This window comes from Malaclemys terrapin, chromosome 4 (assembly GCF_027887155.1).
Source record: "Malaclemys terrapin pileata isolate rMalTer1 chromosome 4, rMalTer1.hap1, whole genome shotgun sequence".
NCBI classification, from domain to species: Eukaryota; Metazoa; Chordata; order Testudines; family Emydidae; genus Malaclemys; species Malaclemys terrapin.
Window position 1 is genome coordinate 53,725,528 of NC_071508.1, and position 127,789 is coordinate 53,853,316.

The 127,789-nt window shown below is 41.7% G+C and overlaps 1 protein-coding gene across 2 annotated transcripts; it reads left to right on the plus strand.

Moving 5' to 3' along the window:
* The first annotated feature begins 9,024 nt into the window (after window positions 1–9,024).
* TUB (TUB bipartite transcription factor) lies at window positions 9,025–112,602 on the plus strand. 2 transcript variants are annotated; one of them, XM_054024974.1, is made up of 13 exons: window positions 9,025–9,454; window positions 54,364–54,415; window positions 59,316–59,478; window positions 77,104–77,238; window positions 91,574–91,738; window positions 96,918–96,989; window positions 98,447–98,565; window positions 99,554–99,745; window positions 100,267–100,379; window positions 101,632–101,746; window positions 108,592–108,690; window positions 109,095–109,266; window positions 110,519–112,602. In XM_054024974.1, exons 1-13 carry the CDS (start codon window positions 9,417–9,419, stop codon window positions 110,650–110,652), a joined length of 1,569 nt encoding a protein of 522 aa, XP_053880949.1. In that variant the 5' UTR covers window positions 9,025–9,416; the 3' UTR covers window positions 110,653–112,602. The 2 variants fall into 2 exon arrangements, with proteins under 2 accessions (XP_053880949.1, XP_053880950.1); XM_054024975.1 differs by lacking the exon at window positions 77,104–77,238.
* Window positions 112,603–127,789: the final 15,187 nt, after the last annotated feature.

The window sequence follows — 127,789 nt, forward strand, 5'->3', positions numbered from 1 at the left end:
GGACGATTCCCAGTGGCTGCGAAACTTTCGCATGCATAAGGGCACTTTCATGGAACTTTGTGACTTGCTTTCCCCTGCCCCAAAGCGCCAGAATACCAGGATGAGAGCAGCCCTCACAGTTGAGAAGCGAGTGGCGATAGCCCTGTGGAAGCTTGCAATGCCAGACAGCTATCGGTCAGTCAGGAATCAATTTGGAAGTGGGCAAATCTACTGTGGGGGCTGCTGTGATCCAAGTAGCCAACGCAATCAAAGACCTGCTGATATCAAGGATAGTGACTCTGGGAAACGTGCAGGTCATAGTGGATGGCTTTGTTGCAATGGGATTCCCAAACTGTGGTGGGGCGATAAACGGTACCCATATCCCTATCTTGTCACGGGAGCACCAAGCCACCGAGTACATAAACCGCAAGGGGTACTTTTCAATGCTGCTGCAAGCCCTGGTGGATCACAGGGGACGTTTCACTAACATCAATGTGGGATGGTCAGGAAAGGTACATGATGCTCGCGTCTTCAGGAACTCCGGTCTGTTTCAAAAGCTGGAGGAAGGGACTTTCTTCCCGGACCAGAAAATAACCATTGGGGGTGTTGAAATGCCTATCGTTATCCTTGGGGACCCAGCCTACCCCTTAATGCCATGGCTTATGAAGCCGTACACAGGCAGCCTGGACAGGACCTGTTCAACTATAGGCAGAGCAAGTGACGAATGGTGGTGGAATGTGCATTTGGACATTTAAAAGTGCACTGGCGCAGTTTACTGACTCGGATAGACCTCAGCGAAGCCAATATTCCAATTGTTATTGCTGCTTGCTGTGCGCTCCACAATATCTGTGAGAGTGAGGGGGAGACATTTATGGCAGGGTGGGAGGTTGAGGCAAATCGCCTGGCCGCTGATTACGTGCAGCCAGACACCAGGGCGGTTAGAAGAGTACATCAGGGCGCGGTGTGCATCAGAGAAGCTTTGAAAATGAGTTTTGTGACTGGCCAGGCTATGGTGTGAAACTTCTGTTTGTTTCTCCTTGATGAACCCTCTCCCCCTCCCCGTTCACTCTACTTACCTGTAAGCTAACCACTCTCCCCTCCCCCCTTCGAGCACCGCTTGCAGAGGCAATCAAGTCATTGTTACTTCACATTCATGCATTCGTTATTAATTCATCACACAACTAGGGGGATAACTGCCAAGGTAGCCTGGGAGGGGTGGGGGAGGAGGGAAGCGCCGGGTTGAGTGGGGGAGGAGGGAAGGACAAGGCCACACTGCAGTTTAAAACTTTAAAACTTTAACTCTTATTGAAGGCCAGCCTTCTGATGCTTGGGCAATCATCTGGGGTGGAGTGGCTGGGTGGCCGGAGGCCCCCCCACCGCGTTCTTGGGCGTCTGGGTGAGGAGGCTATGGAACTTGGGGAGGAGGGCTGTTGGTTACACGGGGGCTGTAGCGGCGGTCTCTGCTCCTGCTGCCTTTCCTGCAGCTCAACCATACACTGGAGCATATCAGTTTGATGCTCCAGCAGTCGGAGCATCGACTCTTGCCTTCTGTCAGCAAGCTGACGCCACCTATCCTCTTCAGCCCGCCACTTGCTCTCTTCAGCCTGCCACCTCTCCTCTCGTTCATATTGTGCTTTTTTGCACTCTGACATTGACTGCCTCCACGCATTCTGCTGTGCTTTGTCAGCGTGGGAGGACATCTGGAGCTCCGAGAACATATCATCCCGAGTCCGCCGTTTTCTCCTTCTAATCTTCACTAGCCTCTGTGAAGGAGAAACATTTGCAGCTGGTGGAGGAGAAGGGAGAGGTGGTTAAAAAAGACACATTTTAGAGAACAATGGGTACACTCTTTCACGTTAAATTTTGCTGTTCACATTACACAGCACGTGCTTTTGTTACAAGGTTGCATTTTTCCTCTTATATTGAGGGCCGGCTGGTTTGGTGTGTGAGATCACTCATGCAGTGCCAGGCAACAGATTTCGGCTTGCAGGCAGCCATGGTAAGCCACAGTCTTTTGTCTTTTTTTACCCTCTTAACATGTGGGAATGGTTTCAAACAGTAGCGCCCTCATTTCTCATACCAAGCACCCATTGGGTTGGCCATTTAAAATAGGTTTGCAATGTAAAAGGCGGGGCTGCGGTTTCCGGGTTAACATGCAGCACAAACCCAACTACCCCCCCCCCCACCCAATTCTCTGGGATGATCACTTCACCCCTCCCCCCTACTGCGTGGCTAACAGCGGGGAACATTTCTGTTCAGCCGAGCAGGAACGGGCACCTCTGAATGTCCCCTTAATAAAATCACCCCATTTCAACCAGGTGACCGTGAATGATATCACTCTCCTGAGGATAACAAAGGGAGATAAGGAATGGATGTTGTCTGCATGCCAGCAAACACCGGGCCCATATGCTGCCATGCTTTGTTATGCAATGATTCCAGACTATGTGCTACTGGCCTGGCGTGGTAAAGTGTCCTACCATGGCAGATGGGATAAGGCAGCCCTCCCCAGAAACCTTTTGCAAAGTCTTTGGGAGTACATGAAGGAGAGTTTTCTGGAGATGTCCCTGGAGGATTTCCGCTCCATCCCCATACACGTTAACAGACTTTTCCAGTAGCTGTACTGGCCGTGATTGCCAGGGCAAATTAATCATTAATCATTAAACACGCTTGCTTTTAAACCATGTGTAATATTTACAAAGGTACACTCACCAGAGGTCCCTTGTGTGCTCTCAGGGTCTGGGAGCACACCTTGGGTGAGTTCGGGGGTTACTGGTTCCAGGTCCAGGGTGATAAACATATCCTGGCTGTTGGGGAAACCGGTTTCTCCGCTTCCTTGCTGTGAGCTATCTTCATTGTCTTCATCATCATCTTCCTCATACCCCGAACCCGCTTCCCTGTTGCGTGATTCTCCATTGATGGAGTCAAAGCACACGGTTGGGGTAGTGGTGGCTGCACCCCCTAGCATGGCATGCAGTTCTGCGTAGAAGCGGCATGTTTGTGGCTCTGCCCCGGACCTTCCGTTTGCCTCTCTGGCTTTGTGGTAGGCTTGCCTTAGCTCCTTAATTTTCACGCGGCACTGCTGTGTGTCCCTGTTATGGCCTCTATCCTTCATGGCCTTTGAGACTTTTTCTAATATTTTGCCATTTCGTTTACTGCTACGGTGTTCAGCTAGCACTGATTCATCTCCCCATATGGCGAGCGGATCCCGTGTCTCCCATTCTGTCCATGCTGGAGCTCTTTTGCGATCCTGGGACTCCATCATGGTTACCTGTGCTGATGAGCTCTGCATGGTCACCTGTGCTGTCCACACTGGGCAAACAGGAAATGAAATTCAAAAGTTCGCTGGGCTTTTCCTGTCTACCTGGTCAGTGCACCTGAGTTGAGAGTGCTGTCCAGAGTGGTCACAATGAAGCACTGTGGGATAGCTCCCAGAGGCCAATAACGTCGAATTCCATCCACACTACCCCAAATCCACCCCGCAAAGGCCGATTTTATCGCTAATCCCCTCGTCGAAGGTGGAGTAAAGAAACCGGTTTAAAGGGCCCTTTAAGTCGGAAAAAAGGGCTTCGTCGTGTGAACGTGTCCAGGCTTAATTTGACTGAACGCTGCTAAATTCGACCTAAACTCGTAGTGTAGACCAGGCCTAATTCTATCTTCATTCAGCTTTACGCACAAAAATGTTTAAATGCTCATGCTGAGTCTGTTTTATTTCTGCTACGGTATGAATTTAAATAATGCTTAAAAATGCCATTCTGCCAGCCTAGAAACAAGAAAGAAGCAGGTGGCTCTAGTAAGAGGGAAGAAGAATAAACAAGACTATGAATGGAATAAAAAATCTGCAAAAAACCACTTATATCCTGCACATTGATTTCCAAATTGGTACAGATATTTCATATCTGTTTCAAGGATTAAAACAGCAGACTGAGGTTTCGTGCTTCAATGTTGGATGCTCTCTACCCTGATTGCCAGAAGGGTTTTTGTATCAAATTCAGATGTTTTCAACTGTTAGGTAAAGCTGTGTTGTATTATTCATCATCTCAATCACAAAATGTATTTGCAGGACAGCTGCCTTACATGAAGGACAAACTAGGAATAATTGCTCAAGTAACAAATTTATATGCAAAGAGACAGTTCTCAGTGAACGATTTTTGCAATGCACATGAGTTTGCAATCTTAACTACAACATTGGCTTCCAACAGCATTATGATAATACAGTGTTGTGTATATACATCACTTAATCTTTTAAAAATTCTCTTCTTCATCTAACAGAAGTAAGTCTTGCCTATCAGCTTGGTGACTAAAACTAATTCAGCATGAAAACTAAATAGCTTTTGATGGATGCAATTCTCTTTACAGTTAGCCTTAGCAGCCATCTATCATGTTGGCTTACAGATATTCCTGCCTTATTACTTACAAGAGTTACTTGTTATGTACAAGTGCTTTGTCCTGTTTTGTATAGTAACTGTCAGGAAACTAGTATCAGAGGGGTAGCTGTGTTAGTCTGAATCTGTAAAAAGCAACAGAGGGTCCTGTGGCACCTTTAAGACTAACAGAAGTATTGGGAGCATAAGCTTTCCTTGCAAGTCTTGCATCTGAGGAAGTGAGGTTCTTACCCACGAAAGCTTATGCTCCCAATACTTCTGTTAGTCTTAAAGGTGCCACAGGACCCTCTGTTGCTTTTGTCAGGAAACTGACCACTTCAAGGATCCAAGTCCAGACTGAGCAGCTAAAAATTGGCAGCAGGTTAAATGAATGCTTATGCACTTCCAGGACCATCCTGAGGTCTCTTATACAATAAGGGTACCACCTTGACCCTCCATGAGCTTCCCAATGAGGACTGCCCTTTTCACCCTCAGAATCAGATTCTTGTGAAGTCTGAGTCAAGACACAACTCTAAGTGCACAGATAGCTCAGCTGTACTGCTTCTGATGCACACAACTATTGGCCCAGAATGATGACTGGGATCCACACTTCTGCTAACCTCACCTGTCTCAGAGGTGAGTACCAGACTGTGGCAGAATATTGAGGGTGGGAAGGAACAGATAAGTTGGACAGTAAGTGTGGCACAAAGAGTGTGAGGAGAAGCTAAGTGGGTGACAGCTAGGGAAGAAAGGGGAGGAGAGGGGAGCAGAAGAAAAAAAGGTAAAAGAGAAAAAATCCCTAAAGCATAGAAAACACAAGAGAAAGGAATGAGAATCCTTTCCCTTCCCTTCTCTTTACTTTATGCATCTTTCTGACTCCACACTGAAACCATACCCTACAAACTCCTCCTCTCCCAGGGCAAATGTCCCAGTTTTTCACCTTGAAAATCTGATCACCCTATACACTTTTTATTTTTAAACATAAACACTGTCTCAGGCTATTAAACTATGGTAAACACTTTCATCAATTCAAACAGCTCAAATGTTCAGTGTGACCTTTTTGATGTTTGTGTATGAATTCATCTAGAAGACATTTGTACTTAGGGCTTTTTGACAGTACATGTTCTATTGATATCACAAATCCGGAGAACATTTGCCTCTGAAGAACTCAAGAACTTCTTGATCAGTGGTGGTTTTTGCTGTGTTCTGCAATGGGCACAGTTAAAAATACCGACCCAAACCATTTACTACCACACAAGCGTGCAGGTATTTCTGCAGCCTATTCTTTTCAATTAATTTGAGATTTTTCTAGTGGCGATGAAAGTGTGGTTTGTTACTCATAGGAACTGCCATACAGGATTGGACCTGAGAGTGTTCTGTCTCCAACAATGTTCAGCACCAGGAGCTTCAGAGGAAGGTGCAAAAACCCTGCAGTAGACAGATGTGGGATAATTTGTCCCCCCATTAGGTCCTGATCTCTAATAGAGATTAATTTAAACCGTGAATCATCAGAGTTAATATTCCTTCAAAAATCTGTCACAATTCATTATGATAATCCTCGCTATATAAACGTCCACTGCCATTTTAAATCTTGCTAAATTCTTGGCCTCAACTGCATTCTGTGGCAGTAAGTTCTACAGTCTAGTTATGTTGTGTGTGAAAAAGTGTGACCTTTTATCAGTTTTCAATTTGCCATCTTTTAATTTCATTGATTGTCTCCTTGTTCTTGTGTTTATAAAAAAAGAAAAGAAAAAAAGAAAAAAGAGAGAACGGAATAGAAGAGAACAGAAGCTCTTACCTTATAATATATAAACTGGTATAGAGATGGTAGAAGCTTCTGTTTTCTTTTTTTAAAAAAATATATATATACACATACACTTTTGATCATGTCCCCTCTTATTCATCTCCTTTTTAAGGTAAACAATCCTAATCTTTTCATTCTCTCTTCATATGAGAACTTTTCCATGCCCTTAATGATTCTTATTGCCTTTCTCTGAATGAACCACCCCTAATTTTACAGCATCTTTTTTTAGATGGTGACCATGCTTCCCACCTGCAAAGGATTTATGATCAGCATGATCATACCATAATGCACAAGGACTGCTTGAAGATTTTTTTTGGGGGGGGGTGGGGTTAACAAGCTGGCTCTTCATAACTCTGCTCCTCCCTACATGTACACTCTTGTCTCTTATCATTTTATCCTTTCCTCCTGACCAATGCTGCCAGCCTTGACTCCTTGTTACTCTTATCTTTGTGCGTTCTTCCACAATGTCTGTCTGCAGGGAACCTCCTCCCTGAATGATCCATAAGGATTCTTTTCCCTCTTCCAAGTCCTCCTCCAGATACACTGCTATATTGATGCTACAAGAAAATATGAAATTAATAGTTCTAGGTAGATATTTAAAGAAAATAAATTGACTATAGTTGTCCCTCTCCTCCATCCTTCATTAGATGCCTCTCTCTCCTCTGATTGTGAATTCTTATTAGTCTTATGATGTGTTTAGACAGGGCCTAGCTGATTGTCAGGGCTTCCACACCACAATCAATGTATAATTCTTCTAATAATTCATTTAAGATGTGTGTGCTCCCAGTCTCTTACTGCCGAAGAAGTAGAGCCCAGCTTTTTGTGCTGGGGTCAGTACATACTTGCCTGTATTTAGAAGAGCTTTCCAAAAGACAATTGCCCAAATAAACTGGGGTTCTGGGATGGCTGCTACATCCCCAGCCACTGGAGAATTGTTGGCATTCTGTTGAGATTTAGGGCTTGTATAATACCTTACAAACTAACTACTTTATTGTTGTTACTCTTCTGGAAAGTAGGTGATGGTATCAGATGTGGAAACTGAGGCACTGAGAAGTGAAAGCCGAATTTGAGTGTATAAAGTTAGGCACCTAAATTCATATTTAGGCATCTAACTATAAGAGGTTTGATTTTATTTTTCACTGGGGCTTAGCACCTGCAACTCCTCTTGAAGTAAACTAGAGTTGTGGGTCCTTTACACCTCTGGACTTAAGTGTGTAAAGTTTGAAATCTTGCCCTGTGGGACTTGATAAAGATGGCAAAAGGAGTCTGTGTCAGCCTAGGGTTCCACTTCTTTTACAGCAAGATGCTAGGGCAGCAATACTGTTGCTTGTGTTCCATTAGCATTCTACCGTGCAAATGAAGGTGTGATTGTAGGTAGCAAAGGTAACAGTGGCAGTGCAGACGTGGAGGCATAGGCTTCAGATAGGGCTAACAACCAAAATCAAGCCCCTAATGAGCCTACACATATAAAATGCTATCCTAGGTCTACACTTACCAATGTTTAATAAAGTAGATTTTCTCCAAGGATTCAGTCTTTGATAGAGCTACTGGTTTTCGGGCAACACCAGAATCAAATAGTCATGAATGTCTCACACCATTCAAGGGGTTTCCTCAGTGAATGGATGTTCTTTTTTGTCTTCTACTTGTATCTCCAGAGTTGATTATCTTTGCCCCTATCGAGGATAGCCACCAGTGATTCAGTGTTTGGTATCTTCCCATCCCGTTTACTGCATATGCAGATTTGGCTTACAATGCGTAATTTACATCTGCCTTAACACAGACTTTTTAGGAACATACTTCCAGTACATGTACATAACTCTTTACATGGTAGCAATAAATACATCTTGCAAGGATTATGAGAATCTGTAGGCTTTTATTAGATAAGTGCATGATATTCTTTATGGGTACATCTTAGGAAAGCAATGCGTTAGCTGCAGTGAGCTTGTCAGGCATGATAAGAGTTGCTGACATAGAACAGTGAACCTTTTGCTAGCTGCATCAATGGGTCTCTGTGTCACAACACACTCTTATCTGTGTAAGTTGGCATGGGGCTTCCTAAGAGTCAAGGGGCACTTAGATTTCCAGGCTCTCAAAGGAGAGCCTGAAGTGGCTGTGAAAGGATGTGTGATCTTTAGGAAAAATCAGTGACAAGCTTTCAGTCCTAGCAACTGGTTTGCACTAGCTACCTTTTCAGTGAGATCTCTGCAAAGAAAAGGGCTAGATGCATTTAAAAAGGTGCGTTTCTCCTTTGGCTTTCTCTGTTTCTCCAACTTAAGGGAGGGCCTGGCTATAGATTTTTGCAGGTCCCCAAAGGCCGCCGGTGAGAGCAAGGAGTTGAGCCTGCCAACATCAAAGCCCTGGCTACTGCGGCAGCTGACATAGCAAGATTAGGCTGCACCTGTCGGCTAGCTTCAGTCCCTGCATGCAAACCTCTAGCCGCAAATCCCGTGGGGTCCATAGCACCCCTCTCAGAAAACACCCAGCCACCTCTTCGCGCCCCCTCCGCTCTGTCAGTCTCCCCGCCCCGGTACCTCCATTCCCTCTGCTCCCCAACTTTCCTCCATCTCCCCCAGTCATCCCCGGGCCTCAGCCTCCCCCAGCTGGGCGCAGGGTTGCGGCTCCCCTCCCCGCTTGCTCCTGGGCAGCAGCTTCTGCCCCTGCGGGCGGGAGCCCGCCCATGCCTACAGCAGCGGCGATGGGGCGCCGTGCGTGTAGCAGCGCTGGCCGCGGGCTCGGGCCGCGGGGATTGGTCGGCTGCAGAGCTGGGCTGCCCGTGCACTGACCCAGCGCGCGGCTCCTCCTCCGTGCAGCAGCGCTGGCGGGGCTGAGCCCGGAGCTGCGGCGGCGGGCAGAGAGGAGCGGGCGGCAGGCGGGGTTACAACGAGGGCAGGCGGGCTCGCTGCGCGGCGCTGCCCCCTCCCCCTCTCCGGGCTGAGGCGGCGAGAGCTCCCCCTTCCTGTTCCAGCCTCCCGCGGCCGCCAGCGCCGCCGCTGCCAGCCGGGGACGGGAGAGAGGCGAGCGGGGCAGAGCCGCCGGTTGCTGGCTCTATGCTGCCCGCCCCGGCGCTAGGAGCCCGCCCCGGGGGGATGCTGGTGCTGGGATTGCTGCTGGGATAACCCCCGCCGCCCTCCTCCGCCTGCTGCCGCCCGGTCCAGACGGAGGATGCTGCCCGGGTCGCGGGGGACTCTGACCAGGGGACCAGCGGCAGCGTCCTCTCCTCCGGCTCCGAGCGCTCGTGCTGCCCCTGGAGCAGCCGCCTCCCCCGGGGAGCGATGACTTCAAAGCACCAGGCGGACTGGATCCCGTACAGGTAGGGGAAGGCGCCTCCAGGGTGGTCCTGGTTCCTGGCAGGGAGCCAGGGCAGCCCGGGCACGACGGAGTGTGGGGTGGGCGGCTCGCCCTCGGCGCCTGCAAAGTTTTTAGGGAGGGGGCTCGCCTTGCTGGGCAGGGGGAGCAGCTCACCCCCCTGTTTTGCTCCAGTTTGGGGCTGAGCGCGCCCCTTTTGTGTGGGGAAGGGCTCCCAGGGTGGTGGTCCTGAGCTGTGTTATCTCTCTGGAGGCCAGAGAGCCCATTGTTGTTCTGTTGGGGGAGTTCAACAGGCACCTCGCCTTTGCTATCCTGCTTTTCATGACTGGAACTTAAGTCGGCTGGATCTCTCTCTCTTTCTCTCTCTCTCTTTTTTTTTTTAACATGCCAGAGAGATGGGGGGTACCTCAGGTTTCCGATAGGAAGCCTGGATGCTTTCCTGCTTTTGTCTCCCAGGTAAAAGTGGGGGCACATCACCAAGTTATTGCCTTTTTTTCTCCCCGCTCCCCAGTCCTCTCAGATATAAATGGGCTCTAGGAGATCACTGGTGTGAAAGTGAGCTGAGATGGGCCACCTGAGTAAGAGTCCAAATTTGGGGCCCAATCCTGCTCCCACGGAAGTTAATGGTAGCTTTACCTCTGACTTCTGTAAGAGCATGTTTAGGCCCATTGCCTGTGATCAATGAACCTCTCTGGCTGTTTTGGCTGAGGGGTGAAAACATTATCTAGTATCTATTCTTGGCAGTTGTGAAACCTACTTTTACTTTGCAGCTGAAAAGCTTTGTAACGGTTACACACGTGCCGTGTTCAGAGGCACCAAGGCTGTTTAGAGCAGCAGCAAAAGCAGCGGATAAGCTTTTTGGGGTATCTTGGTGTTGATACAAAATCAGTTCTAAGGACCATTCCTGTTCTACTTTGTTTGTAGAATGAATTGCACCACGAGTTACGTGCTGCACTTGGGACTCGTGTCTATTTGTAATTTCTTGCTGGATGAGGTGACTCTATTGAATAAAAGGGGCAGTCACTGGGGAATGGAAAGGAGTTTGGAGGGTGTTGCTCAAACAGATTAGGCACCTGGCTGAGGATCTGTAGACTGAATCCCCAGCTGGTTTGTATTGTAGGCATTGGTGGGTAACCTTTTGTATATGATGCCCCAAATAATTCCTTTCCTCTTGCTCATTCTGATACAGCATAGACACATTATGGGCCATATAGGAGCCTGGCAGTCAGTATTAGTTGCCCTCCCTGCTGCAGCTGCCATGGAGAAGAGCTGTGATTGCCATGGCAGCGCCAGCTATCGCTCTCTGTCATTGGTTCCTTGGTTGCCATAAGCTACCAAAGTCTCTGTCTGCTGGCTCTCTTTCTGGAGAGGTGTGTGCGTCAAAAGTGTGGTGGGCAGCACCTGTCACTCTAGAATGGATCCCCTTATCCCTGTTCGGGTGGAGAGGAGGAAGGGCTGCAAGATAGCCTGCAGATTGCAATCCGGGCTTGTGGGACAGCTGCACTTTAGGGGCTCTGATCCTTGTTTGTGTCTAAACTGGCACTGTGGCTGAAGTCATTAAGAGTTTGGGTGCACAAGGGATACAGGATAAAGGTTTCAGAGGATTGGTGTAGACAAGCAGGAGCTGGGGGGGGAGGCTTTAGTCCTTCCCCAATGGTAATTGCATTAATAAATAAATTAACTTCTATCCCACAGTTTCCTTATCTCACTTTATTAAAAGTGGGCAAATTTAGTTATGGTACAAATCTACTTATGAAAGTGATATTTAGCGGCTTTATTATTTTTAACAAAAACAACAAGGAGTCCGGTGGCAGCTTAAAGACTAACAGATTTATTTGGGCATAAGCATCCGAAGAAGTGGGTTTTTTACCCGTGAAAGCTTATGCCCAAATTAATCTGTTAGCCTTTAAGGTGCCACCAGACTCCTCGTTGTTTTTGTGGATACAGACTAACACGGCTACCCCTCTGATTATTTTTAACTTTACTCACTTCCAAAAAAAAAAGTTGCTTCTGCCCTGGCAATGGCTGCATTACAGATTGCTGATGTTGCATCTACAGGTTTATATCGTTGCCCTTATGTATTTTGCCAGGTTTGGCTTTTGAATATTTTATTTGGTTTTATATTGTCTGTTTCATGAGGTTTCCAGTTGCTTGTACAGTGCTCTGAAGACCTTCTATTATTACTTATTTTTAAAAGTTTAATTTTCTTATCAGATTTCATTTAAAAATGTTCTGTGTTTTAAATTGAAGGGTTGCAAAAAGAAAGGGTCTGAGAGTTTTATTTAATATAATGGCTTCATGTTATTAAATCATATTTCAGGGCTTTAGTTACTGTACAACGAGTAGTTATTGGGTTATAAATGGAGATGTTTTAGTTTGAATAGATATATTCAGAACATTGGTAGCACAACAAAACTATCTTATCCATGTTCCACCAGAGTCTGTGTAAATAAAACAATTCTTTATATGCAAATAAAGTACTCAACAATTTTAGGATGAAATCATCATTTTTTAAAAAGTTCTTTACAGAAGACATTTTAAAAACTAGTACAACTGTTTGAAAAGTATAGTAGGGAAACTGCTTTGCCCCCAATATATGTTAACCTTTTTATATGAATTACAGCTAGTGGTTAGATATCATAGTGACAGATGCACTATAATTACAGAAGATGAATAAATCAGTCCCTAACATGGAGTAAAAATAAGGTGGTTAATGATGTAAATGAAAACTAATGTTTTTCTTTAGGAAGATCCATGAAGATTTTAGTCCTAACGAACATAAGTAGTTCAGAGATTCAGGAGTTTAAAAATGATTACACAGAATGTAAGAATACTGTCATTGACTCCTGGACTGTGCCTTCAGGGTGTGTATCAGAGCAGAGACAGAGCACAAAAGAAGATGGAATCCTGCCCCAAAAGCCACTAGCTAAGCCTATGATGTCATTTGGAGCCATGTAGTAAAGAACAGTGTTCCACCAAATCAGTTGTTCCATGGCTCTTCCCTGTTGCAGCCTGGCCTTCACCTTTTCTCACGCAGTTGACAGGCCATGCTTCAACTTTGCAGAAGAGCTGATGGTGGCTATAGAGAGGGAAACAAAGCACAATGTGTTGCTACATTTTCCTTCCACGCTGCTGTTTTGATCTCTTCTGTACTGCACAATTCATAGAAACATACTACCCTTGGCAGTGGTTCTTCATATTTGCCTCTTGTGGATATTTATCACAATCTGTCTGGTTTTATTTTTAATGCATGTTTTCTTTTACTATTACAACTAGCAACTGCTAAAAAAAAATAAAGTAATCAAATTCCTTCTGCTGTGAAGTAAATGTTTTTGTTTAGATTTATGGTAATATTATTAATTCTGTCCTATGGAACTCGAGCTCTTTATTTTTCATTTGAGAAAGGGCTGGATTCTGAGTGATGGTAAGCACCGGCAAATCCCATTAAACTCTGTAGTGTTCAGCATCCCAGAAGATGCAGCCCAAAATATGTTTATCCAGCAAACTTGAATCTCTAAAGTGTGTTTTATTTCAGTAACTGGATTATATATGAAAAAGTGTTAGTAAATTAGGGCAAAACTTGCTCTTTTCAGAGATTTGCACATACACAGTAAGAGAGAACCCTAAAAATTGTGCACATAAACTATGTTCAGTTCTGTCTGAGGGAAAGTTTTACATTGGCTGATCTGCTTGGAGATGTGACTTCTTACCACCTCCTCTTGTATGATGTCATGATTTCAGTGGTTGTTAGCTTTTAAAGCTGAAAGGTCTGTTGCATACCTACTGTTGGCTGTCATATCCCACCCATTCAATACAATGGGGAAAGAGCTTGGGGGAAAAGCACTGGGACTGTTGGCATGCTGTAGTCCATAAAGACTTGTGTTTAACATAGCCTGAACTTCATTGACCTACATGCAGCATGGTACAAAAGCTGTAAGACCACTGCGGAATGAGAAAAGAAATTGTAGTGTGGGCTCTAAAACGATGATATAAATCCTTCACTTATATTGCTTATCCTTGCAATCTGACTATGCCAGTATGTAGATGCATATCTGAATTTATTCAAGCTTAGACCACTTCTTTATAAAATGTCAGACTGCTCATCTGAGTATAATGGATACACTTTTCCTTTAAAATGGAAGGAGACAGGATGACTACTAAGCAATCCATGAGTGTCCGAAGCTCATAATAGATTTTAGTACAATTGAGATATTGAAAATTTTTTGATCAAATTAACTAAAAATATGAGAGAATCCTTCCAGAATCAATGCTAGTTTTTGCTCCCCCGAAATGGATGAAAATTCATATTATTTGTTGGGTAGAATTTATAATATTTAACATTTTGCCCCAAATACTTTTTCTGTTCTATTCTATTCTCTCTTTTGTAGCATTAACACTGATAGGCTGTGGCACTGGAGACCTGCAGTATCACAAATGTGTCACCTGTTCTCTCTAGTCCAGGGATCGGCAACGTTCAGCACGCGTAAGCACCCTGGCGGGCCAGGCCAGTTTTATTTACCTGCTTACGCGGCAGGTTTGGCTGATCACGGCCCCCACTGGCCGTGGTTCGCCGTCCTAGGCCAATGGGGGCGGCGAGAAGCCACAGCCAGCACATCGCTCGCCGAACGTTGCCGACCCCTGCTCTAGTCTAATGCAATCTAATATAGATTAGAGCTGTAAAATAAAAATGCTTCAATGAGACTACTCACATAAAGTCAAGCATATGAGTAAGTCTTTATAGGATTGGGGCCATAGATAGTTAATAAAAAAAACGTGGTTCTGGCCCTCATTATAAGGAAGCAAAAAGAGGTCTAGAGCCCCATTTAAAAAAAAATGTGTAGATCACCTGCAAAAACTGGTTCATTCCAATTTTCAGTAAGCTACATCTTCCTTAGGAAATGTTTTTGTTTCTCTGTGTTAAATATCTTGCTATAGTGTCGTTTGGCAGTTTTCACTGAAAAGTATTGACCAAGAACCACATTAATGTTGTGTAAGTAATGATAACATATGTCTAAATATTTTGATATCCAAAATGTCTGTTGGAGAATCTTGACAAACATATAGGATGCCTTAATTCATAAATGTAATTAGAGGCATCCAAAAACCTGGATCCAAATTTTGCATTGAGCCCATTGCTAACTTGTAGGATCTATGGAGTTTAATGTCCTAGCAATAAACAAATCTAATATGTAAAGATACTTCGGATGAAGAAATAGTTTCTTCACTAAGACTGTGTGAAACTCCCATTATTACAAAATAGACCAGAGTAATAAAGGGATAACTCCCTCTATGGAGTTGTAATGTCTCAGTAGCATGTAGTTTTTGTGACTATTTGTGTAGGTATAAAATATTTAGCTGATTTTTAATAAGTTTCAACAGAAAAACATTTAAAGCAATGTTTATAAAGTGCAATTTTTACACCAGAAAAATATAGTACTGCCAGATGAAAAGTGTTGTGAGCATGGGGAAATTTGTGTCCCTAGTTCTCAGATGTGCTCAGCAAAACATCTGGGTAGTTCTATTGGAAACCTACAGAGTTCTTCAAATAGTCCAACAAAACCCAGCAGGATCCTGTGAACTGTACAGTATGGGATCTAGCAGTTTTAGTAGATGGCACTATATAAAATAAAGTACCTATGCAATAGAAGAAATATACAGACAGCTGCAATATATATTCTTGAAAAAAACATTTGGATTGTGCATGAATTTTCTGTTGCCTAAATATATTTGCCATGGAATTTCTAAGTTGTGCTTAGAAATCCTAACCTTTTCAATGGTTGATCTATAGTGACATGATTGATTTTGTAAGATAAAAGATGATGATTTGATAAAAATTGTGTGGGAGAGGTGCTGGGTCATAGATGTTGTTGAAGATGAATGTGGCCAATACTTGTTCCTGCTCTCTTAAGATTAGAAAGATATTTATTTGAAGTATATTTTCAGTCTGTTAGCCCTTGCACATCAAGGATTACAGTGTAGCTAAAAAGCCCAGCTTCTTGTGATTGGGAGTGTTTGGCACAATATGCACCTTGTCACTCAGCCTGTCTGCTTGGAGGAGGCAGGGTTGGATGTTTGTAAAAGGACTACCCACCAGATCAGGCTGATGGGACTAATCTGAGGATTTCTGTGGTGGGTAAAATTTAACATGGTCTCATCCTTTAAAACATTTCACTTATAACTCTGTCTAAAGCAGAGAGAATCCAACTGAGATCAAAGCTCTGTTGTGCTAGGTCTTGTACGAACACATCATAAGAGACCATCCCTGTCCAGAAAATTATAATCAAATAGACAAGCTAGACAAAAGGTGAAAGAAAAGGAGTGTTACTGTTTCAATTTTACTTTTAGGGAACCAAGACACAGAGGGTCTGATCCTTTGAAGTCAATGGGAGTGGGACAAGGAAGGGTTGTGACTTGCCAAGGACACTCAGGGAGTCAGTGGCAGAACTGAGAATGGAACCCAGATTTCCGTCCAGTGCTTGCACCTCAAGACCATCCTTACTATGCTAATAATTAGACTGAGACCAACATCCCATTTAAGATAAATCCAGTTAGCTATCTGATAGTAATGACATTCAGTAACTACTGAGCTGGACCAGAGTTGAATCCGAGACTTTAAGTGGAAATGAAAGATTGTGTGTCCTATTACAAATATCTGAACCAGTCAGTTTTCCTCTCTTAGGCATGGGAATTTGGTCTCCCCCTTGATGCTTCTGCCACTTGCTGATGCATGAACTGGCTTGGTGGAAGGCAGCATTTCCTCTTTGTGACTGGCTAAAAATGCTGCTTCTGGAGGGATGGATTTTCTCCACATTTCTCTTTGTCTGTTTCCTTTCCCTTGTTTTGATGACTGTTCCTGTTTTTATTTTCTATTTACCCTCCTCTGATGTACTGTTTCCTTTTAACTTGTCCATATTTATCTCTAATCTTTGCTTCCCAAGCCCTTGTTGTTTTTCTCTCCTAGTTCCTTTCCTTCTCTGTTCTCCATGTTGTTCTCCTGCGCAATTTATTTTCCTTAACATTGCTTCAGATATTTCCTATCATTTTCAGTGCAAAGGGATTAATTGCTATGCTTTCAGGCCCTTCAGAAGTCTCCCTTCTTCTAGCAGTCCCTGGACTGAATGCAACCCCATAAAAATAGGTGTGTTCTGTTGTGTTACTATAGAACCAGGAGGCACTGAGGAGAGCTGTGTGTGAAGGGAGAATGCATGTGGGCCCAGAAGCATGGTACTTCATTTCTGTAGGCAAAAGAAGCAGAGAAAACCTCCTTAAAACAAGAAGGTGGGAGACTTTGCAAACTGCAGACTTAACAGTGATGTTGCATTCTGAAAAAGTCTTGTTCCTCCCCATCCCCAGCTGAGACTAACAGCTGGATCCCTGCTGGGACCAGATTTCATGGGGGAGATCAGATTTCACAGTCCCTGACATTTTCACACTTGTGAATTTGGTAGGGCTCTACATATGAGTAAATCAAATCATGAACAGCACCTCAAGTTGGCATACACTATGGTGTTTCATTTGCATTTTTATATAGATTATCAGCCTGTTTATGAAAATAGTGTGGTGATTTGTTTAAACATGGCATGTCTATATAGTAAATATGTTCCTCTAACAGGTTTATTACCTTTAATTGGGATTTTATTATGTATAATTCTTAAATAATAGTATCCCAATTTATTATTTTAATAGTTCAATAGTTAATACCGTTTAAAATTAACTGAAATTATTCATTCCACATATTATCAAGTATTGGTAGAAAATTGTTCAATTCTATTGTTACAGCAGGTTACTCAAAGATACAAAAATATACTTGTGTAAGTTTAACAGTAGTTTTTTTTTAACCTTTTCACCACTTTCTAATGCTCTGATATTGTAGAATGTAGGTGCCAATTATAGAGCTTAGTAGATGCATCCTTGCTGTCTAACTAGGAAGATATCCCCACAAATTGTGCTAGGGGAAGATTTGTGGAAATGAATGAGAGTGGGGAACAAAAGAAATACCTCATTGGGATTTTGCAGCCTTCTTTACTTTGGGAAGGCCTGTGCAAAGAGGCAAGTCTAGAATTGTGCTCTGCACATGGAAGGATAAGGCCAGAGAGTTCTGCAGCTCATGGCTCTCAGATGGGAGTACCCTGCTGTAGACCCCCAGGAGTTTCACCCTGAGCTCTGTTGTTGTTTGTTACAGTAATAGTCTCTGTATATCTGTAGAGTGGCATCCCTGAAGAACTTACAGACAGGTGAGGAAAAGGGCTACAACATGCCAGCAAAATTATCAGGGTGATTATTGCCATACATCTTGTTACTTACGTTGATTTTTTGTTATGGATATATGATCATGAGCTGCCCCTCTGGTTGGCCAATATTGACTGGCTGATTTCTTGTATGTGTTGCTGTAGAACTGGGTCATACAGAAGGCAGGAGAGGAGAGAATGGTGGTCTTAAAGTTGTGATCAGGAAAGGAGTTTGAAAATGCGTGGCCTCAGGGCAACCCTACAAGAGGCCCCTTGCCTCCGTTTCCCTCTTGATTCCTCCGATAAACTCTGTTTAACCTTTAGAGTACATAAATAGCCCTTTTTGTGGGGTTAATTTATTACTGGAAGTCCCTCGCCTCTACTATAAACCAGAACCCCCCCAACCTCCCGCAACAGTCCAAACAGCAGTGTCTCACTGGTCCCAACAGTCCAACATCAAGTATGGCTCTGGCATGTCTCACCTCGCCTCACCCCAGCCCCTCGCATTGGGGTGTTTCTCTGCCCGGTTTCCTTCCCAGGTCAGGTTCAGTGGGCTGATCCCTCCATCGTTCCCCAGCCTTCAGCCGTCTCTGGCACTCCGGCTTTAAATCTCTGGCTCAGTGAGCCAGCAGCCATCTCCCTCTGCTGCTCTCAGCCTTCAGCCCTCTCTGGCCTGGGGAAGTTTGTAGGTGACCCCTCCCCCCCGCCCCCTGACTGCTTTCCACTTTCCACTTTCCACTTTCCACTTTCAACAGCCTGATTGGGCTCCACTGTTCAGTCAGGGAACTCTACTACTGCTGCCTCTTTCAGGGGCATCCCATTGCTGAAGATCTCAGTCCAGCTCTGCTCTTCCTCTGAGCTCCTTGTGCTCTCCTTTTCTGGACTCCCTCTCAGGATTCTAGGCTCTCATTTCTAACTCTGAGGAGCAGCCCCCTTCCTCATTACACCAAATTAGGGCACACCTGGGCTGGAACAGGAGGCCATTAAATTTAATTTAAGGGGCCAGCCATCCTGTTACAGTGTTCCATGAATAGGTGCATGGAAGAAAGTGCAGAGAGGATTGTGGGAGAAGCATATAAATGGGGGATCTTAGGTGGAGTGGCGCAGAGGGATGACTCAAAAAAACACAAGTAAGTAGTGAAGAAAAAAGTTATTTAGGGCAAGGCATGAAGGCAAGGATCAGCAGTTCAAATGAGATGCTAGTAGAGGGAGTGAAAGAGGTGTTCAGATTGACAAGCAATCTTAATGGCTGCCGTATGTATGGACTGAAGGGAGTATTGTTGGGATTGAATTGGGCTCAAGGCTCTCTGCAAGATCATGTTATAGCTGAGGGAATGCTGGAAATAGTCCATAATAATCTTAATTTGAAAGGGAATTTATTTTGATTGTATTTGTGACATTCTTGTGTTCACTGTCTGAACAGTTGAGTGCTCCAGCTTTCTTCCATGAAGCTGAATTTTAGCTTTAGCTCTCAAATGTTCCCCCATGCTGAGTTCTGAATTGTAAATTTGATTGTAAATCTTGAAGTTCATGCTGAGATGCATGTTAACACAAATCTGTGACTATTATAATTCATAATTAGTGATGTAAATCATCTAACAAAGGTAATGAAGTCACAGCTTGAGTTTTGAATGGTATATTTGATTGTAATCACAATTTTAGCTACCCGAAAATGAGGAATTATATGTTGAGGAAATTCCTTGATTGATTTCAAATAATAAGTTTGTGAATATGAATGAAGTTTATCCAAGGGTGGATTAGATGCATCAGTACTTCATCCCTGGTTAGGGGTGGGATCAAAACAGTTCTCTAGTCTAATGGTATCACTTTGAAAGGTAGAATGGTACAAAGCTAAGTACTTTCCTCAAATAATCACTGCGCCAAAGTAAAAGGAAGAACAGCTGCACTTCTTTCAATGTGAGATTGCAGCTGGTCAGATCTGATGCAGCCACATTTTTGTTGGTTTGTAAGGGTAGGAAGACACTACCTCCCTGTACATGACAATTCTAATAAAACAATTCAATGTGAAAATTAATGCTGGATGCTGACTTAGACTAACCACTTGGTTTCCTAGTTGCCTCTAATAGTGACCTAAAGAGACTTACTATATACTTAATAGAAACCAAACCCCCCCCACTTTTTTTTTGACAGATATAAAACCAAAACCCAGGGTAGGAGGAATTTCCTTTCCATTAAACAAGGCTTTGAAGACGTTTGCATAGCATGTACTCGTATATGCCTGGCTAAACTGCAGGGTAGGCATATGGGGAGATCATTCATCTTTTGGGACACAGCATATACAGAGCAACTGGTAAATAAGATTTAAGTTGCTTCTACACACCAGTGAGACACTCTGATCATTGATTCTTCCAAGTTAGTGAATTTTAAATCACTTCATCTGCTGCTGTTGCAGATTTTAAAAGGAAGTAATGCACAAATTGCTAGCATTGGTTTCTTTACATTTCTGTAAATTAGGCCCAAGAACTCTGTTACTTGGCAGGTAACTAAAATACATCCTATAAAATAAAAATGGTGAGTCTTATTCCTTTGTTTGAGATGGAAATGGTTAAGTATCTTTTATGCCAGGGGTAGGCAACCTATGGCACGCGTGCCGAAGGCGCCACGCAAGCTGCTTTCAGTGGCACTCACACTGCCTGGGTCCTGGTCACCGGTCTGGAGGGCTCTGCATTTTAATTTAATTTTAAATGAAGCTTCTTAAACATTTTAAAAACCTTGTTTACTTTACATACAACAGCAGTTTAGCTATGTATTATAGACTTATAGAAAGAGCCCTTCTAAAAACGCTAACATGGCACATGAAACCTTAAATTAGAGTGAATAAATGAAGACTTGGCACACCACTTCTGAAAGGTTGCCGATCCCTGTTTTATGCTATTTGATCTCTCAGTCTGAAATTGATTACATAGGTTCCTGTGAGCATTAACCCCTGGCTGTTCAAAGATAACCTACCCCAGCATGAGCCATCTACCCTAAATCTCTTTCCTATTACAATTTTCTTCTTGAACCAGGATTGTAATGTCCAGGTGTGTAAATGATCACAAACATTCACGTTTATTCTGAGACATCCAGAATAACAATCCAGAAAACTAGGCAACAAATATGAATTATTTTTGTAGAGTGTAATTTTAATTTGGAATTTCCAGGCTTTGTATTTTTTTAACAGCAAAATTCCCTTGAGGGTTTTCATCCTCTATAAATAAATTGAGAAATATATTTACAATTGTAACTCTGGGTTAAGAGTAGTTCTTGTGTGTGGGAATATACAGTCAGACCACTTCATTGAAAGTATGGGGCACCTGGAAAAGTATTTAACTTCTGTGTCCTATGTCCAACTACAACAGGGGTTGGCAACGTTCGGCACGCGGCTCGTCAGGGTAAGCACCCTGGCGGGCCGGGCCAGTTTATTTACCTGCTGACGCGGCAGGTTCGGCCGATCGCAGCCCCCACTGGCCATGGTTCACTGTTCCGGGCCAATGGGGGCAGCGAGAAGTGGCGCGGGTGAGTGATGTGCAGGTAAATAAACTGGCCCGGCCCGCCAGGGTGTTTACCCTGGCGAGCCGTGTGCCGAACGTTGCCGACCCCTGAACTACAACATTATCACATAGGTTGAAATCCTAGCCTTATTTTAGTCAATGGCAAAATTCCCGTTGACTAAAATGGGACCAGGATTTCACCCACAGTCTTAAAGATACAGCACCTCCAATGTCAAAGAAACTTAAAATTAAAATGGAAGCAACTTTATTTTCCATATGGAAGTTATGACCCTGAGGCAGTCATTAGTTGTTTTATTTGTCTAATAGTGACTATGTGCTTGGGATTGTACAAGATAAAAACAGTCCTGATTCCAAAGACTTTACAATCTTAAAGTATAAATTAGGATTACAGGTAAAATGGTAGCATTTGAATTTTAGGCTAATGTATACCTACAAGAAATAGAATGTTATGGGAGATTAAACATGTTAGAGATTATGGGTGGGATTTTTGACAGCACTCTGAGTTGTTCTAATTTTGCTCCCATTGTTAGCTCCATACCGAGTCCTTTTGAAAATCTCATTGTATAACTACTACTGAAAATGCTGATCATCTGGGGGATGGGAGAGGAGGGAAAATTTGTTCTGCCTATTCAAAATGGCACGCAGCACATATCTCTGAGACATAGACCGTTTTTGTGTATTCCTTAGTAAGAACAATTCATTCTCAGCACAAAATGATTATTGTCAAGAAAAAAGAAATACACCCTAGGCACAAAAATACTACGTTTTCATTGTGTGATGAGTTATACATATATCCAATCTACAATACTGGGAGTTCTCAAATTAATTCCTTGTGCATCGTGATGTAAATTCAGCCCGAAGGGTCTTAGTCAGTTTATAACTAGCTTTGTAATTTCCATTTTTCTGTGAACAAATGTTTGGATTAATGATGCTATTCATGACCTGCATATGCAATAAGCAGTAACTAGTGTGTGGCTTTGCTATTTACTTGAGCTGCATTTGACTAGTACCATTTTGTTGATCATTCTTTAGCAAAACTTTTATTTTCTTTCTTTCGTTACAGTCTTAATAGTCCTGAAATTGTTTATCTTGTGAATTGGAAACAATTTATTCATTTTTCTTCTGGCTCACAAACCATTTTCCTGTGTCTTGTAATAATCATTTCACTTCTTTATGAACTCTATGAATTTTACCTTAGTGATTACTTTCTTTTTAATATGGTCTGGAAAATTGCTATGTGGTATTCTATCCTTCTGGTTATTAAATGTCTTGTGGTTCTTTTTGGAAGAGTAGGGATACTGGCCAAATTCCAACTAGGGTAATTGCATTCTGCAATTCCCCCTTTCAGTTTTTTGCTTAACCATATATGTCTACTGCTGTAGGATTTCTAGACATGGCATGGATTAAATGTAAAACTTGTCATTAAGTCAGTAGTAACAAGGGATTCAGTATAAACACCTCTCCTCCTTGTAGTACTCCAAATATTCATAAGTAACTAACTAATAGTCCAAAAACAACCGAATGCTTGAGCAAAAAGATGTCATGAAGCCAAGGACACTCTGTTGACAATTTCCTGCCTCTACTCCCAAGTGTCTGCATTTGGGAACTTTCAGTGAAAGTAGTCCTAAAATAGCTAGATTCCAAATCTATGTAAGGCTTTATAAATTAGAAATAATACATTGACTTGTATCTGGAAGCAAATGGGAAACAGACACATTCCACAATAAATTGCTCACAACAACACTCCATTAAGCAAGCAGGTAGTCGCATTGCAGTAATCCAGTGTGGAGGTGACCACGGTATTGATGGGTTTTGTGATGATTGCATCAAGAAATGGCTGCATGTGGCCAAAGTTCAAAGTAAACCCCAACAATCAAGAACTGCTGCGGAGGGTCTAATATAAGACTGTGAAACTCTTTGAAATGGGTAAATGCATTCACCAATTGAGGAAGCAGCCACAATCCTCATCAATTCATTAAAATTGCCTACCTCTGCTATTCAGGTTTCCATCCATCATTTCTGGATTGAACTTCTTGTCATCCAGATACCATTTTGGCCAGGTACTGAGAGAGAGAGAGAGAGAAAACTGTACCTCTCAAATTTGATAAATAGTATGGTTGTCAAGCGATTAAAAAAATTAGTTGCGACTAGTTGCGTGATTAAAAAATTAATTGCAATTAACTGCGCGATTAAACAATAATAGAATACTATTTAAATATTTTTGGATGTTTTCTACATATTCAATATATTGATTTCAATTACAACACAGAATCAAAGTGTACAGTGCTCACTTTGTATTTATTTTTAATTACAAATATTGTCACTGTAAAAAAACAAAAGAAATAGTATTTTTCAATTCACCTAACACAAGTACTGTAGTTCTTTCTCTTTATCATGAAAGTTGAACTTACAAATGTAGAATTATGTATAAAAAATAACTGCATTCAAAAATAGAACAATGTAAAACTTTAGAGCCTACAAGTCCACTCAGCAGCCAATCGCTCAGACAAACAAGTTTGGTTACAGTTTGCAGGAGATAATGCTGCCCGCTTCTTGTTTACAATGTCACCTGAACATGATAACAGGCATTCGCATGGCACTGTTGTAGCTGGCGTCGCAAGATATTTACGTGCCAGATGTGCTAAAGATTCATATGTCCCTTCATGCTTCAACCACTATTCCAGAGGACATGCTGATGACGGGTTCTGCTTGATAACGATCCAAAGCAAACGACCGACGCATGTTCATTTTCATCATCTGAGTCAGATGCTACCAGCAAAAGGTTGATTTTCTTTTTTGGTGATGGTTTGGGTTCTGTAGTTTCCACATCTGAGTGTTGCTCTTTTAAGACTTCAGAAAGCATGCTCCACACTTTGTCCCTCTCAGATTTTGGATGGCACTTAAAATTCTTAAACCTTGGGTCGAGTGCTGTAGCTATTTTTAGAAATCTCATATTGGGTACCTTCTTTGCGTTTTGTCAAATCTGCTGTGAATGTTTGTCTTAAAACAAACATATGCTGGATCATCATCTGAGACTGCTATAACATGAAATATATGGCATAATGCGGGTAAAACAGAACAGGAGACATACAATTCTCCCCCAAGGAGTTCAGTCACAAATTTAATTAACACATTTTTTTCAACAAGTATCATCAGCGTGGAAGCATGTCCTCTGGAATGGTGGCTGAAGCATGAAGGGGCAAACGAATGTTTAGCATATCTGGCATGTAAATACCTTGCAACGCCAGCTGTGAAAGTGCCATACAAATGCAAGTTTCTTACTTTCAGGTGACATTGTAAATAAGAAGCAGGCAGCATTATCGCCCATAAATTTAAACAAACTTGTTTGTCTTAGCGATTGGCTGAACAAGAAATAGGACTGAGTGGACTTGTAGGCTCTAAAGTTTTACATTGTTTTGTTTTTGAGTGCAGTTATGTAACAAAAAAACTACATTTGTAAGTTACACTTTCACAATAAAGAGATTGCACTACAGTACTTGTTTGGGGTGAATTGAAAAATATGATTTTTTTTTATTTTTACAGTGAAAATATTTGCAATAAAAATAATATAAAGTGAGCAGTGTACATGTATTCTGTGTTGTAATAGAAATCAATATATTTGAAAAGGTAGAAAAACATCAAAATATTTTAATAAATTTCAGTTGGTATTCTATTGTTTAACAGTGCAATTAATCGTGATTAATTTTTTTGAGTTAATCATGTGAGTTAACTGTGATTAATCGACAGCCCTAATAAACAGATGTAGAGCTGACTGTTGTTCACATATTGATGGTTCTGCAGCCCAAATTGCCTCACCATGCAACCTCATATCCAGTGCTAAATAGGAAATATGAAAGGAGTTTTGAGGTGGAGAAGTAGCTAACCAGTGCCATCCTCTAAGATTTCAAGAAAAGGAAGCAATGAAACCTTTGGAAAATTCTCATTCCCTTCTGCTGGGACCTGCAGATATACAGCCGCACATCATCCTCAATGTCATCAGGCTGCTGATAGTGGGGGAAAAAAACTATAATAATTTACGTGGATATAATGTTCTTCACTTCCTGTTTTATACGGCTATGAACAAATTGTGGTGTTTTAGCTCACAAACTGAAGCACATCATTGGCAGTCAAAGTGATTGCATACAGACTATACATTCAGTTAGTACAGTGCTTTGGGATCAATTTGGATGAAAGGCACTATAGAAATGTAAGGATGATCATAAAGTTCTCATTTGTCTGAGGCTTGGTCTACAATAGAAAATTAGGTTGGTTTACTTATGTCAGTCAGGGGTGTGAAAAATCTGACTTAATTCCCCAGGTAGACAGCACTAGGTTGACAGAAGTATTCTTCTGCTGACTTAGCTTCCACTTTAGGGAGGTGGATTAACTACGCCAACGGGCAAATCTCTCCCGTCGGTGTAGGTAGTGTCTATGCTGAAGTGCTACGGCTGTTCTGAGTGTTGATTGGAAAATCTGTTTCCTGTCTGACTGATCTGTATGCCAAATATCATTTTGTTTTGTTGAGTTCCTGCCATTTCTATGAATCTAGCATGAGTATTCCAAAATGAGTGCAGAGAAGATTAAAAGGAACAACAAGGAGAAATATGTAAATACTTTAACAGGCTGGGCACTGAAATTGAGAGTTGTGACTTGATGTGCAAATAACACAGTTGGCACATGATATATTGATTACATCCTGTCATTAGATGGGCCTTCAGCTAGTTCATCAAGAAACCTGGAAATATGCAGTCATGTATAATTATCTGGGAAGCCTGGCCAAACTTATGCTGGCATATGGATTTCAATTCTGAGTAGAAGGAAACTGTAGTTTGACTATATAAACAATTCAGTTTTGGAAAGTACACATAGTACCTTATTCATGTAAGCAGAGTCAGGATGAGCTCTACCCTGACATCTGGTGGTGAATTATGGCGAGTGTGGAAAAGAACTCCAGAGGCTGATCTTGTTTGCATAGCCACACCCACCCGCGTGGCATGAAACAACAGCAACTGAAAGTGGTTACTTTGGCTGGTGTGGGATCCCCAGTTTCTCTGTTATTGGGGCAGGAAGAATAAAGTTTTGTTACCCTGATTCTGTGAATCAAGGCCAGTGGAACTGTTGTATGACAGAAGGACTGAGTGAGTCGTTCACCATTACCTAAGTAGCACTTGCTTGATAAGGGGCATGGGTTACAAAACCCAGTGAATTGAGAGAGGATGGGGACAGGTATTTGTACCTGATGGGATGGGCCTGCTCTGAGGGCTTGAAACATCAATTGCACCACCTCCTTTCTCCACTGTTGAATGTCAGAGCTAACTTTGATTCCAATGGCTGCTGAACTGAATTCACTTTGGGCCAATGGTGTACCAGCACTGGGGCTCCCCTACTCTGAGCTGAAATCACAAAAGAGCTGAAATCACAAAAGAGTTAAAGTTATTAAGTGCTGTGTTAACTAGTGGGGGAGCCTGAAGCTATATTGCTAAGCAGCTGGCGGAGCAATTTGTGGGGATGACTGGAGGAGCAGCGAGCAGTGTGGAGCCTTGCGGGGATGGTTGGAGCAGTCCAAGGAACGGCGAGTGGAGCTGTTTGCGGGGACGGCTGGAGTGGCTCACAGGTCGCAGAGCGGAGCAGCTTGTAGAGCGGAGCGGTTTGTGGGACAGCAGGAAGTGGACTGTCTCTTGGTGAAGGCTGCGGCGGAACCCCACGGAGAGACGGCCGGCCTCCGATCACGTAAGGTGCCCCTTGACACCCTGCGTGCCCCCCTTTTACTCTGGGGCTGCACTGACCAGGGACAGAGACTTTGGGGGTTGTTGGACTTTTGGAACTTTGGGTGGTTGCTGGTCTCAAGAGACTTTGGGGACTCTGGATGATTTTTGGGTTGCTGGATTCAAGACCCAAAGGGAAAGGACACAGCCCAATTTGCTGTGGTGGGTTTTTTTGCTCATGGTTTGTGTTATGAATCCTGTTTGTGGTGTTTTTCCAATTTAATGCTGATGTCGTTTACCTCATGTTATTAAACATTTTCTGCTACACTCAGACTCTGTGCTTGCGAGAGGGGAAGTATTGCCTCTTAGAGGCACCCAGGGGGTGGTATGTAATTGTCCCAGGTCACTGGGTGGGGGCTCGAGCCGGTTTTGCATTGCGTTATTGAAACGGAACCCCTAGATACAGAACCCGGCCCTTGTTGCTGCCAACTTAGATGGGCAGAAGGGTTACATTCATAAGTATTTAGAAATAGCTTCCCACAGTGCCAGAAACAATGTAATTATATCTGGTACAATTGTACAGGACCTCCAGGATCATCTAATCCAGTCTTCTGCATCTAGCAGCAAAGATAGTTATTTTAAGACTTGTACCCCACTTTTTCTGGACCATTCATACCGACTTATGGCACGAGTGATCCATGGAATAATTGCTTCAGTGGTCTTTGTGCAGTTGCCACTTCTGGTTTTAGCTGTATTTCCCTGGTAACACTGTTGTTAGCTCAATAGACATTATAATACTTTGCCCTGTGTGACGATTTGGGGAATCTTGTGAATTTTGTGTGAGATTATGAATTTGCTGTATGTATCTTTACCAAGCAGCAAACCCCATTTTGAATGTGAAGCCCTGTGAATTCTGTTGTCCTTCTACCTCCCTGTTGGACTCAGTTTCAAGGCGTAGTGATACAGGGCTAACCATACAGGGTTGTTCAATCAGGATGGTTTTCTGTTCAAATACAAACATCTTAGATAATACTCTGTGTCCCACCACAGGAAAAGTGGTTTGTCAGAGGAGGGATAGCCTGGCAACAAAGTCACCTAGTAGGGATCTGGGATCACCCAAGGAGGCTGATCTGGTAGTCATTTGACAGAGGGACTGACAGGCTATGAAAGGGCAAGAACTGTTTTCTTTGGGGATTTTGGTCATTTTCTCCAGCTTATGCAGATGGAAGCTGCTGCAGGAACCTGGTGAGGCAGGGGGCCCCAGCCTATCTGAACTCAGATAGTCGCCCAGGACTCCCTAGGGAAGAATGAGCTAGAGTGTGGTGTATTGCATACAGGACATTTGTTGTTTTTCTAAATGATCTGTACTCGTACTATTGAGTAAAAAGCAATGGTGCTTTAGAATCCTGTACAAAGTTTCTTTGTGTTGTGTGTTATACCTAGGGTTACCATACGTCCGGATTTTCCCGGACATGTCCGGCTTTTGGGGGCTCAAATCCCCGTCCGGGGGGAAATCCCCAAAAGCCGGGCATGTCCGGGAAAATCGGGAGGGCTCGGTGGTGCTCGGCCGGGCCAGCGGTGCGGGGCCGGGGGCATGGTGCCGGGCCGGGAACCAGGGTCACAGTGCCGGGCCGGGCGCGGGGCCGGAGGGAGAGCCGGGGGTGCGGTGCCGGGCCGGTCAGCCGGGCCCGCGGGGAGCCGGGCCCGCGGGGAGCCGGGGGAGCTGGGGGGTGCGCCGGGCCGCTGGGGGCCGGCAGTGCTGGGTGGGCCGGGGGTGGTCGGCCGGGGGCTGCGGCCGGCACCCCAGGGCCCGAGCCGACCCAGGCTGGAGCCGCCGGGGGGCCAGCCTGGGCCGTGCCTCCTCCCCCCCACATTCCCCTTACCTGCTTCAGGCTTCCCGCGAATTAAATGTTCGCGGGAAGCAGGGGAGGGGGCGGAGACTTTGGGGAGGGGGCGGGGTTGGGGTGGGGGTGTGGGCGGGGCTGGGGGCGGGGCCGTGGGCCGTGGAGTGTCCTCCATTTGGAGGCACAGAATATGGTAACCCTAGTTATACCTATTACATGCCCTTGAAGAGTTAACCAGTGACCCCAGAGCACCCACATGGCTGGAATTCTTGGCAGTGGGTGTGTTTAAGCTCTGAATCTGAGGGAGTCAGTACTAGTCCCAGGGGCTGGGGTAGTTTGTCTGCAGGGTCCACACTCTTTGGAAAGGGTTCTACATAGAGGATCACCACCCTGAGATTGTGCCTAGGGACCCTAAGTTAAGGGCAGTGTGTGGACTCTGGAGGTTTAAAGCAGACAGGATCCAGTGGTTGGATCCCTCACAGCAGTGAAGTAAGTGTCCATGAGGGAGCATTTGACTAGATCTGTGACATCCTGTTATGATGATTTTCATCTGAGGTTTATGGATTAAGTTGCAAAGGAGGAGAAATATTATTATCCTGATGCTACGTAAGGGGACACTTGAGACAGAATGAGATTGTGACTTTAAGTGACAGGATCAGGAATAGACCACAAATCTCCCTCCCAACACATTCCCATCCCTTTAACTACTATTAACCATGCTACCTTTTTGGAGTTTTTCACTCAAAGCATATACAACTCCAAATAAAAATAATGATAAGTATGCACATATGTCCAAGATCCAATAAACTCCAAAAAGTTACTTTATGGTACCTGAGGCTTAAAAAGAAGCTTCTGTTGGTTTTTATTTAACAATAGTAAATAGATGTTGAATAACCAGTGCAGGAATGGCAAGGATAAACAAGGAATACTTTCTATTCATGTAAGTCTAATCAGACACTTAAAGACATACATCTCCACTGCTCTCTGCTGTTTGATATATTGTGCATTTAGCACCAAAATATATATTCCACTTGCTAGAACTAAACTATTATTTGTATGAGAAGTGTACTAAATAATGTTAGTTTTTCATGATAGTTTTTCCACCTCTATAAAATCAGTAGTAGTCATATCCCAGTATTATGCATTTGTATCATTTTTTCCATATTTTAATTGAAATTTTCCATATGAGTGAATTAGCAGAAGTGTGTTCACTGATGGAACCGCATGTAGGCCTTTAGTCCTCAGTGGAGAATTGCTCTTACTGTAATTGTTGCCTTTGTTACTGACAGACATTATGGCAAATGAACTGGAATGATTAAAATGGCAGCTGCAGTCATACATTAATAGAATATGAAAGTGATGGTACAAAAGCCCTTTTTTGTTGAGGTACGATGCTATCATTACAGCATCTATTCACTGTTGCTACCTAATTTTGTCAGACAGGTACTGTATATATCTTACTTTTCTACAGTGTCTTATCAGCAATGTAAATGAAAATATAGCAGAGCATATCAACAGTTAAGTTTCCATATGTCGTCTGTGATAACTTTGTATGTCTTCTGGCATCCACAGGGGAAAAGTGTTGATGAACTGATTGTGAACATCAGTCTTTCCTTGTTCACTAGGGACTAAATTCAGGTCAATCTTACCCATCTTCAATTGTGACCTTACTTAAAAGTGAATCTAGACTTTTCCAGAAGTAAAGATTAGTAAATTAACCCACTCGCTCTGCTCCTCATTCTCTTGGTGAAGAGAAACAAAATTGCAGGACTTATATTACCTTAGGACCCACTTCTGTGCCATGCTTAGCTCAGATCTGCTACTCACATTCCTGGCTCATGTCAGTGACATCCCTTTTAAGTTATGATGCTATGAGATGGAGAATTTGGGCTTCTAAAGTTAGACTTGTATGCCTAACTTTGGAGGTAATTTTATACAGACAAAAGAATACATGCTTCAGAGTGGACAAACTTGCAGATTTGTATATAGCTTTTGAATATGTAAATGATGTTAAATTTCAAAAATTCCTTGTTCATGACACTCTTCCTGTCTGGAAGCTCTCAATAGTTGAATGCAAACACTTTAGAAACAGCACTTTTCATGTGCAAACTGAATATGAATTTAAGATTCGTCACAGCCCTACTGCCTGGGATCATAGACTCAAATTGAGACAGGGTCATATCTTCATCTTTCCTAGTAGGAAGAATTAGTTCCATGCACCTAACTGTATGCTTGAAGTGTTCTTTTAGATTAGATCTTAACAACTGATTTCTTGTCTATCCTGATGTCTTGAGTGGATGGAGTACTTCCAATGGCTTTTCTGGGAGGACCATGGATCTGCTCTGGTAGTCCTGGCCAAAATGTCTCCTCCCCTTCCTTCCACAGTGTGCTGTGTGTCATAGTTTTAGGGCAACTGCATGTGTATTCCCCCTTCATGGTCCCTTGAGGGCACCCACTTAAGATTTCTGGCTCTGCTTTTGGGTAGAGATCCATGTCTCTCTCACTCCTGACCAGTAGTTTTAAGGCTGCAGAAATTATAAATTACCATACAGCTCTTTATGAGTAAGCACATTTATTCTTAAGGTAAAAGTATTACAGAAAAACAGTAAACAGATGTTAACACACACTAAACGTACCAGGAGTCACCCATCAGCCTTATTGGGCCCTAGTAGGCCAAAATCTTTCCAACCCTTTTTCAAGGGTAAGGTCGCTCCTTTGCTAGAAGTTTCTATCCATTAGTTGGGTCATAAAGAAGGCCCTGAGAAATTTAAACCCAGCCTTTTTATATTAAAAGCCGTTTCTTTGTCTGTTGGTCTCTGAAAAACCCATTCTGAACCAGCATATGCAAGCCTTCCTAACAGTGGTAACTCTCTGGAGGTGTTTACAACCTAAATTATTCACCTGACTCACCCCCCCAACCACCACTACTGTTTCTGGTTCCTAGAGGAGCTGTAATAACCCTTCCCAATGGAGTTGCATACAATTCCAGCCCACAGCGATACACCAACTTAATATAATATGGTCCCCAAACATATTGCATGTGGTGGCAATATCTGTCAAACTGTGCACTTACAAGGAAAAAAGGAATAGTAAGGAAAACAGACTTTGCCTAATTGGTAAATGAATTGCAGTGTTTTCAGCATGAAGAGTGAAAACAGCCATTACAATTGCAGATTTTGCTTTCCATTTTGTTTCAAAGCACTGACAAACATACAATTTGCTATCCTATATAATTAAAATCTTGCCAGCATTCTAAAGAATTACTGTTCTTACCAATATCTAGAATATAACATTCTGGTATAAATTCTCAGTGTACTGTGTGGAGGATTAGCAGCACAACTTTAATGAGAATTGTATTACTAATTCCACTGTTATTGTGCTGGTAATAGATCCTTCTTTGCTTATTTTGAGTCTTAAAACTATTTGCTAGAAGTAAATGTTGTTTTATGGCTAGTGAAGAATACGTAAGCAATTTCTCAATGGCTATCACTTAGTTTATAAAGCATGCCAAGCCATTTCCAAATAACAACCAAAGAGAAGATTAAGGGCTAAATCAATTAAGAATGACTTAAATAATGTTAAATCCCAAATTCTTTTATTATTCTAATAAATTTGGATTTTATATTGCAGTTTAGGGATTGAGGATTATTTTGATATTAGAAAACATTTCCATACCTGGAGTTGGATAATTCCCCTGCGCCGCGCTGCCCCCCGCCCCTCCCAGCTTAACATTTTCCCATAGGCTATATTAATTGTATGTTAAAATATTTTTATAGTGGTCCATCAGAATAAGCATCTTGTTCTTTTGCTTCCCTTGTATATTACTACATGGAAATGTTGACTGTCTGACATTAGTTTTAAAAAGACATAGGCAATACATTAACATTGATTGAAAGGTTAATCAGTCCTCTCTCTTGACAGCCCCAATTTCACAACCACAGTATTACTGCAACTTCATAGATTTCAGTCCTGCAAATGCTTACTTAAATATTCCCATTGAGGACAATGGGATTACTCATGTATAAAAACAAGACATATTCAGAAGCCTTTGCATGATTGAGACCATAATTTTAATTGGCAGGGCACTTATTACCAGCCCCTAATTTCAAGTACCTAGAATTTATTTTTTTTAAAATCCAATGGCCTACAAACGTCCATATTTGTTGTCAGCTGAAGTGTGATTTTGGGAGGTTTGGTACAATTCTGTTCTGACTGTTTACGGAAAGTATTTTTCAGGCCTTAAACAATTTTTTGGAGAGTAGCATAGTAATTAGGGACAATACCAGCTGCTTCCAATATTGACAGCAAGATTATTGAATTATTATTTTGTTCAACAGCAACAATAAACTGTGTTTTCAAACTCTTAAAACAACTGACCAAAACTTGTAAAAATGATTCTTGTGGACCTTGAAAATTCTTAATTTTATATCACAAAATTATTAACCATTCACTTGGAGGGAAAAACACATTTGGATGCAGGAAGTGTTTTAAACATCTTACAGTGGTTGGGAATTGCACATATTAAAATGAGTGACTTCAAAATGGAAGAATAAGAAGGAAGGAGAAAAATATTCAAGAGATCCATCTTATGGAGTTACTGACAGATGTCCCTGCACAGCGGACAATGGTTGGGAAACTTGTTCCCAGTGCCATAGAATTGAGAGCCTATTCATTGTGTGGCTTCCCTTCCACACTGCTACTCAGAATCCCCTTCCTTACTGGCAGCTTGTGTGGGCAGGATATGTGCATGTACATGTGTTTAGAGCAAAGTTTTAATCTTAATATGAAAGGTTGGTATATCCGGTAACAGCCAAAAACATTGACAAACATTTAAAACAATTGAGTCATGTAAGTAGGTAGTAACTGATTTCTAAATTTCATTTAAACAAAGAAAATGGAAGATTTCTAGACTTGTCATTCTGTCTACAGCATCCCTTTTTAAAAGCAGTGAGAAAATTGGAGGTGCTTCTATGTAGTAACTTTAAGTGATGTCTTTCCTAATTATCTGCAGAAAGTGTCTACTGGCCAGGAAGAACAATGCATAACGCTTACATCAAGTCACTGGGCTACCGCTGTTTCATATGGCTCTCTGATTCCTCCATACAACATTTGAAAAAGTACTGTAAGAATTATATAAAGTAATTGTTAGAATAAATTGTAATTTACATGTGATTTGCTTGAGGCAGTTTGAGAGAACCAAATGGAGACAACTCAGTAACCGGTTAGATATACCATAACATATTCCATTTCTGTGTTTGTTCTTGTTTTCTTGCTTGGCAAAGAATTAATAGGAAACTTTTAGAAAGAAAGTAATCTGTGTTCAATAGCTTGCAGAACACTTGGTAAAATCACTGGGGGAAAACTGTCTTTATTAAATGAAACATGTTTACAAGGCTTACGTATTGTAATTTCCCCAATCAGTAGTGTTGGAACAATTTTTATAGTGGGGGTGCTGAAAGCCATTGAACAAAACTGTAAACCCTGTATATGATGTCTAGCCAGGCGGTGCTCCCAGCACCGCTAGTTCCAGCACCCCTGGAGACTACGATATTTGAGAGATGAATGAATAGCTCACACCTGTAAAAATGAAAAGTGAGTTACTTTGCTTCTTATTGACTCCCTCATTCCATATAAAATTGCTTTATGATTTTTATTATGCTTTTTAAATTTTATTTGTAGCTCCTAGAAGACTGTATACATGCATAATGAAAATTCCTTCCCTGTCTCAGAGTATACAGTCCAAGGCTCCAGTCCTGTGAAGGTCTTTTGCACATGCTTAATTTTGTTCCCTGTGAGACGTCCTGTTTGAAGTGAATGGAATACTCTCAGACAATAACGTTAAACACATGCGAGGTTGGGGCCCAGGTAGGAAATATGTATGGTATTAGATATATTTCATACTTGTAGAGTTCCAGATGAAATAACAAATAGCTTTCATATGTACAAAATGTAGGCCCAATAAAATTTGTTGTATAGAATCTTGGAGGCTTTCTAAAATAAATGCCAGTTTGAAATAAATAGTTTGTTCTCAGGACAGAGAAGCAAGTAAACTAGACGTTGTCCACCAAAAACTGTCAAAAATTTCCATTTGAGTGTAAGAAAAATATAGAGAATAAAGTCAAAGCAGCATGAACAATTTGCTTTCTTCATTCTCAGCAAATATGATGATGATGGCATTAGTATGAAACAGGTGTTGGATAATGAAATTGATGTTATAGTTTGATACTAACCAGAAACACCATATCTTGCCATGGAGACTGTATTCTAAAATAAGACTGCAAACCTCCTTTTAAAAAATTAAATAGGAGTTAGTAATTTATCATTTTACAAATATAGCATAGTAGAGCTATAATTCTTATTATATTTCTGTTCAGCTTTGGTTACTTAAGCACCTCAGGAGTTCTAGCTGTCATATTCTCTCTCCTTTGTCATTTTTAATGAATAAACAAAAGCACTTTTCACGTAATTGAAATAAAACAGAGAAACAACATTTTATACTTTCTGTCCTAAATTATACAGCAGAGCTCCATTGTGTGTTAAATGGTTCTCCTCCTCCCCAGATATGGTTGCTTTTGAGAAGCGGGAGATGTGATCGAGGCTATGTCTACAGTACCTCTTAAGTTGGATAATTTATGACACTCATGAGGTGTGATAAGCCACCCTCCTGAGCCATGTAAATTACACTGACCTAAGTGCTGGTGTGGACAGCGCTGTGTCAGCCGGAGAGCTTCTCTCGCCGACATAGCTGCCGCCACTTATTGGGGGTAGATTAATTAAGTTGATGGGAGAACTCTCTCCAGTCGGCTTAGAGCAGCTACACTAGAGAGTTTACGGAGGTGCAGCTGCATTGGTGCAGCTTCGCTGCTGTAAGCTCTCTAGTGTAGCCATAACCTTGGATATTTGAGCCTGTGCCTGCAAACTCACTGCATGCAGTATTCCGACAGAAAGCAGCAGGAGTGTGGAAGTTCCACCCTTAAGGGATCATCACCATAGTTTATATGTGTATTTTTATTTGTAAAGCACCTTGGGAAACTTTGGGATAAAAAAAACTATATAAATACATGCTATTAATTTAAAGGTCAACTTTCGCTACTTCCTGTTTCATTTTGTGTGTGTGCCTCTTTAATTGTAGGTAAAGGTATTCATTAAAAATAATAGTACTTAGAGCTTTCATTCTTCCATCTCAAAGATGTTTACAAATGAGGGTAAGCCACATTAGCCATAATTTTACAGACACAGTGGGAGGCTGTATTGCAGGTTAGCCAAAAAACTGATCTAGAACCCAGTTTTCCTCGCCTCCAGTCAGGTGACCTAGCCCCAGGACCATACCTCATATTTTAATACAGCTCCACATGAGTAAGTAGAGAGAATAGCAGTTCTGTTTAGCAAGTATCCTTTTCCATACTAGGATTGTCCAAGCCAATTCTAGCTAGCTTCCCATTTAGCAATATTGGAAACCCTAACCTCCAGATTGAATCCCTTGTTCTACTCTAATCATTGTGTCTGATCAATAACACTGGTCTACAATTTTTGAGAGGTCGTCTGCTTCAGAGATAAAATGTGCTATTTATTGTGTATTTTGATGTGCTGAATTCAAATATGACAATTAAAACAACTGGTTACTGTTTCTAAGATATTTAAGTTTTTACATTTTATGTCTATTGTATATTGTGTAGATAGAGTTTTAACCATAAATTGTAAACCTAGGTCTTTTCATGTGTTTATGGTTGCTTTACATGATAATATTTCACCTGTCCTGTTTATGTAACACTTTAAAAATCAGCGAAAGGGTTATATAAATAAAATTGATTATGAAACAAAAGGCAAAAAACTATTATGTACATAGTTTAGTCCTATTCAGTGTCTACTCAGCGCTTCTTGGCTTGTCTCTTGTATTCATTAAATGGAGCATCTCTTGTCACCATCCAGCAATAGTCTGCAAGCATTGATGGGCTCCATTTGCCCTGATAGTGTTTCTCCATTGTTGCAATGTCCTGAAATCGCTCGCCGTGCTTGTCGCTCACTGCTCCGCAGTTCGGTGGAAAAAAAATCCAGAGGAGAGTGCAAAAAATGTATCTTTAATGACATGTTGCAACCAAGGCTTTTGTATGCCTTGAGGAGGTTTTCCACCAACAACCTGTAGTTGTCTGCCTTGTTGTTTCCGAGAAAATTTATTGCCACTAACTGGAAGGCTTTCCATGCCGTCTTTTCCTTGCCACGCAGTGCATGGTCAAATGCATCATCTCGAAGAAGTTCACGAATCTGAGGACCAACAAAGACACCTTCCTTTATCTTAGCTTCACTTAACCTTGGAAATTTTCCACGGAGGTACCTGAAAGCTGCTTGTGTTTTGTCAATGGCCTTGACAAAGTTCTTCATGAGACCCAGCTTGATGCGTAAGGGTGGTAACAAAATCTTCCTTGATTCAACAAGTGGTGGATGCTGAACACTTTTCCTCCCAGGCTCCAATGACTGTCGGAGTGGCCAATCTTTCTTGATGTAGTGGGAATCTCTTGCACGACTATCCCATTCGCGGAGAAAACAGCAGAACTTTGTGTATCCAGTCTGCAGACCAAGCAAGAGAGCAACAACCTTCAAATCGCCACAAAGCTGCCACTGATGTTGGTCATAGTTTATGCACCTCAAAAGTTGTTTCATGTTGTCATAGGTTTCCTTCATATGGACTGCATGACCAACTGGAATTGATGACAAAACATTGCCATTATGCAGTAAAACAGCTTTAAGACTCATCTTCAATGAATCAATGAACAGTCTCCACTCATCTGGATCGTGAACGATGTTGAGGGCTGCCATCACACCATCGATGTTGTTGCAGGCTACAAGCTCACCTTCCATGAAGAAGAATGGGACAAGATCCTTTTGACGGTCACGGAACATGGAAACCCTAACATCACCTGCCAGGAGATTCCACTGCTGTAGTCTGGAGTCCAACAGCTCTGCCTTACTCTTGGGTAGTTCCAAATCCCTGACAAGGTCATTCAGTTCACCTTGTGTTATGAGGTGTGGTTCAGAGGAGGAGGATGGGAGAAAATGTGGGTCCTGTGACATTGATGGTTCAGGACCAGAAGTTTCATCCTCTTCCTTTTCCTCGTCTGACTCAAGTGAGAATGATTCTGGAGCATCAGGAACCGGCAATCCTTTTCCGTGGGGTACTGGGCGTATAGCTGATGGAATTTTTGGATAATGCACAGTCCACTTTTTCTTCTTTGACACACCTTTCCCAACTGGAGGCACCATGCAGAAGTAACAATTGCTGGTATGATCTGTTGGCTCTCTCCAAATCATTGGCACTGCAAAAGGCATAGATTTCCTTTTCCTGTTCAACCACTGTCGAAGATTTGTTGCACAAGTGTTGCAGCATATGTGTGGGGCCCACCTCTTGTCCTGATCTCCAATTTTGCAGCCAAAATAAAGGTGATAGTCTTTCTTAACCATAGTGGTTATACTGCGCTTTTGTGATGCCAAAGTCACTTCACCACAAACATAGCAGAAGTTATCTGCACTGTTCACACAAGTACGAGGCATCTCTGCTCACTTTGACTAAACAGAAATGTGTCCCTTTGCAAAATCAAATACTGACAAATAAGAGAGCGTGACACTGTATGATTTCTAAAGCTGTTATAGGGCAATTTGTTCAGCAGAGTGATGTAAGTTTCAATATGATTGCATCATCCATGACTTCTAGGAATAACATGATGCAATTCATATCATGTATGACGCAATACCAGCTTCAGATTGTATCATTCATTGTTTTGCCTAAAAAGCAAGTACTGTCCAAACCCAGTCATAGATTTATTCATAGATCCAGACAAAGATGTATTTTAGTCATTTCTCGTTTAAATTGAGATCCCTTCCCTTTATAACTCACTTATCCTCCGTCATTCCAAAGTCAAGGGTCGTATATGCTGACCCAATAGCATATCTTGCAAACTAGAGCCAATCAACAATTTTAAGCATCATTTTCATTCAGTGACCCAGAATTAGTAAAGTTTGACTACATTTATTTCAGAAGCATTTTGTCTGTAGAGCAGTGTAATGTGTTTCATTTTCCCATATTTTTTCTTTCCCACTTGAGTCACTTAATTTACTATTTGCTATAGTGTGTTTTTTAGATTTCTGGATTTATATGCTGTCCTGGAGCAGTGGTGCAAGTAGAATTAATTTCTTACCGATATGCTGTACCAGCTAAAAGGGGGTGGGGCCCCGCGCAGTCCCCCTTCTCTCCCCATGATCCACCCCATATTACCTGGTGCGGGGGAGTGCTCCCAGTGAGTGGACATGGCACAGTGCTGTGTGGGCTGCTAAAAGAAGAGGAGGGCTTGCTCTCTGGAACAATAGTCAGTTTATAGTCACTCCTGCTTTGGGAATTGCCAGCAGAAGAGCTTCAAACCAGCTTCCTCTAACAGCAGAGAGTATTTTTTTCAGACACACTGGCACCCGAGCCTCACTCCAGCAGCTCCTCCAGCATGGCTGCACTGCTCCCAGCCCTGTCCTCTGGCGGGGCTGCTGTACAGACCTTGGACAGGAGATGCAGGCATGCAGGTGCGTGGAAGGGCTGGGGGCAGTACAGCTGCACCAGAGGAGCTGCCGGTGTGGGGCTGCTGGGTGGCCCCACATTCTGCTTCTCCTGTGTCTTTCCAGTGTGCCGTACTGGCTATAAATAGCTTACGGGTATGGTGTACCGTACCGCCCGACTTGCACCACTGTCCTGGAGGCTCTTTTTTAACACATTTCATTTTACCAGTGGTTGGGTAGGGTACTGAAATATTAGCCTGTCCAGCTGAATTGTTGAACGATTGGACCTCTCTATGAGTAAGCCAATTAGTGTTGCCGTAGCCTTCCCCGCCCCTCCCACCGCGTTCTTGGGCATCTGGGTGAGTAGGCTATGGAACTTGGGGAGGAGGGCAGGCAGTTATACAGGGGCTGCAGTGGCAGTCTGTGCTCCTGCTGCCTTTCCTGGAGCTCCACCAGATGCCTGAGCATGTCCGTTTGCTCCCCCATTAGCCTCAGCATTGCATCCTGCTCCTCTCATCGTGCTCCTCCCTCCTCTCATCGCGTTCATTTAATGCTTTCCTGGACTGCCATCGTTTGCCTCCACGCACTCTGCTGAGCTCTTTCAGTGCAGGAGGACTGCATGAGCTCATAGAATGTGTCATCGCGAGTGTGTTTTTTTCACCTTCTAATCTGCGCTAGCCTCTGGGATGGAGATGATAGGGGGAGAGTAGAAACATTTGCAGCTGCAGAAGGAAAAAAAGGGAGAGTAGTATTTAAAAAGATACATTTTAGAGAACAAAGGGAAGACTATTTCTCACTGAATCAAGCGATTCACATTACATAGCACATGTGCTTTTGGCACAAGGTCGCATTTTGCCTCTTATATTGAGTGTCTGGCGGTTTAGTGTGAGACATCACACACGCTTGGCCAGGCAACAGAATTCGGCTTGAAGGCAGCAATATTAAGGCAAAGGGTTTCGGCTTCTTCAACCTTCATAACATGTGGAAATGGTTTCAAACAGCAGCACCCTCCTTTCCATACCAAGCAAAGCCCGTTGGGTTGGCCATTTAAAAGGAGGGGCTACGGTTTTAGGGTGAATGTGCAGCACAACTCAACCCCCCTTTCCCTCCACTTCTCTGGGATGATCGCTTCACTCCCCACCGCATGGCTAGTATCAGGGAAGATCCATGTCAGCCAAACATGAACAGCTCAGCATGAACGGTTCTCCCCCCACCGCATGGCTAACAGCGGGGATGATTTCTTTTCAGCCAAAAGCAAACAGCCCAGCAGGAACGGGCACCTCTGAATGTCCCCTTAAACAAATTTCCTGTATTTCAACCAGTTGACCATGAATGATATCACTTTCCTGAGGCTAACACAGAGAGATAAAGAATGGATGTTGCTTGAATTTCACCAAAACCTGGGCCCATTCACTACAATGCTTTGTTCGGCAATGATTCCAGACTACTTGCTACTGGCTTGGTGTGGTAAAGTGTCCTACCATTGAGGATGTAATAAGGCTGCCCTCCCCAGAAACCTTCTGCAAAAGCTTTTAGAGTAGCTCCAGGAGAGCTTCATGGAGATGTCCCTGGAGGATTTCTGCTCCATCCCCAGACACATTAACAGATTTTCCAGTAGCTATACTGGCTGTGAGTGCATCCCAAGTCTTCAGGGCAAATTAATTATTAAACACACTTGATTTTAAACCCTGTATTATATTTACAAAGATACATTCACCCGAGGTGCCTTCTCTGGCTTCATGGTCTGGGAGCCCGCCTTGGGAGGGTTGGGAGGGTATTGGCTCCAGGGTAATGAATGGTTCCTGGCTGCCGGGGAGAAGGGATTCTCCGCTTGCCTCCTGTGCGCTATCATCAACCACCTCCTCCTTCTCCTCCACAAAATCCTCATCCCTGTTGCGCGAGATTCCCCCCTTGCAGGTGTCCACAGACAGTGGTGGGGTAGCAATAGGGGCCCCCCCTAGAATTGCATCCAGCTCATCATAGCAGCAGCATGTATGGGGCTCTGACCCGGAGCAACAGTTTGCTTCCTTTGTTTTTTGATAGGCTTGCCTGAGCTCCTTAATTTTCACGCGGCACTGCTTTGTTGTAGCCTCTGTCCATCATGCCCTTGGAGATTTTGGCAAATATATTGGCATTTCATCTTTTGGAACAGAGTTCTGCCTGCACGAATTCTTCTCCCCATACAGTTATCAGATCTAGTACTTCCCGTTCAGTCCATGCTGGAGCTCTTTTGCAATTCTGGGATTGCATGGTCACCTGTGCTGATCAGCTCACCACGCTGGCCAAACAGGAAATGAAATTCCAAAGTTCGCGGGGCTTTTCCTGTCTACCTGGCTAATGCATCTGAGTTGAGAGTGATGTCCAGAGCGGTCACAATGGAGCACTCTGGGATAGCTCCCGGAGGTCAATACCGTCAATTGTGTCCACACTACCCCAAATTCGACCCAGTGAGGTCAATTTAGCGCTAAACCCCTTGCCGGGGAGGAGTACAGACATCAATTTTAAGAGCCCTTTAAGTCGACAAAACAGGCTTGGTCGTGTGAACGGCTGCAGGGTTAAATCAACCTAACGCTGTTAAATTCAACCTAAACTCGTTCTGTAGACCAGGGCTCAGGCTTCATTTCTATTACCTGTAATTTACTGTTTTGTGCTTTCTCAGTCACCTGTCTGTAATTGCATAGAATGAATCTGTGCAAATATTAGTTTAATAGATCTTTCTAGGTAAATGGGTCTCTTAAAGCACTCAGGCATACTGTAGGAGACAATTCTGTCACCTATTAGATTATCACCTGCTTTTTTTGCCTCACTAATTGAAAGTCACCAATCCAAATACTTCATAAAGACTTTAAAACAAAACCCATTCCCCCCACCTCCTCCCGAAGCCTACTTTCTTTGAGATTCTAACTTGGAATCCAGTCCTGCTGAGTGCCTTCTTTTCTCATTAACTTCATTTTTGGTATTTGAACACACTTGGCATCTTTTTCAGGATTGGGCTCTTATTGTCAGAATATTAAACCACATTTGATTGATACATAGCACATACATTCTTTATCTACAGTTCTTACTTTATATTCTAATATAGAGAATGCACACGATTGTTTTGCCTTTCTGATCGACTGGTAATGCTACTTGACAGTATATCCCATAATACTCTACTCCTGGAGTTTAGTCTAATTGACTTCTATCTCTCTCTAAAAATTTGTTCTGAGTGTAATTTTTACAAAAAAATCTCATTTCTACGTTTGCAATCACTTTCATGTGCCCCTTCAGCCATACCCGTGGAGATGTATCTTGATGAATAATCTGAATTAAATTTAAACAAAATTATGAGTTGTATAGGTTACTGTGGGTATTGCATGCATCCTTGGAGAATTCATTAGAGTTTAGTTTAACAATCAGGCACTTGGAATTGAGAAAATAATTGCAAACATATTCTTGTTGCGATATACTTACCTTTTCTTTAGTTAAATCCATTGGCTTTGTGATATACAGGGCAGGGTAGCCGAGTCAAGATGTTGACATTTCATCTGTGTGATTTCTAGAAGGAGGTGTTGCTAAAGGCCAGTATTATTGCTTGTACAGATTTGACTACCAAGTGTGTGATGGCGGAGAAAGGAAAATACCATCACCAAACTCTTCCCTTCCCCCAGCCCCCCAAAAACCCCTACTATGTATTGACTGATTTAAAGTATAAAATTCCAAAAGTAATCCTAATCCACAAATAGGGGAATGTTGGAGTTAAACTATGACTCTGATATTTATAGAATGGACAATGAATATTCAGATAACCACTCTGGGACCAACACTTCAAACAGTAAATTAATGAGACCTTCTAGGAATGGCAGTGATTTGTAAGTTATTCTGCCCACCAGGATTTTTTTTTTTTAAATAAGTACTTGGTTCTGTAATTATCAGTACAACCGCAAATCCAGTCTCTGGTACTAGCCATGTGCCCTGCAGGAATTACTTTTATTGTTACTTAAAACATGAATACATTGTTCGCTCTTCTTCATTTACTTGTATTTACCCGCTGAATCAGTGCTGTTAATTCTAACACAAATATTATATATACAAAATAGATATCGGTATATTTCTGCCCCTCTCTTTAGTCCTCCTCCTGCTTCATCTCTTTGGGTCTTTTTAGAGGTTCATCGAACAGCTGCACTAGAAATTAAATAATGCTGCACTCCTTCACAGAAGTGCTTTTACTTGTGGTATGAACTACAGAGTGAAAAATACAATGCAATCCTAGTTAGTCTACTCTGCATTTGGTTCTGTGGGTTAAAAAACATTCACATACAGGAGTGGAGTCCTTCATTTCATTACAGTTCCTGGCACCAGTTGTCTACTGAATGGTTAAGGTAAGTTTCAGAGATTGGATTTCTGCTTTCTCTTAGGTACTTGTAGGCCTCAGGAGAGAAACTACCCATCCTACTATAAAAGATGGTTACTGGAGATTCTTCCTTAGATCAAGTACTTTTGGGTTAGAGGGTCCTGGTGAATAGCCCAGCATGAATTGACCTCACATACATTAAAAGAAATTTATCCAACTAAAGGGATTCTCTAATTACAGAATTTATGCAATATAGTCATGAGGACTGCTAATGTTCTGCCAAGTGACTTCTCGGGAGCTACAGCATACGGGCTGCATGGGAGCACAGTAGGTACATATGTGGGGACTTCTAAAGGCAGTTTATTAGCTTGACTGGCTTGGGAACTTATTTAATTAAACTTCCTTTAAGGAGTTAATTATGTGGTATTCCCTCTGGAGCACACGTACAGTGTGGGAGTTCCTTGAGCCTATTGTTGGATTTCTGCAGCGGAAGTAAAAGCAGGTCAGTGGTACTGCTGGAAAACTTTCTTCTAAGTGGTTTTCAAACTGCGGGTCGCGACCCAATACTGGGTCGCAGAATGGAAGGCAGTGGGTCGTGGCGGCTCCGATCAGCACCACCGACCGGGCCGTTAAAAGTCCCGTTGGTGGTGCTTCCCGGCTAAGGCAGGCTAGTCCCTGCCTGTTCTGACACCGCGCTGCGCACCAGAAGTGGCCAGCAGCAGGTCCAGCTCCTAGGTGGGGGGGACCACAGGGCTCCACGTGCTGCCTCCGCCCCGAGCCCTGGCTCCGCACTCCCATTGACTGGTTCCCGGCCAATGGGAGCTGGGGGGGAGGGGCGGTGCCTGCGGGCGAGAGCTGCGTGGAGCCTCTGTCTAGGAACTGGACCTGCTGCTGGCTGCTTCCGGGGCACAGTGTGGTCTCTGGTGCCAGGACAGGCAGGAAGCCTGCCTTAGCACTCCCGCTGCACCGCCTACCGAGAGCCGCCCGAGGTAATCCCGAACGCCAATCCCCTGTCCCAGCCCTGAGCCTCCCCGCAAACCTGGAGCCCCTTTCTGCACCCCAAACCCCTCATCCCCAACCCCACCCTAGAGCCTGCACCCCCAGTCTAGAGCCCTGACCCCATCCTGCACCCCAACCCCCTGCCACAGCCCTGAGCTCACCCCAAACCTCTCATCCCTGGCCCCACCCCACAGCCCTCACCCCTGAACCCCAACCCTCTGCCCCAGCTCTGAGCCCCTCCCACACCCCAAACCCCTCATTCTCAGCTCTCTTGGGTCACGGGCATCAACAATTTTCTTCAACTGGATTGCCAGAAAAATAGTTTGAAAACCATTGCTTTACAGTAGTGTTTGTCTAGATTTTATCACTATCTGTTTAGTGAAGTGATTGTCAGCAAACTGTTAAAATGTAATTGGGCAAATGTCATGGAAACAAGTATCCAGCAAGCCAAATGCTACCTTTTTTATAGGTTTGTATTTATTTATTTAATTTATGAGAAGAAACATAAATCATTGATATGTCAGATAAGACTCTGAAAGTTTTAAATAGTTGTTTAAATTCCCACCAACTCATGTCCTTAAAGTCAGCCTTGATCTAAAAAATTAAGACCTTCTACTTCTATTATGCATATTTGTGTATGCTTTTTTTCAAAATAAAAATAAAGTCCAAATTAAAAGATTTGAGAACTCTTAGTGCTGGCTCTTTTTTTCTCCAGTTTGATCGTGAATGTTGTTTCAATTGGTATTTGTAATACTAAATCCTTTTTTATTTTACTCTGAAAAAAGGTGAAAATGTGCATCCTTAATTTATTTTTGCTTCTGCTCCCATCTGGAAAATGGTGGTAATATTTACTTTTTCACACCCTTGTCTGTTGGGAGCTGATTGGGGCAGAGACTGCCTCTTATGATGTGCATGTACTGAGCCTAGAACAGTGGGGCTCTGATTTTGTTGGCACATCTAGGTGCTACTGCAATGCAAATAATTAATCGTAATAATGGAAAAAGGAAAATCCAAGGTTGACACTTTGAATCAGTGTGTGAAGGACCAAATGTTTAGTGCATTTGCTTGTCTGAACTGGAGCATTTGTCACTGCAATTTGTATGTCTCTTGACAGCTGGGCTGCACAGACAAGTTATATGTTTAAGGCAGGGGTAGGCAACCTATGGCAGCGTGCCGAAGGCGGCATGCGAGCTGATTTTCAGTGGCACTTACACTGCCCGGGTCCTGACCATCGGTCCATGGGGCTCTGTATTTTAATTTAATTTTAAATGAAGCTTCTTAAACATTTTAAAAACCTTATTTACTTTACATACAACAATAGTTTAGTTATATATTATAGACTTACAGAAAGAGACCTTCTAAAAATGTTACAATGTATTACTGGCACGTGAAACCTTAAATTAGAGTGAATAAATGAAGACTCGGCACACCACTTCTGAAAGGTTGACGTCTCCTGGTCTAGTGCCTGTAAACCTGTTTCACTGAAAATATTCCCTTTAGTGAGTGGTGCAGAAGCAAAGTCAGCAAGGAGAAAAAAAGCACCAACGCATTTTCAATACTTGCTTCCTTTTTCAAAGATATCTTCACTTTAAAAATAATTAGTGAATATGTTCATTTTGCACTTTCTAGTAGAATAAATTTTTCAGTTTTTGTTTTTTCTTGCAGGGACTTAGTGAAATGTGAACAATTTGCACTTTTTTAAAAAGACATTTTGTGAGCAGAAGTTGAGAATTAACTACTGTGAAATGCATTACTTGAATCAAGACATTCCAATTTTACATTACATTGAAATCCAGCTGTGTAAAATTAAATAAATGTAATGAGAGGTTTATTTACTGAACCTCTTGCCAGTATACTCCCAAATTGGGGGACTTTTTTGTAGTCTATATTAAAGCTTCCATTGTATATAAGCTAAATAGGGAGGGAGGAACAGATAGCTCAGTGGTTTGAGCATTGGCCTCCTAAACCCAGGGTTGTGAGCTCAATCCTTGAGGGGGCCACTTAAGGATCTGGGGCAAAAATCAGTACTTGGTCCTGCTAGTGAAGGCAGGGGACTAGACTCAATGACCTTTCAGGGTCCCTTCTAGTTCTGTGAGATAGGTATATCTCCATTTATTATTATTAAAATCTGGCTCTCACTGGCTTCTCACATATCTTGTTTGGGGCATTTTTTGGATGTTGAAATATTTCCTATAAACAAGACTCTAAAATAAGAGATACAGAGAAGGGCTACTAGGATGATCCGAGGAATGGAAAACCTGTCTTATGAAAGGAGACTTAAAGAGCTTGGCTTGTTTAGCCTAACCAAGAGAAGACTGACGGGAGATATGATTGCTCTCTCTAAATATATCAGAAGAATAAATACTGTTGTGTATTTGGTTGTCGTGGGAATAGAATCTTGTGTTGCTATGGCAACTGAGTTAGATTATTAGGGGATAGCCCAGCCTTTTTGGGCTGGCTTTTGGTTAGTTCTGTGTTTAGCACAATAAATGGCTGCTCAAAGGTTCACAGCTCTCTGTGTCTCAGTGATTTCTTCCTAAAACTGTTGCCCCCTAGGATATAACAAATACCAGGGAGGGAAAGGAATTATTTAAGCTCCGTACTAATGAGGACACAAGAACAAATGGATATAAATTTGTTTAATATTTATATCAGGAAGTTTAGACTTGAAATTAGACAAGGGTTTCTAACCATCAGAGGGAGTGAAGTTCTGGAACAGTCTTCCAAGGGGAGCAGTGGAGGAAAAAGACATATCTGGCTTCAGTATTAAGCTTGATAAGTTTATGGAGGGGATGGTATGATGGGATAGCCTAATTTTGGCAATTAATTGGTGTTTGACTATTAGTGGTAAATATGCCCAATGGCCTGTGATGGGATGTTAGATGGGGTGGGATCTGAGTTACTACAGCGAATTCTTTCCTGGGTGTCTGGCTGGTGAGTCTTGCCCACATGCTCAGGGTTTAGCTGATCACCATATTTGGGGTCGGGAAGGAATTTTCCTCCAGGGCAGATTGGGAGAGGCCCTAGGGGTTTTTCACCTTCCTCTGCAGATTGGGGCATGGGTCACTTGCTGGTGGATTCTCTGCACCTTGAAGACTTTAAACCACGATTTGAGGACTTCATTAGCTCAGACATAGGTTAGGGGTTTGATACAGGAGTGGGTGGGTGAGATTCTGTGGCCTGCGTTGTGCAGGAGGTCAGACTAGATGATCATAATGGTCCCTTCTGACCTTAAAGTATATGATTCTATGATAATAAAATTATCACTGATTTTTTTGTTTGTTTACCTTTGTTATGATACGGAACTTAAAAAATGTGATGAATTTTATCTATGTTGCATTGAGGCATTTCTATCATGCATGTTTCGTGCACTGATGAAGAAGTAATATCAGACATAGTAGTCTAGCCAAAAGATTGTTGTGAAACATATTAAATCAACCACGGTGAATGAGGAGGAAAATATTAAAATGAAATTACTCATTTAAAATAGGAGGTCATCCATTTTAAATTTAGGGCTTGATACAGTGCCCAATTTAAGTCAGTGATCTCTTTGGGTTCAGTGTGCTTTGGATCAGGTCTTTAGTGCAAATCTCTAAAGCATAGACTTATCGGCCTGATCTTGATTCCTATACAAGGCATATACCTACTTATCTGAAAGGGGAGTGTACCTGAGCTAGGAGTACAGGACAGATCCTGTATGGAAAATTATCTAATAGTTGACCTACATAAGTTTTAAATCTTTAACTTCATTTAAATTAGAACTGTATTGCAATAAATCTTTCAGTACTTTACACAACATATCCTTTTCTGATAGATTGTGTTTAGGATTTGGCAAAAATAGCTACCAATATATGGTTTTAATCAACACTAAGAGTTGATTGTCATATCCTCATTCTAATTTGCCTTAAAATTCTCAGCTGTTTAATATATGTAATTATTGTAATAATTTGTACCTAATTAAGACTTACTAAATCTGACTATCTTTATGTTGATGAAGATTTTATGACTTGCATGTCAAAGGTACAGCCAGATTTAATCTAGTAACCTCACTCTATACGCAACTACTTTCTGAAAGCAGCCCCACCACAATACTCCAATCAGTTTTGCCATTGTATTGTGCTTTTAGTCACAGACCCTCTCCATCATTGTGACCACTGATCAGTGAAACTGTGTCCATTTGTTCATTCACAACTATGTTTAGTGATAGTCTTAGGCCTGGTCTACACTATAGAGCTAGGTCAACGTAAGGCAGTTTACGTTGACCTAACTTAGGTTGACTTAATTTTGTAGTGTAGATTTGCCCTAAGTCACTGGGTCCTCTGCATGCAGAGCTGGGAGGGAGAATATGAAAATTTCCCCTGTCTGCAGAGGGAACGGGGAAACGTAGAGGATGCTGCTACTGGACTATGCTTCTCCCACAGGTTAGGAAGAAAGTGCCACTGCTGATTCTGAACTTTCTTGTCTCTCATAAAATGGTGTTGAAAAGAATCCTCTGTAGTTTGATACTAAGGGCTGGGGCATCTATATGCCAGGGATGCTAAGTGTTGTGGCAGGATCTTCTGCTAATTCTTTATACTGGGTTTTCATCTACACCTGTCACTTCAGTGCTGGTAACAGGCCACATCCCAGGATTTTCATGCAGGCATTTTAGGGCAGCACAGGGAGGTGCCACCTGAGTTATCCAGGCACCAGAAACCTATTTTTAAGATGTCAAATGTCCTTTCAATGACACATCTGGTGGGTCATTGAGCCTCATTATAATTTCTCCTGAGGGGCGTTTGGGAATGTGAAATAGCGGTCATTAGCCATTTGCTCCAGGGGTAAATGCTGTCCCTTAGAAAATAATAATGGGACACTATATTTCCTGCTGAGGGTGACCTACTAATATAACAGTAAAACGCTGAAGGCTAAATTCTACCCTCATTTTCATCATAGACTTCACTGGGAGATACGCAGACATTAAGCGAGGGCAGAATGCACCCACAGACACTGTTGTTGGTATTGTGTACTTACTCAAGAATAAAACCCCTGTGTCTAGACTAGGAAGGATTTGAAGGTGTGATATAGAATGTGTTGGCTAACATGTTCTAATGCATCTGAACAGTCTAGTGCAGAAAAGGTACCCTGCCTTTCATACATGCTAAACTGGTTGAGATAAAATATAGACATTAATTTGACCATCTTAGCACATTTTAACATATTCATTGCCATGTTTGAAAAGTCTAGTGCCACTTTGTTAATTAGAACTTGTTGGCTAATGCATTCTAACATCACATTTTTAAATCCTAGCCCAGGCAAAGCCTAAGTGATGTCCTGTAGCATAGAGGATTGTCTGAAAATGAGCTGTAGGAATTCTTTGGACAGTAATAATATTTTTCTAATGCCTGCATATTTGGCTCTCCAAAACTCTTTATAAACATTAAGCCTCACATTGCCCCTTTGAAGGAGGGTGGGAAGGATGTATTCCAGTCCACATTTCACAGAGAGTGAACTAAGGAGCCAAGAGGAGGCTGGCATGTTCACATTCCAACAGGACTCGATTTCACAGAAGATGACTAGTGTTCAATTTAAATGAGACAGTTTGAAGCTTAAACAACCCGAGGGACAAGGTTTGCAGTTTACACTTCTTTATACAAGGAATGTGGAAAACAGCCCAGAAATTTAGAAAATAGCCATCAGGCCACAGAGAAGGGTCTATGGAAGAAGCAAAAGAGCTTCGTAAGTTGTTGGCAAGCAGCTCTCAGTCCCAGCTGTGGCTGCATATACTTGGAGATTCTAAAAATAATCTCATTCAACAGGAAGAAGGTATGAAGCAGTGTCTTAAAAAGTACAATAGTCACAACACCTGGCTGGAGATTCATTACTTTGGGCCCCATTCAGCATGTAAGGCAGTCGCTTTGAATCCATTGCATGCTAAATCAGTGACAATTACATCCATTTTCTGACCAGTTCCTACATACTGTGTAATTTAAATCACCATTTTTAACACTGTAGGTTTTGGCCCAGACTTCTGTAGGAGTTGCTCTTGTTTACACAAAGTCTGGAGTTAGCCTGTTTAGCCCAATGAATCATAGCTAAAGTTGAAAATGGAATTGAAGAGGCCAGCCATCTACTCCTCTGTTCTGACCACTGGGCCCCGCTTGGATATTATGATGAAGTGTGCTATAGAAAATCTGAAGTTAGATCCTAAGTATTTAGCCACCATATCCATGGTACAATACTTAGCATCACAGACAAACCAGGATATTACTGGAATATTATGGTTTGCAATAATAATTAATTTGTTTATATGGGAATGTGTATGATGAAGTCTATAGCTCATTTGCTGTATCATCTGAGAGAGGCAGAATGGTCTAACGTATAATGCAGGAGATGACATGAAAACAGAGTTCTATTTCCAAATCTGCAAATGACGTGACTGTGCAAGTCACTTGCCCTCTCTGGGCCTCTCCAGGTGCATTTTTGCCTGTGCAGTTCTAAAACTCTGGACTGTTATCTAAGTTTTTAAGCACTTAGTTTAAATCTCAAGAGGGGATTTTTAGTTGATGCACTAGGATTGATTGATACTCACGTTTCACTAAAATCATTTGTCCAAAAATATATTTTGGGGACATGTTACGTGTATTATAGGAAAAAATAAATATTCAGGAGAATGCAGACAATCTCATGAGGATATTATTTATGTACCTTTCATAATGTGCTTTGAGTTTCTCAAAAGAAAGATGCTAAGTACAAATTATTATTTGTTGTAGGTACTTTGTTGAAAATCTCTAGCAAACTTTGCTGTTGGTGCACTGTCTCTTTTGGAAAATAAATACATTGATTGGTTCTTTTGAGAACAGCATCAAGACCATAAGCTCCCTGGGACAGGGATATGGATGAGATTTTCACCCCTGCTATGGCCACTGTACACGCCTGTGCAATGTACAAGGGCTGTAAAAGCCCTGTGGCCAGCCAGGGGAGAATTTTACCCAACAAATGAGTTGTATGGGACAGCTGTAGGCTCTCAAGTGCAAGCCCTGGAAGGGGTTGGGTGTGCATGGTAGGGGCATATGAGAAGACTAGGAGGGTGTTGTGCTATAGTACTTTGTGTTGATGGGATTCTGGGCAGTTACCATGAATTGAGAGGTCATGTGGCTTGATGGCACCTTTCCCCTTTCATTTCCAGGGTTGCAAGTTTTGTACTGTGCTTTTTAGAGGCACTGCACAGAATCTCACTCAGTTATCTTCTGTAACTTGTCCCACATTGCTTGTGCTGTCAGTGTTTAATAAATAAGAATAGGAAACTGATATAAATAGTTGGCATAGCTAAGTAAATAATGCTTCTATGGTGTTTGGTGATTAGGAAGGGTCCTCTTGCCAGGGATCCTAAGGCTATTTTAGAATTTGACAGATGACACATAACTATGACTTGTTTGACATGCCCACCTCTTTTAGCCTCTCTCACACCGGCAGTGTAATTTATCAAACTGGTATGTCTGAAACACTTGTTCAGTCTCACAGATTCACAAAATGAATCTGTATGGTGCCATGTTTTCTCAGAGTTAGACACATTTCCTATGGGTCTAGTACAATCTTCACTAAAGTAACAAAAACAAATGTATCTTTTCTCGCACCCACAATATTCACTGTCCCTCGGGATGTTGTCTTTTGTGGAACGAGGCAGTAAAAGCACAAGCGCCAACTGCCTCAGGGCCCCAGGGGTGCTCAAGCCCCCTGCTCCACCCCAGGCACGCCCCTGCCCAACTCCGCCTCTTCTTCCAAGCCCCCCCACCTCATCCCATTCCTGCTCAACCCCTGCCCCGCCTCTTCCCACCCAGTTCCGCCCTCTCCCTCCAGCACCTCCTGCATGCTACGGAACAGCTGATCGCCGCAGGTGGGAGGCACTGTGAGGGAAGGGGAGGAGTTGTTCAGCGGGGCCGCTGGCAGATGGGAGGTGCTGCGGGGAAGAGAGGGAAGCTTGGCTGCTAGTGGGTGCTAAGCACCTACTAATTTTTTTCCATGGGTGCTCTAGCCCTGGAATACCCTTGGGGTCAGTGCCTATGAGCAAAAGTTTCAAACAGGATTGTTTTAACAGCAGTCGTGACTGAATCTTCCCAGATATTCTCAGATCAGCTGTCCCCAGCAGACACCCACTCAAAATTTGCATGTGTTGTAAAGTTCACTTAGATGCTTCAGGGCCAGATCAGTGCCCCTGTCTCGCCTTTAGACTTTTCATTTGAGGAAATCTTACTGGTAGCACAGCTGGTTGCAGAGATGAGGAGAGACTTTTCAGAGGCCATTTTTTTATGCCTCTAATGTGGGTACGAGCTTTGAAATTCTAACCATTTATCTCTTCATTGCCTGGAATGCTGCAGGGGTTGCTGGTAGGTGGTATACTAAATATAACACAGCTAGCATTATCTCCCCAAAGGACCCACAAACTTTTATATCTGTAATTCTTCTAAGGCACCATTCCATTTCTTAATATGAAACTTGCTTAACTGTGCATCTTGTAACATCAGCCTTTTATAAGGTATATGTAAGGATGCCTGCTGCAGATCTTCTAAAAGGCCGATGTTACACTACATGCTTCATCGCACATCTTTATTTCTTTGTTCTCTGGAGGGTGAGAGCCCAAAGGTTGTTCCTATATTCAAGTCTCCCACTTAACTCTCTATACCATGCTGCCTGCAACCTAGTTAAGAAATGTAGAGTATGCTGAACTAATATTATGTCACTTTCCAATTATTTTAAAATGCACATAAGGGCAGAAACCAGTTTTGACTCTCTTGTGTTGTACTTGTAATTGTCAAGGGTGCCTACAGTATGGGATGAACATTTTTGTGTTATAAGTGGAAGTCAAATTAATATAGTCAATTTTAAAGCATGTTATATTTGTATTTTTTGGAAGTGTATATTCATCTATTTAATTAAATCTATGAATTTATTTATCAACTTTAAATTTTTAGTCATAATGTTACAGCATGTAGAACTTGTCGTCCCGCCCTCCCCCCCCCGATCAGGTGGATTTAACAGTTTTATCAAATGTAATGCAAAGAAAGTTTCTCCTTTATTTCCATCCAACGTCTAATTAATGAAAATGACTGAATCTGGCATGAGCTAATCCCCCAACCAGCAACAATGAACAATCACCTAGAAGCAGAGAGAAAATGATGATAATTGGTAGTACACAATACAATTTGGATTGCAGATCTCTGACTTTTTGAGTGCAGACAGTAAATCAGAATCCCTTTGTAAGTATAATTCTTCAGATTTTCAGGAAAGAAACAGTTCTGGTTCTCAACCTGGAGAAGCTTATACCATTCATTTTCTCAAGCCAATTTAAAATACTAATGATTTGCTAAACTGCTCCTCAAACTCCTTACCATTGTATGTGCTTTATATAGAAATTTACACACTCATCCCACTGCTGTACATTTCAGTATCTTTATTATAAGGTAATCGAGAACAAAGCGTTTGTACTGCAGGCATAAAACTCTTGTGAAACACTCTGGATTTGTGTTCCTTTATGATCTGTCTGAATCTAAACTTTGTAGCATGTAGACATTATACACAGAACTTTATTTATATTTCATGAGTTGCTTTTAATTCTCTTGGAACAGCTTGTGCAGGGTTAGTTAGGCAAAACTTCCATGGACTGCTATGGGAGTTTTGCATGAATAAGTCCTGCAAGATATGGCTCCAGTAATTGCAACTTGGTGTTCTGTTGACTGACAAATACTTTCTAATGAATTCTCTTTGTCTTTGCAGTGTTTTAGATGATGAAGGTAGCAATCTGCGTCAACAAAAGCTTGACAGACAGGTGAGATCTTGGAGTCTGCTTTCGGCCTATTTCCTTTTGACAAGTTAGGGCTTGCTTAATTGGATTACTGTGGAATATGGAGACCTCCTTTCATTGACACACACAGCTGATCGAGGCATCCTACCAGAAAATTACATCTTGAAATATTAGTTCCCTGGCCTTTGGAGTGTGCTATACATGCTTAAGTGATGGAAAGGAAAGGATTGTGAAGATTACTATTAGTGTTGACTTTTTCTTATTATTGTGATTTGAGTGGTTTTCATTTTTGTTGACTTAGAATGCATTATTCCTTTTGCAGACCATGAAAAAACAAAAAAGAAAAGCACAAGGGTACTAGCAAGAGTGTCAACCAGCTGAGAATTAACACACAGTTTTCAGAATTTTTCCTCCTTATTCCCAACCAGATAGGATTTAATACTCTCGGGGTATGTCTATACTACCCGCCAGATCAGCGGGGGGGTCAATTTATTGCATCTAGTCTAGATGCGATAAATAGACCCCCGAGCTCTCTCCTGTCGACTCCTGTACAGTAACTCCTCACTTAACGTTGTAGTTATGTTCCTGAAAAATGCGACTTTAAGCGAAACGATGTTAAGCGAATCCAATTTCCCCATAAGAATTAATGTAAATAGGGGGAGTTAGATTCCAGGGAATTTTTTTTTTTTGCCAGACAAAAGACTATATATGTATACACTCTCTCTCATTTATATATATATAAACAATTCAATACTGTACACAGCAATGATAATTGTGAAGCTTGGTTGAAGTGATGAAATCAGAGGATGGGATATTTCCCAGGGAATGCCTTACTGCTAAATGATGAACTAGCAATTGGCTGAGCCCTCAAGGGTTAACTCATTGTTGTTAATGTAGCCTCACACTCTACAAGGCATCAGGAATGGAGGGAGGGGAGACAGCATGGCAGACAGAGACACACACCGTGTGTGTGAGAGAGAGTGTGAGAGAGATGCACATTTTCCCTTTAAGTATGCTGAATACACTGCCTTGTTAAGTTAATCAGCAAACTGAGATGCAGCTGCTGCCAGGAAGCTCCCTCCATCCTGAGCACTGTCGTGTGTCCCCCCTGCTCTATGGAGATTGGGGTAAGCAGGGTACAGGTGCAGTGGGGAGTGTGGAAGCAGAGAAAGAACTGTCATGCATTGCAATCCCCTTCCTGTCAGTTCTTTCTCTGCTTCCACAGGAGGGAGACACCCTGACATTAGCCCCCTTCTTCTCCTCCCCCCTCCCAACCCGCACAGCAAGCAGGAGGCTCGGGGAGCAGCTCCAAGGCAGAGGGCAGGAGCAGCACATGGCAGTAGGGGGAGGGACAGCTGAACTGCCGGCAATTGGTAGCCTGCTGGGCAGCTGCTGCACAGGGAATTTAGGGGAATGGGGAGCTGATAGGGGGCTGCTGGTCCACCCTGGTTCCAAGCCCCCACCAGCTAGCTGCAACGGGCTGCTCTTCCTGCAAGCAGCAGACAAAGCAGGCGGCTGCCAAACGACGTTATAAGGGAGCATTGCACAACTTTAAACGAGTATGTTCCTTAATTGATCAACAACGAAACAACGTTAACCGGGACGACTTTAAGTGAGGAGTTACTGTACTCCGCCGCCGTGAGAGATGCAGGCAGACGACGGGGGGGGGGGGGGGAGCAGCAGCAGTCGACTCACTGCAGTGAAGACACTGCGGTGAGTAGGTCTAAGTATGTTGACTTCAGCTACGTTATTCACGCTGAAGTTGCGTAAGTTGGATCGATTTCCCCCCTCCCCCCCCAGTGTAGACCAGGCCTAAGTCATAAAGTCATGTGCTGTGTTGTTTATCTTTCTACAACATTCTTAAATGGCCTACATAAACACTCATTCTGAAGACCTTGAGTGAAATCTTGTCCCCACTGGGTATGTCCCCACTGCGGCTGGCCCGTGCCAGGTAACTCTGGCTCCCAGGGCTCAGGCTCCGGAGCGGTTTAATTGTGGTGTAGACATTCAGGCTCGGGCTGCAACCCATGCTCTTGGACCCTTCCACTTTGCAGGGTCGTAGATCCCAGGTTCCAGCCCGAGCCCGAATGTCTACACCACAATTAAACAGCCCCTGAGCCTGAGCCCTGGGAGCCCGAGGCTCAGGCCAGCTGTGGGGTTTTAATTGCAGTGTAGACATAACCACTAAGGTCAAAGGGAATTTTGCCATTGACTTTGGTGGAGTTAGGGTTTCACCCCTTGTCTTTAATTTCCGTTTGGCCCCCTTTCGAAGAACCTCTGGCTCTCTTTCAACATACTTTTATGTACCTTTGCTTCCATTGTAATGTCCACTCCACACCCATCAGGTTAGGGTTAGGGTCTTTAAATCTGTGCCCCATTTTCAATATCAAATACTTTATATCTATGCCATCTTGCCTCTGATTGCAATGTTGTTATAGCCATGCTGTTCCCAGGATATTAGAGAGACAAGATGGATGAGGTGTTATCTTTTATTGGACCAACTTCTGTTGGCGAAAGAGACAAGCTTCCGAGCTACACAGAGCTCTTCTTCAGGCTTGGGAAAGGTACTCAGAGTGTCACAGCTAAATATAAGGTGGATCAGATTGTTTAGCATGAGTAGTTAACACACATTCTAAGGGACAATTGAAGGTGAAGTGGCCTGTTAACACCTCTGGGAACTTAAATTCATATCTTTGCTAGGCACTAAAAATCCTGGTCTTAATAAAGATTTATGGTTTATTACAACAATCAGTTGTAATAAACCATACAAGCTGTAAGGTTTCAGCTACTCTGAAACTTTACAACAATCAGTAACCCACTAGCCCTCCTCTTTTTCCTATAACTCCAGAGGTATTAATAGGCCACTTCACCTCGAATAGTTCCTTAGAATATGTGTTAACTACTTATGCTAAACAATCCGTTCTACCTTGTATTTAGCTGTGACACTGAGTACCTTTCCCAGACCCAAAGAAAAGCTCTGTGTAGCTTGAAAGCTTGTCTCTTTTTCCAACAGAAGTTGGTCCAATGAAAGATATTACCTCACCCACCTTGTCTCTCATGTTGCATCTGAGTCAGATTCTGACTTCTAATTCACGTTGAGTAGCAGCGCATCATTCATGGAGTAAATTAGTACTCAACATGAGGGAAGGCTGTCAGAAACTGATCCTCTCTGGATATTCCTCTACTTCAACCCAGCTCTTTTGCTATTTATAACAGCATTGTATTTTCTTTTTCTCTCTACATGGAGAGAAGTCAAAAGACAACCCACGTAAAAACAGCATAATACAGAGGAAGGGGACAAATAAGACGCTGGGTTATTACAATTAAACCTTCTTAACCCCTATAGTTTCTTGTGGCTGTGATAGAATGGTACCTCATAAATATACATTGGCTTCTGTCAGGGTATTACCCCCCCCCCATCTGAACTCTGGGGTACAGATGTGGGGACCTGCATGAAAGACCCCCTAAGCTTATCTTCTACCTTTATCTTAGGTTAAAATTCTTCCAAGGCACAGTCTTCTGCCTTGGACAGATATTGCTGCCATCGCCAAGTGATTTTCACAAATATTCAGGGAAGGTTCTCTTGGCATCCCTATCCCTGCAAAATATCCCCCCAAGCTTCTTCACCCTCTTTCCTGGGGAGGCTTGAGAATAAAATACCAACCAGTTGCCTTAGCAATGTGAGCACAGATCAATCCCTTGTCTAAGGACTTTGGAATCAAAGGATTTTTTTTTAAAAAAAGGTAAATTTTATTTAAAAAAAGACACACATTTGAAAACTCAGGCTTTAGGGATTAAACACCAAAAATAACTTTATTGGGGTTCAGCTTAATGGTAACAAGCAAAACAAAAGCACAGGGGGTTAGCACAGAGGAATCCACAAACCAAAACAACCAAAAATGTTCCTAATCGCATCTGTTTTAACTTTTCCTGGGCAACTTACATATCTGGGGTTCCAAATGAGGAGTTTCTAGGTATGATGCTGATGATTTCCCATACCTGGCTTAAAGCTTACAGCTTGTTGCTGCCTTCCCCTCTCTCCAGCCCGAGAGACAAAGAGCCCCCCCCACACCCAGCAGTTTTTCCAATTTGAAAGGGTACAGCCCCCCCCCATTGGTTCCCCCTGGTTAGGTGCCAACTCAGGTTAAGCTTCTCTTAACCCTTTACAGTTAAGGCAATTAGGGGACAGCTGCTAAGGAGGATTCTATAGCTACTGACTGGCTGGGTGTCCATAAAAGGGAGCTACCTCCCCTCATTTATCACAGCTTCCATCACATTCTAAATTTAGAAACATTTAGAGGAAGAGACTTATGCAATTGTAAAGACAATCCTCTGCCTTCTAGCAGTTAATATCTGCTTTTCACCTGGTGTAAATGAGAATTGAAATTGAAAATAGGGTGTGTAATTAAAATTCAGCATGTATCATTGTTACACTGGGCTTGTGTCCAGTCTTGTCACTTGATTCTAGTTTACAGATGATCTTTTCTTGATTTACATAAACATAAATCAGTGTTTTCATGCCTCATGCTCTTGGTTATCATATTAATTTACAGTTCTCTCACATTGTTGGCTTCCCAAAAGATGCTGTTTTTTATCCAGCTCTGACAGCCAGTAGACTGCTCAGAAATATCTATTTGACCTGTTTGGTACTTTCAGTAGAGTTTTAGAAAGGTTTTCTATGGCCTGGCATCCCAATGTCCTATTAGACTGTGTTCTTGGCACTTGAAACTAGCATACAAGGTGGACTGCCATTGCAGAAGATGTAAGGATATCTGTTGTGATTTACTGGAAATTCTACAGTATGACGTTCAATTAACATTCAGTTAAGCACAGTTTGCAGAACAGAAGCTATGTGCACACAGACTCCCCTAGAAAAGTGGCATTTATTCTAATAGTAAAGTACTTTTCTTTGTATTTCCCCCAGCGAGCATTGCTAGAACAGAAGCAGAAAAAAAAACGCCAGGAGCCACTAATGGTTCAGTCCAATGTAGACAGCCGCACAAGAACACGAAGAATGAAACATTCAGAGGAACAAGCGCCGTTGGTTGAATCGTATCTTAACAGCAACAGCAGCACCATTTTTCATGGTATATTGACATGATCTATAGAGTGCATGTTTACTGCTAGAGGTCCTGTTTAGTGTGACCAGACAGCAAGTGTAAAAAATCAGGATGGGGGTGGGGGGTAATAGGAGCCTATATAAAAAAAAAAGGACCCAAAAATCGGGATTGTCCTTATAAAATCAGGACATCTGGTCACCCTAGTCCTATTATTTTGTTGAAAAATGAAGTGAACGCAGGAACAAGAATGTAATCTTTTAAATGAATACCTGAAAGCTTAGCTCAGCTGTGTTTGAGGACGAAAATGATAATTATGCAGAATTCCAAAGTAACCACTATCATGGCTTTAAAATTAACTTTTTTGACAGGGGAAACTTTCAGTATGATGTCATCCTTGCTCTCCATTTAATAAACTGTAATCTCCATACTTTACACTCTCCTTTTAAATCTCATTTCAATATGTGAAAGGAGGTTGTTGAATGTTTTGTACAAAGATAAAATATGGTAGTGTACCATAATACTCTGAGGGGCTACATGAAATGCAAGTATCCATGCTACTCACAAATTGTGAGTGAATTTTTTTTTCTTTTTTGTGGCATTTATTCATAGAAGTTCCATAATGCATCAACTATGAATAAGAGTTTTTGAACAGTAAATCTCTTTTAACCCATGCTTCTGAAAGATGTTCAAGTGATAGATCTGATTTCAGATGAAGGGGAAAAAAACACATTATTTTCTCTCATAATCAGAGCGAAAAACATATCAAAAGACAGACTAATTTTTCCCATGCTATCTAGGAAGTTGATTTTGTACAGAATTTTATGAAAATGTTTTCTTTGGTAGTTAGCTACAGGAGATAGAAAATTTCCTTTTACTTTTCTCATCGTAACAGCTAATCAGAGGTGCAAAACCCTGTCCTATGAAATGTTATTTTATGATACGCAGCAGCAATTACCTTCTTAGCCGCCTTTATTGTAAACTTAAATAACCAGGATTTCATGTCAGCTACAGCCCAGAGAAACCAGTTTGGGAAAGATGTGGGTAAACTGGAGAAAGCCCAGAGGAGAGCAGCCAAAATGATTAAAGGTGTAGAAAACATGACCTACGAGGAAAGATTGAAAAAAGTGGGTTTGTTTATTCTGGAGGAGGGAAGGCTGAGGGGGGGACTACATGATAACGTAAAAGTACATTACTTTTACATAAAGTACGTAAAAGGTTGTTATAAAGGGGCGGGTGATATCTCACAAACAGTAGTGAAATCCTTATTTATACTACATTAAATCCTGCAAGTGCTTGCACCTTGGGCAACCCCTCTGACATCAGTGAGGTTGCCTGGGGTGTGTATTAAGGCAGAATTTGGCCCTTCATATCACATCACATCAAAGTTTTTTCACTCAGGTTATTCCTTGGAACAATTTTTCACTTCTTAGCCTCAAATTACTTTATTTTAAATTCTCTCTCCAATCCTGCCACCAAAGGATGTCAGTGGACAGCACAGACTTCCAAACCCTGATAAAGAAGCAAGACACTATATTTTACAATGCCGTGTAAACCATTAAATGAGGTTCTTTTTACATCTGACGTAGTACAAGTAAATAAGATGGGCAGAATAGCATGGTACTGAAAATGCATTAATATATAGCTATATTTTCTCAGATTCAGCCTTTGGTTTGTAAACTTCTGGGGATAACTCTCCAGGTAATAAACTGTTTGCGCATTTATCAGAAGCCTCAACTTAACAACATTTCATTACCCAATAAAGTGGTTTGTTCCTTTGTAAAATCCTCTCAGGAATATTATTCTTGAAAACATTGTGAGAACTATGGAAGTGTTTTTTTTTGTTGTATTTTTCTTCAGGAGTATGGTTGGTGGTGTCAAGATTCAGCTGCTGTGTGGGGCATATTTGGGTTTCAATGGCCATTTTTAACTACAGTATTCATATCCAATGAAAACGTTGGTATGTGGGAGTATTGGATGCTCTTCCCCATTCACTTGTTTCTGTTATGGGTGTGCTTTAAAATGACTCTTTGTGGGAGCTGGTGTCCTAGTGCATAAACTGTACTGCAAATATGAGCGGGTGTGTGAGATTCATTCCTATGTCGCAAGCACTGCACAAAGACGGTGTCTCCACATCTACCTCCCCACATTTTTTTTTCTTGTAAAATTCCTGTCTATAAGCTATAGGAAGGCGTAACACAGGAATGCTTGTTTAATTTGATGAGTAAAATTAAGCCTGTCCATGTTGGAAGGCTGGATGATTAAATTATGGGGTGCATTTATAATGTGAGGTAAGGAACAGGATAACATGATTCTTTCTTCCCATCATATTGGAGCTTGTCTACTGGGAAATTGACGGCATAGCTATAATCTATTCAGCTATGGCTATTCCAGAATAGCTTCCCATGTCAACACTTTATTCTGGAATAAACAAATCTTTATTGCAGAGTAAAGTTACTTTTGTTCCAGAATAGCGTTCATACAATTAGCTATTCAGGAATAGCTATAGTAGAATATCTTCTTCTGCTATAGCTGTGCAGTTTCCTTTTATAGACAATCCTTAGCTGGTGTTGGAATTCTGCAGGGAGTTGCAGAATGATTACTGCTAATCCAAGATTAATCTATAATCTTAAACTAAAATAGGGAAAGAATAAGTTAAGAATTACTTAGACGAGTTAGATGTCTTCAATTTGGCAAGGCCTGTCAGAATATTTCCTGAATACTTAAGGAACTGGCTGAAGAGCCATTAGTGTTTATCTTTGAGAGCTTGTGGAGTATTGGAGATCCCAGCAAACTGGAAAAGGGCAAATATAGTACACATCTATAAAAAGGAGAATAGGGACAACCCAGAAAATTATAGACCAGTCATCTTAACCGGTACCCAGAAAGATAATGGACCAAATAGTCAGTCAGTCAGTTTGTAAACACCTAGATGATAATAAGGTGATCAGGAACTGTCAACATGGATTTGTCAAAAACAAATCATGTCAAACCAACCTAATGTCCTTCTTTGACTATGTTAACAAGCTTTGTGAGTAAGCAGGAGCAGTAGATGTAATACATCTCAACTTTAGTAAGGTTTTTGATACCGTCCCACATGATCTTCTCATAAGCAAAGTAGGGAATATATAGCCTATGCAAACCTTGGGTGCACAACCAATTGGAAAACCATACTCTGAGAGTAGTCAAGCTGGATGTTCATATTGAGTGGGGTTCTGCAGAGATCTGTCCTGTATACAGTTTTATTCAATATCTTCATAAATGACTTGGATAATGGCATAGAAAATACTCTTATAAAGTTTGTGGACAACACTAAGCTGGAAGGGGAGGCAAACCCTTTGGAGGACAGGATTAGAATTCAAAATGATCTTGACAAACTGGAGATATGGTCTGAAATAAATAGGATGAAATTTAATAAGGACTGATTTGACCTATCCGTCCTCATCCTCAAAGGAAACCTTGCACAATACTTTCCAAAGATGAGCCTGGGAGCTTAAATTCATTGCTCTGCTAGACACCAAAAATCATGGACTGAACAGAGACACTGGATTTATGGCTTGTTGCAACAATCTGTAACCCACTAACTCCCTCTCTTTGTCCTATGACTGCAGAGTTGTTAATTGGTCACTCTACAATGGTTTTTTGAATGGTACCTTACAATATGTGCTAACTACTCATGCTAAACAATCTGTTCCATCTCACGTTTTGCTGGGAGTTCCTTTCCCAGACCTGAAGAAGAGCTCTGTGTGGCTCAAAAGCTTGTCTCTCTCACCAATAAAAGTGGGTCCAATAAAAGATATTACCTCACCCACCTTGTTTCTCTAAGGCTGTATCTACACTAGCGCTTATGTCAGGAAAACTTTTGTTGCTCGGGGTGTGAACCTTCCCCCCACCCTGAGTGCCATAAGTTTTGCAGGCAAAAGTGCTCTCCTGTTGACATAGCTACCACCGCTCATTGAGCTGGTTTTATTATGTCAATGAGAGAGCTCTCGCCTGTCGGCATAATGCGGCAAAACGACCGCTCTTACAGCGGCACAGCTGTATCTGTATAGCTGTGCCCCTGTAAGCTTGTAAGTGTAGAAATGGCCTAAGTTGCAGAGTATTACACTCAGGAAAGCATAATCAGTTACACCAGTACAAAATGGGAAATGATTGCTTAGGAAGGAGTATTGCAGAAAAGGAACTGGGGTTATAGTGGATCACAAACTTAATGAGTCGAGAATGTAACACTGTTGCAAAAAAAGTGAATATCATTCTGGGATGGATTAGCAGGAGTGTTGTGAGAAAGACACATGAAGTAATTCTTTCTGTCTACTCAGCACTTAAAAGGTCTCAATTGGAGTACTGTGTCTAGTTTGGGAAAGATGTGGGCAAACTGTAGAAAGCCCAGAGGAGAGCAGCCAAAATGATTAAAGGTGTAGAAAACATGACCTACGAGGAAAGATTGAAAAAAGTGGGTTTGTTTATTCTGGAGGAGGGAAGGCTGAGGGGGGGACTACATGATAACGTAAAAGTACATTACTTTTACGTTAAGTACGTAAAAGGTTGTTATAAAGGGGCGGGTGATAAATTGTTCTCCTTATCCACTGAGGACAGGACAAGAAGTAATGGGCTTTAATTGCAGCAAGGGAGATTTAGATTAGACTTTAGGAAAAACTTCCTAACAGGGTAGTTAAGCACTGGAGCAAATTACCGAGGCAGGTTGTAGAATCTCCATTGTTGGAGGTTTTTAAGAACAGGATAGAGAAACATTTGTCAGGGCTGGTCTAGATAATATTTAGTCCTGCCTCAGTGTAGGGGACTGGACTTGATGATCTATCAAGTTACCTTCCATTCCTACATTTTTTTGCAGGAATGTCTTGTTACATTCAGGATGGAGTTTAAGGAAGGTGAGAGTAGATCTGAGACTCCGGTCCCAGTTAAGGGCTGGACTGAGAGAGTGGGACAAAGGTGACTTGACTTTACTTTTGCACCTATAGATTCTGGAGTTGGGGCTAATGTAATCCTCAGCATAAAATAGAGGAGCCCAAGGGTTAGGTTTTTTGTTTGTTTTTGTTTTTGTTTTGTTTTTAAATATATTATTAGATATGAGTGAATCTAGTGCTGGTGAAAGGTACTGGAATGACAGCTCTGAAAGTCTTTACCCATAGGATGGAAAAGAGCATTGCTAGCAGCCGTGTAGACTTCCCTAGATATTAACAAAATGATATGGTTAAACCCTTAACATAGAGATGAGAGGCCAGTTTGTTATGCCCATTTGTTTCTTGGTGTGCGTTAAAACTGCCAGTGAGAAACCCCATTAGTACCCTTAGTGACATGGGTGATGACACCTCTCCATTCAGGAAATGGACTGAGACTATAAAACTCAATTTGCATGTGTCACCAAACACTCAGTAGCTGGTAATTATTTTTCAGTTTCCAGTGACTTTTGGCATAGGACTGAAAGGTGGTGTGTCCCTGAGCCCATCTGTAATCCCATATAGAATTACATGTTTTTCATCTTTTATTCAATTACCATATTAGCAGTGGTAGCAATTAATACTATAGGATAACTTCAGAAAGCAACAATAATTGTCAGGAAAAGGAAAACTTCAGGTAAAGTGAGGGCTTCTAACATCAATGTGCCAGTCCATAAAGTGACTGAATTGAGCTAAACGATTAGTAAGGAACAATAACAGCACTGATAGAACCTTTTTCCCTTGAGTATTGAGTTGAGCTTCTACTTCTAACAGTCTAGCAACTGCATTATTTCCACATTAGATAGCCATTGTGGATGGATCATTTCAGATCCATCTGGCCCTACTACAGATCTTAAAACTATTACTGAAATGAAAGCTTATACATCTCTATCCCGATATAACGCGACCCGATATAACATGAATTCGAATATAATGCAGTAAAGCAGTGCTCCAGGGGGGCGGGGCTGCGCACTCTGGTGGATCAAAGCAAGTTTGATATAACGTGGTTTCACCTATAACACGGTAAGATGTTTTGGCTCCTGAGGACAGCGTTATATCGGGGTAGAGGTGTATTTAACAACAGTACTTGTAGACAAATGGGTCCCTTGTATGAAAGAGGAGTTTTGTTTTGTACTACTGTTTGGAAGAAATTACAATATTACCTTTTGTTTAAAAACATTGTAGATGTATTTGATATTATGGAATCGGTTCGTGTGTGTAGGTCAATCAGAAGACATATAAACGAACAGGGATGCTTGGTGAGATTTTGAAGATGTGTCTAGGGGAAAATAAATAGATGGAGGGGGATAGAAAATATTGATACAAAAGATGAGTATAATGACAGGTCAATGCCCTTTTGGTACTAATATCAAGTTTTAAAAGTAGTTTAAATTCTGGGCAAACAGATCATTTTGGGCCTGATCCATATACTATTCATGTCAATGGGATTCTTTCTATTAACTTCAATGAGCTTTGAATCAGGCCTTTCATCTTGTGAATAATCTTGATATGTCCCAAATAATCAGATAAAAATTCCATCGTTCATCATTATAAATAACTGCTTAATAATTTTCAGCAGTATTTTTTTTCTCGTTGTTTACATCATTATAGAAGAAAATATATATCATTAAAATAACATAATTCATAAGAATAATTTCTGCCCAGAAAAGGCCATTTATTTACTACTTTTTTCCCTCTCCATGTTTGTTTCCACTTAATATCCTTGTACGGCATATTGTTAGTGGTTAGTTTAAAATGGTTACTTCCTAAATCGTGCTCATAATTCTGGAACATCTAGGTCACATCTGCTGGCTTATTTTCAGGTATCTCCACATCACATATTGCTACAAATTTTCTACAGAATTGGACAAAAGCATAAGCCCCTACAAATGTGTGATAGCAAAATTCCTTGATGTACACTCTTCTTTTCAGGCTGTTTAAAGTATTGCAAATATCTGATGTGTGTTCCTGGAATATTGCCACTGATTTAAGTAAAGTGGGGAGATAGACAAAAAGTTCATATTTACATATATACAATATTTGCCTTTATTGCAGTAATTGATTTTTTTAATATAGGCTTTACTGAAACATGGTAAATACATTCATTTATTTTTGTAACTATCATGCTGAGCCCAGTCCTGCATCTATTGAAACCAATGTGAATTTGCCACAGGTACAGGACTGGAGGTCTGTACACAGAAATGTAGAGCAACAGTTGTGATTTAAAACATCTTTATTTGATCCCAGATTTGTGTTAACTTAGTAATCAGACTTATGCTGATGTAGAATAATTCTTTCACAGAGTTATAAAGAACTGACCTTTTCCACTGCTCCCTTAAACTTTCTGCAAAAATGAAAGGCAATTTTCATAGGCAAGAAGGTATCATTTTTTTCCCTGTGAAAATGGTGAATTTCCACTTGGGACAAATTCCTTTTTTCACAATTTTGAGAGGCTAGAATCTGAACAAGGCGAAGTCTGCTTTTATTAATGTTACTTTTTTACAGATGTGGCTTTTGTATGTTTGAAATTAAAATGTTTTCAATTAAAAACACAATAAAATTCTCCTTCAAGTAACTTCACAACAACTTTTGATTTAGAAGTTTAAATTAACCATGTACAAGATCGCAAAATTACTTTCTCTTTCGTTGTATGCAGTGTCGTTGTATCTGTGTCAGTCCCAGGATATTAGAGAAACAATGTGGGTGAAGTAATTTTTTTTTTTTTTTGACCAATTTGTGTTGGTGAGAGAGAAAAGCTTTTGAGCTTACACAGAGCTCTTCAGGTCTAGGAAACATACAGAGGGTGTCACAGCTAAATACAAGGTGGAACAGATTGCTTAGCATAAGTAGTTAGCACATACCACTCCAGTCATGGGCGGGGGGGGGGGGGGGGGCGAGGCGGGAAGGAAGGGGTGGGGAGAAAGACAGCTGGGGTAGGATGTGACTTTCCTCTAATATATATTACCTCACCAACCTTCTCTCACTAATATCCTGGGACCAACACGGCTTCAGCTACACTGCATACTTTCTCTTTGACATTCGGCAGCAGGGCTAAATGTCTGTATTTTGTGCCAGACAGATTTCTGATCACAAGTCATAACTCTGGATTGTTAAATTTGATGTCTCATTCTGTTCTGGTACGATAAATGATGAGAGAGAGAGTTTTCCATTGAATGGCAAACTGTCAAATTTTAAGGTGACATCATTTAATCATTCATTTTAAAAACATTTGTGCATGTTCTGCAAAACTAGTTGTTTGGATCCTGTTTTCTGTTGACTTCAGTCCGAGGTGTTTGTTCTTTTTTTGGGAGAAAGCAGGGAATATGTTCTCTGCATTAGATCATACCCTTGATACTTGGAGTGCTGCCTTACCTCTTAATGAGGTGTGGGAGAATTTTGTGTTAGAAGATTATAATAATTTTTTAGAAACTCCACGGGTGTCTTATAAATGGCAGCATGAGACCTCCAGCATATGTCCGCAAGATTGAAATCCCACGTGCTAATGCAGTTTTTTAAAAAACCCAACAGATTGTAGATAAATGTTTGAAGAGTTGCTCATTCTGTTCTCTTGTCTGACTTGATATGTAACAGAAAACCTCCCAGTGCCCCATCTTGTGATTTACTAGTTAGTACATTGATCCATAAGCATTCCAGGTCTGTTTTTTCTAAATTGTCAACAACGCTAAAGTAACGGTATCTTAGATACAGGGTATGTCTACACTTGGAGCTGGGGGTATGATTACCAACTCACGTAGACATATTTGCTCTAGCTCTCAAGCAAGCTACTGCACTAGAAAAGAGGAGTTTAGACAGAGAACATGGGCAGCTGTGAGTAGTGGCACAGGCTAGCTGGGCTGAGTTCATACCCTTGGGTTCAGGTGGGTTTGTACTCCGCACGACTAGCCTGTGCTGCCACTCGCCACTGTCTGTGCTACACTAGCTATGCTACTATCACTGGCCTGCTATCTCGATGGGCGCTAGTGAGAGTATGTCTGCACAAGCTGGGAATCCCACTCCTAGCTCCAAGTGTAGACGTAGCCATAGAGTGCCATCCCTGATCCCCTTCTGCCCACTTTTTCTTTTCTAAATAAAGTATATCCAGTGGTTTTAACATTCCAGTCATGTGACTCATCCCACCAGGTTTCAGTAATACCAGGTATATCAGATTTCTTTCATAAGTGAGCATTTCTAATTCCTCTAGTTAAAAAACCCAATACCTAACAAATGTAAAAATGGGGAAGTTGATAGCAATGAGTACAAATCAACAGTTAGGAAATACAGGCAATTAGTAAGGGAAGCTAACGGTAGCAATAAAAAGATCTATGGCCAGTAGGTTTAAGGATGGTAGGAAGAAATTCTTTAAATATATCAGGGACAAACATACTCCTGTAACTTCCTGGGCTCCTACACTGTGATCTGCTCAAGTGCAGAAATACACCCACATGGATTGCATCACACAATTGGGTTCCTACATTGTAGAGTTGAGGATTTATTTGACTGAAAAATCCAATGTAGACCTCTGGGCTTCAGGTAATATTTGTGTTTAAAAATAGGATATCTCAGATTGCAATGGAGTTAAACCTGGCGTTATCTGCAAAATAGACATCGCTTTGGTCCTTGTGCTTGACACATTGGGGCATTTCTACAAGGAGTTATGCTCAGTTTATGAGGAGCTGTGCTATTCTGAATCACTAAAGAGAGACTCCTGCAGCAATTTAAATAGTATTTTTTTCCCACATGAAGCCCTATTGAATTCAGTGGTGTTCTGTGCAGGCACAGCAATCTGCCTGCTCGCTACCAGTTGCAGGGGCCTTAGACTGTAATCTTTTGGGAAAGAGACTGTGTCTTGCCAAGTGTTTGAACAGCACCTTGACACTGGGACCCTAATCCTAACTGGGACCTTTGGGCATCACTTCAGTCATTCAGTTTTACTTCTACAAAACTGGTGAAAACTGCTGATTTTTTTCAATGAAATTTAACATTTTTACCTATCTTTACTTCACTAGAGAGTTCATGTATCTCTAGGAACATCCCATGCCTTGTAAACTACTTAAAAAGTTATATTTTAAGCTATGTTGGAACAATTTTAAAATAGATCAGATAAAATTATAGTGGATCACTGTCCAAATAAATGGCAACATTCTCAAGAGCCAAGAAATTACAAAGAAAGGTGCCAAGCCATTTTTATGGAGATACGTGAGAGCACATCCAACGAATAGGCAAAAGCTAGTGCATTTATTAAACTGTTGCTTAATTTTCTTTGCTCGATACTCATTCTACTTTCACTTGTCATGAAATGAGAAGTGTGAGAACTTTGATAAATGGACTGAATGGTTGCCTAGTAAAGCTGAGTGAATAATTTGCAATGAATAATTTATCTAGCTGTTTAGCCTCTTTTCCCGTTTGTGCTGTTTTTTCGAGCAGATTGCAAATTCTTCAAATGTATTCATTATTCAAATAATCTTTACAAGCTTTTTCTTAACTCCATGCACTGATCCAGAAGAGTTCTCTGTGGATATTTAATATTCACTACATTGTGTGTGTTGGTTAGTTTCAATTGAGATAGTAAACGTACATGGTATTGTTTCAATTATCCAGTTGTTGCTGCTGGGTATTGGTGTGCCTTTAAATCTCATTTTATTATCTCCGCCACTTGCACTTGATTGTCCCATCTTTATCAGGTCCAGTCTGATGATGTGTATTCAAGATGGCAACTAAACTGAGTGCTCCATGGCCTTGAGCATAAAATGGTGGAAATCTTTCAAATCCTTCCTTGAGGAGGTTACACCTCTGTGTTAATATTCAGGCATCTACTGCTGAAATTTATGTGCCAGCTTTTCAAAACTAATTAATGCAGCTGCAATCCACACTAATAATTATTTAACTTCAGATTAGTTAGGTCAAAGGATAGCTGACATGATGGCAAGTAGTTGGTCCTAAAAAGTTTTTGTTTTTAATTTTTTAGTTAGTAATATCAGAACATTCCATCCCATTTTGATTAAGCCACATTTTAGACTCCTTCAATGGTGTTTGATCTGAATGAATGGGCATATTAAACAAAGTATTAGAATGGCTGTAGAGACCTGGCTAGTCATTGAATGTAGGTCATTTACTCACTTGTTAGGAAAATAGTGAATTCTACAAACTAGATCATCAGCATCATGAAAGAAACAAAACCAGAAAAAAAACCCTTCCTAATTTAAAAAAGGAGAGAGACAGCTGCAAATATAGAACAGAATTACTGGGTATGTAAATTCAACTGTTTTAAAGTTTATTCACAGCAGGGCTCTTTGCTGCCCTGGTTAGTCAGAGGCCTTCATGACTGGAGAAACAGAGCCTAATGTGCTGCCTTTCACATTAATCTTGCCATCCTCCCTGAGGGATGGAGTGGTCGCTGCCTCTGTTCTGTCTCATGCATTATCCACAGTGTTCGGTAATGCTTTGGAAAGGGATTGCAGCCAATGAGCTTGTGACTAGTATTAGTCATTTGCTAAAGACTGTAAGTGGAATGAGGAGTTGGGGTAAAACAGCCCCATTGGCCCATCTGATCATCATCTGACTTCTGCAGATTTCATGCATCTGTTATGTACAAGTGCATTAACAAAGGTCTCTCTAGTAAAAGAAAGAAAGCAGTTCATCCATGGTGTTTTGTAAATTTAAGACAATTTATAGACTTGTGTGTTGCAGGAGAGGAGATGTGAGTTTGCAAATGATTTTATAGAGGTTGAGTGCTCATCTTGCCTTACTCATGTGAGGATTTAGATGTGTAGAACTGCTCATATTAGAAACATAGATAGCTGGGTTTGTGATGACCGGGAGAACCGTATGGTGACATGCCTGCCTGGTGCGAAGGTTGCGGATCTCTCGAGGCATCTAGATATTTGTGTAGTGCTAGGGAGGAGCCGGTGGTTGTGGTACATGTAGGTACCAATGACATAGGGAAGGGTAGGAGAGACGTCCTGGAGGCCAAATTTAGGCAGCTAGGGAAGAGACTGAAATCCAGGACCTCTATGGTGGCATTCTCAGAAATGCTCCCAGTTCCACGCGCAGGGCCAGGTAGGCAGGCAGAGCTTCAGAGTCTCAATGCGTGGATGAGACAGTGGTGTAGAGAGGAAGGGTTTAGATTCATTAGGAATTGGGGAAACTTTTGGGATAGGGGGAGCCTATACAGGAAGGATGGACTCCACCTAAACCAAAGTGGAACCAGACTGCTGGCACTTAACATTAAAAAGGTTGCAGAGCAGTTTTTAAACTAGGAGATGGGGGAAAGCCGACTGCTGCAGAGGAGCATGTGGATCAGACAGAGACTTCTCTTAGAGGAGAGTCTATTGATAGAGATTCTCTAGGTTCTAGTTGGGAGCAGAGGATGGAAGAGGATAATGTAAGGGCCAGATCAGATGAGAAACATTCACATAAAGAATCGGACACATCAGAAAAGGGCAGACAAATAAACAGTGACAAGTGTTTAAAGTGTTTGTACACAAATGCTAGAAGTCTAAATAATAAGATGGGTGAACTAGAGTGCCTCGTGATAAAGGAGGATATTGATATAATACAGGGGTAGGCAACCTATGGCACGTGTGCCGAAGGCGGCACACGAGCTGATTTTCAGTGGCTCTCACACTGCCTGGGTCCTGGCCACCGGTCTGCAGCTCTGCATTTTAATTTAATTTTAAATGAAGCTTCTTAAACATTTTAAAAACCTTATTTACTTTACATACAACAGTAGTTTAGTTATATATTATAGACTTACAGAAAGAGACCTTCTAAAAACATTAAAATGTATTACTGGCACGTGAAACCTTACATTAGAGTGAATAAATGATGACTCGGCACACCACTTCTGAAAGGTTGCTGACCCCTAATATAATAGGTATCACAGAAACCTGGTGGACTGAGGACAATCAATGGGACACAATCATTGCGGGGTACAAAATATATCGGAAGGACAGAACAGGTCGTGCAGAGGGGGGAGTGGCACTATATTTGAAAGAAAATGTAGAATCAAATGAAGTAAAAATCTTTAGTGAGACTCTGAAACTCTGCCTGCCTACCTGGCTCTGCGTGTGGAACTGGGAGCATTTCTGAGAATGCCACCATAGAGGTCCTGGATTTCAGTCTCTTCCCTAGCAGCCTAAATTTGGCCTCCAGGACGTCTCTCCTACCCTTCCCTATGTCATTGGTACCTACATGTACCATGACCACTGGCTCCTCCCCAGCACTACACATAAGTCTGTCTAGATGCCTCGAGAGATCCGCAACCTTTGCACCAGGCAGGCAAGTCACCATACGGTTCTCCCGGTCATCACAAACCCAACTATCTACGTTTCTAATGATCGAATCTCCCAATACTAATACCTGCCTTTTCCTAGCAACTGGAGTTCCCTCCCCCGGAGAGGTAACCTCAGTGCGAGAGGCAACCCCAGCACCATCTGGAAGGAGGGTCCCAACTATGGGAAGGTTTCCCTCTGCTCCCATTGGCTGCTCTGCTTCCCTGGGCCTTTCATCCTCCTCAACAGCACAGGGGCTGTCTGACTGGAGGTGGGACAATTCTACAGTGTCCCAGAAAGCCTCATCAACATACCTCTCTGCCTCCCTGAGCTCCTCCAGTTCCGCCACCCTGGCCTCCAGAGTCCGTACACGGTCTCTGAGGGCCAGGAGCTCCTTGCACCGAATGCACACATACGCCACCCACCCACAGGGCAGGTAATCATACATGCTACTCTCAGTGCAATAAACTGGATAGCCCCCACTCTGCAGCTGGGCTTCTGCCTGCATTTTCTCCTAGTTAATGAAGGGGTTGTTTAAAGCAAGAAGTTTTGAATGTAGTTTGGGCTATAGGGCTTAAGGGGAATAAAGGGTTTAGGATAGAACCGGCAAGGGACCCACGCTCCCTTCCTGCTCCCCTTCCAAACTCCCTTGCGAAACTCCCTGTTAGCAGCCCCTGGTCGCAAAAGCTCCTATCTTGTATGATAGAGACTACTGGGCCACAAGTATCATTGGGCCTTAACTGTTTACTGAGCTTTTGGGGTTTGCCAATGGTATTTAAATGATCTTGTGAGCAAGCCAGTTCTTTCCTCTAGATTCCTTGCCATATGTAGCTTTTTTTCCTGAAAGAATTTTTTTGTTTGTATGCAGGTGCGTGCATAATAATGGCAATCTGCGCCTTAAAAAAAAAAAAGTGGCGTGGTATGGGATCCATGTCCTGTGGGGTGGATTCTGTGCAGCTCTAGGGCCGGATTCTCTGCAGATGTGAAGTGTCTCTGAAGTGTCCCTAGCCTCTGTTTGACAGAAATTGGGAATGGGCAAAAAGGGATGGGTCACTTGATGAATACCTGTTCTTGGGGTTGCCAACTTTCTGATCACACAAAACTGAACCCCCTTGCCCCGCCCCTTCTCTGAGGCCCTGCCCCTATTCACTACATTCTCCCCCCTCCATTGCTCGCTCTCCCCCACCCTCACGCGCTTTCACTGGGCTGGGGCAGGGGATGGGGTGCGGGCTCCGGCTGGGGGTGCAGATTCTGGCCCCCCCAAAGTGGGGCCAGAAATGAGTGGCTTGTGGTTCAGGAGGGGTCTCTGGGCTGGGGCTGAGGGATTCAGAGTGTGGGAGAGGGTTCAGCGCGGGGGCAGCAGGTTGAGGTATGCGAGGGGGTGTATACTCTGGCTGGGGGTGTGGGATCTGGGGTGGGGCCAGGGATGAGGGGTTTGGGGTGCAGGAGGGATCTGAGGGCTGAGGCAGGGGGTTAGGGTGCAGGAGGGGATGAGGAGTGTGGGCTCCAGGCACCAGTTTCGCAGCTCCTATTGGCCACTTTTCCTGGTCAAAGGGAGCTGCGGAGCCGGCGCTGGGGTGGGGGCAGTGCATGGAACCTTCCTGGCCGCCCCTGTGCCTAGAGGCCGCAGGGACATATCGGCTGCTTCCGGTAGCTGCACAGAGGCAGGGCAGGGAGCCTGCCTTAGCCCCGCTGCACCACTGACCAGACTTTTAGCAGCCCGGTCAGCGGTGTTGACTGGAGCCACCAGGGTCCCTTTGCGACCTGGTGTTCCAGTTGAAAACTGGACGCCTGCCAACCCTACTGTTCTGTTCATTCCCTCTGAAGCACCTGGTATTGGCCACTGTTGGAAGACAGTGCTAAATGGACCATTGGCCTAACCTATGGCCATTTTATGTTCTTAGGTCATACCTCCGTTGATGACGGGGGCAGCTCTAGGCACCAGCAAAACAAGCAGGTACTTGAGGTGGCAAATTACCAGGGGCGGCATAATGCTGGGGCCCCAGCTCCGACCTGAGGCAGTGTCCTGGGCTGGATCCTGAGCATCCTGTTCTCTGACCGGGTGCCGCCGGGGCTGTGCAGCGGGGCAGGGGGAGCCGGCTCAGTGGGGAGCATGTCCCTGCCGCTCTCCCACGGGCAGCAGCCAGCCCCCCTCAGGCAGGAGCCGGTAGCGCGGCCCTGCCCTAGTCACGGAGCGCAGGGGGTGGCAGCGGAACCGGTGGCCAGGTGGGCTGCTCCTCCAGCGCCGACTGCGGGGTCCTCCTCGGATTGTCTCCGCCTCCACCTCCTCTGCCTCCTCCCCCCTGTGCCGCCACCTGCCTGGAGAGGGGAGGGGAGGGGAGTGGCAGCCTGGGCTGAGCCGAACTCGTGCCGCTGCGCAGGCCGAGCCTGTGGCCAGCTCGCAGGGGTCCCGAGAAGCGGGAGGCCCGGGCACGCTGCCCTGCGATCACCAGCCGTTGGCTGCTCTGCCCTGGACCCCGGCAGCTGAACTCCACAGCCACCTCAGCTCGCTCCATGTGAGAGCTACAGGTGGTGACTCCCGCCCAGCTGGCTCTGTCCCTGGCCACGCCGCGGGGTGACCGCCCGGGATTCTGGGGTGTTGCTGAGGCTGCCCCAAGCCAGGCTCCCCGGGGTCCGCTGCCAGTGTGGGAGCCGGGTCGCAGCCCTACTCTCAGAGCCTCCTCCCCTCCCTGCGCTGCATAGCAAAACGTGGGACCGTGGGCAGGGCTGCTACAGCCATTTCAGACTGGGATTGGCGCACAGGGAGCGGAGGTGATTGTGCCCTGGCTGGAGGGACCAGGCAGCCCCCTTCTCACCCCCTCCAATGCCCGCTACTTGCTCCTGGTACGGGGCTGTGACGCCCAGCTCTGGAGGGCAGCGCCAACCCGCCGGGCGTGCTCGCGGGGAAGGAGAGATAGGAGGCAGAGCTGTACGGTGTCTCCCACACAGCTCCAGGCCTCTCTGGCTGTTCGGCAGTGACAGCCAGACTGGGTAGCCTGCCAGCAGCGTGACTTGGTCCGACCCGCACGGACCACATGAGCCATGGGGTTGGCGCTGACGTCCTGCTTATGCCAAGGCCTCCGGCGCAGAGCCCTAGCTCTGCTTAGGTAGACAAAGCCCAGCTCACTCCATGGCCGGCCCAGTGAGTAAATGAGCACACTAGTAGGAAATTGTTTTATTTCATTAACTACAAATTCTCTATTTTCATTTTTTTTAAATTTTAAACAGTCAAAAACAAAACAAAACAAAACATTGCAATGTGCAAACGTGTAAAAACCAAAAAAAAGTGTGTGTGTGTGTGTGGGGGGGGTGCAGCCAAATTTTTTTTGCTTGGGGCGGCAAAAAACCTAGAGCTGGTCCTGGTTGATGATAGTTCACAAAAGTTGAAGATCTAGCCTCTAAAGTTCTTATTGTACTGCTCAGTGTTGGTATATTTGGGGGCTGAAGGGCTTGACCATTTCTCTGTATGTAGTTCATGAAGATAATTGCTTTAAATAAGTGTGCAAAACCTGAAAAGTATCACAAAGCCACTTTAACAAAAAAATCACTTTATTTCACTTAAAGGCTCATTCTAGCTAGAAGAATAAACTTGTGTGTGTGTAAATACAGTCCTCTGGCAGCACTGTATAATAAATAGTAAATCTTTATTACTTTGAAAGTCACTGCAATCATATGATTATGCTGGCTTTCACAATGAATGCTGTGTTCCATTGAGATTTCTATAGAATGAATTAATATGCAGCCCTTATAAAGTAAGAGCATCTATCAGGGCCGGCTCTAACTTTTTTGCTGCCCCAAGCAGCAAAAAAAAGCGCCGTCCCGCCGAGCCCCCCCCCCCTCGCTGAGTGCCGTGCCGCTGGCCCCCCCTGAGTGCTGTGCCCCGCGTCACCCCCCCGCCGAGCGCCGCACCGCTGGAGTCCCGCCCCCCGAGCGCACCGCCGGAGCCTGCCGAGCCCCACGCCACCGGAACCGCCGCGCCCCGTGCCGCGCCACCAGAGTGCCCCCCGCCGAGCGCCGTGCCGCGCTGTCCCCCACTACCCCAAGATTGGCCGCCCCTTACCAGGTGCCGCCCCAAGCATGTGCTTGGTTGCCTGGTGCCTGGAGCCGGCCCTGGCATCTATGGTGGTATTTTGGGCCTAATGCATAGCAACCAATACATTGTAGGAGGGGGAAGAATGGGAGGAGATGAAACAAGGTTAAAAAATCCCCCTAACCTTAACAAATCTGCCAATTTAAATTCCATTGTAGCTCTGCAATTGCTTGTTTAGTTTAATTTCCTCTCTGCACAAAGATGTCAGCCAAACCTTAAACTCTGCTGCACTTGCATTCTTTTCTGTGCTTCACAGAGTTCTCATTTCATTCTCTCTCTTGTTTTCCTCTCTCTCTCTCTTTTTCTTTTTGGTGGGTGCCCCGAATCTCTCAAGCAGTTCAGGAGGCCGAGCAGGAAGATGTAAAGGTGGTAGCAGATGCTCAAGCTCAAAAATCGACTAAAAAAACCAAGGCAGCAGCTGCAAGCTGTCAAACTGGCAGCACGAGAAAGGAGAAAAAGGGGAAACACAAAGGTTAGCTGCATGCTGCTGAATATCAAACACTGGGTTGAGTGGCAAGATGCTTCTGTATTTTTTAAGATTCTTTGAATGCTTGTGATGTTGTGATAGCTGACAACTGTTTAAAACAAATATTATACAAATGCATGCACCAGATGGGAAAATTTGCATTGCTTGGTCCTATTTTAGCACATACATATTGGAGTGAGGGATGGTCAAGATTTGTCATCCTAATAGTTTTGCAAAGCCACATATTAATGTAGCCTGTACTAAAAGAACAAAAGAACAAAATATTAATATAATGGGCACTTAAATTCTACAGAGGTTTTAGGAAATTGTCTGCTTAGAGCCATATTACACCAATTCATTTTTCAGACCCATCTGCATTTGCAGGAATCAAACTTAAGTTGCAGAAATTTCTGTCCAAAACTGAGTTTTAAAAGCTGTACAAATTTAGGGTCATGGCCCCTTTGAAGTCATTGGGAGTTTTGCCATTGATTTCAATGGGGTCAGGGATTCACCCTTAGAATGAATCTGAAGTTATTTCAGGTCCTCTGTCAGGTCAGTATACATTTAAGTGTATAAATAAACATCTTTATGAAATAGTTCTGGACGCTAGCTCATAGACACACATAGTACCTATCCTGAAAATGTAATATCTAAGGCTGTTTTGCAAAAATAAATACCCACCACAGACAATAACAAAAGAGTGAACAAAAATGGAATTACTGCCAGTATAAGGTTTAGCAGCCGAATCACTTGAGAATAGATGGAACAAGTGGGATGAACTGATTGAAAGTTATATCAATGATTTGTTGTTGGGTTTTTTTGTATATCAGTATGTGTATTTACTTTTAACTAGAGACCAGATCCAAAGCCCATTAAAAACCAATAATCTTTCCACTGACTTCAGTAGGCTTTACATCACGCCATTATAACCTATATTGTCTGGACTCAGCTGTTTTCCCTTTTCATATATATCTGACATTCTCTCCTTAACTTCATAGGTAAGAAAATAATTTGTATGGTCAATAAACCTGTTAATAAAAGAAAGCTAGTTGCTAATGCTCAGACCCACAATGGGACTAGGCATTGCAACACTGAGCATCACAATGCCTAACTATTAGGTGCCTAGAAAATCACTGGAACAACAAAGTGAGCCACAAAGCGTGAGTTGGGCACCAAGGCTCTATATACAATGTCCGGGAGAGAGATGGGCACCTAAGAACGCGATCCTCAAAAGTCAGTATGCTAGGTGAGTAACTGCCTAAGATAGCGAGGTGTGTATGTCCTAAACCCCATCTCACTCACAGAGATAAGCACCTAAATCAGGGCTGCAGGGAGGCCCCTATTTCTGCTTGCGAACCATAACTGGGAACACCTTTCCTGGAGTTGAGCAGCTTTGGTGCCCAAGATGTTTCTGGTGAGAATGAGAAAGGGGCCTGCCTCACGCCACACAAAATGGTCAGAGGAGGAGGAGGCACCCACCTTATAACCCAGTGTTTAGAGAAATCATCTGAGGTGTGGAAGACCCAAGTTCCTTCTCCCCCTCCCCCACCAGAGGGGGAGAAAGAATTTGAACAGGGTTGTCCCACCTCTCAGAAGAATGCTCTAACCACGAAGGTAGGGGTGTGGTCTGATGTGGGGGTTCCCTCAGTCTCTCCTGTTCAAGCTGTTCCACTGAGGATAAATACTTAGTCATTGGAACAGGAGGACTGGATCCTGGGTCTTCCATCTCCCAGATGGATGCCTTAACCACCAGGCTTATAGACACTCTCCCTCTCCCCTAAGTATTTATCCAAAGTGGAACAACTTCAGGAGAGATTGAAGAAGCCCCCCGCCCTGCATCAGATTATTCCATAGCTCAGTGGTTAGAGCCCCCTCCTGAGACACAGGAGACCGAGGGAGGAATTAAACTTTTGTCTCCTACATCCCAGGTGCTTGCTCCTAATCACTGGGCTAACAGTTATGAGGTGGGCAGCACCAGAACCTCCTCCTCTAGCCAGATTTTGAATGGGACTCGATCCGGTAGGCATGCTGAGAAGCCACCATGCTGAGAAGCCACTAGATCAGGCCACAAAGGTGGCATGGCACTCCTCTGCCTATCTTCTCCCAGTTCATGGATCACACTGGACAGTTTGACTTTGGACAGCTTAGGCAGGAGATTGCTACCTCACTCTGTGTCGGGATGGCTGTGTGCAGAAAGCTAGGTGCATAGGAAGCTTTTACCCTAAAAACTTAGGAGCCGAGTGAGTTGAGGCTACTAAAGTGTTAGGTAGCAGCTGGGCAGGAGTTCTGTGGATCTCAGTGGTGTGTCTAAACTGAGATTTAGGCACCTAAGTACCACCGTGGAGTTGGGCCTAAGGTGGTAATATATTGTACAAACCTCCTTGTCTCTTTGATACCCTGGGACCAACACAGCTCCAACAACATTGTGTATTACTTCTAAAATCACAGTTTTATATGTATTTGTTTTTTTAAAAATTGGCATCTGAACTGAATTTAAAAATTGCTGTTGGAATTTAAAAAATGGGAAAGCTGATATTTCTGGACTTCAGATAAAAATAATTTACTCCAAGGCAGAAATTTGAACACCAAGTTTTGCCGGTGAGTTAAATCCTCTTAAAACTTTAAAACCTGGAAACTTTCTAATGGAAGTGCTGACTCAGCCCGTAGCTGAGCATTATGCATGGTAATACATAAATCATTTTTACTGTATAATCACAAACTCTAGGCTGTAGTAATAGCCAGATTTTGACTGCCAGATTTTGATTCTGGTAATAGTCCATTTTCCTTATATGGGATTTCTATATAATGTACAGAAGATAAAATATTACTTCAGTCAATTAAAATAGATGATATTTTGACAAATGTATATAATTTAGATTTGCATAATACTAAACTGCATATAACCGACTGCATTATACCTTTTTCTGTGCTGATTTTCAGACCATTTTCTAATCTCTTGGCTCAATGGGTGAAATTCTAGCTCCATTGAAATTGACAGGAACTTTGACATTAGGGTTACCATATTTTGAGTGTCCAAAAAGAGGACACTCCATGGGGCCCCGCCCCCAGCCCCGCCCATGCCCCCGCCCCAACTCCACCCCTTCTCCAAACATTTGATTCGCGGGAAGCCTGAAGCAGGCAGCAGGTAAGCTGGGGGGGTGGGGGGAGGAGACGCGGCCCAGTCTGGCCCCCCAACCAAGTGGCTCCCTCCGGCGGCCGGCCCCGGCCCCAGCATCTCCAGCCTGGCTCGGCTCCTGGGGTGCCGGCCCCGGGCCAGCCCCCGGCCAAGCACCCCCGGCCCCGCACTCCCGGGCCAGCCCCCGGCCGAGCACCCCCGGCCCAGACTGCCGGCCCCGGCCCCACATACCCAGGCCAGCCCCCGGCCGAGCGCCCCCGGCCTAGCACCCAGCGATGCCGGCCCCTCCCTATTTTCCGGGACATGTTCGGCTTTTTGGGATTTCCCCCCGGACGGGGATTTGAGGCCCAAAAAGCTGGACATGTCTGGGAAAATCCGGACGTATGGTAATCCTATTTGACATTGACTTTAGTGGGCCAGCATTTCACCCAATGTTTTCCTAGGTGCTTGTTTGGGTGCTGTTGGGACCTCTGAGCATTACTGCAATAAAAATAATAATTACAGGAATGTGTTATTTAAAAATGCCTGATATGTCCTATAGGACAATGTGCGATGAAGTAATGTTCCATAATCATTGGAATTGTTTTTGCTGGATAGTTGACTCAGTGAGAAAACATTTGCTGTGTGTAATTTAATTATATCATGATCAATATGTGCTGACCAGGTTTATTATCTTAGCACTGCCACTAAATTAACACTAAATTTTTTGATCCCCGAAGCCTTGCTTTTTTGTTTTCAGGAAAGACTTTTTAAAAAGAAAATTCCCAAGCAGAAATATGTTGATAGTTGTAGTAATTGCATATAGTAATAAATAGCCACAGAATTTGTGCTAATTAGGCGCTGTAGTCTAACTTAAAACCTTCAGTATAGTACATACAACCATTAATGAATTTGGTAATTTTTGCAAAGCTGTATTCACCGTTTTCCTAGGAGCTTCTGGTAGTTTGCACTTACCTGAGAGATTCATTTTAAAAGAACATTGTCAGATAGTTGAGAACTAAAATATATGTTGTTGTTTGTTTTTTAAAAAAGTATATGAACTAATAGCAGCAGAAAATATTTCTCTGAATTAAAAGACAATCCCCAATATAACTTTTAGCCCCAACATTGTAACACTCTGCTAGTATGATGAGAGTGAAACTGGCTAGTCTAATGTGACTATTCAAGCTAAGTGAAATGTAAATAAGGCTTCATCATGTAAGCAGCTGAACAGCTTCTGGAATTGTTCAAATTCTATTGAAGTCTGTGGGAGCTGGAAGAACACAGCTGTTCCCAGAGTTGCTCAGCTTCATGCGGGATCAGGCCCATAATAAACATAGGTGAAATTCACATAGTTGCAGAAGGTCCATGAAATCCCCTCCACACCACTTAAGCCCCTCTCCCCCCCCCCCCCCCAATGGGGTTGTATGCATGCAGTGTGTACATGAGAGAGCAGGTGGAGCACAAGCAGAGCAGTTGTACAGGGGGACCTCTGTACCTCCTAGAGCCTTGGAGAGTAGTCTTCATGCTGGCGCTGACTAGGCGAATCTTGAAGGAAAGCTAGGGTCAGGCTTCAATGAGGGAGCATTGGATCTTCAACTGCTTGGATCCTAGTGGCCAGGAACAGCTGAGTAGAAGCTCTAGTTTCAGAGAAACCCTGCCCACAGTAGAGGGAGGCGGATAATGGATTTTATCCCCTGCAGTGAGTTTCCTATGTGAAGCCGCCTTACTCTTGCTTTGTGCAAAGAGAAGTGATTTCACCAAGTGACCATAAATGGTGGAGGTTAATTAAATCTTTAAAATTTCTTTTACCATCAGGTACCATCACCTATCTTGTTCATTTAATGTGAATTAATTTACCCCAGGATTTGTATCCTCACTATGTCCCTTTAAGCAGCAGGATGTACGTTTGAAAAAGTGTGAATTCACGTTGTACTCTAAAATGACATGTTTTAAAGATTTCTCCGATGTTTAACAGTAGTGCAGATTACATTTCTGAGCATGGCTCATCCCTTTGTGCTAAAGAGACCAGATTTTATGAATAATCAGCTAATTCAAACCCAATACATTTGAATTATATATGAGCAGCACTTGAATCTCTGTTGTAATGATTGTACTCTGGGTCTTAGATGTGTAATGCTTTTCTGAGTAGCTCCAAGAATGATGAAACTATTATCAGAACAATGTGATAAAGATGAGCATGAGGGAAATATTAGGCTTAATGAGGCTGCACTGAGAGATGGCAGGAGAAGCAGCCATAGGATAAGACTAATTACTTATGTAGAGCTGATGGTTGCTCCAGAGTTCTGGGTTAATAAATTCTGTGGTTTTGCTCTATGTAGTACAATGCTTAGCATCTTAGCCAAGAACTGTAACTGTTAGGGTCTTTCATACCTCACTAGGATAGTTAATAGGTATTGAGCCTGATTTTTTTTTTTTTTTTAAATAAGCCTCCACTTAGGGAGCAAAACTGCAAGTGCAATTAATTTTAAGCACAAATGCTAGCAGTTAATAGTATCTTAGCTACTTGATTAAAATGACGAATCTGGTAATTAGGAATCTGAATACAAACATTTGGACCTGCAGTTAATTGTTGGGTGAAAAACTGATTTGGGTGGGGGGTGGGGAGCGTGAGAAGAGAAAAGAGGCCAGGTTATGGTCACTTTAAAACTGACCGTAAAGTATGTTTCCAATTAAACACTGTAGGACAAATTCTGTCTTGACTTATCACCCCATGCAATTATGCCAGTGGGGTGCAAACTGGGAAGAATTTGTCTCGCTATATGTATCTGATTTGCAGTGTTGCCTGGAGAGGCACAAATAAATTCGAAAAATAATTGAAAACAACAAGTACAAAGAGTTATCAAAAATGCATATTGTACAGTATTATCACATTTGTAAACGCAGTTATTGACCACAGGACTAAAGCAGACCTATAGCATATGGAACACTTATACATCAAACACATACATTTTTTTTTTTTTTAGATCTGAAATTTCTGGAAGTATTATACACACATTAGTGTGTCTATTTTCCACTAAAGATTACCAACCGGAGGGATTAATAACTGTTTGGTGAAAATGTTTTTCCTGTGTCCAGTGGACTAAATGGAAACAAACAGGAGACAGATAAATAACTTTTTTACAAATACTCAAACCCATGATTTAACTCTAAAGCTAAAATATAGTAAGGATATTCAGGAGCAAGTAAATTTTATGATGCTAAATCCACAAATCTCACATACATGGCATAAATGGGAAACACTGTTCACTTTATAAGGATTTTGAAATCTAAATCTGCAATCTGGAGGTATTTCATAGCCCAAATAAAGAAAATCCTTCCATCTCTCTCACACACTTTTTCTTTTTGTCTTTTATGTTCAGTTTACTTAATTTATTCAATTGGCTTTTCTGGATGTAGTCCTGTCTGTCTGTGTGTGTCTGCCACAAAATGTTCTCTTTGTCAGGATGGTTATTCCGTTTTTTTTCTTTCCCCCGTCCCACGTGGTTTATTTCATCCTTGTTTCTTCCCTGTTTTTCTTCCATTTGTTTTCTACGAATAGCCCCTCCTGTCCCATCTGTATGTAATATAGGGAGCTGCGTTAAAGCGGGCCAGATAGGAAGACCTCTCCAGTTGTAGTGGAAGAGGCTTCATTACTCCATATTTCCTCATTTAATGGAAGGAGTTTAACTCATTTAGACCTGTTTAAACAGGGCTCCACTGGGCATAAAAGCAGTGGGACAGCAGGAAGAACAAATGGGCTTCAACTGGGAAAATCCTGTTATCTCTGGTCATGAGAACACTCTCCAGACCGTCCTTTGGCCTGAACTTGAGTGTAAGGAAATGATTATGGTCTCTGGTGCCAAACCAGGCACTCCTTAGTATATAGACAGTGGAAGAGTAGTCACTCCTGGAGCAGGACCTCCTTAGAAGAATGGTTAACAAATATTGTAAACAATAGAATGGAATATTCCCAAACTTAAGTTTAGTGATTTTTTTTTCTAAATCAAATGTCATTGTTGTTTGTCCAAAAAACACCTAGGAGAATGCACACCTGTTGAACAAATGGCTCTCAAAATTCTGGAAACTAGAATGTATGCTAAGAATTATGCTGGTCCTCAAAATGGACCAATAGACATTTTGTTTTACACTTTTTTATTTTAAAAATGTTTCACTTCTTGGCAGAATTCTTCAAATTCAAAGTTGCAACCCACAGTGATATTTTTTTTTATACGGCTCAGTTGCAAATTCTTAAAAGGTATTTTCAAAAGAGAGACCTTGAGCCATACCTGTATTACTGTAATCTATTGAACAATGACTGAGACAGTACTTTTTAAAATAATACTGAATTATGGTGCAAAACTAACATTGGTGGTGGAGTCATCAGTAGTACTTTATCTCATCATAGTTCCAAAAGTAAGCCTTATATTCAACTGTTATTTGGCCTATTTAGTTTAAAACTATGAATCAGTTGAGAAAAATGTAAACTCAAGGTTTATACTGAATGAAATCCTTTAAAGGTTGAAAATCCTTTTTGTTCTGATGGGAGCTTAATAAAAACAGCTTTTTTGAAGATTCACTTTGTTGATAAACTCAAAATCTCTCTCTTTGATTGCAAAGCAGGCTAGCATTCCTTTGAAGTATTCTACTGCCACCCTCAAGTCAGACACTGAGCAGCTTTGCAATGCTTCAGAATAGTAATTTGCAAATGTGTCCCCATAGTACACACTAATGTCTTGAATGTAATAGATATCAGTGAGAATACCAGATCAGACTGTTGGCTCATTTAACCTGGTATCTCATCTCTGAAGCCTCATCTAAAGAAATTCCCACTGTTACTAAACACCAGTTCAACTCCATTGCTGTCAGCAACTTTATAGAGGAAGGATGTTCTTGTGGTTATATGCACAAGACTGAAACTCAGTGAATTTAAAGTTCAGTTCTCTGCTCTGCCACAGATGTCCTGTCTGACCTTGGGCAAGTCCCCGGAGCTGATTCAGGAAAATGCTTAAACATGTGCTTAAAGTTCAGTATGTGAGTAATCCTGTTGCGTTTAATGGAACAACTCAACGTGTTGAACTTCAAGCACATGCTTAAGTGCTTGTCTGGATCAAAGACTGATTTCTCTGTGCCTCAGCACCCCATCTGTAAAGTAGGGATTGTGCTACCCGATCAGTTAGCTTTGTTAGGTCCATCTCAAGTGCCTTTTAGACTTGTTTCCTAAGTTAATTCATGAATGTCCTATGAAGAAAGAATTACTTTAGTAAATAAAAATAATTCTTTTAAGTTGATTTAAAAATAAAATGAGCTAAAATAAAGTGTTTCAGGAGCTTGGGGGTTTTCATGCTAATTGAATACAATAAAACTTCTCTTATAGTAAAATGATGTGGTCATAATTCTTTCCTATAGTACTGTAGCATTTTTAGATCTACATGCATGATCATGTAAAAAAAAAAAAAACAAAAAACAAAAAACAAAAAAAACCCCAAGAAAATGGGACATTTGCTTGAAATCTTCACAGCAAACTATTTGAGACTGGTTTGCACAATGTGAATAAATATGATTTGATTTTCTTCTGGGTAGATCCAGTTATTAGGGATTCATATCATACATAGCTAATGTTTTGGACAACTGACTCACTGTGCTTATGCCTGTAATGTGGTTCTGCCTACAGTCATTTTCAGGCTGTACTACTTTAATACCTTTTAAAATGTCTGGTTGCTACTGTCACATGTGGAACCTGTGACTAATTTATTCAGGTTTAATGGAGAATAATAGAAGAGACAGTGTTCATGTTTACTATTGTTAGATAACTATACAGGATAATATCTGTCTCCATATTATGTGTAGTGCTTAGGTTTTATTTACTCGCTTTTCTGAAACCACTGTTCCTAAACATCATCTGGTTGTGCATTTGATATGTATTCCTTTTTCTTTCTTTCTAAAATAATTTTTCCTGATAATCTCTTAAACAATTAAAGCTTCAAAGCGATCATTTTAACCTGTAAGTCTTTAAATTCCCATTCTTCCATAGCATGATTTCCATTTTCAGGGATGAAATCTAACAGAAGTATTTCTAGAGAGCACATTTGGATAATATCTAAGTTCTGTCAAAATTGGTAGATCCTAAATTTGACCTTCTGTACGTTTATTTTCTCACATCTGATCTCAGAGCTCACCAAATACTTTCTGTGTATTCCCAAAACAAATGATTTTATTATTATAATTATTTAACACATTATTTGATATTAGTTTTAATTATAGCCAAATTGTTGGAAACTCTCCAGTAACAAACCAGTCAGCTCATGGAATACATATGTGGAATAAATACAGCCTTACCCTGCTGGTCTTTCCCAATGACCACTTCCACGGGCTTCAGGATAGCAACTGTAGAAACAGGTCTCAATTTCAAGTTTCCAAAAATGCATTATCATTACTAAATCAAGGGAGGCTGAAGAGATTTAAAAATTAGGAAAAATATGTTGATCAGACCTTTTGAAGGTAAAGTTAGGTCTAGTGCAAATCACAAAGTCCATGAAAGCTTAGACTGGGAAAACTGATTTGGCTCCTGTGCATCATGAACATTAAGCAACATTTCTTCTTATAGCTCCCTTTCCAGTGATTACAGTAACAGGTCCCTATTGTAATTGTTTATTTCCTTCCACTGCAGGAGAGAAGCTGTAATTGTTTCAATCTCTGGTTGTAGTCATGTTCTGTTCAGAAGTCTAAGCTTCTGTAAAAAAAATAAAAAAAAAATAAAAATAGTGTAGTAACCAGTCTATAAAAACAAATGTCATTCTAAAATCATAATAAATAATAGACATTATAACTCATGAGCTCTTCATAGAAGGAACTGTTTCTTGTATGTTTGAACAGTGCCTAGAATGTTGCACATGCTACTAAAATATATGTAATGACAATTTCTCATAGGCTGGAAATGCCAGAAGAACAGCCTTTCTCATGATCTCTGGGCTTCAGCTTCTGGTCTCAGATGAAACCAAGAAGTGCAAAGACATGAAAATGTCAATTTTAACCGAAGTGTTCTCTCTCTCGCTCACTCAAAGTATTTCGGTCCGATCATATTTTTTTCTGCCCTGGTTCATCCACTCTTGATGAATAATATGAAGAATTCTGCTTTCAGCATTATTTTAACAGGAACACAGAGACTTCTAAATCAAGGATGCTGCATTCTGCACTTAGGAGACACAGTGGAAAATTCTGACCCCCGGCTCTGAAGACTTTACTTTCTTCTTTCTCACAGCCCACTTGTTTGCCTTTGCCACCTTAAATCCATGTTCTCCAACCACTGAAGTTACAGGAGACTGTTAACTATAAATATGATTTCCCCCCCTCCACTCCCGCACAATAAGCCACATTTTTGGTATGTGGGTAGAAGGAGCAGGAGCCCACAAAGCCTAGAAAGTGAGGAATGCAGAGAGAAGGATCCACCCTAAAACTGTAATGAAAGATGAATCAGGGCTGCATGGCTTTTGAAATGCTTCAAGAAATCAGATGGGTGATGGTAAAGCTGCCTATTTACATTGTGTGTGTGTGTGTGTGTGTGTATTACACATACACACTCTCTCATTTTCACTTAAATAGGGATAATCCTTATGTGAAGATGAGTTCTTCCTGAACACTTCCTTTGCTGAGTTAGCCTTTCAACATCAGGCATCTTCAACTATTTTTGTACAGTATTCCCCGTTATTAACATTGTAGAGGATTTTGTTTCACATTTGTCTTTTCTTTTTTTTCTGGTTACATCTTCCATCCCCAGTATGGAGTCAGCTCCTGGGACAGGTTTTAGTGTGTAATATCACTCTCTACTAGTAATGCATTCCTCTGAATGCTGAAATTGATTTTCCTCTTAATGCGTGAGTAGCCAGTGCAATGTTTGTCCCAATGCCTAATATGTGATGGCTCTGACAGCATGGGATGGGAACACAGTTGTTTTGTGTATGTCAGAAACAGCAACTCCAGCATGATTAAACTGAACTATATAACGTTGTTGGAGGCATTTAATTTGCCACAGATCAAAGTCTGCTTGGGAGGAAAGTGACCGATATTTTTAAAAATTGGATGCCTAAAATTAGGTACAAACATAGGTGGGTAAATAAATGACTAGATGCACAAAAGTGATGAGCATCCCACTGCCCCGTTAATTTCAATGGAACTGGTGGGTACTCAGCACTTTTGAAAGTCAGGGGTCTGGTTTAGAATCCTAACTTTAGACACCAATTTTTTAAAATGTTGGTCAGTGTGCCTGTGTATGTGTAGGGACATAGTATCAGGGGGTAGCCGTGTTAGTCTGTATCTACAAAAACAACAAGGAGTCTGGTGGCACCTTAAAGACTAACAGATTTATTTGGGCATAAGCTTTCGTGAGTAAAAACCTCACTTCTTCGGATGCAGTGAGGTTTTTACTCACGAAAGCTTATGCCCAAATAAATCTGTTAGTCTTTAAGGTGCCACCAGACTCCTTGTGTTTTTGTAGGGACATAGGAATTGCCATAGTGGATTAGACCAGTGGTCCATCTATTCCAATATCCTGTTGTGACATTAAGAACAGCGCAAGGGCCACGGGTACCCAGATATCTGGTAATGAACAGCAGCTGGCTTAACCAATTCATCAGTACCCCAATTCTTTAATGTCATGAAATATATCTGATAAGTGTCATACAAGGTGTCAATGAAAAAGTTCATGACTCACTGGTTATTAATATTATTACATAATGTAGGTGCAAGCAACTGATGCAAAGTGATGGACATAAACTGAAATTATAGTTCAGTGTTAAAATGTGTTTGCCAGCCAAGACAAAGGAACAGTTGAAGAGGAACAATTAGTAGCATTCACTCAGCTTCATTTGACCATTCTTGACCAGTTTTTTTCAGCCAAAGTTATTAATGAGCTGACGTTCATCCCACAAACACCAAAACAGGAATAAGGCTTGCCCCCACTATACTGTCTTGGATGCCTTTTACAAATTAAAACCTCATGTACTCGCCATTTGTAAGCAGACACGCACTAATCAAGGTGTACCCTATAATTTCAAATTTGCTGTATTCTTTCCCAATAAGAATCTCATAATGGTTACCAGTTCTCCTCTCTGTTGCTTATTAAAGAAGCTTGTGGAGCAGCAACCTTATGGAGGCTTTTATTATTTACTATATCTATAAATGATATTATTATAGCTTTTATTAATGTGAAAGTACGTTTTTATGTGGCTGACGTAGTACACAACAGCACTAAATCTTAACTAGGAGTTACAATCTAGTTTACAATCTAATGTTGATAACTTGCTATCCTGGCAAAAAAGGAAATTGACTTTCTATAGGAGAGAACTAGGCCTAATCAGTGATTTATTTATAGTTGAGAGGAGAAAGCCAGGTAAATAGTCCCACTCTGAACACACTCTTCTGAGCCAGGGAATGTATTGTTCTTTTTCTCTCCATATTTTGTTCTAACTGGGATTTTTTCAGGTTTTGGCCATGTCTAGACATTGCTTGCCCATGACAATACCTCCAAGAGTTAGAGGATGCAGCATGGTCTAATGAACAGGAAGCACTGGACTGAGCGTCTGCTGACTTAAGTTCTATTTCTGAACTTGAGCTTGGGCGAGTTATTTCACCTCTCTGTTTCTGTTTCTCCTCCTACCATTTGTCTATTTTGACTGTAATCTCTTTTGGGGATGGACTTTCTTATTATGTGTACAGTGCCTAGCATAATGATCTCAGTTGGGGTCTCTAGATGCTGCTGTAATACAAATAGTAAATTCATAGACTGAAGGCCAGAAGGGACCGTCATGGTCTTCTGGTCTGACCTCCTGCACGTTGCAGGCCACAGAACCTCACCCACTCTCTCCTGTATTAGACCCATAACCTCTGTCTGAGTTACTGAGATCCTCAGATTAGATTTATAGTCTTCAAGTTACAGAGAATCCATCATTTACTCTAGTTCAAACCAGCAAATGCCCCATGCTTCACGCTGCAGAGGAAGGTGATAAACCCCAGGGTCTCTGCCAATCTGATCCTGGGGGAAAATTCCTTCCTGACCCCAAATATGGTGATCAGTTAGACCCTGAGCATGTGGGCAAGACACATTAGCCAGACACCTGGGAAAGAATTTACTGTAGTAACACATAGCCCTCCCCATCTACTAGCCCATCTCTGGCTGTTTCCTACATGCCATTGTAGGCAACCTTATCTACCATCCCCTCCATAAATTTACCAAGGCTAGTCTTGAAACCAGTTAGGTTTTTTAATAATATAACAATAATACAATAGAGTTTTTAATATTATAATACTGCTCTGTTTATAAACATCAACGCACAAAGTTGAGCAACAAAATCTTTGTGCCTAAATAACCATTTTAGGCACCTACTGACTGATTTAGGAACCTAGATATGGCACCCAATACCTTAAATAGACAGGGTCTTTCTTCAGAGAAGTGATTCGGTATAGTACCCATTTGGGTCCCTGCTGACACATGAACAGTTTGGTGGAGTCCAGCCTTGAAGAAGCAAGGGTCAGAATAGTTTAAGTGAGACGATCTGCAAGTGTGAACATTTTTGAAACATGTTTGTTGGAAGTTTTTAACAAACATGCTTGAAATTGTTTTAGTATGTGAAATTCAACTTGTCACTCATATTTAGCATTATGTGCTAAAAGTCTCAGCAATGTCTGTGTTATATTCCCAGAATACACTTGAAAATGAGATGCTTAGACCTTGTGGAAATGGATATGCTATAATCAAAGGTTTGAAGGCTAGAAGTGGAGAAATCTCCAAACCATTCTCTCTTGCAATGCTCTCAGAGAGAGAGAGAGACACTTTCCATTTGCTTCAACAGTTCAGAAAACCAGTACTGTTGTAAAATAGCTTTTACACGGAGGACCTCAGTAAACTCTACACCAGCTTCAAAGAGAGTATTTGTTGAGGCAGTGTCAGCTATGGACAGTCTGAAGCCGAGTGGTTGTGCTTGATGAACTCCCATGCATACTAATACTCGGAACACTCTCTTCCAGGTCACAGAGCTAGTCTGATCTCTGGGAACAAATCAAAAAGCTTGGGAGTTCAAATGACTTGTTTGCCTTGAAGACTATTTTAGTCATGAAAATGTAATTGCAGATGGACTGCTGAACTTTGTTTCTTAGATAGGATGTCATCTGAGTTGATATTGGTTAGCTTTTCAGTAATACTTTGACTAGACTTTTGCTGTTGTCTGACAGGAATTGATGGCCCTGCTGCATTTCAAGATGATGTTCAGGAGGTAGGAAGCCAAATTCAGATTCTTACTGTTGGGCAGTCTAGCCACAATGAAGATGATGGAGAGACGATGGCTAGTGGCCAACAACAAAGCAGGCAGGACCTTAGAGTAACAATGCAGAAAAAGGGTAAGTAGCCAAAGCTACCTACTTATGCTCGTTGTTTGCTGTTTTTAAGCTGGCGACTCCTTCTACTCCCAATGGTAGCCTGGTCCTAAACTAAGGCATAGACATGTTTTTTCACCAGTTCACTTGAGGTCCTTCCTTCAGTGAATCATCATTATCCTTCCCTTATTGCTCCCTTGTTTTACTTCCATAATTGTAATGGAGTTCCCCATTGGCCCAAGCAGCAAGAGACCTATGTGTACTCTGGGACATGGCTTTCCCATACTTCAGTGCAATGTTGCTATCAAGGTGGCAGGTGTTAAAGCTCTCATCCATAAGTTTTACAATCTGAATTGCAGGATGATAGAAATCACGTACTTAAGCATAACAAAAGGGCTTGTAATGGCCACATATAAATTAGAAGGCAGAATATTAAGTGTGGTTGTAGAATCAATTCACAAATTCATCCTCCTAAAGGTAAAAATGACAGAACTGTATTCTGCAGCACTTCTTGGCAGCATACTTCTCAAATGTTCTGGGGTTTTTTCAAGGACAGCCCTGACTGGGGATGAAATAAGTGTGTCTATGTGTGTCTGTGTGTGTGTATCTGTCTCTCCCTTTCTGCAACAGTGTTATCTCCTATCAGACAACAGCTTAGGAGGAAATAAATCCTAAAATCTTCACAATGCTTTTCTGAAGCCTTAATGGCTCTGCTTCTTCAGCATGCAACCTTTGAAGTTAAGATGGCTTTGACCAAAGCTGCTCTACAGAGAGAAACTGGTGCTTTAAAAATATACACATAGTCCACAAAGAGCAAAATTTAAGTGAGAACTTGACTTGTATAGAATAGACTGTTCTTTTCTAAATGCCAGTTTCGTTTTGTAGAGCAGCTCTCACTGAGATTCATTATCTCAAATGTTTCACACTGTGGATGTTAGCGACTCAGCCTGAAATGAACACATTTCCTCCAAGTGTGAAGTTTCCTGGGTATTTGGATCTGAGAGAGACTGATTTGACAAACAAGTTCCCTGTGTATTGGTTACCACTTAAATGCATGGCTCAAAATATTTATAAGCCAGTCACCTTGCTCACAAAAGTTGGTTGATTTAGAAATTACAAATAGAGCTGGGTGAGAACATTTTCTGTTTCCTGGAAAGTTTTGCGAGTTAGAAAAAAAAAAAATCTGTTCCAAAACAGAAGGAAAACAAAAAAATTGAAATTTGCTAGGAAACCAAATTCCAAACAGAATATTTCATTTTGAAAAAATTCAAAACTTTTTTCTGATTTTGACGTTTATTTTGTTTACATTTTAATAATGTAAAATAAAAGAAATTTCAAATAAAAATAATTTTGAAATGAAAAATAGAAATGTTTCATTCTGAAAATGTCAGAATAGAATGGTTTTTTTTTTTCATTTTTTTTCCTTGAAAGGAAATTTGTCAAAATAGAAACTTTTCCGCAAAACATTTTGCTTTTGATGAATTGACATTTCCTGAGTGAAAATGTCGTCTTAGGAAATTTCTGACCAGCTCTAATTATAAACCAACTTTGAAGTTAGGTCAAACTACTGGGGTTTATTATTTTGGGGCAGTCTCTTTTTTTATATTAAAAACTGTTAAACTGGCATACTTAGTAGACAGTAAAGGTATGTCTACCCTGCACGCTGCTTATGGGGCCATGCAGCGTACATACCCACGTACCACCCCCCTACCACGGGTATAAATAGCAGTGTGGTTGATGAGGCCTGGCTTAGATGAGTAGAATAAAGGCATGCCTGTAGGGTGTGGGCATATAGGCAAGTACATACCCTACATGCTCTCTGCTCACCCAAGCCATGCCTCTCCGTCTAGATTTAGTGGTGTAGTGTCCCATGCTGCTGGAGCCTTCTTTCTCCTTCTCAGGAAGGACTCCCCCAGTGGGGGAAGGCTCTGGCAGGAGGAAGCAGCAGGGAAAGAGTTGGGCATCTCCCCACTGTGGAATCTTTCCCCACCGCTGGGAAAGACTGGCAGCAGGAAAAGGCTGTCTGCTCCCTGCGGCTGGAGACTTCCCCTGCTGTCTCCCCTCTGGCAGGCTGTTTGTTGGTACACAAACCCTACACGCTGCCACTAGCGGTGCGTACAGTACACGTAGCCAGCCTAACAGTTTATGCAGGGGACGTTTTAAATGAAAGCACTGGGGATTTAGCTTCGTGACCCCTATTAAGGTCAGTGGATCACTCCATACCCTGTGTGGCTACAAAGCATCAATAAGCTGGTTTCAACTAGTAGAGGTTCCATGGGATATTCCTGTTGGATGATGGGCTTTGCCATCCCGTGAAGTGAGAAGGAAGCTTGTTAGCTAGCTTTTCTCACCCCTGGATGTCCCAAGAACCATGGGGACATTTGTTTAGGGTCTGAGGCTTTCAGGTGCAGGCCCAATGCTTCTGCCCTGGTCCCTGGACCATCTCACTGCCATGTCACCATGAATCTAGAGAACCATGCTCCTGTGGGAACCTTGAGAGTAGCTGCCCATAAGCCACTTTCAATTTGTTTATGGGTGAGGAAGGGGAAAGCCGCGTAAGGGCAATGCTGATGGTAAGAAAGGGCATGCTGATTGTCATTAGAATTGCTTAGTCCTGATTTGAACCCATTCTGCTGTTTGACAGGAACTTTGTGGTGAGTGTCCAATGTTAACAGATGCCTGTCTGCTCCGCAGGGAGCATCCAACATGTCTGTTTCAGTTAGGAGAAGATAGGTTATAGAATACCTTAGTGCACAGGCAATACTCTCCTTGCAAGGAAATGCCAAATGTTTTATTTGATTTCCCCATCTGCTGGAAAGTGCCACAACTAGAATAATTTTCTTCCTGTGGGAAATATTCTTGCCTTTTGATTTCAGTATTTTTAACATTGAGCCTTCCTTGACAGTGAATGAATCAGAAGGACAGACACACACTTCCTCAGGTTTTAGCAAAAATCAAATGGAAATCTAACATTTAGTTACACATTTATCAGTTTCATTAATGTCATTGTGACCGTAGCAGTCTGGATAGTTGTAATTCTTCATTGCCAGCTGGTGGTAAAATTGCTGTTGCTTTGAGATTTAGAGAAGGAATAGATTTGTGTAATACTTCAAGCAGCAAACAAAATTGCTTTCTGGGAACAAAGCTGAAACAGGAGCTTCTTTAAAGCATTCACAGGGTTTTTCCAAAAAATGCTTAGAACCAGTTTGTCAAACATTGGCAAACATTTGCTAGTGATTACACCAGCAAAATCTGACTCCTGCATGATGGGTGTAAATGCAGACTAAAATAAAAGAACTGTTTATGCCACTGCATAGTAGTGTGCTCAATGCCCTGCTTTTTTATGCACCAGTGCCCATTTGGGACATGGAATGCTGAGGTTGCCCTCACAAATGTTGGATGTAATTTGCATGCCAGTATCGGAAAAATTCCTTTTTCCCCCCATCCCAGAGCATCTTTGCAGACACTGGGAACACAGTACAGCATTGCCATTCATCCTGTTCTTGACTTATTCCTCTGTTAAACCCAGCCTGATCATGTCCCTGCATATAATGTCCTATCTAATTGGTGGTCAGACTGATGTTGATTGTGTTTGCATTGTTTTCGTTAGCATCCTATCATTTTTTTGTCACCTGCAGCGTCCCCCTTGTTGTAATCTTTTCAATTATAGCCAATCCTGTACCCTGATTTGACATCCTACTCTCTTCCTAACCGCTTCAATCGTCTTTAAATCATTTCACTTTACACCTGCTGTCTTTCATCTTTACTGCCACCAGCCTTCTGATTCTGTTTCATTTAATGCAGCTGCTTCCAGGCCATAGAATAATACTGTTAGTACACTGGTTTGATAAATTTTCCCTTTGATACTAGTTGTAATGTTTTTAACAATCCATAATCCCATCAATTTCTGTGCAGCACTTGTGGCTAAGGCCACATCTCCTTTTAACCTCATCCTTGATGGCGCAATTGGCACTGATCAAGCTTCCTAGGAACCCATAAGATTCTACTTGTTCTATGACTTTGCTGTGTCTGCATTTCAGCACTTTATCTTTTGTCCCTTTCCCAGATTCAATCACTTCATCTTTTGGCATTTATTGTAACTCCAAGTCGACTACACCAATTTTCCAAGGTAGCAAAGGATGTCATTATTAATTCAAATGTGTCTGCCTGTTGTCATCTGCATGAGCTAAGGAGCTTAACTTCAGATCATTCAATGTTATGCCCTCCAAATAGTCTAATGTTCTTAATATCCAGTTGTAGAAAAGCGACTGTAATTCCATGTCCCCAGTTTGAAAAATTGGCTCTTGTTAAATAGCTTTTAAGGTTCTCAATGGGAGTCAAAGAATGAAGAGAGGGGCACATCATCACACTCTCTTCAGGTAGTTCCTATTCTGTGTGATGGTGGTGGGTGAGCACAGGTCTTCGAATTCTAACAGGTATGGCCAAAATGACTAGTTAATCTATGAGCTCTGACTTCCCTTATACACAGGATATTGTTGGAGACTCTTTTGACGCCATTTTTGTATTGTTTTTTTCCATAGTAGGGAGAACTGAAGCAGTGGATGATGGGACGATGCCTGTTGCATCTCTAAGGGATACTTAACAATGTGTATGCATCTACTTGACCCCTATGCATTTGTGGGAGGATGAGCATTTGAAGTGATTGGAAATAGCAATAAAATAAAGAAAAGAAAATAAAAATAAAGAAAAAATTAAATAAAAGCTACAACACAATTTCGATCAGTGTCAAAATTCAAACCTAAGAATATTGCCACAAGCATTTCAGCTAATATAGGAGTCTATCTACTAGTTTGGTTCAATCCTTGCTTGCTGTGCGTACCCCTGTGTGTATCCCTGAATTATATCGGTGTGTCAAAGATCAAAAAGTAGACCAAAGACTCACAATGAAGAACTCACCCACAATGTGCTGAAAGATTAACAATGCAACCATTTAGCATGAATAATACATTCTGTAACCTCAGTTCTATAATTCAGCTCATTCTCATTTAATTCAAAATACTGAAAGGGAGGTGACACCAGGTTTCAATGGGCCTAAGGTAAGTTTCAGTCTTCAACAAGTGATGGCTTTTATAAAGGAGAATATCTGAGAGTTATGGCAGCAGAAATGTGGTCCTCTCATCAAGGATTGTGCGTGTGATTAAGGGTTTGCAAATCCAAGCCCATGGATTTTTTCCTTTCCCAGATCCCCACGCAAATACATCCTGGTCCACTTCCACCTCCCAATCCAGTCTTGTGGCCCTGGATCATGTTCCAGGTAAGTACAGAAGGAAGAAGTTAACCCTGCCCCTACTATTTATTTGGCTCCAAAGATCTTTGTTTAGTACTTGTCCTATTTACCCTTCTGTATTTCAATTAACGATCATGGAAATTCTTGACCAAAATTATGGAAAATAGCTAATATTTTTGGAACATATTATGTAATCAAGCTGTAATTTCAGATTTGGACCAAAAGTGGAAGGTGGCTTCATTTACGTAAAACTCCCTTGGAAAACCTGGCCTGCTAGACTTCCCAGACCCTACCCACCTAGATCTTCTGCTGCCAAGTCCAACCTGGTCTTCAAACTTCCATTTCCTTAGACTCCTCAAAGTTTGTGTGGCGTGTGGCTGGGGCACTTGCGGGACTGACACATAAGTATTAAAGTGAAATGGATCAGTGATCTAAGGGATTCCCTCTGTTCTGGTCTTATTTTTACATACAAAAACGTACATAAAAACAGAGTTTGATTTTTATAATTTTTTCCCCATCACACTAAGATCTGCTCCCCATGAGACAATATAGGAATAGCTAAGGCCCTACTTGAATTGCAGGATGATTGTCAAATAATTGCAGCAGAGTGTGGACAAGACACAGAAAAATCACAGAAAAGAAATAATGGACATTTATTAATTGCAGTAATTTGGAAAAGCCAAAGAAGACCTATTTAAGAAAACTTTGCTGGAACAATACAAACACTCAATGTTTATGTTATGTTATGCCTGCTAATTTTTTCTTTTTTTTTTGATAACTGGACATTTTGCTGCAACTATATTACACTCATCAATGTGTGAGGTTGACAATGGGAGCCCCGCCTTGCACAGGTGCTGACAGCCCAAGCCCCAGCTGCTATCAGCTTGGATAAATGGGGTTCTACTGTACTAATGGTGAAAAAAGTATGTGTTGCAAACTTAAAAATGTATGCAAAATTGTGGAGTGTGCAAAGTAAGCTAATTAAAATCAAAATTGTGGTGGAAGCCTAATCCACAATTTCTGCAATATCACATATTAAGTAGGGCCTTAGGAATAGCTAAAAATTAAATCTGACCATAATGTGGTACATCTTGCAATTTTTTAGACCCCCCGTGCAGCTGCAAAGGGCTGCCTTCACCGATCTGAATGGGGCTTTTATGATCTTGTATTTAAAGCACTCAGCTAGGAGATCTGGATTTAGTTCCTGGCTCTGCCACACACTTCTTGTGTGTTCTCGGGTAAATCACTCAATCTCTATAAAACGGGAATAATGACACTTCCTTTCCTCCCACCCTTTGTATGTCTTGTGTATTTAGATTGTAAAGCTCTTCAGGGCAGGAGCTTTCTCTTAGTATGTGTTTGTACAGGACCTAGCACACTGGGACCCCAATCTCACCTGGGGCTCATCGTTTGTATCCTGTATGCATGCATATGCAGCTTTAGTGTTTTCACATTTCATATACACTTGTTTGCTTGCTCCTCAGGCATTTCAAGCAGCATGAATTTTGATGAAGAGGATGAGGATGATGAAGACAGCTCAAGTTCCTCCCAGTTAAACAGTAACACCCGACCTGGCTCTGCAACAAGCAAGAAATCAAACAAGGTTAGAAAGCAGAAGTGTTGCCTGTAGATTAATATGAACTGTGTCACTTCCAGGTCAGAAAGCCAGCGTTTTTTAACAGGGGCATTTTTTAATATAGCATCTTGAGGGAGGTTTGCTGTGGTACATCACAGGATTCAGAGAAGCAAGTAATGGAAAGGTTGAATAGAAGAGCATCTTCTGAAAATCAAAAACTAGAGATGGGTGAAATGACCTGAAATTTCATTGAAAAGTCAAACCAAACATTCCCAGAAGTAAACACATAGCTAATATTACCTGAATGAAGAGACAGAAAAATAGGTTAAACTAAATATCAAATTGTTAAAATAAAATTTTTGATGAGAGTTGGTGATAGGGAGAGAGATTTTGACTTTACTATTATCTCCATCTGTAGTCTCTCACTCTGCTCCTGCCACTGGTACCCAAAGTGCTCTCAACTCTCTAGTACAGTCATTCTTAACCCTACTACCTCAACTGTAATCCATCCCCAATCAACCCACTTTTCCCTTTTGTGATCTCCCAATTGCCTACCTTTTCCAGACATGAACTTTCTCAGAATTGGGGGTATTCAGATCTAGGGTTTTGCGAAGGATGTATCCATAAATATTGAGCAAGATTCTGCCTTGCATTGGTTATGAATCTGACTTTCTAGGTGCAACTAACTCCACTCCTTTTTTCCAGTATGTCCCCTGTGCAGGGGTGCAGTTGGCATCGGAGACTGTTCCAATGGCTTTACACCAGCTGAGAGTGGGGATTCTCATCTGAGCTGCCTCCAAATCCCACCCCTTTGCAGCATCTGAGAGGCATAAGGGGTCCAGAACAGGGGGAATGCAATGTGCTATGTTATTGCCATTATTATTATTATTATTTATTTTTAAGAAAAGCTGTTTCTGCAGTGCAGCTGCTGACATGTTTCTTTAAAATCTTGTGTTTTCAGTCTTTCCTTTGTAATCATAAAGTAAACATGAGGTAACCTTTCTTACTCTTCTAGGAGGCAGCCTCAGCTCCCAGCCCTTCCGCGAATGAGCCTGTCATAGATGTTGATGACCTGGAGGAGTTTGCTGTGAGACCTGCTCCACAGGGCGTCACCGTCAAATGCCGAATCACAAGAGACAAGAAGGGAATGGACCGAGGAATGTACCCTACCTATTACCTCCACTTGGAAAGGGAGGATGGTAAAAAGGTCATAAAATATACCTGAATGACATACCAGTTGCACCTGAACTTAAAACCATTAAAAGTGTCTTCAGAATTTTTATGTAGCCAGTAGAATTATATATTTCCTTTGACTAAGGGTTTGGTACTATGCAACGTGTCACCACATTACATTTACTTTCCCATTCTTTATCTTACTATTTGGTCTTAGAAGAGTCAATGCCTGGCAGCTGAAAATCATTAGCAACTGAAGCTCCTTGCCCTTTGCGACTGAAAGGCTTTTATTTTCACTTCCCTTGGAGGAGCCAGGACAAGCTAGAATTAAACATTTAACAAAGCATATCAGGTTTAATTATTTAAACCATAAATAATGGATTGAAGGAAGAAGCAGTTACTGTGCCTTGCTGGCTTTTACCCATTTTTGCTAAGTCTGAGGTGACTGCATCTGCTGACGATGATAAACCTCGGGAACATTGCCCATTTCTTGGAAGGATGGGGTGTTAAACAGTCTTTGACATTCTACAATGTGACATTTTCTGCATTCCTTAGGTATTTCTATTAGCCGGAAGGAAGCGAAAGAAGAGCAAAACTTCTAATTACCTCATCTCTATAGACCCAACTGACCTGTCTCGAGGTGGAGAGAGTTTCATTGGAAAACTAAGGTAAACATTTAAGCACCCAAGATAGAGAGGAAGGAATATGTGTTTCTTGACAGAATATTCCGTTTCGTTGCAATTATGATACCTGTACATTCTGTAAATTAAAAAGAGGGCTTATCCTTAGTTACAGTCTTGGTTATATCATGTGACTCTAGGCCTTGGGTAAAATTTTCAAAAGTACCTAAGTTCCATTTTCCATTTTTAAAAGTGATTTAGGTATGTAGGATCCTAAATCTTATTAAAAGCTAATGGGACAGATTTTCTAATCTATTTAGGTGCCTACCAATGCGGATATGCACCTAGGGGGATTTTCAAAAGCATCTAAGCAGATTAGGTGCCTAACCCCCATTGATTTAAATACCATTGAAAATCTGCCCTTAGGCCCTTTTGAAAATTTTACCGCTGTCTCCTGCCATTTAATAAAAGCCTTAAACTGCATTGTGATAAATGGGGGGGGGCGAGCTCCCTTTAATGGACACCTAGCCAGACAGTTAGCTATAAAATTCCCCTTAATAACTGTTCTCTACTTGCTTTGCCTGTAAAGGGTTAACAAGCCAACAGGCAAAAAGAAAGGAGTGGGTGCCTGACCAACAGAGCCAATGGGAGGGCTAGAACTTTTTAAAACGGGAGGGAAAATTTCCCTTTTCTATGTGTTGTGGTTCCCCGGAGAGCGGAGACAGAGTAGCAATGCTGTAAGAAGTCCCAAGTGATATTGGGGTCTCAGTATATTATTGCACACACATATTTTACTTATTTATTTCTTTAGATTTCTAAAAAAAATATACAGAAAAGTACTTATCTATTGGTCTAGGCACCTTTGATAGAACTCCAACTAAAACAGCAACTCAACAGAAACTCCCAACAAAACTCAGCCTCATGAGTGTCTTAAGCATCATACATGATACTCAAATTATTTAACTCTTTTTTTTATATGTGATCTGCATTGAAAATGGCACTGCAGATTAACTAGAACTGTACTGCTTCTTTTATGTCTGATTTATCACCTCTTGATCTTGGTAGATTACAAGAATTCTCCCAGCACAGTGCAATAATAGGGACAGTCACTATAACATGCATCTTATAATATCCTGCCTCCCAGAGGTGCATGTATATTTAGGATTTCAGATGACCACTTTATTTACAGTTAATAGAATATTATGGGATTTTTACCACTTGAGGCTCTGATATGATAAGGGACTAGATAATTCAGGCAGTATTGTCGACAAAAGTAATTTGTCTTCCTGTTTTTTGATAGATCAAATCTTATGGGGACTAAGTTTACAGTATATGACAATGGAGTAAATCCAATGAAAACAACATCAAGCCTAGAAGCAAGTAACCTGCGTCAGGAGCTAGCTGCTATTTGCTATGTAAGTACTGCTCGCAGGCAAAGCCTGTAAGGAGTGGGAGTCAATTTTCAAAACATTGGGCCTGGTTCTCTTCTCACTTACACTGATGTAAGTCAGAATTCGCTCCCTGAACAACTCAGGCTCCCAGTTTCAGATTGTTTCTCAGGAAGACAAGGAAACTTAACAGGAAGTAGAGGTAAGAAATGTATCCACATGTACGCCTCGTCTCCAGCCAGAGTGCCGTCTGACAGGCCCCTCATCTCCAGTCAGAAGACCTCAGAGCTGTGGTACTATGGGGACAGAATGCTTTACACTCCTGTACACATCTTATGGGAACTGTAGCTGTGGGGACAAAATTACTACCAGTAAAACATGATCAGCAGCAATGGCACCCTGGAGATGGCATCTATGATCCAGTAGAGTTCACAGGGAGCTGGGCAGGTAGGTCTGAAATGGTCCCTTGGAGAGAAAGAGAGAGTGCATGTCTCCCCCTGAAGGAACCAAGAGCATCTGGCCTCTTTCTGGCTCTAGTATGATGTGGACCAGCTAGCCACACCATCCCCTCCCCCCAGCTTGAGAGGGTGAGTCTTGGGCTGTAAGAAACAATCTGTCTGGAGTGATGGATGGTGCGCTGAATGACCTGGAGGATTGTCAGCACATGAAAACCAAAATGAGGGGCCCCTCCGCTTCCATGGGCATGACTCCAGGCAATAGGGTCAATGATATTACCAACATTAACATGCTTTTTTTTGTTGGGGCCTGGGGTTGGTTCTGTCTTAGTGCAGATGATGCAACACCATTTCCCCCACCCATTAACCCACCCCTTCACTCTGGTGTCTGGGTGCTTCACGTCCGCCCCTTCAGATTTTCAGCAAACAATACCTTTAAAATCATAAACTCAAGCATTTGACTTCACTTTATATTTAGACTTCAGTTTCACTATGACATAGAGGCACTTACATGTCTAGTGAATTATTTTTACTGACTTTTGTAATGTGGCATTCCCTGTAGCAGAGCAACTGATCTGCTGCTGCTAGCCAGGAGTAGGAGTAAAAAAAAACAACAACTTTTTATATGTATTAAAAAAGAGAAATATGCAAATGAAGTGATATATAGCTATAGATATAGTTATAAAATATGCAAATTGAAGTATTGTATCATTTGCATGGAATCACCAGATATTTGGACATTCCAGATAAAAACCCCACTGTAGTCAATGGAGTTAGCGACTACATGCATAAAACTAATGTAAGTGAGATCAGAATCATACCCACTGTTTGGTGAGTTTGTATAAAACAGATTAATGAGTTTGCTTCTATGCCTATTACTAGATCAGTGTGTTTAAAACTTACAAGTATATATAAAAAAATTACATAGTTAAGATTATTACTTGTTCCACTGATCTTTTAATATTTCAGAAGAAAATTATTAGATTTGCAAATGCGCTCTGACCACAGCACAAAAGGTGATCTGGATTTGATTTGATTTGATTAATGACACTGCCTGTTAAAGTAAAGGTTGTTTGTACTGATTGCAGCACAAATGCAATGCAATAAAGTACCACTCAGATGGTATTCAAAACAACTTTATCCTAAGGTGACCTTTTTAATTCCAGCCTTGGGTTTCCCTTGAGTAAAAACTACCCACTGTAACAAACATCTGATGTCAGATGTGAAACCCAACTCCCTCTTAGTTCATATTGATCAAGTCCCCTTTTGGAGAAAGCTGTACCAGCAACAACCAGCATACTGAATCTGACCAGCATGCCTCATTTATCCAAACAAAATGAAAGACTGGCAATAACTTAATTGTTAATTGTAAGATAAATGCACTGAAATCCCTAATTGTGGAGCCCCCCTCTGTGTTATGCTCCAAGCACTATGGCTGAAGTAAGTGCAAGGGCAAAGTAATTGTTTGTACTCTTAACACAGAGAATCTTATCGTGACAGCAGAATAGTTGATTAATAAATCTTCAGCAGCACCTAAAGGTCAATTTCAGAATAGCTGTGCTTTTGTAAACGTATCTGAAGTAAGATTTTAGTGAGATGCAGAGGTCTGGCTGTATGCTTAGCAGCAAGACTCAACGCTTACCCTGTTAAGTTCTGAATAGCACACAATTCAGTTTGCTCCAGACTCAGTAAGTTGGGTTCTTAGATAATAAAAAATATCTGATCCCGTTTCCATTGTAGTTTAATGAAAAAACTCCCACTGACTTCAGTGGATGTTGCTCAGACTCTAAATCACTTGCACAGTGAGGTAGATAGTATATCTTAATGTGTTTTGATGTAGTGAGAGTTTTGGCCTTGGGTGTGATTCAACAGTAAATAAGTTCTACAAAAAGGCACTGGTGTGTATGTGTATCAGGGGGTAGCCGTGTTAGTCTGTATCTACAAAAACAACAAGGAGTCTGGTGGCACCTTAAAGACTAACAGATTTATTTGGGCATATGCTTTCGTGAGTAAAAACCTCACTTCTTCGGATGCATAGAGTGAAAGTTACAGATGCAGGCATTATATACTGACACATGGAGAGCAGAGAGTTACTTCGCAAGTGGAGAACCAGTGTTGACAGGGCCAATTCAATCAGGGTGGATGTAGTCCACTCCCAATAGTAGATGAGGAGGTGTCAATTCCAGGAGAGGAAAAGCTGCTTCTGTAATGAGCCAGCCATTCCCAGTCCCTATTCAAGCCCAGATTAATGGTGTTGAATTTGCAAATGAATTTTAGTTCTGCTGTTTCTCTTTGAAGTCTGTTTCTGAAGTTTTTTTATTCAATGATAGTGACTTTTAAATCTGTAATAGAATGACCAGGGAGATTGAAGTGTTCACTTACTGGCTTATGTATGTTACCATTCCTGATGTCCGATTTGTGTCCATTTATTCTTTTGCGGAGGGACTGTCCGGTTTGGCCAATGTACATGGCAGAGGGGCATTGCTGGCACATGATGGCATATATGACATTAGTGGATGTGCAGGTGAATGAGCCCTTGATAGTGTGGCTGATGTGGTTGGGTCCTCTGATGCTGTTGCCAGAGTAGATATGGGGACAGAGTAGGCAACGAGGTTTGCTACAGGGCTAGGTTCCTGGGTTGGTGTTTCTGTGGTGTGGTGTGTAGTTGCTGGTGAGTATTTGCTTCAGGTTGGGGGGTTGTCTGTAAGCGAGGACTGGCCTGCCTCCCAAGGTCTGTGAGAGTGAGGGATCATTTTCCAGGATAGGTTGTAGATTGTGGATAATGCGCTGGAGAGGTTTTAGCTGGGGGCTGTATGTGATGGCCAGTGGTGTTCTGTTATTGTCCTTGTTGGGCCTGTCCTGTACTAGGTGATTTCTGGGTACCCGTCTTGCTCTGTCAATCTGTTTCCTCACTTCCCCAGGTGGGTATTGTAGTTTTACGAATTCTTGATAAAGATCTTGTAGGTGTTTGTCTCTGTCTGAGGGGTTGGAGCAAATTCGGTTGTATCTTAGGGCTTGGCTGTAGACAATGGATCGTGTGATGTGTCTTGGATGGAAGCTGGAGGCATGTAGGTACGTATAGCGGTCAGTAGGTTTCCGGTATAGGGTGGTGTTTATGTGACCATCACTTATTTGTACTGTAGTGTCCAGGAAGTGGATCTCTTGTGTGGACTGGTCCAGGCTGAGGTTGATGGTGGAGTGGAAATTGTTGAAGTCCAGGTGGAATTCTTCAAGGGCCTCCTTTCCATGGGTACATATGATGAAAATGTCATCAATGTAGCGCAAGTAGAGGAGGGGCACTAGGGGACGAGAGCTGAGGAAGCGTTGTTCTAAGTCAGCCATAAAAATGTTGGCATACTTTGGGGCCATGCGGGTACCCATAGCAGTGCCACTGACTTGAAGGTATAAGTTGTCCCCAAATCTGAAGTGGTTGTGGGTGAGGACAAAGTCACAAAGCTCAGCCACCAGGCTTGCTGTGGCCTCATCAGGGATACTGTTCCTGACAGCTTGTAGTCCATCCTCATGTGGAATATTGGTATAGAGTGCTTCTACATCCATGGTGGCCAGGATGGTGTTTTCAGGAAGAACATCAATGCATTGTAGTTTCCTCAGGAAGTCGGTGGTGTCTCGAAGATAGCTGGGAGTACTGGTAGCATAGGGTCTGAGGAGAGAGTCCAAATAGCCAGATAATTCTGCTGTCAGAGTGCCAATGCCTGAGATGATGGGGCGTCCAGGGTTTCCGGGTTTATGGATCTTGGGTAGCAGATAGAATACCCACGATGTGTATATGTAGTTAAGATAGGAAGGGAATGAAACCAAGGAAAGACAGTGGATATTATCGATCCAATTTTTGTATTCCCTATAGAACTATTTGCATGCGAGCAGTTGGGGTGTATAGTATGAGGACTTTATAACTATTATTGTAACAAAACACATAATAGCCTAAATTTACACTGTGTTTTAAAAGGCAGAGTATGGAAAAGTTCTACGCTCCATTAATTAAATATATGAATCACCATTATACTATTCCCGGGAACAACACAATGGTCAGGTAAATGGCAGATAATCCATCACCTAAACACACAGGAGCAGCTCTTCAACTGATTTAACTCACTATAGCTTCAATAAAGTCAATTGAGCTATTGCCATTTACAGGAGCAGAGGATCTGGTCCACAGAATCTATTTTTGAGCTCCTTTGCACCAGTATAGATCAAGACTGTATTACAGTAAATGGAGTTACAGTGGGGTCAGATCAGATTTTGGTCTATTTTCTCCAAATAGCACTAGTCACAGCCCTGGAATAAAAATGTATTTACAACAAAATTATGGGGCGGAAGAGAATGACGGAGGAGATCTGGGAAATTTACTTTATTTGGATGATGATATGTTGGAAAGTTCTGCGCTTAAATTAAGCTCCTTTTCCTTCCTTACTTGCTTTATTTATGCATTTCATGTTTATGCAGAACTGAATTTTAATGTTGCAGCTTGATGTTGGCAAAATGATTACATCCATTGATATACACTTTCATAAAGCCTTTTAGTGATTTACTCATCAACGGTATAATTTACAGTGTGAAATCAGTACTTTCCTCCCTTCAGTTGCCTTTTCATTTAGCAAAAGCATTAATTTTAGTTTTTACTAGAAAGTCTGATGAATATGTTACTGAAGCTTCAGGGGGATAATGTATTCTTGTCGCGACTAATGTTATACGGCATTAGTGTTTAACTCCAGCTTTCGCAGTCTCCAGCCACATTGGTGTCTCAATGGATTGCTCAACTCCAGCTTGAAAATAAATGCTCAAGACACTGAATAGAAAACCAGTATTGTCAATAATTAGTGGAAGATAAGCCTACACACGAATTTCTTCACAGGAGTTGGCTCTTGCTGTGTTATCTAAGCTTGCTCTGGCTTGCGAATGCTGTTGGCAAATCTATTAGTTTGGGTCTCACTATTATACAGGCATCAAATAGAAATTCCCAGCTGAAATGATGACCTTTTTTTACTCTGTCAAAGACCTTGACAGAAGCATTTTGTAAAATAGGCAGAAAGCTTTCAATTACTGTCCTGGAGACACAAAAATCCATCTGTCTCTTCTGTACCCAATGGGATTTATCCAGCATGGCTGAAAATCTTTTGCAGGATTGGTAGAATGGAATGTTTGTTGAAATAACTGGGGTGATTTCAGAAATTTGGAGTATGACAAAGGCTTCATCTGCATGCGGGAATTTTAGGCCTACATTTTCAAAAGTGACTATAAATGAGGGGTGCCTTAATTTTTGGGTGCCCAACTTGAGACGACATAAAGGGCTCTGTTTTTTTTTCCCACCCTCAACACTGTATGAAAAATCAGGCCCTTTCTAGGCATTTCCAGTTGAGTACCCAAAAATGAGGCCTCCAAATTCAAGAGTCACTTTTGAAAATTCCCACGGGTTGAGTTGCACCTGCCCTAATGTAGATGAGGCTCTTGACAGGTTCTGGTGTCTCCCTGGGGTAGCTGAACTGATGGTAAAGCTTGTCACTGACTTCAGTGGGCACAGAGATAGGCCCCCATGGAGTGATTTGAGAATCTCACCTTTGCAGGTTATTGCCCCTTGAAGATAGAAGAGGGTGGGGGAGGATAATAGCTCTGACAACAAGTAGGGACTGAAAAGAGAAATCAGACTATGGGTTTATTTTGATTTTGGCACTTACCTTTTGAGAGACTCTCAGTTACCATGGCGGCAGGCACGGTTAAAACCTGAGGAGATAGCAAAGTTACATTTAATACGAAATACAATATTTTGCATGGACATACCTTGGCACCAATGTTTTTTTTCCTCTACCGCCTCTGCCTCTGTAACTAAGAAAACCTGCCTTCGTGATACCATGTTTGTTTGTTTTGTCATTCTCATCTCCAAGCCTACCATATTTGAAGACTTTACAAATCAAACCAATATTAACAGATGCTAACATTGGCAGCTCTTTCTCTTTTGCTTTTGTACTGGCTGTGGAATGAAAGGAAGCTAGGTTTCTTTGTTTCCTTTCTCTCTTCATTAAAATGTGTGTGCGCATTTAGCAGTTATGAAATTATAACCGCAATTTATTGTGATAACTAGTGGTACCCAGACATTCTGGTTATTTCATATCTGTTTTCAACAATTAATGATTTTTTATCTGCATTAATGTAGCTGGCAGCCTGTCCTAGAAGCTTTGTCACAGAGGGCTTTATGTCAGACTACTATATTTCCATTTTTCCTGTTGTCAGAACTGTTAAGATAGAGAGGTTGACAGTGCTGATGAATGCGGGCAATTCAGATGGTTTTTGAGTGGACTCATAATGGGCTGATGACACTGCTTTATCCTCTGGGCTAAAGAAGTTAACTTCCAAGATTAAAAATAAGAAGCATTATAAATACTTTTTCTAAAAAATTTTTAGGAAACAAATGTCTTGGGATTTAAAGGACCTCGCAAAATGAGTGTGGTCATACCAGGAATGAATATGGACCATGAAAGAGTTTCTATCCGACCACGTAACGTAAGTCACAATGTGTCTCAACATTTAAAATTATTTAAGGATGTCCTCTTTCCCCCAGATTGGTAATGTTTCTACTTCTGAAGGGTTGGATGTTAGAGATTTGTTCTGTTTGTACAGCACCTAGCACAATTGGGTCCTGGTCTGTGGCTGGGGCTCCTAGGCGCTACCATGTTACAAATAATCAATACTAATACATTTCAGAGATCAGCTATGGACTGGGATTTTCAAAGGTGCCTATAGGATTTGGCTTCCCAATTCCAATTAAAATACTTTACATTCCTTTGTTTTGTTTTTATTTGTACTGTGATAGTGGAAGTTACAATTAAGGTGGTAAAGTTGAAGTTGTTAATCCCCTTTCCCCTCAGAGAGTGCTAACCTGAAGTTTGTGTGTGTGATGTATGCAGGAACATGAAACGCTTCTTGCAAGATGGCAGAACAAAAATACAGAGAGCGTCATTGAGCTGCATAACAAAACTCCGGTCTGGAATGATGACACCCAGTCCTATGTTTTAAATTTCCATGGTCGAGTCACACAGGCCTCTGTGAAAAACTTCCAAATTATTCACGATAATGATCGTAAGTGTAGATCACCGAGCTAAACTGATTAGAAACAACACTTGTTTTGTACACACTATAACACTGATTCTATCCGGACAAATCAGATCGTGTCTTACACCTACTGGGACAGATTTTTGCTGTGCTCCCTGAAAGGTGCAGCATGGAAGATGCAGTGTAGGGGTAAAAGTTGCTTTATGCCACCTTTCTACTTTCTGGATTCTAGGCTGCTGCAGAGGCCGGTTAGGCCCCCCCAGTGTAAACTGAGCAGCACTGCTGGCTATGCTAATTTACAGCAGCCTCCTCCCGCCTACCTATGGACTGGGCAGCAACCCAGGATTCCCTGTAGCAGTCAGCACTGTGCTATTCCCTGGGCTTCCCCAGCACACTCCTTTACATAAGGGCCTGCATTAATCCTTTGCTGGGGAAATTCTACTTCAACCATTTGTGGCTCTTTTCTGGCCCCTCTATGCCCTCTGTGTGCACTTGGTGAGTGGGGCCAGAATCTGCCCCATTATGCACTCTCATAACTCAGGTGTAGATGACACAAGGAAGATGCAGATGTATCGGACCAGTGTCTTGTCTAGGCCAGTGAGGGTGCTGAAGGCTTGGTAAGATCAACATTGTGAAGATCATGTGTGGGAATTGGTAGTGCCAGCCTCTGAGAGCTATATGGTATTTTAAACATTTGCCAAGGCTTCTAAGCGACGCTGAAATTCACACTGCACAATTACCTTTGCAGTGTTTCTGTCAAGTGTGTACGTTCACAGTCGCAGAAAGGCAGCACAGTTACACCCGTATTCACCCCCTCTCACACTCTTTCTCCCAATCCTCTGCCTGCCTGACCTTGCTTCTGTTGAAATCAATGGGAGCAGAATTAGATCCTGTCTGGTATGAGTGAAATTCTCCCTTGTGCAGAGGATCAACCCAAGATCTATGCATAAGTCTTGTGCTGGCCTTCTACATAGAGGTGAATTTCATGCTTATGAATGCAAGGGAATAGCAGCCTGACTTTTTTTTTTTTTTAAACCCATTGGTTACCTGGCTAAAATTTTAAAGGAAAACACACATAAGGACTTTATTCCTGCAATTTGTCCTCATTCAAATTGTCCTCATATGAATAGTCCCATTGAAGTCATGACTACTTGTCTGAGTACATGTTATAGCATTCAATCCATCTATCACAGGGTTTGGGGGGCAGTGGGTTGGTATTGAACACACATTTATGTAATAGGGCTGTAGTCAAAACTAACACTTATGACTTTTATTACAGCTGACTATATAGTGATGCAGTTTGGCCGTGTGGCTGAGGATGTATTCACCATGGACTACAACTACCCAATGTGTGCACTACAAGCCTTTGCTATTGCCCTCTCCAGCTTTGACAGCAAATTGGCTTGTGAGTAAACAGGAGTGGTAGAGTCTCTACACAGCTGAGCAGTATACCACAAGGGAAAACAACATGATTCCAAATTCTCACTGGTATCATTTATGGTTCATACAAACCAGGCCAGGTAAAATTCATTTTTGGAAGGACCACCATATTGCTGGGGAGAAAATAATTGGAATCTTTTAAACATTCAGGACATTCAGGAAATATTGTTTTATCTGTTATATATTTTTCTGGAAGTGGCATCAAGTTTCTGTAAATAAAAGTCCTGTCTGATATTCTTAGCTATGTTATGGAGAGGTGCCATGATGTACTGAACCATGAAGTAACACCATTCCCAGTGGTGTCTCTTTTCTAAATCCATGAAAGCTATCTTAAAAAAAAAAAAAAAAAAAAAACATAAAAACAGACTTTTTTTTTTTAAGAAGTATTCAGAGGCTGTAATCAGACCTCAAGATTGTGTTGAATACTTTGAAGTTCACATCACCCGACACAGAAGAAAAGATCACTAAAAAAGATGCACTTTTTGGACAGACGAGGATCTCGTGTAATATAAAATCAAGTCTAAAGGTGGAAGGCCTATATTGGACTGAACTTGATTTGTTGCTATTATTTATGTGGAGGAGCAGGGTGAGTTTTAATTATAGTAGGAGAAAAAGGAGAAGTAGACAGCACAAAATAATGTTGCACAAGTCACTTGAATTCTAAGGTGTCATTTTTTTATGTTTTAACATCTATTTGCTTTTAAGTTCTGTTTCAAATGAAAACCTATTGGAATTCTAGAAAGTGGGGTGGAATCTGAATGCCAGCATTTCGGCATGCTGGGTCTTTGGAATTATATCCTTATATATCCCTATATCAATTCAGATACATATTTTGTGTCAAGTGATATAAATATTTGGATAAAGATCACTTAACAGAGCTGCATCATTATTTTAAGCCAGTTGTGTGAATGACTAAGGAAAGTAGTAGAAATAATATATTAAATTAGTCTGGCCTTTTGTGATTTAAATTTTGGATATTGAGTTTTGTCAAATCTACAGTAACAATTTTCATATTTATTTCTCATTGTAAAAGTGCTTGAAATCTATTTTACATTATAATGTAAGAGTGCCATCTACTGAGCTAAATTCTTCTAGGCAAATATAGTGTACATTACAGACAAATTAGGTTAATTCAGGACATACAAATTGCTTAAAATAGTATTTTCTTTTGTTTCATCTTTTCTGATAGGTCTGGGATATATAAACAAATATCATTTCAAAATACAAGCTCTCCACTCAGCTTTCTTGCATTGTAAACATCTCAAAAGTCATCAAGGAAAGACTTTAACTATGAGAATTGCGTAAAACCCCATTTAAAAATAATGGCGATCCAGAGTCTTACTTCTGTTTTCCCATACAATAGTATTACCCCAAACTAACACATAACAGTTTATCAGAAGAGCTTTAAATATTGGAGTAACATTTTATATTTTGCTTATTAAAAAACCCTTTTTTTATCCTTAATAGCATATCTACATTATATAACCAAAGATTATATAATGAGAAAATGAGATCAGATGTGCTTGTCTCATAGCTTCCAGTCCCTGTGTGACTGTAGGGGACAGGCCATCAGGACAGGTTGTGCCATCTGGACTGTATGATTTCAACTAATAAGAGAAATACATTTTATTCTGTGCCTCTGCCTCCAGGTGTCGTTACAGATAAGGGACAAGGAAATTCCAGTGGACAAATGTGCTTGCAGTTGGATTGTTATTGCTTAATTTACAGTTTTATATGAATGTTTGTTTTAGAGGGAATAAACTAGGGTTACCATATGTCCGGATTTTCCCAGACATGTCCGGCTTTTTGGGCCTCAAATCCCCGTCCGGGAGGAAATCCCAAAAAGCAGGACATGTCCGGGAAAAGAGGGAGGGAGGGAGGCCCCGGCGGTGCTCGGCCAGGGGCCGGGCCGGGAGCCAGCGGTGCTCGGCCGGGAGCCGGGGGCTGGCGGTGTTCGGCCGGGAGCCGGGCCGGGGCCGGCGGTGCTCGGCCGGGGGCTGGGCCGGGGGCGCTCGGCTGGGGGCTGGCACCCCAGGGCCTGAGCCGAGCCGGGCGGGAGACGCCGGGGCCAGAGCCTCTTGGCCTGGGCCGCCCGGCTGCCAGAGGGAGCCGCTCGCTGGACTGGGCCGCCCTGCCCCAGCCCCAGCTTACCTGCTGCCTCCCTGTTTCAGGCTTCCCGCGAACATTTGATTCGCGGGAAGCAGGGGAGGGGGAGGAGCAGGGGGTGGAGCATTCAGGGGAGGGGGCAGAGTTGGGGCGGGGACTTTGGGGAAGGGGCGGGGCTGGGGCGGGGCGGGGGTGGAGTTGGGGCGGGGCCGGGTCCCTGTGGAGTGTCCTCCTTTTTTAAAATTAAAATATGGTAACCCTAGAATAAACCCATTTCAAATCCCATTGAAGTCAATGGAGAGAAGCCTCCTGGCTTTGATGGGGGGTTCACCCCTGCCCAACCTATTGAATGTGTTCTAAACAATGGCAGAGACTGCCCTTCGTCTTCAATCTTTTCACAAAAGAAATATTTTCTTCCTGTAGTATAAAATAAGAAAGAAAGAGATCTCCTGATCTGAGATAAAAGAGCAGTGAGTTCCTACCATGAATGATAAAAATGGTAATCAACCAGGATTTGCAGTTTTCATTATTTAGCACTTTGCTAGTATGAGACCCCAGCAGACGGGTGTGGTCTCCTCTCTGTCAACTGTTGAGTTATTGCACCAGACCTGAGGCACTCTCTCAGCCCCTGTCCATTATCTGATTTTGAATTTTAACAAACAAATGGCATTCGTGTTACTATATGACAACTCAGACGCTTACTCAGTGCTTCTAGTACTAGCTAGAGTTTCGGTTCAGCCCATTGCAAAGATATACAATTCGTTGAATTTGGATTTGGTTTGGATTTCCAAGCTATAGAAGGTGTTGGAATCTGGAGGTTTGATTCTGGCCATCTCCAATGATAATTATATGCCTAGAAAATGGCATGTAGCATTGCCATGTACTTCTATCTACTTGCAAAATCCACTCAAAAGAACAGAATGTCTTAGTCCATTTTCTTTTAATTGGATGAGAAAATGGCCTGTAAGTTACATTGGAAAGAATCTTGACTCCAGACTTCCTAATGTACTTCACAGTACCATAAAACAGTGCTAGCTAAGTAACTGCAAAGGGAAATTCTTTACAGTAGTCACTAGAAGATGAATAGCTTGTATAAAGAAGGGTCTTCATCACCCAGAGCACCCCACATCAACAAAGAGAATAGAAAACATAACAAAAATTCTGAGACAACTGACTTAGCGAGAAACACCAGCTATGAGTATCACCCCAACCTTTGTGATTAGGATTTTCAAAGGAGTCTACAGGAATGAGCTGCCCAAATCTCACTAAAATCCCATGGCATTTTTTGTAGGAGTTCACTTTGGTGTCCTTACCCTTGCCTGAGGATTGTAAAGCAAGATGCTGTGTTCTGTTCATGCTCCCAGCTGCCATCTTTTGCCCCAGATGTGGCCACATTTCAGTGGTGTCATAGCTATTTTGTGAAATGCGTGGGACATTTCTGGATGAAAGACACTACTACATATGAATATTTTTAGGTTCTAACTCCTCTCCCCCCAAATCTTTCATTCTTGCCATCTTGTTAAGCATACAGATTCTACCTAAACAAAGCACAGTATGTGGGATTGCATAGGTCCCAAGAAAGTAGATCATGCCTTGCACAATAAAAATGCATTTTGTAAATATTTTCAAAGGTATCTGCCTTCCCAAATAACCTGTTCGACAGGTCTCCAAATTAGGCTTGCTGGTAAAAGAGTGCTAGGACCAATATCTTCTGAAATTCCTTCATATCAGCATAAGAACCAATATCAAGTCATATAATTCCCCTACAATGTCCCAGTGAGAATTTGGTTAGAATTGACTTCATAATGTTTTAGCTGTAAGTAGTGATGATTTAATCTTGTTTCTGTTATTAATTTTGGCAGGGAGTCATAAAGAAACTGTGCCTGAATTGCTTATAGGCGAATATCCTACTCTTTAATGTGACTTCTTAATTTAACTTGTCACTTTAACAACTAGATTATTGACATCAAATCATTTCTTCCTGGCCTCTATCTAATTTTCTTCATCTCTGAAGCTCTACTACTGCTAGTCCGCCTCCTCTCTCCAAGCCCATTATCTTTTATTCTAAGATGTATAAGCCAAAGTGCTTGTTTTGGCAATATCATTCAGTGAATCAGCTGTATAGCACCATCAGGTGTGCATCCAATGATGCCCCCACAATGGGGAGGTTTATGGGGGCTGAATTTGGCCCTTTGGCTTTACAGTGAAGTAAGTTACATTAAGAGGCAAGTGGATACAAAGAGCTTGTCTGAAATATAATCAGAATTTCAATGATTTTAGGAAACATAGTAATAGCAGTTTCCAAGCCAGTGGCAAATCAGTGGGCAACACTGTCGAGAGGCCTGGAGTTTCTGTTATGAAAATTCTCTTTGTAGGGTTATCTTCTTTGTCCTTTTGGTAAGTGATTCTATAAAATGCAACATGTCAGTGCTGCTGAACTGAGTCCACATCTTAGAAGCTAACCATCATCCCACTCCAAGGGAATGAATGTCGCTTAGAAAAAAAGAGGTTGGGTGAAGCTTCATCGCGCAGTATAATAACTAGGCCTTTATTACGAATTCCGAAACCACGGAAATCCACTTAAGTGTCTTTCCAATTTATTTCTGCATGAATAATTTATTTTTCAAGTTATCTTACAATAGTATTGATATCTCCAGACCATTGTGGTTGCATAGCACCATAAATGAGCACTGTTCTCACTCTAGAAATACATTTCTACATACATTCTAGAAGGGGACCCATAATAAAATCCTATAACTCAACACCCCAAATTTTAAGAGGGTCTGGAATCTTATCAGGGCTCTGGAACCAAATTAATGCTGACCATTCTTTGTATAATGCTGAACCAAAGCCCTGGATGCAAAGCTTCTGGCCCATCTTTAGCTTTTGATGAATGAATTTTCACTGAACTGCAACCAGCATAGACATTATGGGTGAGATTTTCAAAAGCGCTCAGCATTGTAGCCCAATGAAAAATCCCACCCTGTATTTTCTCTGCCAGGTCAGCCCAGGGGTACAGAAAACTTTACTTAAATAGGTCCAATGTGACCTCTTGCATTTTAGCAACTTTTCATAGCATTAATTTATTTGTTTTGCAGTAGTGACCCGCTGTACAGAGTCAGTGTAGGAGACCATCCTTGCCCTGCAGATTGGTACCAGTAGATTTAGTCTTTGATTATAGACCAGGATAGGATAGTCTTTCTTCCTGATTCTGCAAAGAGCTGATGGACTCTTACACCTAAGTGGTGTCACTGATATTTGGCAGGTGCTCAGAGATGCAGTCAATGGATTTCTGCACAGCATAAGAGTCTGCCTCTACTAATCTTTTGCAGGACAGGATCCTGATGCTGTCAATTTCTAAACTGGCTGAAAACACATGATCTTGTGACTCAATAAGAAAACACATGTACAAGTTGTACTGAAGTAGGCTCTTGCCCATAGAATACCTCTTCGGATAAATCTGGATACCACATTTAGTAGAATGGCACAGTGTGGCTCCCTTTATTAGAAGTATGGGTTGATTCTCAAATTTCTTGTCAAATCTCCATAAAGGACACATTTGTGGTTACTGGAAAAACATTGCTCTCCATTATTATATAAACTTCAGTTTGGCCTTAGATCTTTCTGCAGATGAAGACTATACATGTCATTACACACCATTGATTTTCCCCTAGCTAATCACACATGAACACTACAGACTCCTCCCATGCACACTGCTCTGTGAAAATACAGTCCGTCCGTTTGCTTCTGCCCCACTAAACTCCCTTTTAGATTTTCTAATCAGTAGCCACCTAAAATTGTTTTGTTGCCTTTTTACTGTTTGCTTTGATATTGCAGCTGGCTGAGGAGGAGAAAAAGATTTGTGAAAATACTTTCCATTTCATTTTTGGTTTTCAGAATTTCAAAATATTTTGCTCTGTGTACGCTGAACGCGAGCTCAGTAGCTGACACTCAGAAATACATTTGACTTGGAAGAAATTGCATTAATACTTTTTAAAACGTATTTTATTTAACTGCCAAGGGGGTATAGATAGGTGCATGTTTGTCAGAACCCTTACTAAGGAGACTTGAACTATGTGAGCTTTCTTGAAAGCCTGTTTATTAGGTACAGTGTACTGGTTTGTCAAATTGCTTTATGTAGATGATGCATGTAAGAAAAGTTAAGTTAAATTGTTGAGGAAAACTTTCTAGCTGCTTTATAATTTGGTTGGTCAGTAACTGTTCTAATAATTGCCACACAATGAGTATGTTTTATGTAAAACTACAGTAGCCCTTACTTACAAAACCTTGCCTAAACATAAATAGGAATTTTTGAAAGTCTGACCCCACATATCCTGAGGATAACAACAGGTTATGTTGCATATGTTTGTTGATTGCACACCATTTGGAAAAAGACAAAATCTGTATTAAAATTGGCCTAAAGTTGTAGTGTTATCCAGTAGTTAGAGCATATGACTAGGAAGGAGGAGTACCTGGGTTTTAGTCCCACGCTGACTCACTGTGGGTCTTCGGACAAGTCACATAGCCGCTTTGTGCCTCAGTTTCCCTATGGGTCAAATGCTGATAATTATTATCAGACCATCTTCCCCGTTCTGTTTTGAGGCTTAATCAGTTGAATGCTTGAGACCCTCGGATGGCAGATACTATTTATGTGCTAAGTCTTACATTTCAGTTGATATTGCTGGAAACATAAAAGTGTGAATTATTATCTGTTACCCAGGCAATTTAGAGCAACTTATTAGCTAATGAAATGGTTGAGTAAAATCCTTATCCCATTAGAATCAATGGGAGTTTTGCCACTGATTTCAGCAAGGCCCAGGCTTTCACCCTCAATGTACCCCGATTATCAAATGAGCAGAAAAACACAGAGTCAGAGAGATTGGGCAAACAATGTGATACTGTTTTCCTTTTTTCAAAGTGATGTATAGTTGTATTTTAGTATACATTTATAAGTCATTATAAAACCAGCATTCCTGAACATATTCCAGTGACTCTTTTAATCATGTTGCCTGTTTGTCCTTCATTCATATGGAAAATCAGGCACTTACTGTTTGTGTGGCACGATGTCTTTTGAATACTTTTTGTCTGAATCAGCTGTTAACAACTGTTGTTACCGCAGTCAGTCTTTCTGTGGTTCATGTCTGGTTTAAAAACAATGGGCCTTGTATGAACTATGGGATATTTACAACACAACTTGCTTCTGACATATGAACATGTAAATTCTACTTCTCCCCTTTATTTATCCTTACCCAGGGTTGTGCAGGTCATTTAAGAATGTCACAAGTAAAACAAACTTCCCCAGAAAAACAGAATGAGAATAGTAAATCATATTTACTTTTTAGTGTTAAGACCTGGTTGATCATGAATATTTGTGCATATGATGAAATCATAAGGAAATTACTTGTTCAGAATTTCTGTTTGGAAGCTTCTCTTGAGGTTTGGATCTCGTTTAAGTTATTCAGAAAAACTTTAAGGCCCTGATCCTTCAACTGGCACTGTATCAGTAGGCCCCTGTATCCGGCCGTTAACTTTGGCCACAGCAGTGTGCCAGTGTGAAGGCAGTTGCAGGATCAGGACCAAAAACGTAGACTGGGAGTTTCATAACTGCCCAAGGGATTTAGGAGCCAAAGTACCATTAGGATTTGGGCTCCTAACTTCCTTAGGAACTTTTGAACCTTTCTCTCCAAACCACTTACTAAAATCACTGTATTAACTGCTAACAAATGCACAACTGCATGATCTTCTTAGTCCCATTTGATTCTTCAGGCGATTCTGCACTGTCTCAGATACAGATACTATCACTTTATCCTACGTTTGGCCTTGAGCCATGGGAAAAATCACTTTATTTGACCAATCATTTTTGTAATGCAGAATACCCCAAAACATAAGACATGTGAATGGATTTTTGTTAATAGTTCTGCTTTAGGGACCATCTACCTTAGAAAAGTAACAGTTGAAACATGTTTGTCAGACATGGCTGTGGCCTACCCACCTTACAACAAGACTGTTTCTTCCCAGTATGGAGTGGATAGAAGACATCCTAAGGCTTGACACTGGCCAAAAGCCTGTTCCCTAATATACAAAGGATTTCCTGGCCACCCTAGAAAGAAGAAATCCTATTATAATATAGTTTAGCCTCAAATGTCTCGAAACGTGGTTATTTTTCTAGCACAGAGGGTGGCCTTACTTAAAACATTCCCAAAGAAAAAGCTAGGGCCCATATAAAGCTGTGATTTCTGGGTAGCTATAGATACACTACCTTGGTCCTACTGAGGGAGAGCTGCCTTTGCCAGCAGCTTGCTTTGCCAATCTGTGCCGATACATTTTGGATGGTAGTCAGTAGCTGTTTTAGGGTTATACTAGTGGAGTTACCTCTGATTTTCTCCACCATATAGGCTCAATATTTTGATGCGCTGTCACTTCCTTGGTTCTGGACACCAGTATTGCCAATGCTAACTGTAGATGCGGTTTGTAGTAGAGCTGGTCAGAAAAATGCAACATTTTCATGGAAAAAAAGGAGACAATTTCCACTACATTTCTTCTGGACCTCCGTCCACCCCCACATTTTTGACCGGCTCTAGTTTGGAATCTTAGTGGTTGGCATTAGGGAAAAAACATCTCATTCAAACCAAAACAAGGATTTATAGACTTCATCACAAGGGCTTACCACCTGTCTGGCTGATAACTGCTATTTACCGGCAGTCCCATTGCTTGCAATGGGATGCACTCCAAGAAATGTGAATCTTGATATCCAGGAATCACTTTGGCCAAACTTTAACTACATCACAAGTTTGGAAACTCATCTGATCATACTCTTCTTTCACTGAAAATTTCCTTTTGTTATGTTTCTTGCAATAGTGTTCCATATGTTTTAGGTCAGTTTATGTTATTAGGCCAATAAATGTGAAAGCTCCTAAACAAACATCTAGAAAATAATAACACTATGTAGCAGTTCACAAGGACTGTACAAGTTAGCTAATAAAACAGCCCCAGAGTGGTGGGATAATAATATTATCGTCTTGTTGTTGTTAGGCTATCTGAGACACTGACAGGTTAAATGACTCACACTAGAGCAAACTGCAAGTTGTTAGCGGAAACTGGAAGTAGAACTCCAGAGATCTTGGTCCCAGACCTGTGCTCTAATGATTCAAATACAGATGATTAACTTCTGGGTAGAGGTACCCAGTTTTCAGTGCACATTGATAACACTAACCTCTTTCACTTTCACACTGAATATTAAGAAATCACAACTCCATCAGTTCTAAGATTTCTCACCAGGAAATTGAAAATCGTACCAAAAATCCAGCTTCAAATGATTTAATCCTGTAAGTCCTGCTTCTGCTGTGGCAGGAGTCTTTATTGGGCTGGCCATTAAAATAAATAGAGTAAGAGGGACATGCTGTATGTAGAATGGTCAGTACCAGAGGAGTTAGGAATCTTCAACAGTCCAGAGGCCATTTTTCATGGCAGGGATTTTGCAGAACAGTTTCTGTATTGTGTTGTGGTCTCTCCAATATAATGTAGGTCCTACTTTGTCTCTCCCCCCACCCCCCATGAATTAATGATAGTTGAATGGCTTATAGAGGTTTCTCCATGGTATGTGGGAGGAACTAGAAAATAATAATGCAGTTTACCAATTAGGACTCTTCCCATTCCTTCGCCATTTTAAAAAATCTTCCATGTTGGCACAATTTTTTTAAATCGTGTGTTTTGTTTTAAATTAGGGCCATATAATTCCCATGCAGAGACTTTAAGGTTGTCTTTGTGTAAATGTCTGGAAATGAAAGGCTGCTCAGTGAATAAATTAAATCAGGTCAGCCAACTTCTGCTTAATAAGATAACACTGGAAATTATATTCAGTTCCTAACCCTTTCAATTCTTTCCAAGATTTAAAGTACTTATGTTGAAAATACAAACACATCATTTACTATAATTCTTAACTTCAAGTCTGGGTTCAGGTAGGGGAATCCCTGCTTTTCATTCTTCATCCAATTCTCTCCTGCTTCAAGGTGCTATGAGTTAAGCTTATCTAGACAGGACAATACTGTGATTTGTGTCCATTCAAACTGATCCAACGGGACTTGAATTTCCTATTTCAGATACTAACAATGAATGGCTGGTGAACAATCTATGGCCAAGAATTGTCTGTAGAAATTGGTTAGTGCCTAGTTTTGATTAGAGAATACATTTGTGAAAACTGTAAGCTGCCCCTAGAGAATTCATCAATAGAATTAAAGAGGCTAAGTTAAATGAATAAACTGCTATAAAGTAAGCTCTCAGCTCTTCACCTCTTTCCATATTCTGGCTCGTCATAATGGAGGGGATTGTCTAACTCCACCTCCCTGATTCTCTCAAGGGTGAATATGTTGTAACTACTTCTAGGAGCGTGTTGAGTAAGGCATTTGATGCCCCTATCATTGGTTTTAGTTAATTTGCCAGATTGTGCCTTACACTGGTACAAGTCAAGGTAGTTGAACTTTAAAGCCTGGATCGTCTCTGACCAAGATCGACGAGCGCATTTGTAAAATGGATTAACCTTTCCCTTATGCTCAGTTGTGGCAATTAAGATCTGCTAGGCTGCTCTAAATATTGATTCCCTAAGATGTATTGTCCAGGCACAGCAACAGGTCGCTGAGGACCCTCACCTCTGGCTTCATCTTCTTCTGGTGGCATGACAGAGCCAGAATGTGACAATGCTCAGAGCAAGGCGTAGAGCATACCAGTATACTCGAGCTTTACAGTGGCTCCATTATGACAGAAACATCTGTTTAGTTTTAACTGCTCATGGGAAAGACCAATATTTCCTTTTCTCTCTCTTCCCCCCCCCCCCCCCCGCCCGGGATTTTAATGCCCGCAAAGGACCTTGATGTCATTCAAAACAATGGTCAGAGTGTAAGAAAACCACTCAGCATTTCACAATTGATGGTTAGTTCTCATTAAGAAATGCAACTGCTGAATTCTCAGCCATCATTGTGCTACGTCCTGTGCATGATTCCTTTTGCATGCTTGCTTCCCACTCTACGTACAGTAGCTCATTTTGTGTGCCAGTGAGGCTGCTGCAAAGATGTGTATGGAACCTTAACAAAAACGAATGATATTGCATTAGAGAGAGAGGTTCTTTAATGGTAAGGAACAGCTTCTCATGAGAGGGAACCAGTTTTGACTGGTGGCTCTTTAAGCATGTTAGCATGTTCAGTCAGAATTCAGTATTGACGTGCTGCACACCACTGCATATAAGAACACAGAAACATTAATCACAGCTTCTCCAAATGGATTTCTTTGTTCTTTCTAATTCCAATGGTTTCAGCCTTCTGGCCATCTTTTCCTAGAAGAACAAAGACACAAACTGAGGAGGGTAGTTACAAAGAACCTAGGAAGTAAGAAGGAAGTCCATGTACAAAGATTGTACAGTTTCATTTTGTACACAGAGTGGTGTACAGGCAATAGAATGAAAGCCACTCAGTGAGTGACTAATTGACAATCAGTGTGATTTTTGTGTGAAAGCTTTGGCATACCATTTATTGGAAACTTTTTCTCGCTAATAAAAGACATCCTCATCTATTGGATGGTACTAACAAGGAATAATGGAATCATTGGTGGGATGATGTCATGTTAATAAGAGTGTTTGGGAGTAGTTCTCCATGTACAAATTGTTTCTTTATCTGGTTAGTGAAAAAGTGTCATCTCATGTTCAAAGTTTGTACATACTTGTTTGTATTCCCCCAAAGCCCGCTGGTGTAAATGAGATTTTCCACTGACTTGTATGGACTTTGGCTCTATCTCCTGCACTGCACCCACATACTTGTGTGCCTCCCGGAAGATATCCATGTGGTTTTTTTCTTTGTTTCTAAACTGGGCTGACCTTGACTTAGAGAAATCAAGCACTACAGGTACTTGCATAAATACTCTTTAAAAGAAATTGGACATAAGAGACCAAATTTAGCATTGAAGTACATCCCATGAAACCCGATTAAAGTCAAAGGAGTTACACCAAGAATATGTCAGTGCAGAATTTGGCCTGTTCTATGGAATGTGCCTTAAAATCACGAGACCCTATATTGCAACCAATGTGATGTATAATAAAACGTATATTGTAAGTAGTTGTGCATGCTGGAGAAACTAGACTTGTCTCACAGCCATACTTTGCAGAATAATATCTAATAATCTAACTTGCAAAGCAATTGCTAAATCACCTGGGAAGGTTCCCTGAGCGATAAGGGATATAAATAACAAACTAGCAAGCCTTTTAGCTCCATATTCTAAAACTTGTAAGAGGAAAAAAATAAATGTTTGGCCTTTAAGTTTATTTTGTTGGCATTTTAAAGTATAAGCTGTGTATATGACATTTAAACAAAGGACTTCTTTCAAAAGAGACTAATGGGATTTTGGTAAAGTGACAGGAAAATAAGGGCACACCTGTGTTTTATATCAGAGGGATAGCCGTGTTAGTCTGAATCTGTGAAAGTATTGGGAGCATAAGCTTTCGTGGGTAAGAACCTCACTTCATCAGATGCAAGTGAGGTTCTTACCCACGAAAGCTTATGCTCCCAATACTTCTGTTAGTCTTAAAGGTGCCACAGGACCCTCTGTTGCTTTTTACTGTGTTTTATATGCACATTATAAAAAGAGAACACATACGTGCCCTAAGTAACTTTTAATGTGTTGTTTTTCCAACATTGCTCAATATGTTTTATATAAATGCACAAGAAATTTCAGCAGGTGTCAGTTGGTTTGATCACATTTAACGTCTACTGTTTGCAAAGATTAACCCTAAAACAAGTTAACACCATTGTTTATGTTATCAGTGCAAAGTATCTATAAAGGAACACAGTCAATTGAAGATAATCGATCGATTGCTGCAAGTAACATGAAAGATAACTATCACATAAAGAAAATATTTTTTAAATTTGTTTAGCTTGTGCACATGATAGAAATGATGTGTCCAGTCAATCAGTAATGCCCCAATCTTGCACTGATCCTGCACTGACTTTCTGTGGGGGCTCTGTGCAGGTGCAGTGGTTCATCAATGCACCTCTCATTGAAGGATTAGGGCCTTCAGGATTAGGGATTTCTCCCTTGTTGAATAGATTCTTATAAACATGAACAGGGGAACAGAAAAATTATAATTTTATTAAAGGACTTTTTTGAATGCAGGGCATGCTTATTAAAGCTGGATCACAGAGAGTGGATATTATTGCAATTACTCATTTTCCAAAAGTCCAAGTTTATGTTGATCCCTTAAACTAAAGTAATGCGTCCAAGCACTAGTGTGATCCAGCTAATGACAATGATATTGGGTATAAACTAACCTTTTTAGGATTTGGTGGGGGTTATTTGGCTCTGTTAAGGAAGATTAATCTTTGTTTCTGATTTCTGTTGACTTAAACTTCCAGAAAGTAGAAATTGTAGATGCTACATGTTTGTTTTGTTTTTGTTGTTCCTATAAAGGGAACATACAAAGTTTGCTAAAAGATTCTTTCCCCACAGTAAACATTTTCTAATTCATCACTGTGCCTTTCCTAAAACAAACCAATGATTATACAGTAAAATTTGACTACGTTACTGTCTCGATTTCCTTTAAATGTGAGGATCAAAAATGGGAAATGTTCAGAATTGGAAAAGTTTCTGGGTTAATCTTAAGAACAAGTATTTAACCAGTCATACTTTTTTCAGAATGCCTAGAATGTGATATGTCTATTTCCACAAGACTGTCTTATCCTGTTTTGAGTGGTCAGGCATCTTATTTTTGTTCAGAACTATATGGAGTTTTAGATAAATCTGCAAAAATGTGCTTTTCTGAAGTAAAATTTTTAAAGAAACTCTTTGATATTCTGGAGCAAATGTATTTATCAGTATATGTAAGAACTAATTTGGTATTTTCACAATTACATTGTGTATGTTGTAGAGATTTCAGTGTTTGTCGATACAAAACATCTGCAGAAAAATTAAACTTGAATTGTTTCAAACAAATATGACCTTTTTTAAAAAAGGTAGGGAATATCTAGCTAGAGAACTAGTTAAGCATGAACAGAATGGGCTCCCCGCCGTGTTTGTCAATGAATTTTCATGTTTAAAGCAAATGCAATCCTCGTAAATTGTAATGGGCCCAATTCAGCTCGTCTCTAAACTCGCTGACTTCAGTGGAGCTGTAGCCACTTGCAGCACTGCAAGTTTGTACTGAGCTGTATCTTACACACTGTGAACCCAAGGACTTGAAACTCTTGCATGAGGTGCAAAAGCTCCTCCCTCCTCTCCCAGGTGAAGGGGAGAATGACCTCTAGACGTCGTAACTGGCCATGGGGAAGTTTTCAGGCGTGACAGAGGCCTGATTCGCTGTTGCCCTTTCTATTACATGTCTGATTGGGACCACCTTGGCTGCTATCCAGAGGGGATAGACTGACTGCTTTCTCCTGGCTGCTGCCCATCAGCCCAAGGAGCATGCCGATCTGTTTCTCCTGACCAGGGGCCGCACACCTTCAGCCCTCTGCAGAGAGCAGATTGGTGCACGCAGGAGAGAGACGGGGTGGGCAGCCTGTGATGGAAACTCCAGGGTCAGGCTTGGGGTGAGTGGGAGTGCTTGGTGCCTGCTGACCCTACATTTGTTGAACCTTTTGTATAAAATGAAATGAAAAATCAAAGAAACCATCCATTAAACTGAAATAAATAAAATAGAAAAATGAGTATATAAAATTCAAAAACATCTAAAATAAAGCGCTATGAACAATATATTACATTAGCCACATGGTTGGGGAGGGAGACAGTAAAAAAACCCAAGCAGCTGACTCCAAGTAACCACTCATCCCAGAGGCTGCTGAGAACAGGAGGTGTCGGGGTCAAGATCAGCCAGGGAGGAGGCAGTAACACCCAAGATGCTTGGGAGGCAGGCTGAAGGAATGCCAAGGGGGGGGAAACAGCCCCAGAAAGGGGTAGGAGGAAAGGCAATCACCTTGGGGAAAAGTTACTGAGTCTGGGGAGAGTTGGGCGTAGGTGGGGCCTGAATCCCTAGGAAACTTTGAACTCACTAGAGAGGTCAGTGAACTTATGGGGAAATGGGACTAAAGATTCTGGGTGTAGAAGATAAACTAAATAGTGATACTCCCCTTTATAAGTATTAGTACAGTCTCTCTCGCTCTTTCTCACCACATACACCCCACTAGGCATGCTGCGGTAAAACAATTGCTAAAGCGACGTTTAGCTGATTGCCAATACTCGTCTTCCCCGGTTCTAATTTCTTAAGCATTAAATAAAAGATCTGGTCTTTGCTGATACCACAGCTATGGTATTTGTCTGTGATTTGCTGCTGTGTATATGGAACTTAAAATGTGTCAGTGCTGAAATAACAGACAGAGAAATGAACCGTTTTTAAAATCTTACCTGGTGTCTTGCTCGCTGTCGAACTGAGAGAGATGAGGGCAGTCAGAAAGGACTGATTGTCTTGTTTGGGTAAAGTAGTTCTTAGCAGAGAATCAGATTGTGTTGGGTCCTAGGGCCTAAGCTTATGTTGTACTTTTTACAACATGCCATTAAACTGAAAAAGAAAGAAACCCAGCAATGGGACTTAATGGGTGTCAATGAGTGATTCAGGTGGAAAATTACATGAGTGTTTAACTGCTACCCAAATGTCACCTCACTAGTTCCATTTTTAGCATTCTGTGTACCCAGCACTGATCAGGTAGTGCAGACATCATTTTGTAGTCTGCTTGTTATGCCTGTAATTGACGGCAGTGGTAAACAAAGTAACCCCCTACACTTAACTATTTCTGGTATATATAATTTTATTGGAACAAAAGGTTTCACTTAAGCTAGACGCTCGCTACTTAGTTTACTTTTAACAAGCTGCGTATTGCTTTAAATTGCTGGTGTGGGTAACACGGATGCTTGTATATCAGGACAGTACAGTGATGCTTGCTTTCAGTGACCCCCATAGCATTGGGAAATGACTGTGATTGTGCCTGGATTGTGCCAGAGCGATCACAGTTTTACCATGATCCCAAGTTTGAGGGTGACTGGATCTGGGATTTTGACTTGGCCAGTTATAGAGGTCGGCACTCAATCTATGAAGTTTTGATCTGGATCCAGATAAACATGTGTCCAAAATGTGGAGCTATCTCTACTCAGAATTAGAGGCAGTACTGATAGTGATGCCATTAAGGCTGCCCAAAGCTTTCTGTTATAAGACCCTGTTTTTAGATGCTTATATAAATATATACTTATCTAGAAAAGGAAACAAGGTAAATTAATCTAAACAAAAATAAGTTAGTTGAGGTAGAAGCATATTATTCAGTTCAAGACCTGCCTGTAGAAGGAAGGCTATCAACCTAATTCAGAGGAGAGAGATGCCATTTTTAACTGCAGTCTGGGGCTGGACTATCAATTCAGGACTCTATATTCTCCCTACAGTCCACAACAGACTTTCCATTGATGTCAAAGGGAGGTTTGCACAAAGACCAAGGAGTGAATGCAGCCTTTATGTAGTTATTAAACTTCATGTATTGTTTATGTGGTACCTTACTATGTCACACTCAGTGAGAAAATACGGTGCCCTTTAAGCAGTTCGTTATCTGTCCACACTCGCATACTATCCAAGCCATAATACTTCTGTTATCATTGGGGGAATAAATCACTCCCATCAATTCTTTATGTGCTGACTTTTCCAGCTTCTCTCTGGCATAATCTTTAACTCTACCTGTTTGATACCTAAAATGGGCTTCACTTTCCAAGACAGTCAACCTGGCACCTATACAAAAAATTACATCCCCTTAAATACATTTAATTTAAATACAGTTTATATATGTACAAGTACAGTATAATTCCAGTTATCTGAATTACCTTTATCTGAAAATTATCTGTCCCCCATATAGCCCTATGTTGGCTACTCACCTGCTAATAACTTCTCAATTAGCATGTTAGCCTTATTCGCTGGCTTTGTATTTGTATAGCGGTTTTGAGCAGTTACCTAATCTTGTTTCAGCAACAACAGCTTGGCAGGGCAATGTTGAAAAGA

Excerpts from the sequence above, each read along its gene's own strand:
- TUB (XM_054024974.1), top strand. The coding sequence starts at position 9,417 with ATGACTTCAAAGCACCAGGCGGACTGGATCCCGTACAG. Across the intron at positions 100,380-101,631 it reads AGTTTCATTGGAAAACTAAG|ATCAAATCTTATGGGGACTA; the intron begins GTAAACATTTAA and ends GTTTTTTGATAG. Across the intron at positions 109,267-110,518 it reads AATTATTCACGATAATGATC|CTGACTATATAGTGATGCAG; the intron begins GTAAGTGTAGAT and ends CTTTTATTACAG.